The following is a 139605-nucleotide window of genomic DNA, read 5'->3' as shown; positions in this document are numbered from 1 at the left end:
ATACGAGCTCGAAGTAAAGTTGGAGATATTTTTGCTTTTCTGGCGAAATTATCAGACTTGTCACAAAATGTTGTAGGCTATTTTTTATTGACAATTATATTCTGTACAAATTATTATCAGTAAAGTTTTTTTAAATTCCGCATTGTTTTCTAGTTATTTCCATTTTAATGTCGAGCTCTTGAAATCGATCAGAACCAACTTTATAAAGAGCTTGAAATATTAAAATGAAAATAACTAGAAAACAATGTGGAATTTAACAAAACTTTACTAATAATAATTTGTAGAGAATAAATTTGTTAACGAAAAAGATTCTACAATATTTTGTAATAAGTCTGATAGTTTCACCGGAAAAGCAAAAAGATCTCCAATTTTACTTCGAGCTCTGGTAACTTTTGAACAGATGGATTCATCAAAAAACGATAAGAGACCTTTTTTGTAGAGCGTTCAATTTTCTACAAAATAATATATTAGCCTATTGGATTGATTGATTTTTTAAAAACTTAAAAATGCTTATAGCTAAAAAAAAATGTCTCCGTGTTATTTACATGGGACAATCGAATTTTTTAATGAGCTAAGTCTGTCATCGACATAGAATTTTTTTTCTTGCACGAAAATTTTTTTTTTGAGTTGATCCATGGTTTTTTTCTACATTTTTTACATAAATATATATAATCGCTTAAAATGAACTATTTAAACATAGACAGATAATTGAATATTTAATTATATAATTAAAAAACAACTCTGATCCTTTAGTAGTATTTACGAATTTACTTATACGTTTTGTTTATATGCTCATTAATGTACAAAATATATAAAACAGATGCTCATATTATCATTATGTTTTAAAAGTTAAAAATTAATGTATTAGTTTTTAACATTTATTTGAATAATGAATCGCAAGAAATATTATTAATACAAAAAAAGATTGGACATGTTACAGGTTATTGATGAAATGAAATACACAAGTAGTTTAAATGTCAGCTGAAAACCAGCTTGTATCAATTCTTCCTACAGCTGTGATCGTCTAGAGGTCTAGGACTCTACGTTGTGGCCGTAGCAACCCAGGTTCGAATCCTGGTCACAGCAATGTATATACATTGTCACAGAGGGAAGTTTTTTTTTTTTTTTGTTTTATTTTCATTTTCTCATCACCTACTTTTTTTGTATCTGAATCTAAATGATTCAGAAACAGATAAATATACATCTTTCCGTTGTTTTTCAATGTTTAATTGTAATAAATAATAAAATCAATAGATTTGTGACGAATAGAATTGTAGGTAGCTGCGCGCGCAGTCTACAATCAATATGTCATGTATCGATACTTGGAAAAAATTATAATCAAAAAATTATTAAGTGACTTGTCAAAATTAAATTTTATTTAACAAAAGAATCTAATGAATGTCAAATTAATGTAGTAATTTCCATAATAATGTCTTATTACAGTGATTTATTATTTAAAAACATTAATCTAACGTGAATAAAAAAAAAAAAATTTTTTAATTTGAGTAAAGAGATAACATCAAGTGCAAAGTATTTAGTAATATATGTATTAAAAATAAAAAAACGACTTGATAAGTGATTATCAAGTACAAAAATGTAAAATAAAAGGAAATAAAAGTAGAAAACTATATATGAAACTAAAACTAGTGCTTTAATGGGTACGACAATGGAATCTGTATGTAGTTATACAGACAATAGCTGCGGCAACAATCAAATCAGTAGTACTATCATCCTCATACCATTATCCTTTGATCCACAAGCTCACTCACTCGTAGGGCGGCAAACACTCCTGATTGCCCAACCCTCTGGTGGCCTCCTATATATATATATATATATATATACGACACTCTTTCTGTCTCATACAGTACAGTAACTAACTTAAAACTAAATTTGTTCTTTCTCTTTTCAAATGTTTAAACAGCCTTAAACTCGACAGTTAAATGCCAGTTTAAACAATACGCTGAGTTAGACTTTGGTATATTCTTCACTCAATTACGTACATTTTTAATAGGAAAAAAAAAAAAATAATGAAAATGAAAATCTGTATAATAAAAATTATTAAATAAATTGGTATTTCATAATATAAATTTCATTTTCGTTGTCTATAGCAACTTAATTTTAAGTGCAATCAAATAAATCTTTGTCATAAGAGAAATATTCCTAAAGTTAATATTTATATAGAGTGAAATTATTTATACACCGTAAAAAAGCGTTGTTAAAATGAACTCGCACCGGTGTAGTGGTGCGCTACTTAGTGGTATTATCCAACCGGTGTTATTAAAAAGGTGTACATGTGGAATAAACTAACTTCAATCGGAGTGATGATGGTGTAAGCTTTTTAAGATCTGCAAAACAGAAAAAAAATAATATTATTTCATTAAAATTGTGAAATTATCATTAATTGAGATAAAAAAAATTTCATTATCTATGGCATAAACAATATCACTTTTACTCAACTAACCAAATTGCATATGTTTAATTACTTATCAAATGAATTATTTAGGAACAATTATTTTTATCATAACCCAAGTTGGAGTTTCAGTTTTCTTTTGGTTCTCTCAATTCTCAAAATTATGCTTTTGATTCTCCTACATTCTCCTTAGAGATATTTTGATGCTCTTACACATTATCTTCACGTTTTTTTGGACCAGCCGAAAATTCAGAAAAAAAATTTTTCTTACCGTCGAATTATTTTTACCATCAAATTATAAAAAATTTATTATACAGTAGGACCTCGTTATAAGACTACCTCGGGGCTGTAGGGGAAAAAGTTATTGGAATTGAGATACCCCCACTATTGTGCTTAACAATATTTACATCCAAGCCTCGCCATAAAACTATCGCCGTTTTGCGTTTTATTTATGTATTCGGTTTAACTCTACTCTATTATACAGTGAATGTATTTCATGTAGAATTTTGTCGTTCTTTTCTGTTAATTAATTATGTGATACCACGACATTTGAAGTATTCTTTGTAAAAATAAATTATTTAATCTAAAATCTTTATGTACTTACATTTTATCTCGATTTTAGTCGTACTGGTCGTTAGTCTTATAGCGAGATTGCGGCGCAAAACTTTTCTTGAGTTGTTGGTGGGGGAAGCGTTTCGAGCAAGTTTTAACAGATTGAGGGGAAGAGTCTTATAACGGGTAATCTTGTAACGAGGTCCTACTGTACCTATCCATTTTTCGGCTGATTCTCTATGCCTATAGAGCAAATTTGACCACTAAAAATATTTGAAAATGAAAAATTTTTTTTTAATTGATAAATTTTTCAATTCGATTAATTTTTACAGTATTCACAAATATATAGGGAAGGGGTAGGGTAGGCAATACGGGGTATACCGGGGGGGATATAACCCCAAAATTTTATAAAAAAAAAATCTTTTTCTTTTTCGTCTAATTACTATATAAATCCGATATATTTGTGTCTTCTTAGCCCTACGCATGACACCTGAGGCGAAATGGACCAGCCGAAAATTCTGAAAAAATGATTCTCTCATATTTTTATCGTCAAATTAAAAAAAATTTAATATATTAATCCATTTTTCGGCTGATTTTATATAGCGGGCACAAATTTGGCCACTAAAAATATTCGAAAATAATAATTTATTTTTCAATTGATAAAATTTTTTAAATAATGCAAAATGATCTATGATCTAAAAAAATCAAAAAACACGTTTTTTGGGTTCAAAATAAAGACAAATAACAAGTATAGAATTGTTTTTTTTTTTTTAATTAAATAACAATTAGTAATCAACCTCATTGCGGAGAAATGATTTATTACACCTTGAAAAATTTTTTTTGAGCAATATAAAACCAAAAATAGCCATCAAGAGAAAGAAATACATTTTCAATAATGAAAACAATTTAAAGAAAAAAAAAAATTATCATTTTTTGGAGGAAGGCCTTTCTGCCCCACAAAAAAAATTTTTTTTTTCTTTTCAGAAATTTGGCAAAATTTCCACAAATTTGTTCGAAATAGGAAAAAATTAAAGTGATCTGATGGTTGAAAAGTCACTAAAAGTAATAATTGGCATAGGGAGGCTGCTCCGCCCCACCCTCCCCTAATAAGTAATTTTGTAAGACATAATTAAGCGATTTTCTACACTGATAGAAGGATTTCTTAGTATTAAAAAAGATTTGTTAATATTTAACAAATTATTTCTTAACGGAGCTTTATTTAAGAAATATTTATTAATATTTAACAAATCATTTCTTAAACATCATTTTTTTGTATTTAATAAATATTTCTTAGCATCTAATAAACGATTTGTTAATATTTAATAAACGATTTCTTTCCATTTAAAAAATGATTTATTAGTATTTAATAAATCACTTTTTAACATTTAATGAATCCTTTTTTAATAATTAATAAATGAATATTTTATATTTAATATATTTTTTATTATTTGAACAAATTTTTTTTTTATATTTAAGAAATTATCTATTAACTTATTTATTAAAATTTAATTCATAAAATCACACAGTTCAAGAATATATATCTATATATGTTTTTGCATGCAGCTACACACATTCATTAATATTTATATTTATAAACAAAAATAACTAAAACAACCATCGTATAAAATTTTCTGTTCTTTTAATTTCAAAATACAATTTCATAGTAATTAACACTATAACTAGAATAAACAAATTAAAATTTCTTATATTAAACTACGCTGAGAAATAACATAAAATCCGTTTGATAGTACATGTGTTTTTAATGGTTTTATATTTGATTAAAATTGAACTGAATATAATTAACAAGGCTTCCATATTTTCATATTTATAATATGGATGACAATTTACAAAACACTTCTGATATAAATATTATTTAAGTATATGAGAGCTTCAGTTGTAGGTTACGTTTAACCAACAATGCAAGCTAGAACGGAGTAAAAAATATGACGTCGCAACGACACACACATATAGCTCTTTTAATACGTGTACACTACTACAGGCTCGTGTGTAGCCCTCTACCGACAAATTCGTCTAAGAAATATTTATTAAATATTAACAAGCCTTGTTTGGTGCTAACAAATATTTCTTTTATGTTAATAAGACTTTGTTAGCATTAAAAATATTTCTTAATAATAAAGAAGTTACTTATTTCATTATAATAAATATTGTTAATAATTACTAAATATTTGTTAAATCCAAAAAAGTCAGTTGAGAAAAATTTAATAAATCAATTTATTACTCCTAAACAAATCCTTCTATCAGTGTAAGGATTCACGAAAATTGTAGACAAACAATCTCTAAAAAATGTTTGAAAAAGGTCGTAATTCAGTAAGGGATATTAAATTTTTTTTAATTTAATGAACGAGAGATTAGTAGAATCCCGGAATGCAGCCGCGGAAATGCGTTTAAATTTTATTTTTGAGAAATCTCGTTCTTCCATATATTTCGGCTGCCGAATTGCTTTTTGTATTTATTTTTACAGTGAAAAATTAATTTGGATATGTAATACGTTTATAAAAAATACAAAATGAAAAAAAGAGAAAACCAACAACAATTTTAAATACTTATAGAACACCTGTAACACGTGGTAGGAAGTGACGCGCGAGTAATCATATATTATATAGCTATCAAGAACCAAAAATTGTTAAATTGTTACTCAATAATTTTTCCCACAATAAATAAACAAACTAAAGAAATATTTAGAGTATAATATAAAATTCTCAAACAAAATATTTTTGGATTAATTAAAAAAAAAAAATTTTTTTTTTTTGTGAAAAAATCTGAAAAGAAGAAATCAAAAACGAGTTCACTGTTACGTTGTTTGTGTGCATCGCGAGTTCATATTCAACCGAATGGTTACAGACCGTTTTGTTTTAGATGCGGGTATATATATATATATATATATATATATATATTTATAAAATAGTCAGTTGATACAAGTTGATGATACTAAAAACATTGGAAAACTGAAGTTCATAATTTTTAACTTCCCGCTAAGAAAATCGACGATTTTCAAAAATTTCGGGGTTATTGTTTTCACCCCGATTTTCGAAAATCGAGTTTTCATCAGATGTCGACGTTTTGAGGTCCCAGGAAGCTATTCTGACTATTTTCAGAATGATGTCCGAGTGTGTGTGTGTGTGTGTGTGTGTGTGTGTGTGTGTGTGTGTGTGTGTATGTAAACTCTTTGTAACTTTTGAACTAATGAATCGATTTGGGTGGTTGAGGTGGCAATCGAAAGAGCTTGTTGGCCTTCAACTTTCCTGAAAATTTTAGATTATTTGATAGAATAGACTCGAAAATATTGGCGAATTACGAAAAAAAAAAAAAATTTTTTTTTTAGTTTTTTATTGATTTCTCAAAAACGACTTATACGATCGACTTCAAAATTCAATCAGCTCTAGTACTCAATAAAACGCGTCGATTGACACCTCAAACATCAAAATCGGATAATTCGTTCGAGAGTTATCGCGGGAGAAAAAAATGGTGAAAAACGGTTTTTTCTAAATATTTTCGAAACGACTGACGCGATCGATTTCAAATTTTAATCAGCTCTAGAATTCAATAGAACGCGCCGATTGCCACGTCAACTATCAAAATCGATTGATTAGTTCAAAAGATATCGGCGTTGAAATATTAAAAAACCAACATTTAATGTTATTTTTTCCGGATAAATCATAATATAACGGACTAAAATGTGGCTGATATCATACCAACTCATCTTCTTTATGGTTTCTTTCGATCATATAATGTCATCGAACTTGGTTTTTAGTTTAAATCATATTATCAACAAAAAAATCGATGAAACGTAGTTTTTAATATTTTTATCGGATATTTCATATTTTATTGTTTCTTACACGAGTCAAGACTTATTTAAATCTTGATTTTGATCCCTGACATTGATTTCTGCCTCAATACACTTATTTTACTGAACATAATCAGGAACTAAATTTTAAAAACCGCTTCATTGATGATTTTCGATTCTTAAATTTTCAAACTTCAGCATAACAGGTAACTTGTTAGAGCTTGAAAAGATCATAAAAAAACAATTGCATGTGATAGCATTTACGAGCTCGAAGAGCTCGAAATTATATCTACACTAATGTTTTCGAGCTCTTTGAGGTCGAAAACAGCGGGAAGTTTTAGGGCTGGCCCGCAGGGTCAACCGACAGACCGATTTTTTTTTTTTAAATAGACTTATTAAATTTTTTTCTAAGCTTTATTTATTGCCAGTTGAATTCGAGTTTATTATATAGTGATAATTTTACGAAAAATTTAATCTTCAAAGCTTTATTTATTTAATGACATGCATATTGAACATTACAGGATAAATTGAACTTTTTATTTAATCGTATTTTTCTTAAATTATTCAATCCTCAAGATTTAAGTTTAAAAAAAGTATAGATACATAATATATAGTAGATATAGTATAGTTTTAAACACATGGTTGATTGAAGTCATAACAACTCAAACTCAACCAGTACTGGGGTAGTTTACCACCGATTAATCCACCCTCAAAAGCTTCAAGCTATCTCTTGGATGTTGATTGGTCAGAGCAAGCCACTCCTCTAGGCGGTACTAAACCGTTTAGGATCCAAAAGACAGCCTAGTAGTTCACACTACATTACTTTATCCTCCTATAATATGTATGTGTATATTATTCTACATATTACATCTACCTATAGCATTTAACATATATAAAAGGTAGTACGGAGAAGGTAGAAAAGTTTAAATAGAGTAGAGGGGATTAACAACCAACATGCCCTACTACCTACTTCTCTTCATCATCATCATCATCATCGTTGTCATTTCAGTCAGCCTCGTGGCTTCGTTAGCTACACATTACCTTTGTCGAGGTATTATATAAAATTATACCATCAACATATATTATTTGAAAATATTACGTTATTTAAAACACAATATTTATTAACTCCAACTCTATTTTAGTCTCCAAAACTGAAATATTTTAATTTAGTTATTAACAAACAATTTATGTGTGTGTCTATAAATATTTACGTACTAAGTGATATAGAAAAAGAAACAAAAAATTTATGTGATTATGTGTATTAATTGATTAATTTAATTGGAAGGTTTTTTAAAATTTATTTGTGGCTGTGATTATTGTTATTATTATTATTACTATTTATTGTTAATTGATAAAAGTTAACCATAAGAATCAACGACTATGGTTGTAATGTAAGTATACTTGACGAAATATTTATGTAGTAATTAATTTGAATAGTAGAAATAAATATTTATTTATTTACGTGCTTGTACTGATGAATGAACTGATGTACGAGTAACTTTAATGAGCGTTGAGCGGTGATTTTTATATAGATAAATATATAACGAAATAAGATTATATTTAATGATGATGAATATGATTATAATTTAAAATTTTTAAAATATCAAATCTCGAAAAAAATTTTTTTCTTTTTTTTCCAGCTATACTTTTAAATATGATAGTTACTAAGTCTATAAATGAATTTAAGCAATCTAAAACTCCAATAACATACAATTATATATATATATATATATATATCCACTTTTTTATATAAATATTGGTATTTATATCTGAATATAGTTGTTATAAATGTATATAAGATTTGTAAATATACATACACATATATGTAAATAACACAAATGTCTTAAGCTTTACAATCTCGTTTTAAAATCACCGCTCGATGTATCATCTTACTTGGTGCTAAAGGCGATGACTTTATCACCGATCCGGGCAATCATTCACTCTACCTTCTCTTGAATCATTTCTACTTTACCTTTACCTTCATTCTTTTACCTTTCCTTTCCTTCCCTTTCTTTCCATACATATATTCATTTATTTTAAATTCACTAACTACATTTTTTAACTCTTGAAAAAACATTATTTTTTCTTACTCTTCATTATTTACTAGATTATTCAATTGAATTATATATATAATAGAAAACAACTTTTTATATTATATTAAATGAAGTTAAATTAATATAGATTAGTCATATCTATTAATCGGTCAGTGACTTATTTTTTTCATCATTTTCATCCATAAAACCATTTATAATATGTAATTAATGTAAATTATTATTATATTTGTATACTCTGTACAAATTATTTTATTAACTATTTCATTAAGATGTTTTATTTTCTAAGTAAGAAAAAATGAAACATATAACTATAGAGTTTAAAAGTTACAAATTGTCTAAAAAAAATTATTTTTCGTAAGATTTGAATATAAAAATAATAATAATAAATAAATAATCAAGTGAATATGGTTGTCACTAAGGCCACCCACGTTTCCCCATAAGTATATAGTGTCGCGAAAGATACAACTCTCCTGCGTGCTATAAATTGGGATTTTATCTCTCTTATACTGTACTCTGTTGACTTTTTTCATACCTCTGCTAATATGTTGCGCAACAATCAACAATCTTTAAATTCAACTTGAACGTTTTTTTTTTTTTATAATTTTTTTTGTGTTTCATACGATAAATAATTAAATAAATAAATAAGCAATTATATCCTAAAAATGCTATTTCTTTAGAACTGAATTCACTTTTTGTATTGTTTTAAGGAGTAGAATGAGATCGCCAACAATGTCTGCAAATGTTGGGGATAATCAACAACATCCACATCAAGAATGGGATATTAATGATTCAAATGTACCAAGCGTATGTATTATTGATTTTTTTTTTTAATCAGCATCAATAAGATTGAAAATAATTAATTAATCAGTAAAAGTCCGAAAAAATTATATTTAAATAGTATTCCTTGGTAATATAAATAAGAATAAAAACTTGTTTATCTAACTATATTATTAAGAAAATAAGGAAACTTTTGTTCCAGCCATATCTATATAATACAATTAGTTTATGTCATTAAATTTGGTATCGATGAACAGATCTCGACTAAAATTTGTGTCTTTTTATGGTTTAAACTCTCCCTTATTGCCAAGTATCTAGAAAAATCAATTTATCTATATCATTTAAATTACATTTAAATTACTTGGGAAAAAAACGATCGCATTTATTATATTTAAATAAATTAATATTTTAATTACTCTGTTACTGAATGCGACTGAATAAATAAATATTATGTATATCATTAAAAGAGTAAGAAAAATTCAGTCCATGCCATGTCTTCTATGATATTTTTCTAGTATATTTTTTTTTTCAAAAATCCCATGGTTATACAATCAACAAAATCGATAAGTTTGCGAGTTGATGATCAGATTTTTCTCCTTAAATTTCAATGATAATAAAAATAAGCACAAGATTCTAGAGTAAATTTTATAGTAGAGATTTTAACAAACACTTAAATTCAAATCATATTTTATAAATTTGGCAGTAATACTGGGTAGTAGTGTAGTGGCTGTAAGTTGCTTGTTTATTATTATATTGAGTGGTTAAACCATTTGTAAAAGCAATGTAAGTTAATGTTATTGTCGTTTTTAAAAATAAAATTTTGGGAAAAATCACGGACCGGGGAATTCCCCAAGATCCTCCGTGAACCCCTGGGTAATTCCAGTTTCACCGCATTATAACTAAGAGCCATTTTACAAGCCATCTGCAAGTGATTTTTTCATTGTTTCCATTTATAGTACTTGAAGTGCTTATACTCTGACGTATTGTGTACCCCATAATAACTTATACTATCTTTATGTACCATGACACTGTATATAACTGGTAGACCTTAAGATTATCTTCAACAATAGAGGGATTTAAAATTTTACAATTATTTATGATTTTACTTATTTAAGCATCAGATGAAAGATATATATATATATATATATATATATATATATATATATATATATATATATATATATATATACTTATTTGTTCTAAATTGGAAATTCCAAACTTTTGTTCATTTACATTTCTTTCTAATTAATATTAACAATAGTTTTTACTCCAAACTTTTTAATAATAATATTTTTTAAAAAATTAACTTGCAAATCCCTGATAAAAGAAACGATTCAAAAAAATTTAAAATGATTCAGTTTTATGACTATATACATTCATCATTTAGTGAATCGTTTTATTAGAGATAATTTAATAATTTCATTGAAAAAAACAAAAAACTAATTCACCAAACCTTGCTTATACGTAGATGAAAATAATTTATTAAATAATTTTTTGTTTTTTTCTTGATTTTTTATTAAATTAAATTACAGGTAGAAGATTATGATTTATGGTCAGAATGGGCAGACGGACATGTAAGAAAAATTTATGATCCAGATTGTGAAGAAGCAAGAAAACATTTATCAGGATGGGCAATGAGAAATACAAACAATCATAATGTTAGTATATTAAAAAAATCATGCCTTGGTGTACTTGTTTGTTCTCAAAGATGTACATTACCTAATGGATCACGTGTACATTTACGTCCAGCTATTTGTGATAAGGTAAAAATAAATAAAAAAAATTTAATAAATAAATTTAATAAATAATTATTAAATTTATTAATTTAATAGGCAAGAAAGAAACAACAAAACAATCCGTGCCCCAATAAACCATGTCGCGGATTGTTAGAAATTCAAGCATGTCGTGGTCATTGCGGATACCCTGTAACCCATTTTTGGCGTCATACAGCTCACGGAATATTTTTTCAAGCTAAAGGACAACATGATCATCCACGTCCTGAACCTAAATCAACTGCTGAATCTCGCAGAAGTGCTGGAGCTGGTCGAAGAGTTAGAAGTTTGGCTGTTTTACTTGCTCGTGATGCGGCTGTTGGATCAAGGGTAATTTTATAATTAGCAATTAGTAGTTTCTATTAAAACCAATGAATTTATTATTAAATTCATTAATTGTTTATTATTTTTTTATAGATTATGTCGCTAAAAGAAAGAAAACGCCATATTTCTGAAACATATCAGCTATCATTAAAACAAAGTCAACCACCTCCTCTGATTTCTAATAAAAGTAATTATTTTACGTTATTATAATTATGATTTAATCTTTCTTTATATAAAATTTAAAATAAATCAAAAAAATAATAATTTTATAACTTATATTTAAGGTTACTCATGTTCATGCCCATTACTCGAATGTACTTGTGGACTACCAACACCTCTATCATATCAACCACCACAAGTATATCAACAAACAGCCGAGCCTTTTTGGTATCCAGAATCAGCAAACCATGATAATCTCTACTTACCAAGTCAAACAACCCCTCAGCATAATCAAGAATCGTATGATTTTCCAGCCATCACCGAAGAATATTTTCAACCTGAAGAAATTTTTCAACTTGAACAACCTATAAAAACCGATTTTACATCAAATCATAATAGTAATCCCAACAATCGATCGCCCTCAACTCTACTGGATCTTGGCTCAGGTACCATTAAATACCAAGTAAAATCCCATGAACATCAAATGTACTGGAATCAATTTGTCAGTGATGATTCATCAAGTAGTCTCGCTTTATCTCAAAACCACGATGACAAACTCTGTTATCAACAGCAGCCCTATGATAAATCAGATTCATTCTTAACAATCAATAACACAGTAACCAAAAATAATTTAATTGAAAGTGAAAAATCGACAAACAATCGATATGAAATGTCATATCAAAGAGATAGTTTAGTTAAATTAACATTACCTCCATCAATTGATGAAACTACTGCACATTATCCTAGTCATAATATTATTTATAACGACAATAGTTATTTAGGATATAATGATTATAATGATTGTCATTCAATTTACAATTCAGACTTACCAACAACCAATACATTGACAAAAAATACAGCACAAAAAGTATCGCAAGTTGATAATTGTCGATCTAATTACGGTGGTAATGAACAAATAGATAATATGTATTTTTATTCAAATGAACGGTGTCATAATGCATGTGATTTAGATAGCAAGTTCACTGGATCGCCTACTCCGTTACAAATCCCAATAAATAATAATGATTATAATAGTAATAACAACAGTGGTAATAATAATAATACTACTACTACTAATAATAATAATAATAATAATAATAATAATAATAATAATAATAATAATAATAATGGTTATGATGGTGATTTAGATAGCACGTCATTTGTTGATTACGCATTTTTAGGTACGTTGTGCAATTCAAGTGAGGATATTGCGACAAATATACAGTCAATATCGTCAATTACTAATGAATCGATAAATTATAGTAATAATAACAACAATAATTTGATGAATTATCAGAGTTTAGATAATCAGGCATTCAATAAAGGCGAGATTGAAGAAATTTGGCTAAAAATGGAACGTTAATAACAATCGAGATAGTTATTGTTATTATTATTATTATTGAATTCCAGGATCAGATTTTTAAATCGGGTTTAAATTATTATTGCTGGTATACCTATTATATATTATTAATGTATAAGATATACTAGCAATATTAATTTAAACCCGGTATGAAAAACTGGCTCTAATTTTTAATACAAAAACTATGAGAAGTTTTTTTATTTTTCATAAATTTAAAATATTGTTTTTACTTTTTTTTTTTATAATTATTTTAAAATTTGAGATTTTAAGACTTTTTATTATAAATCGATTTAAGAATTATTGCGAGGTATTAAAAAAAAATATAATGGAGAAGAAAAGAAAAAAAAAGGATTTTTTTTTCCTAAAAAACAACTATATATATATATATATATATATATATATATATATATATATATATATACGCTAATGTGTAATGTTAATTAAATTAATATTATATTATTATGTAATGTATAATTGTGAAATATTTAATTGAATAATAAGATTACAAAAAATTGAAAAAAAATAATAAAATTTAATTTATTAATTCTGTTGACTTAATTTAATCGATTAAAATTTTTTATTAAGTAAAATTGAGTTTATGTTTATTTGATTCTTGTATGTTAATTTAAAACGTTTTATTAATAGTAAATTTATAGTGAGTGTGTAAGGAGATAGAGAGGGATATGTTACGAGGGTTAATAAATTGGTGCATAAGCTGATAGCTTATGCCCTAATAGCCAAGTTTGCTTGAGCAAAGATTTACTGTACAAAAGTTTCATTGAATTTTTCGTCAAATTTCCATCAATTTCGGACTTTGCCATTTTTTACGACAATTTGTATGCAACTTGCTATTGAATTTGATGTAAATTTACTGCCCGAATTAGAATGCAAATTAGCTGCAAAAGTTGACTAGAAACAAGTTTTCGTCAATTTTCAGGCAAATTTTATGTCAATTTATTGTTAACTTGACTTGAACAATTATTAGGTATTGTTTTACATTCAAATTGTAGACAATTTTATGTATAAATTTGTTTACCTTCTGAAATAGTAAGAATGAACATTATCGACCTTTTTTTCGTAAAAAGTTACCTTTTACATTGAAGAAAAATTAACCGCAAATTTTTATATTCAACGTTTGCTGTCAAATTGTCGGCGAATTCGGGCAGCAAATTTCAGGTAATTTTAACATCAAATTACCGTCAATTTCAAGCCAGAGTGGCTATTAGGGTCACGAGCCATAGGCGAATGCGGCTATTCACCCGAGTATTCATGTGAATATAGTATAAACAGAAGCGAATGCAGCAACCAAGTACGCTCGTCAGGTGTCCATCTCCCCTAATAGCCCCTTTAGCTTAAAATTGACGGTAATTTGATGTTAAAATTTGCTGCCCGAATTTGCCGAAAATTTGACAGCAAAAGTTGAAAATAATAATTTGCGGTTAACTTTTCTTCAATTTAAAAGTATGTCTACAATTTGACGGTAAAAAAGTACTTAACAATTTTTCAAGTCAAATTAACAACAAATTGACATAAAATTTGCCTGAAAATTGACGACAACTTTTTTTTAATCAACTTTTGAAGTGAATTTGCATTCGTAGTCGGACAGTAAATTTACGTCAAATTCAATAGCAAGCTGCATACAAATTGTCATAAAAAATGGAAAAGTCCGAAGTTGGCGGAAATTTGAGGAAAAATTCAAGGAAACTTTTGCTAAAGCAAACTTTGCTGTTAGGGTGGCTTCTTGTATTCCTCATAGCATTTGATTACGGGAGTCCTGCTGCCTATAGTTTGAATTTTGAATACCAGGTGTCAGTAAATGAATGATCAACGATTCACTGACTTAACAACTGCGACTGTCCAGTTCTCAGAAAGTTGATGACCACATAAAAAAAAAGTTTCAGGTAATTTGGTAGTCAAACCTGCAACAGTTAACCCTTACTTCAATTACGATAATTTCAAAGATTATATTTTTAAGCCCTTAAAAACGAAAAACCAGAATTTTTTACCATACCGTTTAAGAAATATAATTAATTAAACTTTCGTGAAAATACATGGGCTCTTATGGGTGTCTTTATTCAACAACAGGAAGTCGATAATTTGTAAAAAAAAATGGCACAGTTAACCTAGGCAAAAAAACTATTCATTCTACGATATAATATCTAAAATATCTATCTACCGAATTTCGAAACAATTTACCTTATGGTTTTTTTTAAATTAATTTTTTTGTGTAACAGAAAGATTTCTGTCTTTGTTTTATAACTTATTCTGCACCCCTCTTATTTATACTAGGGAAAAATGGAGGTTTTGCTGTGCGCGCGAAATTTAAATTATTGTTTACATTCAAAGAACAAACATATATTCATATGATGATCGTTAAATACGGGACTGGTAATAAATATAATCCAAAGAGTTAAATGAATAATAATCATGAATACTTATCAATAATAAGATAAGATGTGTAAAAATTACGGGAAAGTTTATATTTCAATTATTAAAATTAAACAAAAAATAATTAATGTTTTTTATAAATTAAAAAATTATTAGGTGTGAAGATTAGTATATTATTTATATTTATAAATAAAAATAAATATTTATTTGATGTGTATGGGGTATTAGATTGATAAAAAAATACAAATTAAATAGTTGAAGAGATAAACTATATATTAATAATTATCACTGTTCAAATGGTAACAATAAATTGTGTCAAATTAATTTTTTGTCACTAAAATAATAACAATTTATTAACTTGGCTGATCTGTGCCATACTATCACCGATTTAATTATTTATTTAACAATTGTTTTTCTTATTAAAATTGTGTGTCAGTTACATTTATCGTATTATTATGAACTGTCAAAAATTTACCGGGATTATAAGGTTATATTTACTACACATACACGTGATACACATTAAGGCTGGGCCGTATTAAGCGAATTTTTGAATTTTACTTTTCTTTTAATTTATTAATCAATTATTATTATAGAAATTTTTATAGTTTCCGAAAACATGTATAAGACAAACTTTTGCGGAAAGTTTTCATCATTCGAGTGACGTAATTATTCAAAATGTAATTAAAAAAGTAAAATTCGAAAATTCGGTTAGTACTGTCCACCCTTAAACTGTCAAAGAAACTAATGTAAACAGAAGTACCAATTTTCATAAAATAACAACTGTTGGTACTGTTTAGTTGCAGTCAAAACAATTTATGTAATTAAAAAAAAATTATTACTATTTGTTTCTGCATATTAGTTTATAGCTTATAAAATATAATTATTAATTATCTTAAATTCTTATGAACTTCATTGAATGATTGAAATAAAAAAAAAAAATAATAATTTTGACTTCGGAATGCGGCTACCAAACTACCTTAACTGAGCTTAACGTGTCACGTGTATTTGTTATTGTAAGGTTATGGATTGTGGAGTTTTAATAGATAACTATACTTATTAATCAATTACATAATAACATTAATAATAGAAATTTCAACCTATCAATATTAAAAATAATTATAATTATAATTATATTCAATTAAAATTAATAAAACAAAAAACAAAAAAACATGCCTTGTTGGTATTATAATAAAAATGAATTGAAACAAACTCCATCAATAATAAATGATTTAATAGATTATGATACAGAATGTAGATACAGACAAGAGGGTGTTAGATTTATTGTTAATTTGGGTACCAGTTTGAATTTAATATTCAACAATACTATTGCCACTGGTGTAATTTATTTTCATCGATTCTACATGAAACATTCGTTTAAACAATTTCCACGTTACGTAAGTATTAATTAATTTACGTTTTATAAAATTTATTAATTAAATTTTAAAATTTTGTTCGGTATTTATATATTATTTTTGACAGATAACGGCGTGCGCCTGTTTATTTTTGGCTGGCAAAGTTGAAGAAACTCCTAAAAAATGTCGAGATATTATTGAAACAGCTAAAGTATTATTGACTGAACAGAAATTTTCATCTATTTTTGGCAAAGATCCAAAGGTTATTAATTTAATTATTATTATTAATCCTCAACATTATTAGCAAGATAATTATTAGATTTTTTATGGTGAAAATAACTTATTTCCATACATAAATATAAACGTAAGAGCGAGATACAGTATAAAAAAAATAGTATAATTATTTAACTATAGTTATGTTTAATCTACCAGGAATAGTTTATTGAAGCTCTCATATTACTAATTAGAAAAATGTCAAGACCATTATCTGAATTGTACATAACATTAAACGCCTCTTGAACTGGGGCTGAGTGATGACATATTATGAAAAGAAAACTTTAATTTAATAATTTAAATAATTTTAATCACCTGATAAATATTGTACTTTTCAACATACGTTAATGATATGTGATTTAATCATAATTCCTAGCTTATAAATAGCAAAATATCAATTTCAGAATTTCACCGTTTGACTGATTAACCAATTAACTAATTTAACCGGTTAACTAAGTAAACCGATTAATTTAAATTACCTAGCTGGCTGATTAACTAATTAACCTGGTTAAATTTTAAGACTGGTTTAGTCGGCCAAATTGTACAGCACTAGAAAATAGGTTACGACTAGAATATGCCACAAACCCTAGCATTTTCCAAGATGAGATAACCACCTTGTTAATATGTGGCTGAAAATCGAGTCTATTATCAAAGAGTACTCTCAAGTCTGTGTGGAGGTTGATCCTTTTAAATTGTATCCCTCCGATGATGTTATATTTTACATTTAACAAAAATAGGTATAACTTAAGTATCGAATTATTTAGAAAAAAAAATATAAATAAATGTGACTGAAATAAAAATTTTGCGGTAGATTATAAAGAAATACTAAGATTACTATATATATTACAATGTTATTATTTATTATTATATAATTTTTCTAAAAATTTTTTAATTATAGGAAAAAATAATGACACTTGAAAAAATTTTATTACAAACAATAAAATTTGATTTACAAGTTGAACATCCCTATAGTTATTTATTAAAATACGTAAAGTGTTTAAAAGGTAATTTCTTTATAGTTTTCTAATTTACATTTAAAATATTAAATATTAATAATCTTTTTTTTTATTCGCAGGTGATAAGAGTAAATTACAAAAAAAATTACAAATGGCATGGAATTTCGTTAATGATAGGTAAAAACTTATTAAATTTATCAAAGATTTAAAATTATAATTTTTGATTTTTAATTTTTAATTTTATTAGTTTAAGTACCACATTGTCATTACAATGGGAACCAGAGATAATAGCTGTTGCTGTAATGTATTTAGCTGGTAAATTAAGTAAATTTAAAGTTATTGATTGGGATGGTAGACAACCAAATCATTTAAGATGGTGGGATATGTTTGTTGAAGATATAACCTTAGAATTACTTGAAGGTAAATCATTTTCTTAAAATTTTTTATTATTTTTATCCATTAATTTTATTTAATTTTCTAAAACACTATTATTATTATCATTTACAGATATTTGTCATCAAGTACTGGACACATACACCGTAGAGAATAATGCATTACAAAAAAATTCACAATCAATAACTCCCAATCCATTAACGGAACCAAAATCACCACTAACATCTACTGAATCAGTTTCTAATGGAATAAACAGTAAGTTAAACAAAATAATTAAAATAGTTATAAAAAAATTAATAATAATAATAATAATCTTAATAAATAAATAAATTATAAACAGTAGAGACATCATCAGAAGTTCATCGACCTGAGGTACAATCAAGCGATTGTTCAGTGCCAAAGCCATCAGTCCAATCAGTTCAATTAGTTCAACAGCCACAACCAACAACTAGTGTTACTGTGTTACCGACTTACACAGCCTACTCACAAACGTATTCAGGACCAAGATCAGGACCAACGTCACTCCCTGTACCTGTACCAGCGCCATCAATTTCTTATTCAAATATATATCCACCAGCAAATATGTCTGTACCACCACCAGTTAATCCAGTAAATTCAGTAAATTCAATGAATCCTATGATACCAATGCATCTAGTCCAACCAAACTATTCAATTCCTCCTCCACCAGTTCCTTCTCCATATCAGTATGGTTACCCAAATCCAATGTATTATTCTGCTCATAATCCACCACCAACCAATCGTCCATACCAACCATCATCATAAATTATATTATTTTTATTAATATCTTTTGTAATAATGACAATAATAAATAATTATTAGTATTCCATGATGTAACTGAAAAATTTTCTATTAGCAATAAAGTAATTACAATTCATTACTTTTATAAATACTTAAATTCTATGACAACTAATGTCGTATACATAATATGCCATAATAAATATTAGTAATAATAATTTGATAGTAAATTTACTAAACGACCAGATTTGTTTGTATTTGTTGTAAAAGGAATCACGGCTTTCCTGGTCTACTTAATTGACTTATTAGATTGTATTCATCGTATGAGTGATTATATGTGGACTAATAAATTTGGTATGCGCTGCAATATCATACATAAATCAAATATCATCTTGCTTAAACATCATCATATAAAGGATTCATCGTTAATTTTTTTTAACGTCATTTCAACGGTCTAAAGTAGAATATACTTGCATCAACTTTACTGATGAGCGTAGCAAGTATATTCGGGGTGAAACCGCTTTGATAATAACATTTTTTAAATTGTGATTCTATTCGATTTATATATGATATTGCAGTGTGTACTAAATTTATTTAGTTCACATGTAATTACTCATACGATGAATACAATCTAAAAAGTAAATTAAGCAGACCAGGAGAGCCGTGATTCCTTTTACAACAAATAATAATAATAATAGTAATTTATGTTAATAAATAAATAAATATTTTTTATTTATCTAAAATTATTAAGGTCAATGCTATTGGCACTTTAGTCTAGCACGGCTTATCATGTTGATTTGTGCGGGCACGGGTGTTGTGTATGTATAGTAAGTATATAAGTGCTCTAATAGCTAGGACCAATTATTAAAGAATCAATCTATAGCATATCGATTGAGGTAAATAGCAATGTTACAAGGATATAGATAAATATAGCTTAACTTAACAAAAATGAAACTAACAACTTGAAGTAATGATAAATACACCGTGAACATTACCCGGTCTTCGGATAAAAAATATCACCAGCCAATAAGTTGTTTTTGAGATTATAGAGATTACATTTAGATATTAAATGAAGTGGGGATAAAATTATTATTATTTTTATTAAATAAGCATAGCAGAGGGGGAGACTTACAGAGAGAAGGAGTCAAATCATATGTTTGAGTTATCGGCAAAGAAAGGTTATTGTTATTCAATTAAATTAATAATTAAATAAATCCGTTTTAAATGGCATTTTTGGGAAAAGTTGTATTAATAACTGGAGCAAGCTCTGGAATTGGAGCTGCTACAGCAATTCATTTATCAAATTTAGGTGCTTCGTTATCTTTAACTGGTCGTAATTTAGATAATTTGCAAAATGTTGCTGATAAATGTGATAAGGAGCGTAAACCATTTCTTATTACTGGTGAATTGACAAATGAAGATGACACAAAAAATATTCTTGAGTCTACAATAAAGCATTTTGGTAAATTGGATGTTTTAATAAATAATGCTGGAACAATTGAACGTGGAAGCATTGAAAATACTAGCTTGGATCAGTATGATAGGTAATTATGAAAATATAAATTGTTATATTTAAAAAAAAAATATATATAGATTTATTTAGAACCTGTATGTATAAATTTAAGAATATTCAACTTAAATGTCCGTTCAATGTATCATTTGTCAATGCTCGCAGTCCCACACTTGATAAAAACAAAAGGTAATATCGTTAATGTATCAAGTGTAAATGGGTTAAGATCATTTCCTGGTGTATTGTCATACTGCATGAGTAAATCAGCTGTTGATCAATTTACACGATGCACTGCCATTGAATTAGCATCGAAACAAGTAAGTTTAATTGGGGTAGCAGTACCATTTGTGGCCACTGCTCCATTTTTAGACATTTAATACTTTATATCAATTCATAAAAAAGTATCTTTAAAAAATTGCATTGTAGTGGGTGATAAAAGTATCTTCGAATTCATTTAAAAAATTAATTATGTCACTGCGTATTTTACAAATTATTTTATTGCACGACTCATAATGCAAAGCATTAGAGAGTGCTTTACGATCGAAAATTCTTTTTCGGCTCCTTTTTTAAAATTTCTAAGTGGTCACAACTGGCTCTAAAATGACCAAAAACGGTACTTCTAGCTTATTAGATATGATTTTTAAAATTTATTTTTAATTGTTATATAGGTACGGGTAAATGCAGTAAATCCAGGAGTAATAGTAACAAATCTACATGAACGTAGTGGTATGTCACCAGAGGAACTGAAAGCATTTTTTGAACGAAGTAAAACAACTCATGCACTTGGACGTCCAGGCCAAGTTGATGAAGTTGCCAAGACAATTGGATTTTTAGCAAGCGATGATGCTTCATTCATAACTGGCGCAACACTTCCAGTTGATGGTGGAAGACACGCTCTTTGTCCTCGTTAATTTTTGATTACTTACAACAAACATCAATATTTTTTTACTTTTCAAGTAATTTATTTTTATAATTAATATTTAAAAGAAAACGATTTTGTTTTCTTATTAATTATTGCTGTTAATTAATTAATTACAGTCGAAAGCAGAATCATCATCAAAGGATTCAATTGTACTGGATCATTAATATTATCAGTTATTTTTTATAATTATATACATACTAAATGTACAAGGAAAAATATGTATGGGAACAATTTATTAAAATATGATTACCTATTTTTTGTTATATTGAAAATCTACCCTGCTTACAAAATCCAATAGATTCTTACCAGATAGCAAAATGACATCTTGATAAATTCTGAATGAGTTCCTATTTATGATTTGGACGTCTCATCAATATCTTAAAGAAGTCTTTAAGAAGTTTTCAAAATGTCGAATGAGCCACCTTGTGAACTCAGTAAGGTGTCTTTAAAAAGAATTCTTTCTTCTGACTTCGTAAATAAGACTTCATTATGAATTTACCATGACGTCTTAAGGAGCTCCTAATTTTGACTTCATAAAGAAATTAAAAAAAGAATATATTTAGACGTCACAAAACTGACGTCTTATTTATGAAGTCTTCAAGAACTCTTAATTAAGAGTTGTTAAAAATGACACCTTTAAGGGGTCATCATAACTTCTTGAAGACTCCTTCAAAAAGACGTCGTAAAGCAGTCATTCTGACTTGAATGCTGTCTGGGTTACAGCTATATATAAGGCCCTATACTTAGCTATAGCACTTCCCATAAAACTCATGCATTCTCATAAAATCTATATGGGAATTTATGAGAATCTATTGGATTCTATGAGATTTTCTAAACAGGGTATATCTATACAATGGGTGTTTTTTTTAACGTCTCTCACGCAAAAACTAATGAATATTTTGACCCGAAATTTGCACCATAAACTTCTGCGTATTTCAAAGGTTTTTAGCTATATATTATCACCATTTTGATGATAAAAATTTTTTTTTTTTTGTTAATTTTACTTCAATAAATTTTATCGATTATCGATCGTTCTTTATTTTTAAATAAAACAAAAAAACATTGTATATGGGGCATTCCACGCCAAATCGACCACTTCTGAAATCGACCCCCTTCGATTTAGCTGAAAACTTTTTCTCTTTTTTCACTTCATCAAAAATATTTCTCAGAATTGTGTCAAATTTTTTTTACCCAATCGAAGAAAAATTAAGAATTTAAAAAAAAATACTTTTTTTTCAAAAAACTGTAACTTTTTCATCAATTGACTTATCCGGACGTTTTTTTTTTTTTTTTTTTTTTTTAAATTGTCGTTTTCAAATGTAGTTTTTGAAAAAAATTATTTAATTATATTTAAAAAATTTTCCTACTAATATAAGTACATATTTGATATAACTAATCATTTTGGTAATTATATAGAAGAGGGGCTCTCCAAATTTTCTAAAGTTTCAAGTGCTTACACCTTAAATAACTCTAATTAAATTTTATCCACGTATCTGCTACACGGCGGATTAAATTTTCTATATGTGTTTTTGTCTTTAACACTAGATACCTATCCGGACCTTGTAACTAAAATGGGCAAAATTGATAAAGTTTACATATTCTTTGAATTTTTGTGATTGACTTAAGAGTTAATGCATAGAATGATAAGAGAATTGTCATTGAGTGCAGTATGGCACGGAATTGAAAAATAATGAACTTAGAAGCTAAATCAAGTATAATTTATACCTTTGGTATACACATAACTTACTGTGGCTTACAAAACGCCTAATAAAGCACAGGTATCTTTAATCCGCCGACAAACGCTAAAGAATGAAACTTGATTCATAGCGATTTGTCTATTTTTGGATTTTTGCTTGATATAAATAGTGGAAACTCTGATTCTTGACAATTATCATCATTTTGTATCCCCCCGAAACGGGCGGGATTTATTAGTACAATATAAAAATTTAATTTTAATTGTTTAAAGCAATTATAATTATATTTTTATAACTCTTGTTGAGATTTCAGAATGAGAAGTTACTTTAGTTTTTGAACGTCGGCGCTGTCATAATGTATGTCACTAATCCCTATACTAGCTTTATGTGTAAAGTCCTCCTAGGGGGTAAGTCGCCTTCGGTTGTTGTCCCCATCCTTAGAAAATGAGTCTAATCTCACTCCGTTACTATACATTACATTAAACACCGAAAATTTCCGACGTTTCCCGATGGCGACTTACTCTCTAGGCTTTTTGGGGAGATTTTAAGATACTGTTTTAGTATTTCGAGAATTCTAACCAATAAAATATCAGTAATTGTTAAGAGTGTAAACAATTATTAGAGTAGTTTAAAACCGGATAATACTAATAATATTAAGCAATAAATAAAAATGTGTATAATATAAATAAATATACAAATATGATTTGGTTAATGTATTTGATTATTGTTAATTTTTTTTATTTTAAATGTTTTGCAACAACACGTAAGTCAATTGAATTATTTATTTATTTTCTTTTATTTATTTTTGATATTCTTTATTACAGAATCCCAAGGATATTGTGCTATGTATACTGGTAAAATATGTAAAAAATATTTAACTGGAATAGGTAAAGTTTGGTTTAATGACACTACTGATAATCCTGGTGGCTGGTTGAATGAAAAAATAACAACCGATTTATGGGAAGAATTGATCTCAACTTTAAAAGAACCATGTCGTTCGGCTGCTGAGGTATTTATTTATTTATTTTAATAATATTATTTATTTCATATAGATATATAAATTTATAGAAAATGCTGTGTATGTATGCATTCCCACTCTGTCATAATTCAGAACGTTTACCTCTTTGTTATGAAGACTGTATGGCAATACGTCATGAGTTTTGTTTCAATGATTGGGCTCTAATTGAAGACAATAAACAACGAGGAATTTATATACGTTCTCGTGGGCATTTTCGTTTACCAGATTGTGAAATTTTGCCAAAATTAGACGAAACATCAATTGTCTGCTCTCATATACATCTTACTGATGTTAATCAAGATTTGGTTACCTGTAAATATTTTTTTAACTTAAATTAATTTATGATATATTTACTGATAAAACTTATTTTTTTTTCTTTAAGACGATTGTGTGATAGAAAATGGACGTTATTATATGGGTAAAATGAATAAAACTAAAAATGGTCTTGATTGTCAGTCATGGAATGTACAAGAGCCTCATAGTCACAATAAGCCACCAAATGTATTTCCTCAAATTCGTCATGGTGAAAATTATTGTCGTAATGCTGGTGGTGATGAACGTATGCCATGGTGTTTTACTATGGATCCATCAGTTCGTTGGCAACACTGTGATATACCTATTTGTGGTAATATATTTTTTTTTTTTTTTAATTTATCTATTTACTTAATTATTCATATTTTTTTTTTTTTTAAAGACAATTCAACAGATTTTGTATGGGAAACAGAACGTAAAAACATAACTATGGAAACAGTATTTACTCCGACATTTACAATGGTACTATCAGCTTTAGGATTTATTGTAATAGTTGGTTCATTATTGGCAATATTTTTAAGTCAAAAATTAAAAAAACATCCCATTGGTTACAATCCACCAGAAATGAGGGTAATTATAATTAAAAAAAAAAATAATAATAATTTATAAGTTATTAATAATAAACGATTTTAGGATGTCAACATTGATTTAGATAAATTACCAAGTAACGATGCTTATCATAAAACCGGTGCTCAACTTAATCCAAAACTGGAAAAGCTTGAATTCCCACGGAACAATATCATTTATGTTCGGGATCTAGGACAGGGAGCATTTGGCCGAGTATTCCAAGCTAAAGCACCTGGGTTGATTCCCAATGAAGAATTTACCAATGTTGCGGTTAAAATGTTAAAAGAAGAAGCTTCTGATGATCTTTTAGTAGATTTTGAACGTGAAGCTTGTTTATTAGCAGAATTTGATCATCCAAATATCGTTAAATTGTTGGGTGTTTGTGCTTTAGGACGACCAATGTGTTTGCTTTTCGAATATATGGGACGTGGCGATTTAAATGAATTTTTACGTTCATGTTCACCAGATTCGTCTGCTGCAATAATTAATTCAAATATTAATTTAAATAATCAAAATAATATTTCAACAAATTTGAAACTTTCTCATATGGATTTAATAAATATTGCACGACAAGTAGCTAAAGGAATGGTTTATTTATCAGACCGTAAATTTGTTCATCGTGATCTTGCAACTCGTAATTGTTTAATAAATAATGAAATGATTGTAAAGATTGCAGACTTTGGTTTATCACAAAAAATTTATCTACAAGATTATTACAAAGGTGATGATTCAGATGCTATACCTGTTAGATGGATGCCTCTGGAAAGTATTTTGTATAATAAATATACTATTGAATCAGATGTATGGGCTTTTGCAGTATGTCTATGGGAAATATTTAGTTTTGCACTGCAACCATACTATGGAATGACACACGAGGAAGTTGTTAAATATATTAAAGAAGGAAATGTTTTGGGGTGTCCTGACAATACACCACATGATGTTTATGAATTGATGAAAGCCTGTTGGAATAGAAAACCCACTGATAGACCGGCTTTCAGAAAAATTCATGAAAAATTGGAATTAATTAAAGCAAGATTGGAGAAAGACAATAAAGAGGAGAGTATTGCGTTACATATTAGGGTTTGATTTTTATAATTTTTAAAATTTATTTAACACTTTATTATAAAATAAATTCTTTTATTTTTAATGTCTGTTGTATATAATTGTTTATAAGCTAAGAGACTGATTTTATTTACTGCCTGTGTGCCAATAAATAATTACTATTATTGACTGTACTTTAAATGACACTATTGATATTATTAATTATGACTACTTTTATATTTATCATTTTAACATCACAAATAATACATTTTATATACACAACATGTACTCGATGTAAAATATAATGATCGAATGAATGGTTGTCTTTTATACGATAATAATAGTAATAATAATTGTAACAAATTCGTGTTTTGATAAAAAAAAAAAACATTCTGTTTGTATTAATTTTTTTTGTTAATAAAAAACTTAATAAAAATAATTGTTCAATAAAATTTGATTCTTTTAATATATCTACTAAACACGAAAATAAATTAATGGACACAAGATTTTTTAATAATTATTTATTGCACAATTTTCAAGAAAGAAATAAAAATCCAAAAGGTTTTTTTTTTAAATAAAAAAAATAATAATTCTATATAATTAGCTACAAAATGTATAAACTAAAATTAATTAGTTAATGAAGATTATTATATGAGCAAATTAACACGTACATAAGTATATTTATTCATAATTAATTAATTAATCAATTAAATTAACCAACACTTATTGCTTAATAATTGTGAATGTAAATCGTGTAATCCAATCTAATAGTTGTTATATAATTTAATATAATTTATATTAAAAAAAAAAAATTATTTATAATTTTTTCTAACATCTATATGTATATATTTATAGAGACTAGTGTTTTATAGGCCAAATAATAATTAACAATAATACAGACAATTATTCAATTTTATTCTTCAAATTTAAAAATAATGTCATTAAGAATTATCATCATTTTTGTTAAGTTAAAAATAATTTTAATTAAAAAAAATTTATTTATTTATAACTTGGAATCTATATATCTATAATACTATTTATTGTATTTGAATTATTTTTTCATAACATTTTATATTTTTATAACTTACTAATCTCTTAAACTTATTCGATTATTTTTTGATAATTATGTCATTGAATTTAATTATTTTTTGTTCAAAAAAATTTTTTATCATGATAAAATAATTAAATTCTTACAAATTTTAATTACCATTCGTTTATTTAATCAACAATTTATTTATTAATTCAAATAAATTTCATTGTTTAATTATCGATGAATATAAAAAAAAAAAAGTTATAATTAACAGCATTAACATACAAGAGATGATCTTATACTTATAATAATAATTATTATTATTACTTTTTTTTATAAATTAACAGATCTTTAATTTTTTTTTGTCCAATCACCAAAAAAATTAATACTCTTAGTTTATATATTGATGATATATATACATCTTTATTTATTTAATTAATTCATGATATAGAAAAGTAAAGTATGGAATTATTAAATAATTTCCGAAAAAATGATAAAGCAATAAGTTATTAATTATTTTAAATAAATTAAATATCAATAAATTTTGATAACAATTATAATTTTTTTCCCTTGTTTTCTTTAAAAACCAAAATATAACAAAAAAAAACTATATGTATATATATAATTTTTTTCAATAAATAATTTTGTGTGTAAATAAATAAGTTTTTTTCTTTAGCTGCTCATAGAATAGACCAAATTTTACTACAGTCACTTGTGTTTTTTTTTTTTTTTTTTTTTTTTCCCCCATTATTATTAAAGTTGTTGAATTAAAAATATTTACTTTTCAATAATGTCTTCAGGTTATTCTTCTCCTTCATTCCATTTAGCTTCTTCGGCTATCCGATCAAAACAATCTTGAAGAAATACATACTGAAATATATATAATAATAATGATAAATATTTACCTTAAATGACAGTAAAAATAAAATAAATAAAAAAAAATAGTTACATAAGGAGTAAAGACTTTAAGCCACCTAGGCGGTCGATTATCTGATCTCGTGTACTGAAAACAAAAAGCCATTCCTTCTTCATCAACTTCCCATCTCGTAATATTTTTCCACAAAAATTCAACGACTTGACTCTCAAGTGTTCCATCTTCCTTGGCAGCGTGAAGTTTAAAAGCACCAGCACCCACAGCGGCAATCACGTGTCCTTCTTTCCTTGAGTCGCAAGGACAATGAGGAAAAACAATGTCCCCATATCCACTGAGCTCTTGAGCAAGTTTCAAGTATTCATTTTTTCTTGAAGCATCTTGTAGAGCTTTTAATTGATATAATCGTTCTCCAGCAATGATATGTCCACGATTAACTTCGTCAATAGTTTGCCAAAATATCCAAGTCAATGCCTGCTCAGTTAATGATGAATGAGTTAAGTCAAACAGCCATCGTCTTATTGATAAACATGTTGCACTAGCTGTTGAATAATTTTGTATATAAAGAGTGTGGGGATGCTCATGGGGTTGAAGTTTACGTTCAAAATTATATTCAACAATTTCAAATAGATAAAAATATTTAGCTGTTTCATTATCAAGCCCAATTTTATTGCAAGTTGCTTCGTAAACATTTTTAGCAAGTGATGCTTTTGCAACAGTTACAGTGACAACTTGACGATCAGGTAAAAGAATTTTTAAATCAACTGCTGGTCCCTGATCACCATCCTCTTCCAAACGATCAGTTAAAAATTCTTGCATCGCATCACTTTCAGCAATCACTCGGACTGCACATACTTTTTCTAGATATTGCTCTAATCCACGACGACGTGCGTCCAGTTGCTGTTCGCTCAATTGAAAAGGCCATTTTCCAGGTAATTTAGGAAAGTTAAAGCCAATAAATTCTTTTTTCAAAGCCATATGTAAAGCAGCAAATTCACGATAACGTCGCGAGCAAAGATGACGACCAGCCATGTAGACGTTAAAGACAACGTATCGCTCATGCTTACGTTCACGCACGTGGTAATCTGGAACGCTTATCGGCAAAGAACGTTTCTCACTGTAGTCAACTGAGGCATAGCTACAATTAAAATTTGAGAAAAAAAATCAACATTATTTTTAATATTACTGTACGTAGTATACTGTACGTAGTAATAGACAACAAGGTCATAAATATAAATAAATTATATTAATTAAAAATAATTAATAATAATCACAACTCTATTCACATGACTACTACGAGTTATTATCTAATATTACAGTCGAGTCGCTTTATAAGTCCGGCTTGTATCTTTTTCTTTTAACCAGACTCGCGTTAATATGAGAGAGACACTAATAGGACTTATAACGCGACTCGACTGTATTAACAAACACGTACACACAACACACACACACACACACACACACACACACACAAAATAATAAATTTTTTTTTAAGTTTGAAATTTTATAACTCATCAACGAATTAGTGTATTAAAAAGGTCAATACATATTTTTGTTAGAAATTAGATGCTTTACCAAAGAGGTTGGTTATTATTTTCAGTAAATTTACTTTCTCAAGTTATTCAAAGTCAAAGTTGGATTCATAGTAAATTTAATTATGATTTGGCTTTTTTGACGCATCTATCAGACTTATTATCACAAAATGTTTTGAGGCCTTTTTTATAAGTTATTTTACTTCAAACAAATTATCTCCTAAATTATATTTATCAGTGACTTTTACTTAAATGAGAATATCACTTTTCTCTAGCAATTAATTATCATAGATAAATAACTTTTGGTAAGAAAATCTACTTTAAATTTTTTTATTAATTAAATATGGGCAGAACATCATTTTTTTTTTTTGAGTAAATTTAAATTTTAATGCAAATAGCTAAAGAAGTTTCAGAAATTTTAAAAACTTTATAGAAGATAATTTGTGGAGAGTTTCGTGGGGAAAAGCCCATAAAATTTCGCTATAAGTCTGTTATTTTCGCCGGAAGAGTCAAATAATGATAAAATTTACAATTAATTCAACTTTGACCTTGAATAACTTCTGAAAACGTAATCTGTATATGTATATTTACGTGTATATATATGTTTGGTTTATAAATACCTTAAATCTTCACATGGTTCCAATCTTTCAGCTTCTTGTGGTGTAACCGAAATAACGGTCAATGTCAAGACATCACCGCCAGATTTGATTAAATCAACTACTTGTTTATGTGTTGCTCCTTCTACATTTATATTATTTCTATAGAAAAAAATTTGTTTAAATTATCAACAATTTAAAAAAATTCAATAATTTTTTTAAAAATAAATACTTACACTTCTAAAATACGATCACCCTTTCTGACACCAGCTTTTTCAGCAGCACCATGTGGTAAAACTGCACTGACATGCTGTAGAGGTGCATATAATTCACCATTAATACTCCGTAATTGTCCACCTTCACTAACTTGACCACGTACATTAAAACCAAAACCCGTTTCAGTTTTATAAATTGTAACGCAACGTGGCCCTTGCCCTATAGGATTGCCACCAATAACATTACCTCCGCCACCACCTCCTCCTCCACCACCAACAACTGAATTCAATTTATGTTGTCCAGTTAAACGTCCATTGTTAATCATTGTTGTTGTTAATCCCGAATTATTAATTCCGCAATCATTGCAAGAAGTATTATCAATTTCTGATGCACAATCCGCCATCTTTCCCTACTCTCTTATTATTTTTTACGCGCTTTACATTTGAATTTTATAATTTATGTATACATACATATATACATATACAATAAAATTAATTATCTAAATAACCATTATTATGATAATTACTATTATTTATATTTTGAAAGAAAATTTAATATTCCAATACATTTCAATGAATTCTTGTGAAAATTAATTTTTTTAATGACAGAGTTGCGCAGCCACGACACATTTTATCGATCGATTTAATCACTAATAAATTTATATTTTATTACTATTTATTTATTTCATTATCATTTCTTTATCTGTTACAGGAACTTTATTTCACTATTTAGTTATTTATTAATTTATTAACTTATTTTTAAAATTGTTTTAGCTTAAGTATAATAATATGTAAACGTCAACCGGCGATGAAAAATTTTTTAATTGTTATTACTGCTATCATTATTACTTAGCCTGTTTTACCGCCTGATTTGTAAAGGATATATCTGCTGATGGAAATTATTTAACTTTTCGATACTCGCGCCCTTTCTCTGCTTTTCTTTTCTAGCAAAACATGATCACCATAAGTTGAGTAATGTCAGGGCGCGCCAAGCTTATAGCGCGAGTAACGACAAGATAAGTCTCTCAGCTAATTCAGAGTGCATTCGAAAATCTTACTGCTTTATAATAATCGATCAAAAGGTCTTTTATAATCATTCAAAATTGATGACTTGAAATTTGAACAGTAATAACTTTCATTCAAATTGTAAATACAAACAAAACAATATTGTTATTATTTTAAAATAAAAATAATGTTATGGTGCAAAAAAAATTTTATTGATTCAAATCTTTTGTATAATTGTAGTTAATTTAGTATTAACATTATCGTAGAATATTTAATCTTTTTCAGCAGCATAATGTTTAATAAATCTCGCTGATGGATCAAAAATATTTTTTACCCAACGTGGCATCCAGTAGTAGGGAATTAATGATTCAGCTTGTCCTGTATAATGTTTTTCAAAGACTTGCCTATTAACAAAAAAAAACAATATTTAATTTTCGGTATAAATTTTAATATATAAATAAATTACCTGTAATAAAATGATTCTTTAGTTTTGGGGGGACAATGAGGATATTTAACATGAGCTTCTTCAACTTCTTTGTCGGTAACCCGAGAATCAACGATCTCTTGAATAATTTGAAAGAGTGATTTCTTAATTGATGCAACACCATCACTAAATGCTTCTTTGTGTCGCCACAAAATGTTGTTAGGAAGTAAATTATCTTCATCGAAAGCAGATCGCAGTAAATATTTCTCGACTCCATCTAGTAAAATAATAATAATTAATAAATTAATTTATACATATTTTAGTTAACTAAAATAATATTTTAAAAAATTACTTTGTGGTTGACGTATTTCTTGATCAAGTGACAAATAGTAAGAAGTAAATTGTAAATCTAAAAATGGCACACGTAATTCTAAACTGTGAGCACTAGTAGTTCGATCAGCACGTAAACCATCATAAAGATAAATATCTTTAAGCAAACGAAGAGATTCCTCGTGGCCTTCGTGAGAGTTTGGTGCATCTCGGAAATAAATATAACCTTGCGCTAATTCATCAGCACCTTCACCGCTAAATATTACCGTTGTCAATGTATTTTCTTTAATATATTTTGCCAATAAATACATTCTAAAGAAAATAATTTAATAAAGTGATTGTTTAATTTAGTCAAAAGCTTTTAACACTAAAAGAAATAGTATTATTTTTATTATTAATAAATAAATACCCCACAGATGCGCGAACAGTCGTAATATCAAAAGTTTCTAAAGAATAAATTACATCATCTAGAACATTAGCGATATCTTGTTCTGTAAAAGTAACTTCATGATGTTCACTACCAATAAACTCAGCAACTTGTCTTGCTGCACGTAAATCTGGACTGTCTCCCATTCCAATAGCAAAGGTTTGAATTTTATAAGGTAAATTATGTTTTTTAGCTAGTTTCACAACTAGCGAGGCAACTAAACTTGAATCTAAACCACCTGATAATAAACATCCAATACGTCTGTCAGCCATCAAACGTTTCTCGATAGCTCCCGTGAATAATTTAACGATGTTACCTTTCACATCTGATGGTACTAAAGCTGTGCATATAAAAAAAAATTAATCCATAATCAATTTATTTATATCGTTAAATTTTATTTCAATTAAAATTTAATATCTTTATATGCAAATTAAAATAATACGTACTGTTCCAAGGAACAAATAAGTCAAATGCAGGTTTATCACCAGGTTTATGATAACAAACTCGTGATAATAATTCAACTTTGCCGCTTGTTAATATTTTATATTCTTCATAATGTCCTGGTGGAAATGGTTCCAATTTCCAATCTCCAGTTACTTGTTCTGTTAAACCCATTAGACCCTATTAATTAATTTAAAAAGCAAAATAAAATAAAAATATATGTATATATATTTTTGTTAATATTCTATTGCTCATAAAGCTTGTCAATAGATCATTTTAAAAATAAAGACAACGCTCAATATTTATAGAGAAAAGTTAAATTTTAGAGATGATAAAACGTTGTTATACATACTTTAGCTTCAGAACAAACAGCTAACTGGCCATCACTACTTGACAATCTAAAGAGTGGTCTTACTCCATATGGATCACGTGCTATCAAAATTTTATTTTCCTGCATATCCATCAAACAAAATGCAAAAACACCATCCAATGAACTAGCAACATTTTTTGCTCCACCATTCATATATAAATGAGTGATTATTTCAATATCACATTTTGATGAATATGAGAAATTGTATTGATCCCTGAGCTACAAGTAAATAAAAAAATAAATAATTAATTAATCATAAACGAGCAACCTGTAGTCACTACGTGACTGGTCAAGTATCACGACTACATTTATGAAATACACAGAAAAAAAGGATTTCTTGCCACAACAAATTTTTATTTGCACCAATAAATTTTATGCATTATAAGTTGAATGCAAAAATTCTCTTAGGGCGAAAAAATATTTTTTTGGGCAAGAAATCATTTTTTGCGGCAAGTTATTTTTCCTAGTTTTAAATAAATTTTTGTTATCAATTTACAATGCAAAAAATTTCCTGGAGTACGTAAAAATTTATCTTTAGACGAGGAATGATTTTTTGCGTCAATGAATCTTTTTTTTTCTATGTACGCTCTTTTGGTTTTGAGAAGTTTGTTGAGAGTAGCACAGTACCTCAAACGCTTTGCATTATGAGGCGTGCAAAATATGTAATTTTTGAATTAGTAGCGCGATATAAATAATATAGCTATTATTCAGTGACATTCAGTCATATTCAGTGACAGAATAATTAAAATATTAATTTGTTTAAAGAAAATAAACACGATCATCTTTTTCCCGCATAATTTGAATGTAATTCGAATGATATAGATAAATTAATTTATCTCAATACTTAGCAATAAAAAAGAGTTTAAACTATGAAAAAGCACCAATTCAAGTCAAGAATTTTCTAGCGATACTAAATTTAATAACATTAAATCATATAGATATGGCGGGAACAAAATTTTCCTTATTCTCTTAATGATATAGAAGATAATTAAATAATAATTACCTTTTCAAAATTGTATATTTCGCCGTTACATATCAAAAATATATTTGGATACTGATAAAGTCTCATTGGCTGCATACCACATAAACTATCCAGAATTGCTAGTCGATGAAAACCTAAAAATGCGTTCTGAAAAAAAAAAAATTTTTTTTTATTTAATCACAAAAAAAGCTGATTATTAGTATTATTATTATTTTGAATTACCTTAACACGAATATCACTTTCAACTCTTAAAGCATCTGGACCACGATGAGAAATTTTATTAAAATTATTACACACGCAATTTAAAGTTTCTCCATCAACACCAAAAACTGCCCAAATTCCACACATTTTAAATTATTTTAATTACTAGAATAATAAATAATGGCCACAGGAATATAACGTCAATATTTAACTGTCGGTTGTTAAAGAATCGATTTGAGTTAATTTATATACTTTTTTTATTTACTCGTTATTAAATGACGTAATGCTGATCAACAATTACACGCAGCAGTGGGTATTATGCCGCACATGACACACAACCGACCACGTTGTCAAAAATAAAATCAGCGCATGCGTAGTCATATTTTTTTTAAATTTTATTTGGCTATTTTTTTAAGTTGAATGTTTGAAGTATAGAGGGTGGAGATTAGAGTGCTTTAAAAATATCCACTATTTTTCCAAAAGTCAATTTTTTCGCTATTAACAAAAATGTATGAAAAAAGTGAAAAACTTGACTTTCGGGGTGATATGATCGACATGGATCAAGTTAGAGCAAAATCGTTTCTCAGACTCTTTCAAAAAGCAATAAATTACAAATAAAGACTGGTTTAAGAACGATACCTGAAAATCCGGCTAAGATATAGCAATTTAACAAAAAAGTTATTCGATTTACATGCTTTTTAAATAGGAAAAATTTTATATGAAAAAGGAAGTACTTAAAATTATTATTAAGGGTTCAAACATTGAGGAAATTTTTTTTTCGATGTTTACGAAAATATTTGAGTATTTCAGCGAAAAAAAAACGTTCTGTCAGTTGACCCTGCAGGCCAGCCCCAAAACTTCTCGCTGTTTTCGAGCTCCTTAAGCTTGAAAAATTATTGTGAATACATTTTTGAGCTCGAAAATACTATTGTATGCCTTTGTTTAAAAAAAAAAAACGTTTTTTACCATTTTTTCTCCAATGATATCTCTCGAACGAATAAACCGATTGAGACGGTTAAGGTAGCAATCGACGCATCTTATTGAGTTCTACAGCTGATCAGATTTAAAAATTGATTTAAGTAGTCGTTTTTGAGAAATTGCGAAAATACTAAAAAAATTTTTTTTTTTTTAATTCTTTCGACAACGGTTTTTCTTGAACAAATGAATCGATTTTGATAGTTAAGGTGGCATTCGACGCGACTTATGAAGCTTCAGAGCCCAGTTGATTTTGGAATCAATCCATCGAGCAGATTACAAATTATCAAAAAAAAACATTTTTAAAAAAAGTTTATTATTGGAATATCTCTGAATGAGCCCTACCGATCAAGCTCAATTTTTTTCAGCTTTTAAATATTGACAAGCCGCGTCGAATGACGCTTTGACGATCAAAATCGGTTCATCCGTTCAAAAGTTATAGATATTTACATACATACATACATAGTATAGTGCCGGATAGCTCAACTGGTAGAGCACTCGGCGCGATACCGACATGGTCTGGGTTCGATTCCCAGTTCGGGCTATATTTTTCTCAATTTATCTATAAATTGTCTTATTGAGAAGGTTTGCATGTTTTAGGTTTCCACTATATTAAATTGGATACACTCGGACATCATCTTGAAATTAGTCAGAATAGCTTCCTAGAATCTCAAAACGTCAAGATCTCTTAGAAATTTGATTTTCGAAAATCGGACTGAAACCGATAACTTCCCGAATTTTTGAAAATTTACAATTTTCTTAGCGGGAAGTTAAAAAATAGTCGATTTTTGTGAAGCACCTTAATATACACTATTTTTCAGTGGTTTTCACTGTTTCAGATTTAGAGAGTATCATTTCTTTCTTCCGCGATATTTCTCAAAAACGAATTAACCGATTGAGATAGTTCTTGAGGCAATCGACAAGTTTTTCTAAGTTCTAAAACTGATTAGATTTCGGAATTGATTGATCAAGTCGTTTTTGAAAAATTAAAATAAAACTAAAACAAATAAAATAAATTGTTATTTTTAATACTCATATGATTTAATAATACTGCATCCAAATCTGAAATTCTGATCGTAACTTCTTTTGTCAATCTGTTTTTAAAACATATTTAGTTCTTTCAAACTATAATAGTCGTATAAAAGTCCGAAATCCAACAATTTTTTACTTTTCATATGATTTCCCGAGAAAAAATGTTTATATATAATCATACATAATTATATATAACTATATATGATCATATATAATTATATATGATTATATATGATCATACATAATACAATATTCAAACGGAGAAAGTCATATGTAGCTCCATATATATTTTATATGATTCTATATAATACTATTCCGAGAAATTTTTTTCATATAGAATCATATATAATTATATATAATCTTATATATATATATATATCCATATATAACTGTATACAATCATTAGGGTGTTTAAAAAAAAAATGATTTTTTTTTTTCATGGTATTCAAAAATTGGAAGTACCCAGTTTTTCAATCGGTTGAATTTCATATAATTTTGTGAAATTATTCAATGTTTCCCAAAATTTTATATAAGTTTTTTTAAATTTCACATCACAACAGAAAATCAAAAAATTTGAAGAAGCTTAATAAAATTTTATATAATTATCATCGAGGCCGACAAAAATAAAATTTCATATAAGTTCATGGAGTTTTTTTAAATTGTGTAAAAATCCATCACGAAAACTTATGAACTCGGTCTTTACCGGCATTTCACTCTAAATATACATCAATTAAGCACATGACTTGAACTCTCGTGATGTGGACCAGTGATCAACGTTCAGGGCTACCAGCCAAAAGGAGCCGTGTTCGAACCCAGCAGATGTTCCAGGATTTTTTCATCATTTACTGCTATGAATTCTTGTTACTGAATTTGTAATGCGTTCGCGCGGTAATAACCAAATCAAAAATTTGGTATTTAATTTTTTTTTTTTTTTTCAAAAATATTTTTTAATTATATATAACTTGATTATATATAATCATATATGAAAAATGGTCAAATATAATTATATATAGTTATATATAATTATATACAGTCATATATAATTATATATGATTATATTTGGCCTTTTTTTTCATATATGATTATATATAATCGAGTTATACATAATTATATATAATTTTATATGATTATATATAAAAATTTTTTCTCGGGTTGTACCAACTAGTTTTTAAGGTAAAGTTTTTACAACCCACGCACACAATATTATCAAAATGGCGGGCTCGCGCTAATGACCGTTTAAATAAAATTGGTGCGAATGACAAACATAAAAACATTTTTCGCTAATTACAATTAATAATTAAAGTTTAATAAACAAGTGATTCAATTATCAGTAATAAGTGTCGTATTAATTTAATTGATAATTAAAATAAAAGTTTCAGTGTATAAATATTTAAAAATATTTTATGAGTATGAGTATTTGTCGTTAGGAAAATACTGAGCACTGTCACTAAGTATACGATATATATTTCAGTTATTATTTATTATACACCTTTGATAATATTTATTTATATATGTTAAAAATAATTATTTGATATCTATACAATCACAAATATTTTAATTATTAGTAAAAATAAAAATTTTTTTTTGCGCGCAGACATTTAAAAAATGGCGCTCGTATGAAATTCTCACTCTTTTACACTGTGATTGTGTTTTTTTTTTATTATCAGTAATTGATAAGGTAATTATTTATTAATCCGACGGAAAGATATATCTTTTAAACAGAGAGTAAGTGGGTTAAGTAGAGAGCAAAATTATCTTGGGAATAGAAAAAAAAATAATAAGTATATTATATCACACCGAAAAATCGAATTTTATTTCGGGGTCAGAAAAAAAGTATCGTCTGCTTTTTATTATCATTATAGTTCTCGTTTTATTCTTGCTTTTATTCCACTGACATACGTTATTTTATCTTTTATTACAATAAATATACTCGTGTATAAAAATTATTAATTGCTTGAGAAAACAATAAGATTTTATTTAAAAATTTTAATTTTAAAATTGAACAATGGCAGCCCAGTGGATACGTAAAGCTGTAAGTACTCATTCATTCATTTATTTAATCATATCTACATACATATATATTATTTAATATTTATCTTATAATTTATAATATAAAATTATTTTAAATTCAGGTTAGAATTTATGTACAGATTAAAAAATTTTTTTTTTATTTAAATAATTAATTAATTAATTGTAATTGAATAGATTACACCAAAAATCGGCAATGTAAGATTATACAGTGGTGGATTGAAAAAATGTACATTGATACCGGGAGATGGAATTGGACCTGAAATTTCAGCAGCTGTACAAAAAATATTTGATGCTGCTAAGGTAAGTCTAATTCTACAATTGTATTGCATTTATGATAAAATTTTGTTAAATTTTATCTGAGTACTATTAAATGCTATAAATTTTATCAGAGAAGTATTTTATCTAAATTTTATTAGTACCTACATATATATATATATATATATATATACATAAACGGAGATGATGTAAAGTTCAAGATGGCGGGTTTATTAATAATTAACTAATCAAATAGGTAATTAAGTTGTTGGTACTTATTCTAATTTATAAATTATAGGTACCAATTGAATGGGAATCGGTAGACGTTACACCAGTAAAAGGTCCCGATGGAAAATTTGGAATTCCTCCTGCTGCGATCGATTCAGTCAATAAAAACAAAATTGGTCTTAAAGGTCCTTTGATGACTCCTATCGGTAAAGGACATCGGTCTCTTAATTTAGCTTTAAGAAAGTAAGTTGAGTTCATTCACTTACATAATAAATATTCAATTTGAAATTTTATTTAATTATACATTCAAAGGTTACTATAATTTATGCACTGAAAGTATTATGTAATTGATTTACTATATTTTTCATATTCATAGTCCATAAATTATTTTACTATCAATGAAATGATTAATTATTTATTTATTGATAATTAATTTTCTTTTTTTTTCTTTTTTTTTCTTTTTTTTTACAGAGAATTTAATTTATATGCCAATGTAAGACCCTGTAGGTCATTAGAAGGTTACAAAACACTTTATGACAATGTAGATGTTGTAACTATTCGTGAAAATACAGAAGGTGAATACTCTGGTATTGAACACGAAATAGTTGATGGCGTTGTCCAGTCAATAAAACTTATTACTGAAGAAGCATCACGTCGTGTTGCTGAATTTGCTTTCCAGTATGCCACTGATAACAATCGTAAAAAGGTTACAGCAGTCCACAAAGCAAATATAATGCGTATGTCAGATGGTTTATTTTTGCGTTGTTGCCGAGAAGCTGCGAAAAAATTTCCCAACATTAAATTCGAAGAACGTTATCTCGATACCGTATGTCTGAATATGGTACAAGACCCTTCTCAATATGATGTACTAGTGATGCCAAATTTGTACGGTGACATCTTGTCTGACATGTGCGCTGGTCTTGTAGGAGGTTTAGGTCTTACACCTAGTGGTAACATTGGACTAAATGGCGCTTTATTTGAGTCAGTTCATGGTACTGCACCTGATATTGCCGGTCAGGATAAAGCAAACCCCACTGCCTTGTTATTATCAGCAGTAATGATGCTCAAATATATGGGCCTCAATGATCATGCACGTATTATTGAACACTCTGCTTATGAAACCATAAAAGAAGCCAAATTTTTGACCGGTGATTTGGGTGGTAACGCCAAGTGTAGTGAGTACACCAATGAAATTTGCAAAAGAGTTATGGCCCAAACTAAGTAAATCATTATTATTATAAATAAAATATAATAAAGTTCGTGAGGAAAATCGTGAGGCTTTCAAGTGAAAAGAATAATAATTATTTGTTTTTTTTTTCTTTCTTTTTTTCGTATCGTTATTCACCAAATACTCGTAGATAGACTGTGGTGAAATATCATATTTACCATTGATTTCAAATTAAAGAATTTAATTGCATCGCGTTTTTATAAATAGGTATTTATTTACATTACGGTATTATTGATTTTTTTTATGATCGTCAAACAAAATTAAAACTAAAGAATTAAATATTTTTAATATATAATTTTTTAAATAATAATAATAATAATCATTATTATTATTATTGTTATTATTGTTGGGTATTGTAATAATACCGTAATGTGTTAAAATTATGTTTGCGTACGTCCATTTATAATAATAACAATATTGTAGTTAGTAAAGTGTATGATTAATTTCTTATAATTTTATTTATTATCGCTCATCTAAGAACAATAAATACAAAATAAAAATAAAATAAATAGTCATATTGTTGAGTCTCTAGTGTTATCGAAAGATTTTTGCTCCTGTAAAATACCTATTAATTATTATTTATTATTATAATAATGATAATAATAATAATACATTGATAAATAAAATAATAATAAAACAAAATAGCAAAAAAAAAAAAAATATGTTAAATTGTTTGTTTCTTCAATAATTCAAGTTCTTACAGGTTTTAAGGATAAAAATTATTAATTAATCGCCTTATATATAAAGAATAATTAAAATCTGTATAGGATCACAAAATCAAACCTATCCTTTATTAAACATTAAATAAAACAAATCTGTTTAATTGTAAACCATTTAAATCGTAACTTTTGTTTCTTGTCAAGTAATTTTTTATTGTCTTGATTCTTTATTTATTATTATTATTATTATTATTTGTTTTTTCTTTTTTTTTTTTTACCTTCTTTACATCTTGAGTATAAAAGCCTCAAATATGAGAAAAGTTGTCGGCTATATTTCATAACTCGTGGAAAGTACGCGTAAAATGTATCTCGAATGTTGTCGGGGAAAAGTTGGAGGAGTAAAAAGATAAGATGAATCGAGACAATAAATAAAAATAAAAAGAAAAATAAAAAACAAGATTAAGATGAAGATCTAACAGTGTCATCTAACATCTTGCTCGTTAATTCACCAAGATTTATTGACATTCTTGCGCTGAATAATGTATCGTCATAAATTATTATTTTTTTTTTAATTTTAATTTGACTTTGATTTATTTACCTCAATAAATAAAAAATAAAATTTTGATAAATATTTAAAGTCATGATTTTAATTTAAGAGGGTAAAGAAAAAATGTAGACTTTGGCAAAAAATTAATAGCACTTAATATTCGAGTATGTTTGCATCGGTCTTTAAATGAATATTCATTGAGTACATAACGTACAAGAGTATGGTGTTGAAACAATAAATAAATAACTAGAAAAAAACAGGAAAGGGGTAAAGAATTTTAGAGTTAAAATTATTTACATACATGTATATGCCGGCGCTCTTGTACCGATATAACTATAAAGTAAAGCGTCAATGAGGACGAGGCGGGGAAGGAGGAGACCGATTCGATTTCCGTGGCTACAAATTTCATGAATTATTCAACAACTGTCGCAATACAACCCAACGGTAAATATAATTGATCTCAATGTTTTAAACAAATACATTTTTTAAATAAATGTTTATTATAAAAATTCTAAAAAATTTTTAAAATATAATTTGTCATTTAGTTTTAGCAGAACTTATAATTTTTCATTATTATTTAAAACATTTTAAATAATATAATAATCTTCTTATAGGATTTAAATAAATTAACTAACGATTAATATATTAACCACCTGTTTCAATATTACTTACATTTACAGTCATACATATATATAATTAAATATATGTCAATAATAAATTCAGTAGTCACGTAGAAATTGAATTGTAATTTAAAGAAAAAATTCTCTAAAAAATGAATTTTCTTATAATGTTTATTTTAATAATTTTTTCAACAATAACAAATGCACGATTTGTTTATTTAAATAAACCAAAGAACAATTACGACAATCGAGGACACTCAGATTATTCAGAAGAAAATTATTTCAATAATAATGAGCAATCCTCACGGGATTTAGACTTGTCATTTTCTCTTGATGGTGATGATGAAATTGAGAAAACTGTTAGCCCATTAAGTAAAAAGGTAATTATTTTATTAATTACTTTTATGACCCGCCGATTAATTTAATTTTTTTATTTTAATGTTTGAATGATGTTGGTTGTTGCAAATTTTTATTTTGTAGTTTTTAAATATTTTACTTTTCATTATTTAATGGACTTTTTCGTTAAAAATGTATCATTGCTACTTATTCTACAGTCCAGTGTTACTGTGGCAACGTAACATTTACAACAAGAATAATTTAAGATAAAAATCAATAAAACATTTTTCATGTAAAATAAACTCCATAGATTATGAAAAAAAATACATCTATATACATATGTATATACATATATGTATATATTCTAATATACTAAAATTGGAATTTAATCCGGAAATCTTTATCAAACATAAATATTAGCGTATAAAAAATTGTCGAGTAAAAATAAACCTCAAAGTATTATGTCTGATGATAAATTTTTGTTAAGGTCTACTTAATAGAATATCCAGAAATAACTCGAGAGCTAGAGAACCCAGCAGTTTACTATAAATTGACAGAAGTACCAATGCCATTATTATCATCATCATCAAAAAAAATAATTAACGAGCCAGCGATGTTTCCGTTACAGTACCAACGAAATCATAAATTAATAAAATTAAATAATTCACAGAAAGGTGAAATTGTTTTAGAATTACGTATAATTGTCAATAATAATAATAATGCCAGTTAAAACCTCGAATCCGATTTTATTCTTATTCATTTAATTATTAATTATTACTTTAGAATAGAATACATAATGTGAATTATATGTGTATTCGTAAAATTTAATATTTGTTGCAATGTACAAAATGGAATTTTATTGGTCGTTAATTTATGGGAGATAAAATTAAAAAATAAATTTTCTTTTACTTCTGAAATTTAAGTTTTAAATTAAATTATCTTTATTTATATTATAATTTAATTATACAGGTATTTATATTAAAACATTGCACATTAATAATAAACATTTTAATTTAGTTTATTTATTTACATATCACAAAAAAATAATTGAAAATTAATTTAAATTATTTATTAAGTTTTAATAATAATTGCACATTTAATTTGAAAGACTTACTTATAAATTATTTGATTTTAATAATTGTATTTATATGGTAGATTTTAAGTTTATTTAATTCGATTTGAAATTCAGAAATTCATTCGTTATGGGGTGATTGTGCGTCAGGTTCTTCTTTAGGTTCTTTTACATAATCAACAACAAGTTCTAAACCAATAAGTGCCCGTATGTCTTTTTTATTTGACGTAGAACAAGTTGTAGTAGCAATCACCTCTTTATCTTCTTTTATACTTGACAGTGATGCTCTGTCTTGGTGTAAAGAACTGCCGACGGCTAAAAAATTTATAACAAAATTTAATATTGACTTGGAAAAATATATAAATAAAAATTTCTATACAAAAAGTATTCCGTAAAACAAAAACATTTTTTTTTTTTTTATATTTTTCATTTTTTTAACTCACTTTCATCATTTTTTTCCTCAATCTTCTCCACCACCAAACCTTTATTTTCAATATCCCTATAAGTTTTGCTTAAATTCTTGAGAATAAAATGTGTGCCCCTAAAATTTTCTTCTTTATTTTTGCAAGATCCAATTACAACTTCATCGCGTGTCAAATTTAGCGGCCTACTATTATTGTATTCCTTAACTGTCTGGGGCACACTAAATGCTGAACAATGTTTACTTTTAAAGGATAGCTGTCTTTCATTATTTATTTTTCGGTCCCAAATATGTCCTGATACACGCAAATCAATAAAGAAATGTAGTGGATCTATTCCTGGATAAGATTGCGGAGGAATCGGATATGGAGGATACCAAAATGGTGATGGAGTAAAATCAGTAGTTGGTTGGGCTGGTAATCCGCAATTTGAATTTTTTAAATCGTCCCGTAACAAATTACGTGGATTAAAATCTAATTTATTTTTTTTTTCTCCTATAAATCCCATTCCATTCATAGGAACTGAATCAGTTTTGCGATTTTCTTCAGACAAAGAATTTTGTCCTTGTCCTTGACCTTCATTATTATTATTATTATTATTATTATTATTAACACTATTGTTATTATTATTATTATTAAACAATCGTGAAGGATCGTCAAAAAAATGACGATGATGTCTTAAAAAATCTGTAGGATTTTCGTCAACCGGTTTAAGTGGATCATATCCCCCAGCACTAGCTCCTGCTTCTGCTTCTGGTTCTCCCAATAGATTTTTATCTATTGTATCATAATTTTGTGTATTTTTATTTTTATTATCATTATCATTATTGTAATCTGTAGTTGGAACACTGGTATTTAAATTTGTCGAAGCGGTAGACTTGTAACGATTTTCAATAGACAAATCTTTATGAAAATATTTTGTGTCATTTATAATATTATTAGTTTTGTCTTTGGTAGTTAACTCTAGTGGACGTTCACGAGCGTCTCGCCAGGATCGTTTACGTCGACGTCCGTTTATATTTGAGCTCGAATTAACGGTTATCGCAGGTATCGAAGACGAAGGTGCTACTGAAGAGTCTGATGATGAAGATGATTTAGCTTGGACAAAAGAACGTAACATTTCGCTGAAGAAAAAACTGTGTGGTGTTAGGGGTACATTGTAGAGGTAAGGCGGCGTTGCAGCTAATAAACGTGATACTAAATCACCTCCAGAAAGGGTTGGTGGGGTTTTTAAACTCGATGGATCACCGGTCGTTGTTGTCATTGTTGTTGATCTATAAAAAAAAAATTTTTTTTATTGTATTACCATTGAAAATAAATATATATATTAGAATGGTCGTTAAAAATTAAATTTTCTCAGGCGCCTCATAACAAGCTTCTTTTTAGGGAAAAAATACGTAGGGAATTTTGTTTTTTATTTTTAAGTAAAAAGAACACATGCCGCAGGAGGACCAAAATTCATTTTTCCATACAATCGCGGTTTTTTTTAAATATCTCATGAAATATGCAGATTAACGGAAAAAATCATAGAAACTATTTTACAGAAAATCAAATTCTTGACAAAAAAAAGTCGTGTTCATTTTTGTTACAAAATGTGTATTTACGAAGGTATTTGAAAAAAACTTTTTTTAGATCTTATCAATCGAGCATTTAAAGAATTACGAATGTTATAAATAACGTTTTTTCTTAAATATAGACAACTTCGTAACTCGTAATATATTAATCATTAATGCTTGTTGTAGTTTCTATATACTTAGAAAAATGTTATTTTTAAAATTTGTAATCCTTAAAACGTTCCATTCATAAGATCTAATAGAAGTTTTTTAGAAGTATCTTCATAAATACATATTTTATAAAAAAAATGAACATGACTTTTTTTGTCAAGAATTGCTCGTATGATTTTTTCCTTTAATCTGCATATTTCATGAGATATTTAAAAAAACCGCGATTGTATCGAAAAATGAGCTTTGATCTTCCTAAGGCACGTGTTCCCTGGCCGTCCTGATTCACTGTGATATAGGGTGAATTACGGTCAATCACGGTAACTCACGCGTATAGGGTGAAACTACGGTGATCCACCGTGATTCACGGTAGTATCATGGTGAGCGTTCACGGTGATCCCTGATGATTCACCGTAATACACCGTGATTCACGACCACCAAGGTTCTTTTTACTTCAAAAAAAAAAAAAAACCAAATTCCCCACGTATTTTTTCACTAAAAAGAAGCTTTTTTTGGCGCCTGGAAAAATTTAATTTTTAACAACCACCCTAATATACATATATATATATATATATATATATATATATATATATATATATATATATATATATATATATATATATATATATATATATATCCAAGTATAATAAGACGCTGTTAAGCACTCAGACAATTGAGAGGATTTCTGAATTCTATTGTTCACAAGAATTAATTGAATAGGATCTTGAGTATATTTGAACGACGGACCATAAGACAGTATACCAACTACTACTACTACTACTACAACCACCCCCACAAGCGTCATTTTAAAGTCTAGACATCTATTCCAACCCACTGAAGTCATCTCTAAGGATCTCTGAGGATAATTAAGTATTTTACATGTCCATGTATCTTGATAATACGAATTTATTAATTAATTATGTATTATGTCAAATAAATGTTTGGAATTAGTTTAATGAACAAAAAAAAAAATATTAAATTTTTAGCAGTGAAAAAAAACTAATAAAATAAAATAAAGGCTCTTGAATATGACGGTCTTATTGATGTAAAAGTGAGTATGAGAGATAGATCTATCTAAGGGGGTGTAGTAGGAGGATTGTTGAAGGTGGATGATATCAAGAAGAGAGTAGAAAGAGACAAGTACATGGGCATTGTTTCGGGTACCATTGTTTTCTCCAAACAAACGCCGTCCACGTTGTTCCGTCAGGGAGATATTATGTTCACAGCACAGACAGTTGTTGCAACAGTGGTAGAGTATTGCTAGAGTATAGACTAGTACAAGTAGTACCATCACGACCTAACAAACACAAACTAGATGAACGGGAAATGGACTGCTGTCAGTTTTACTCTGACAACTGATAAATATGTCAGGGCTACTGTTTAATCAGTTATTATTATTATTATTATTATTATTATTATTATTATTATTATTATTATTATTATTATTATTATTATTATTATTATTATTATTATTAATAATAAAAAGGAAAAAAATTTCATCAATTAAGTCGGAGTTTAAAATATTTAGCTTATATAAATTAACAATTATTTTAATTTTCAAGCGCGAATAGTAAAAACGAAAGAAGCGAAAAAAAAAACAAAGAAAAATGAATAAAAGTGATAGAAGTTTGAAAAGATGAAGAGAATTCTGGTATAGTTTACGATTCATAAGACAACTCTGAGATTGAATTAAGTTGAGTCGAAAGTGCCAGCCAGCTGCCAGTTTGTCATCTTTCTCTTTCTCTCTTTACTTAAACATTTCTCGGTCTTCCGTACAGTAGTACCGTATTTTCCTGTATGGAGTAGTATAACTGAAGAGACTACTGATGCTGATGCCGTTTCACTCAAGTACGGTAACAAGAAATCTGCATAATCCCGTCACGTCGACGATTCTAATTGGCGGATTGTTTCAATTTCTCATCCCCCACGATATTTGCATTTACTTTCCGGCGTTTTCATCCTCAAAAATATATTCATTTATTTTAATAAAATTATTTACTTTTTTTTTTTTTTTTTTTTTTATTTTCAAAATTCTTGTTGATTTTAAAAAGAAAAGCTATTATTATTATTATTATTATTATTATTATTATTATTATTATTATTATTATTATTATTATTATTATTATTATTATTATTATTATTATTATTATTATTATTATTATTATTATTATTATTATTATTATTATTATTATTATTATTTTTATTATTATTATTTTTTTTTTATTTTTTAAAAAAATTTTTTTTTATAATTTTGACTTCAAAAAAAAAATTTAATATTTTTTACTTGATAAACTAACGAAAAAAATATCTGACTACTTAAGACTCGCTACTACAAAATAATTTTTGGCTGATCGTACGCAGAGCTTTCTACTTGCAATCATTTTTATTTATAGTGAAATTATTTAATATTTACTATACAGTAAATTTATGTTTCTAAATTTTTCTATTGTTTATTAATTTTCAAGCTACAAATCCAACGATAATTTTTCTACTTTTCTACTTTTCTACTTTGCAAATTTGTGCTCCGTTAAATTTTTTACATAAGGATTAGAAACTTTTTTTATTCTTTCTATACATCAAATTGAACTAAAAATTAATAAAAATTCAATTATTGTGTACTGAAAAATTTTAAGGACTGTTAAAATTTGTTTTTACTTCAATTTTCAATTAAAAGATCAATAAAAGAAGCAATTATTATTACACATCACGAATTCAAAAAATAAAAAAAATAATTTTATATTATTTTCTGGCACTTACAAGTCTAAAATTATACATCCCTGAAAAATTTCTACTTATACAAAATTTTTAACCCCTAAAATTATCTATAAAATTATATTTTTATTGATTTTCTTGTCTAAATCTCTTAGGTTCTAAATTATAATTGAAAATAAAATAATCCTTTTAAACTCGAATCATCTCTAAAAAATAATTTGTACTCACCTATATCTCGAAAAAGAAAAAAAACTAAATAAATAAATCCACCTCAAGCACCTTGGAATTTAAAAAAATAAATCACCAACATAAAAATGTCACTATAAACAAATAATAATACTAAAAATATGTATTTTTTAAGAAAAAGAGTCAGCACGTGTGTATCTCACGCCGGCAAATGAGATAATAATCGTAGTTGAGTTTTGTATGGTCTGTTACATACCAGAGTGTGGGTACAATCAAGTCTCTGGGGGTGACAAATCTACTCTATCTCTTTTCCTCTCATATATTTGTCCCTACACTAAAATATGCAAGTGAGAAGCTTGCAAATGACAATGACAGAAAGATGCTAAAGGAATTGTCATAGTAGTGGGAGAGGCGCGAGAGGGATAAATTTTAGGGGTTGTATTGCCGCTAGAAGCTAGGGACTCGGGGGTTAGGGCCGAAAGGGGACACGAGGAGTATTTCAGGGGGGTGGTAGTGGTTTTGAGATGATCCGGCCAATCTGCGCATCATTTCCCTTCTCTTGCACAGTGTTGAAGCGGGTTTTTCCCCTATCTATACTCACTCCCCCCCACACTTCTGTATCCGCACTTTCAAAAGCTCTGTAAAGCCTTGGTACTCGTTTACAGACGCAAACCCCTGTTGAATGCCACATTTTGTCGCGAGTGGGCGGGAAAGAATTCTACGTTTACTTTTTTTTTTATTTTTTATCTTGATTCCTGATTGTGGAAGGGGGTGAATTCGAGACAAGTTAGAAAAGGATAGGGATGAGTTTTCAATGCATTTTTGAGATAAAGATTAAAGTAGGGGGAAATAATAGAAAGGATATATGTATGAATGTTTTCTGAGCTATTATTGCAAGTACTTGAGAACCCTAGAATCATTTCAAGGATCACTGAAATTGGGGGAGAGGTATACAACATACCGTATGTTGTATTTTTTAAATTTATTTTATTATTTAATAAAAAAATTATTATTATTGTTATTATTTTATTAAAATAAATGTGCAGCAATATTGTTAAATAAATTTTTTGTTAAGGAAATATTGTGGGGGATTGGAAAAAATTTCAAGTTAGATCGTTCACACGTGGATGGTAAGCACATGGGACGGATATTATGTAAATCATGTCTTCAAAGGGTGTGATTTGATGTTTTGTTCTATTTTGTATTTTACTTTTGATATAAAGATTTACATACTGACGATAAAGTAAGACATTGAATATAGATATACAAATTATATTCTTAGTAAATATGTTTTTTTTTTTTTTTTGAGTGATTTAATGCCCCTATTTTAGTTATAATTTCTAAATTTATCAACAAGCTATACTTTTCATTAAAGAATAAAATTATCTCTAGAATGAGTATCAACAATATAGATCAGTGAAAATAAACCGAAAACTTGAGTTTGATTTTATTTTTCAAAAAATAAAAAAAATTTACTGCTCATTTTTCATCGTAATATTACAAATAAAAAAATTATATTTATAATTTTAGTGCAGTAAAAAAGAATAGAAAGAAAAATGATAAATAAAATAAAAGAGTAGAAAACAATTTACGCGAAAATTTCGCATCACCAGTTTTGATGACTGGATACACTCTTATTTGTCCCCGCGGCAATCTGTCGACTCTCAAAACCATCTCATTCCTATTTTTCCCCTTTACTTCGTATTCAGCTTCACTTCCATTCCTACTGCTCCATCTCCATCTACAACTCTATATCTAGCTCCAGTTCCAGCTCTAACTTTAACGCTTACTAACATCAAATCAGTGTTGAGTTTGTTCATATATATATATACACACACGTTTTATTTATTTTCATCTCTTTTTTTCCAATCTCTTTATCCACTGTACTGCCAAGTGAAACGTACGATCGACACTCTGTTGGACTCAACACTCTATGTATATATATATTATATTTGCAACATTTTCAACAACCTGCTCGTCTCCCTCCGTTACTGTCGTCGTCACCGGAAAGTCACACGGGAATTTTAAACACCGACGATTCGTCACCACGTTTTATACTTGTCCCTTCTCCCTCCTCACGGGACTACCACTAAGTCAGTCGAGCTTATGTAAATTATTTTTTTATTCTGCTTTCTTTTTTTTTTTCTTTTTTTTTTAAGACGTCACACACTATGGTTAAATCTGCTGGTGAAAATGTCAATTTGACTTGTCACATTTATATAATAATTCCATTTTTACCAATAAATTGATTTTTATTTATTTTTTTTATTCTGAAAAAATAAAAAATTAAATATTTTTATAAAAACAACCAATTTAACTATAAAACAAGAATACTTTTAATAAAAAGAATATAAACGAATAATAACATAATTTAGTAAAACTATAACTAAACATAAACATAAAATCTGTAGAAAAATACACTCGGAAACCTAAAAAACTGAAAACTTAAAACTTTCTAGCAGACAATAACAATAATAATAAAAAAAAGCATGAAAAAAAAGACAAAACACTTCTTTCTCAAGTCCATAAAGGTTCTAAGGAAAGCTGTTGGGAGGGTTTTTTTTTTTTACCATCTCTATACCCGCGAACTCTTTTGTCGGTACTGGGATCGTAGAAGTGTAGCATCCCCCAGGAAGCTCACAACTATTTCTCTCTACAGTACTACACTGTATATCTTGTCTTTCTTGTTCCTCATTCTCTCTTTTACTTTTAGCCTCACCCTCTGTGGGGTACCTTCAATCTCCCATTTTATAGTAAGGCAACCGAGAGATGCAAATAACCGGTGATAACAACAGATAGAGAGTGTATACTATATACCTTGATATCAACGCTGCTGTTAAAGTATAAGGTATTTGTGAAAAGGAAAAACAAGGATGCCAAGTATATCAAACTGTTAGTATTTGAATTCCTCCAAGAAAGATAAGCGATAAGATGTGTAAGTGAATGAGTAAATGAGCAACTGAGTTGGGATAAAACTGAGAATAGAATAGTATTAAGATGAGGGAGCTACATAAAATGAGTTTTATAATTTTTGGGTCACCATTGATTTTGGGATTGAATTTATTTCACTTTTTTACTGCTAGTATTCCACATATAGTTTTAAAAAACTTGTAACAAATTTTATAAAATAAACTAAGTAGAATATAATTAAATTAAAAAATTAATAACAGAGAGAAAAAAAAAACTTAAATACAATATGGAGTAAAAATTATAGTTTTAAAAAATAGGAGAAAAAGAGAGAGATATAACGCTTGAGTGATAGAAATGATAGTGAGGACAAGTGTAGATGAGTAAAGAGGGGAAAATCTGAGGGTAAAACAGGAGGATGAGAAGAATAAAGAGGTAGAGAATATAGAGAAGAGAATGCAGATATAGAAGGGGAATTTAGAGGGGTATGAGTTAACGCGTAGGCGTCGTAGTTGGTTGTAGTTAGGGGTTGGATGGGTTGGATGTCCCGAGTAATGGAAGGGAGAACGTCACTCGCTGTCGCATCGAGCTCGAACGATGAGTGGCGCGCGCTAGTTCGTCTTTTGTTTGCGATCCGATGCGACTCTTCTCTTCTCGTCTCCACCTCACTTCTATTCTCCCTTTTACCACCAACTATACTCCTCTCCCCCGAACCCCAACCCCCCGCAGCAGTCCCGTTCTTGTGTCCCTCATTCGGTTGACGGGGTTTTGCACACCGTGAGTCGACGGGGATGAGGTGGATGATGTGGATGAGGTAGGTTTTAATAGAGAGGGAACGGGGGTGAGTTTGTCTATCTCCTTTACTCGTGTTATCGCATCTACACCAACATCAGACATCAGAGCCAGACAATCATCAAAACTTCCGGGTTTATTTCATTATTTTCATATTCCATATGTTATTTATTTTGTATATTTATATATTTATTACTATTTTACACTATTAATCTCAGGTATTTTTGTATCAAACTAGGTCAACTTTAAATTTAAGGTAACATCCTTAAAAAATATAATTAGTTTTCAATTTTCAGCCATAAAAATTTATTTATTATTATCATTATTCTCAAGCCTTTTTTACAATTTAAATACATTTTTTTAAAAGTTTTATTAATTAAGAAAATAGTAATTTATTAAGTAAAGTACATGGAAGTAACAATTTTTGTCGAATAATAAAATTAAAAAACAAATATTTTTAGAATAAAATATAGTAGAGCTTTAGAATATCTGTTTATGTTATCGGGCTTCGTCGTCTGGTTTTGGGGTCTACAAGAGCATCGAACTAAGTTTGAGACGACGGGCAAGAGGTCAAAGGATAACACGGGTCCTGATCTCAGTTACCTTTTGACACGAATACATTTATCAGTTGTTATATATCTCTAAAGCTAAAAGTTTAAATTATAAACGATATACCATCAATAAAAATAAAGTAAAATAATAATTAAAATCAAAAATTAATTACTATGTATGTATATGTATAGTTAAATGTAATTTGTTTCTGAACTAAAATATATGACATCCGGCATCCGGCACAATTAAACAAGCTCTGTAAGTTATCCCTAAAGTTTCGCAACTGTCTCTCGCTGGTTTATAAGACGAACGGGTGAAACAGAAGGTCGCCAAACAACTTTGATTAAATATCTACCGGCATTTTGACAAAGCTAATGCTAATTCACATTTAATTGTGTTACTATAACTAATTTTTTTTTTTTTTTTTTTTTTTTTTTTTTCATATCGAAAATGATTCATTATTATTTCCGCTTGAATAAACTTTCCCAAGACTTATTTTTAATTAATTTTCATTATTTTATTTAATAATAAAGTAATTTTTTATTTTTTATTAAATAAATACCAATAATTCCCAATAGTACTTATGACATTCACTTAAAAAAAAAAAAAAAAAAAAAAAAATTAAATTTCATAAAATAAAATTAAAGTTAATACACCAGGGAAATGAATTAAAATGACGAATCTATATGAACTGTCAATATTTATCATAAAAAAAAATATGTGTACTACACATTAATATATATTTAACACAGAATCGTCAATATATCATACATACAATATCGAGTCCCCAGATCAATTACATAATGGTACCTATATTATACTGAATGCTTTGACTTTCTCTTAGTCCATATAAAATATATATATATATATATATATATATATATATATATATATATATATATATATATGTCTCTACATACATAGATTACATAAATGTGTGTATGCATATATGATGATGTGATGATATCAGTGATGAAAGAGATAGCACTAACTTTATTTTGCTCTCACTCTAATCATGATATTCACATGTAGACTGTTCCTATATATATATACATACATATATCACTGAACGTATATTCAAGCAAAGTGACTATAGAACAAAGGGGTTGGTTGAGGATCTCTTCTCTTCTGCGGGCATAGTAATTATTATGCTCTTTGACGATCTTTTCTCCCGGTTGTCAACAGAGTATTTCAACAACGCGAATCGATATCTCTAAAATTTTAATCTCACCCTCAAAACCCCATCTTTTTTTTACCTATTTCTACCCCCTGATCCCCTATATCCCAGCTCGTCCCTTTTTCTTGTCTAGTTTTAAAAGTAAATATTTAATATTCACTTTTTTTTAACTTCCCGCAATTAAAATTGAAAATTTTCAAAAAAAGGGAAGTTATTGATTTCGGTAAAATTTTCAAAAATCGAGTTTTCATCAGATGCCAACGTTTTAAGGTCCTAGGAAGCTATTCTGACTATTTTCGAATGGACGTTCGTGAGTGTGTGTGTGTGTGTGTGTGTGTGTGTGTGTGTGTGTGTGTGTGTGTGTGTGTGTGTGTGTGTGTGTGTGTGTGTGTGTGTGTGTGTGTGTGTGTGTGTGCTGATTTGTGTGTGTATGTGAACTTTTTTTATCCAACGATATCTTTGGAACGAATCAACTGATTTAAACGTTCTTGGCGGCAATCGAAAAGTCTCACAAAGACTTGAAATGGATTAGATTTTGGAGTCGATCGGTCGTATAGTTTACAAGTTATACGAAGGTGAGTTCTTTCGATTGCCACGAAAACGCTTGAATCGATTGATTTGTTCCAAAGATATCATCCGACAAAAATTATTTTATTTCCAGTGAAATGTATGTTTTGCCGGTCTAACAGTTTTTTGAGCTCAAAAATTTACAAGCAATAATATTTTCGAGCTCCCTGAGCTCGAAATCAGCGGGAAGTTCTGGGGTTGTCTTGCAGGGTCAACCGTTTTTTGGATTTTTTTTTTTTTAATTTTTTATTTCCAAATATTACTGTTAATTGTTAGTGGTTGTTTACGCAATTGCGAGAATTTTAAATATAATTAATTTTATAAAATGAATTATTTAATGAAAGAAATTCAATTGATAGTATTGTCGTGTAAAAAATATTAATATTAAAATTTTTAGGGTAAAAAATAAAGGGTAGAATAATTTTAAATAATACTCACCAAGTATTATTTTAAAATTGGAGAACCAAGTGATGGATCTGGCTAAATCTCAACCCGCAGAAATGACAATAGACTACTGTCAGATAATGAATCCCTGTTCACCCTCTTCGTGTTCTAAAATCCGCCCTCAGGCTTTTCATCCCCCTCTTCTACAATCTCTCTCTCTCACTTTTTTTTTATACTATTCTCACTTGTCTTTATTTAACTTTGTTTTTTTTTTTTCTTGCCAACAGCACACTTAGCGTACTTAAAGTTTTTAAATCAACAATTAAAAATAGTATTTTTATATAACTAAGCTAATCATTTTAAATTAATAGATTTGATTAAAAAAAAATTAAAATCGGTAGTTTAGATCTTTTACTAACTACCCTTCACTCAGATTTCACCCTCCTTTAGCTCTTTTGAAAAAAATAAGAATGTGACCGAGTAGGCAAGCCACCCACTTAATGCTAATGCCCCTTTTATTGGTCAAGACTCGTTGTCGTCGTTGATTTAAATGTTCGCTCAAATAAAATTTAGTTTCATTTCAACATCAAATAAATTTTTTAGTATTTATTGATCCTCAACTACATTTGCTTATCATAAAAAAAATCAAGTTTGATTTAAATCTAATTAAAAATTTTCATTGAAAAAATGTAATAAAAAATTTTGAGGTAAAAAAAATATTGAGTGACACAAAGATAAAAAAAGTGTATTGAACGGGGTTTTTTTAGATTACTCGTTTGACAATAAAAAAAAGTTTGCGAATCGTGTAATTCGAATTTAAAAAAAAATAAAAACTAAATAAAGCCATCGAAAAAAAATTTTTAAAAAAATATTGAAAATAAAATAAAAATAGAATGAAGAAAAGAAAAAAATAATAATTTTTTTTTAACTATATAAAAATGAATGAGGCTTGTGTATGTGTAATCCGGATGAGGATTAACGTGTAAAAAGTGACGTGTGCTTTCATAAAAATTTTCAAAGGAATTTTTTTACGTCTAATGAAAAAAAATTATTTATTCTTTTTTATTGTTTCTAATCAATATAAAAATTTGTTAATACTTGACATTTATTACCAAGTATTCGATTTTTTGTAACTAATTAATTTAATATAAATAATTATTGATGACTGAAAAATATCAAATCAATAATTGTATACCTTCTTTTGTAGACGGAAAAAAGTATAATGAAAATATCGATAGGTATAGAAGAGGTGGTTTATAATAAAATATAGAGACAATGACGGGTTTGTGTTTAGATCTTAATTTAAAATAAAATATTAGAATATATATATATTCATTTTATATATTTAAACTTTATTACAAAATATTATCAAGTTAAATACATAGAAAGGAATATAATTTTTTAATTTTTTTAAACCTCTACAGTATCATATACAATATTTATATTTGTTCATGATGGATTATTTCTATAAATTTAGTATTAATGCACTGAATAATCAATTAGTTAAATATTTAATTAATTATCATTAATCGCATATTATTTAATCATAATTATTAATCAGTCGTAGTTTTGTATCTTTTATTAAATAATATTATTATTAGTACTATTAATAATTACTTTACGGAAGAAGAACTTAAATCACATACCTAGTTTAGTTTTGATAAATGTTAATATAGTAAATGTGTAATACCGTATACTTTTTTTTTCTGAGTAAAAAAAAAAAAAATTCTAATTTCAAATGAAAAAGATGATATTTTTCATTAGAACTGGTATGGTAATTAAATAATTATTTAGTTTAGGCAGTATCATTGGTTGTTTTTTTTTTATTTTTAGTATTTTTTAAATCAGCGCTTGAGGCACGTGTTTTAGAACGTTCTTGTTCCAATTGTGCATGCAACAATGTTACTTCAGATGTTAATTCATCTCTTATTTCTTGTAATTTTGATACTTCTGCTATTACTGAAGCCTTGTCTTTCACTGGAAATGAAAAAAATATATATACATATATATTAAGGGTGTGCGAATAATTCGAATTTATGAATTATTCACAAAGTCTTAAATCATATGAAAATTTTTTTTTGAACAAATTGAAATTGTAATATTTTTTTCAATAATTCAAATTTTTAACAGAGGTAAATATAGAGCTCAGACATGAATCTACAGAAAAATTTTTTTTGGTTTTTTTTAAAACTAAGCTCTCTATTAAATAAAAATTGAATATTTGAAAGCTCATCACAATTTTATCGATTCGAATCGAGTAGTTTGAAAAGTTACAAATAATTTAAAAACTCTTGAATTAGACAATTCAAATTTCGAATCGAATAGTTATATTTGATTCGATTTAAACACGATTTACACAACCCTAATATATATATATAAAACAATTAATAGTGTACATTTAATGAAAGAATAAATAACTTACTTTCACCAACAGCTAAAATACCACATAGTTTTTTATTTCTTTCTTTTACTTGAGATAATTCAATTTTAAGCTTATCAATTATTGATTTCAATTCTGATATCTCGGTATCACGTTTCTCAACTTCAACTTTCAATTGTGCCAATGATATATCATCATCAAGTTTATTTAAACGTGACTTTAGAATATCCCGTTGTTTGTTGTTAATTAATTCTTGTTTTGTTTCTTTGTCAATGCGATCAAAAAATTCAACATCTGACTCTATAATTAACAGATTTATTAATAACAATCACAGTATCATTCAATTAAATATGATACTAAAGTTAAACAATAAATTATAAAAAAAAAATGTTTGAAAAAATTTTACCTATAGTTTTTTAACTTCCCACTAAGAAAATTGGAAATTTTCAAAAATTTGGGAAGTTATTGGTTTCAATCCGATTTTCGAAAACCGAATTTCTATCAGACTTTGACGTTTTAAGGTTTTAGGAACTATCCTGACTAATTCCACGATGATGTCCGAGTGTATATATGTATATATGTAAATATCTATAACTTTTGAACGGATGAACCGATTTTGATCATTAAGATGTCATTTGACGCGACCTGTTAATATCTAGAAGCCGTGAAAAATTGGGATTGATCGGTCGAGTGCTTTCGAAGATATTCTAAAAATAAAATTTTTTCAAGAATGTTTTTTTTAGATAACTTTTAATGTGCTCAATGGATCGATTCCAAAATTTAATCAGCTCTAAAACTTTATAAGCCACGTCGAATGCCACCTCAACCATTAAAATCGGTTAATTCGTTCAAGAGAAACCGTTGTCGAATTAAAAAAAAAATGTTTTTTTAGTATTTTTGAAATTTTTCAAAAACGACTCGATAAATCAATTTCAAAATTTGACCAGCTCTAGAACTCAACAAAACGCGTCGATTGCCACCTCAACCGTCTCAATCAGTCAATTCGTTTGATAGATGTAGAAAAAATGGTAAAAAACGTTATTTTTTTAAAACAAAGGCATACAAAAGAATTTTCGAGCTCGGAAATATATTCACAATATCGTTTTCGAGCTCAAGGAGCTTGAAAACAGCGGGAAATTTTAGGGCTGGCCCGCAGGGTTACCTGATAGACCGATTTTTCAATTTTCTACATGTGCATATTTTTATTTTTTTTTTTAAAATTAAGTTGTTGAAAAAAAAATTCGAAAAGCTTTAATTGTCTGCTATCTTCAGGATCATAATTAAATGACAATACTAAATTACCTTTAGTCTTTTCTTGAGAATTTGATTCATCAATGACATCATTATTAGCAGTTAAATTATTGAACTCATCCAATGACATAGTAGCAGCTTTTTTTATTTTACTCGACCCGGTTGATTTTTTACCAGAATCATCAGGACTTTTTTTCAAATTATTTTCCTTCTGTTCTTCATAAGCTAACTTTGATAAAAGTAATGCTTCGTGTAGCTGTTGTTTATATGCCTCTTCAACAGACTAAAATATAATTAATTAATTTAAATATAAAACAAAAAATTTATATATAAAATTACCATCGAATCTTTTTCTTTCCATTGTTCCCATTGTTGAGTTTCTTTTTCAGATTTTTTCTTTTTGTTTGGCTAAAAAAGTAAATGAATCAATGATATATGAAATTTCAATATTAAAAAATAAAAAATTACCTTTGATTTTTTTTTATCATCTTTTTTAGGCTGTGCTGAAGTTTTTTGTACTTGTAGATTACTTTTATTATTTTTATTTTTTAATTGTTTGTTAGTAAGATTTTTATCATTGTTATTAATATTATTAGTTGAGATTTTTTTATTTTTTTTTGGTTTACAATCGTCATCATCAATAGCAAGTACTGCAAAACGGGAAGGCACTGCGGTAGCCATTATTTATTAATAAATATTAATTTATTTTTATTCAATAATTAATTAAACCGGCATTTAAATTAAGTATTATTTATTTTTAAAAAATATCATTTATTTTGGAGGTTACCGTATCACAAATCAACACCAATCAAAACGCCTGCGCTTGTATGTCGTTGTTTAGTTGGTTCATGGAAAAATGGACTATTCTGTTTTTTTTTTTTTTTTTCATCTATTCTCCATGATGATACATGTATATGTGTACAGTCTTTTGTATACATATGTAGTATGTATCATGGAGACTACATGTCATAGATTTATAAAAATATTTGAACAAATTGTAACGTCACGAAAATCGTCCAACTTCCTGATACAATTCCATAAACAATTAATATTTTTTGAAAGTTTATAAATCATAGGATTAATTGTTAGAAATTTGTTCATTATATTTTGAGCAAAAAAAAAGCCAGATAATATATGTAAAAATTTTCTATACTAAATAATCATTTAATTATTTGAAACATTTTTTAAATAAATAATAATAAATTAATTGTATAATTGCGGCGGTGTTGATAAATTTTTATTAAACAGGGGACCAATAAATAATAATTCATCAAGTAATTTATTATATTATTTAGGAAAAGTCATCAAAGATTTGGTTAAAAATGTTATCAATAAATTTCTGAAGTTTTGACAACAAAAAAATATATTTTTAAATATTCAGCTATCAAATAATTAATAATCGACAGTCGACCTATCGAACTCTATCTAAACTATATATAACATATGTACATTTAATATAGTATAGTATACACTATACATATAAGTCTCATGAGTCGCATTGCACTTTGGGAAATGCGACTTGACAAAAAAAAAGTAAAAAAGCCCACAAATTACAATAAACAGTTAAATAAATAATTAATCAACGTTAAAAAAAATAATCATAAGTTTATCAGTGTCGTGTAAATAAAATAAAATCTAAAATAATAACTATAATAATAATAATAAACATTAAAATATAATATTTGTTCATTCCGCCATTCGGGTTTTCAATCGGCAGCCAGTGTCTATTTTCATCAAAAATAAATATAATAAATAAATAAATATTATAATAATAATTATAAAAATATAAACAATAACTAGGTTAATAAATAATAATATATTTAAATAATAATAAAAGCATGTAAATATTAAGTACATATATCAATACAATATATAATAAATAAATAGTTTAATTGAAGGAACATTAAAATGTGAAATTGCAAGCGTCGGAACGGAGAGAAACGGACTGACGACGACGACGTCCAAGGCAAGTCCTTTCATTTTATTTTGTTAATTACTATCAAATAAATACCTTTATTGTTTGGTAAACATCTTTATTATAATAATTTATAATAATAATAATAATAATAATCATAATCATAATCACAATAATAATAATTATAATAATTAAAAAATTTTGATTATTGTTGATAAAATATAGACACGAGTTGGAAAAAAAAAATGAATGCGTTAATGGTAAAATGATAATTAATTTAACCGGCAATAATTATAATGATATTAATAAATGTGTTAATACAAAAGTAAATAATGTTTTAATAATTGAATAATAAATAATAGTAGTGATTATATGATTGTTTGATAGATTATTTATTTATTTATTTGTTATGATAAACTAAGAAGTGAATTGTGTAAGAAACGATAACAGACGCGGGATTATTTTCCCGCGATTTCAATATCCACCATCATACATCATCATCGTCGTAGTCACAAACAATTTTTAACATTACAACAACTTTATTATGGTTATTATACATATAATCGAGTAACTACACTATAATTTTTTGGGAATTTTTTTTCGACCGATAGTTAACCTAAAATTATTATTTGACAAAAAATTGCATAAACGCTATCTGTTTTTTTTTTCTTTTTGTTAGTGCACTGGCCTCATGTTGTCTTGAGAGATTATTGCTGAGTTGCTATTTTTTTGTCTAGGTGATAGAAGATTGGTGATTCTGTTATTTGAAGTTGGAAGTTAGTTCCAAATAGAACTGGCCTAGAACTGGTCAAAATGTGCGACCAAACAGAGATTAAGTACGAAGATGAAGAAGTTGTCTGGGTTAAACTTGGTGCTTGCTGGTGGCCTGGACAGGTCACGGGTTATGAAAAATTGCCAGAGGATATTAAAATTGAGTTTGATAAAAAGGGTTTGATTGCTGCTGTTAAGTTTTTTCAAGAAGATAAATTGTAAGTATTTTATTTTTAACATTATTTATCAATAATATATGTATATATTATTTAATGTGAATAATTATTTTTCAGTGAATATGTTAAAAATTTACAACAAATTTATAAGTACAATTGTAAAAAAAAGGATGATTTTATAAAAAAAGGCTTTGGTATGTTTTTAATATTTAAAAAAAAAAATTTAATACTTGAATTATATAATTAAAAATTACTTAAAATAATTTTATTCATGATAATTATAAGCGATTAATTTTTTTTTTGTATGTTAGATAAATATCGTTCAAAAACAAAAGAAGGTTCCAGTTACATGGATAAATTCCCTCAAGATATAGTGATGGCTGAAAAATTGACAAATGGAGATCCCAACATCCTCAGAACACCAAAATTTTCTCCAGAAGAAAAACCAGACATTTCATATCTTTTTGGCGGAGACAAGAAAGTATCGAAAAAGAAAAAAGACAAAGATGACCGAAAATCATTTAGCGCAATAAGCCCTGAAAGAAAAATAACTCATCCCCGATTTCGTGGTCCTAGTGATCATGAAATTCGGATTCGCGCGAACCAATATACGTCATCCAGTCAGCCGTCAACACCTGATGGAAAAACTCCGAATTACAATTGTCCACTCTGTTCATTTACTTCAACTCGTGTAAATGTTTTAATTTCTCACAATCGCAGTCATCGATCTACTGGCTGGGAAAGTCCTCTGTTGCGTTCTCGCACTTCTTTGACACCTAAGACGTCCCGTCCTCATACTACGGAGTCACCCAAACGCAAGTACGTACGCAAAACTAAAAGTTTGTCTGCAAAATCACCGATTCTTAATGAAAAATTATCAACAAGTGAGACTGTTAAACGTAAATACAATAAAAATACAGATAATAAAGTGATAAAAAAGAAGAAAACAGATCCTGAGTTGAGAGAAAAATTATTAGCTGACTGGGATATTGACTCAAGTGATGAAGATTTTGATAATTCATTAAATAAATCTGAATCTTTTGACGACAGTCCGTCTAAAAACACAACTATCAATGTCAGTGATAATAATAAAAATAATAATTATGATGATCATAATAATGATTTGCTGATGGAAACAGACAAATTATTAAAAGATACTCAACCAAACGATTTGAAAAAAGGCATTGAAAATAAATTAAAAGATCATAATGATGATGATAACAACAAAGTTGAAAAAGATGATGGAAATAATTTAAATATAATTTTGCATGATCAAGAAAATGAATCAAAGGATAAAAAAAATGATTTTAAAGAACAAAACAAAGACAAAGATAAATCAAAATTTTCTTGCTTTGATTTTGATGAAGATGAACCAGAACCTCCAGTTACAATACCGGTCCGGAAATTGGGGCGTGTTTTTGGTGATAAAACTTCATTAAAGAAAGAAATAATAAAAGAATTTACAAAAAGCCAAGCGTTGGAAAATAAACGGGATGAAATTAATAAAGTTGTCACCGATGATGACAGTAAATTAATTGAAGAAATGAACAAAACAGTTGATGATGTAGATAATTTGATGGCTAAAATAACGGAAACTACATCGGCAACAAAGTCTACAAGTTTCAAAAGTGATTCAGTGGCTTTTGATGGTAATGGTGATGATGATCGTGATGATGAAGCCGAAGCTAAAGCTATTAGTTCAAGATCTGCGGCATCAGATACTTTAATATTGGACTCAGAATCAGATTTGAAATCAAATGCATCAGATACTTTACTTTTGGGTTCCAATTCGGATTTAAAGTCTGAAGCCTCTGGTTTATCGGAATTGGGTCCCGTTACATCTGAATTGGGATCAGTGGCTTCAGAATCACAAGATTCAGCTTCTAAATCAATGGGATTAGATTCTGATAAAACAGAATTGAATATAAATTTGGTGAGTGATCAAGTAAATCAAGTAGAAACAGCTATGGAAGTTGATAATAAAGAAGAAGAACTTGAAATTGTTGAAATAATTGAAACAGAAGAAGATGAAGAAGAAGAAGATGAAAAAAAAAATGAAAAAGAAGCAATTAACGAAACACCACTATCAATAGCATCACAATCACCAAAAAAGTCTTTATTAATTCCGAAATCACCTGAAAAAAAAGTTATTGTCACTCATATGCCAGATATGGATCCAGAACGAGTTACTATTGAAGAAGAAGAAGAAACTCTTCCAATATCTCAGCTCTCTCGGACATCATCCAGAGCCACTGAGTCTGGAAGTCTCTGTAACATGGGATGGTCACAGTTGAATGAAATAATTGGCAGTACGCCAGCATCTAAATCAGCTAATAAAAATCAATCTTCTATAACAATTCCTATGAAGCGAGGCCGTGGACGTCCACCAAAGAATCCTAAGATCGATTCAACTCCCAAGTTTAATCGTAAATCTGCTGTCGTTAAAAATTCTTCAATAAAAATTGATGACCAACCAAGTACACCAGGTACTCCTGAATCTTTTGATGAACGCAAGACTTCGCTATCTGAATCAGATACTGATAGATCACATACAGGAAGACAACGAAAACCAAATAAAAAATATTTAGAAGATGCTTATTCGAGTCCTGGTAGCAGTAGTGGGTTTGCTGTTAAAACAGATGACAGTCAATCGGAAACTGAAGATAAAGGAGCAAAAGTGGTAAAGAAAAGACGAGGAAGACCTCTTGGATGGAAAAAAAATAAAAATAATAGAAAAGTTAAACCTATTGAAGAATACGAAATGTCTGATCAGACAATTGACAGCGCTGAAGAAATAGTTAGTGAGTCTATTGAAGTTACTCAAGTTGAAGAAAGAATTATTGATGCTGTTGATAATTGTAAAAATCTTAAAGTTATGGAAGATATTAAAGATGTTAAAAATATTAAAGACATTAAAGATGATGATTGTATTATTAAAAATGATAAATCTCCGGTTCATTTGACAAATTTGACTTCAGCTATTGAAATACCAAGTCCAATAATTGAAATACCCTTAGTTGCGAGTTCTATTGATGCATTGACTACCACTAGTAGTAATATTTCAGGTCATTCTGTTGAAGTTGATATTGATATTGATGATCAAATTGGTCCAGTAGCTCCTGAAGCTGTACCAGTTAATGTCAATGTTGATGTTAATGTCGATGTTGACGTTGATTATGAGGCACGCAAACAAGATGAAGTTGATCGTGCTGCACTGATGAATGATCTTGAAGATAAAGATAATGATAATGATACTATTGCTAATAATAATGCTGACAATACACATGAACGAATTGATATTTTGCCGCCTAAAAAATCACAAATTAAAAAATTTGAATTGTCACAAATTGATGAATCACAAATTGATTTAGAAAATGAAATTAAAAAACATGTCGATGACGTTAACGAGATTAATGAAAGTGAGGAACCGATTCAAGTTGAAGATGAAAAATTTGAAAAACAAAATAATGATATACAGATAGAAATGGATATTGAGGAAGAGAAAACTGATATCATTACCGATACTTTTGAGATTGTAGATAAAATTGATGAGAATTCACAAGTTTGTCAACCAGAAACTATTGATACAGTTGAAAATATAGTTCAGAATAAAGCTGAAGATAAAGTTTGTGAGAAAATTGAGCAAGTGACTGAAGTCATTATTAATGAGGAAAATAAAATACAAGATGATAAAATTCAAACAACTGAAGATATTGAAACCGAAGTAGTTTATAACACTTGTAAAGAACAAGTGACTGAAGTCATCATTAATGAGGAAAATAAAATACAAGATGATAAAATTCAAACAGCTGAAGATATTGAAATTGAAGTAGTCGATAACACTTCTAAATTAAATGATAGTACTTCAGCATTAGTTGATAAAGCCTTAGAACTAAATGATAAAACTTGTGAATCAATGGATACAGTAGAATCAATAACTCAAGTTATTGAACCAGTTAATCATAGATCACCAGAACCAATTGATAATGATACTTTAGAGTTAATTGATAATGCTACAGAACATGTTGAAAAAACATCTGAATCAGTTGATAAAAATTTAGATTTAATTGGTGAAACAGAATTAGATTCAGAATTAATAAACAAAGAATCATTGGAAATAACTACAGTAATTGATAATGATAAATCATTAGAAATTATTAATAAACCTACAGATAATGAATCAATAGATTTATTATCTGATAGTAAATTTATAATAAATGAATCATTAAAAAAAGATGATAAAGTTATTGAATCAGTAGAGATTCCATCAGTAGATATTCCATCTGAATCAATACAAGTTAAATCAGAATCAATTGATAAAGTATCGGAATTTATAGAAACTCCAGCAGAAATTGAAGCTGCGTCAATAGTATCACCATTCACACAATCAACACCATTATTAACTGATGAATCAATTGAATCAACGATACCAGTTAAAAAACGTGAAAAACCTCGTATTATTGAAAATGTTCAATTAAAAGAACCAATGCATATTTTAAAATCAAAATTACTTGAAAAACCTAAAGGTAAACATAAACTTATTGATGATGATAATAAAATGGGATCAAAAGCTAAAATAATAAAATTAGATCCTAGTGTTAGACGTTCAAAAAGTAGTGGAACAATGTCATATGGACAAAAAATTAAAGTACTGAAAGCTGCCGATGCTAATGATAAAAGAATCCAAGAATTGTCACAAATAACCACGTCATCAGTTATTAATCAAAGAGTTGATGAAACTGTTAGAAATGTCGAGACAATTGCTGTTATTGCTGAAGGTGAAAACGAAAAATTGATACAACAATCATCAGCGAGTCTTGAAGATATGGATTTAGATATTAATTCAATACCATTTGTAATGAGCGAAGATTTAACCCCAGATAGTATTGAGCAGATGCCTGTTGTTATTTCATCAATAATACCAACATCAAATTCAGAAATATCAAGTCAAGATTTAAATATATCTTGTACAACTTCTTCTACAGTTGAATTTGGTGTTGGTTCTACAGGATCAATATCATCACCTGTTACACCATCAGTAGTACTTGGTTCTAGTACAGTATCATTACCACCATCATCTGAATCAGGTGCTATAGTATCTGTACCAGCTTCAGGAATTAATAAAATATCTCAAACACTAGTTTCAACGTCAACAATTACATTACCACGTGCAGCTCCAGCATTAGCACCAATAACTCCATCATCAGACATTGAAACAATAACCGTTGATTCAAGTCCAAAAAAGAAATGTCCAACGTCTCCAGCAATTTTAAAAACAAAGCCCAAAGCTAAACCCACAATAACAAGTATAAAAACGATTTCTCCACCAATAACTGGAGGTATTAAGAGTATAAAATTTCAAAACACAAAATCACCTACTGCTATGGCTTCTAAACATTCTGCCAGCAAGTATGTTATTGTTCAAGCAGGAGCTGGAGGCCAGCAAATGCGTTATATGATTCATGGAAAGCCTCGATTAGGTACAAAAACAGTTGTATCGGCAGGTAAACCAGCAGCTAATCCTCAAATAGTTTCTCAGGGTGGTAAAGTTGTAATTCTTACCTCTCCACAATCTGGACAAGCTAAAATGGTGCCATTAAAAAATTCACTTGGAGCAATTAAAGGACAACAAACTTACGCTGGAACTAGTAAAACTACTAAAATCGATACACCAACAACATCAAAATTATCAAGTCCTAAATTAGTTAGTTCTAATTTATTGACCAACAAACCTACATTAACACCTATAACAAGTCCCAAAACTATTATAAATCCAACTATTATAAAAGGAGGTGTATTTACATCATTAACTCCAAAGATAATAAATCAAAAGTTAAAACCTGGTACATTAATTTCAGGAAGTCCTAAAACTATTTTAACATCTATACCTGGTAAAATTGTTACTGGTAGTATGGTTCCTGGTAAAGGTACAGTGCTTACTCCAATAACTGGACAGCAAGTAAAAGCTATTGCTGCTAAAAGTCCAGCTAAACCAGGACAAACAACTTCAAAAGTTACTTATCAATTACAAAAAGGACTGCCAATGGTTACCAAGATGCAAAAAATAGTACCGATTTCATCTACATCATCTACAGCAGCATCTTCGCCATTAAAAAATTTGAAACCCACAAATATTGTTATGACACAAAAAAATCGATTGCCTAAAAAAATAATTAGACAAGCTGGAGTTGTTAATCAATTACCGGTAGTAGCTAATCCATTAAACAGTTCCAGTCCTAATCTTAGTCCCAATCCTAGTTCGGGTTCCGGTTCTAGTTTTCAAGGAATTGATAAAATGGGTAAATTACCACGAGGACGTGGGCGTACGAAAATTCAGCCAGAGAGTCCAGGTATTAAGTTAAAATCATCACCAAAACCATTTAAAACTCTCCCAAAGATTAAGTCTAAAGAATTAGTTACTGATGCTAGTAGTGCTTCAGTATCTGGTGTAGCATTCCCATCAACTTCTCTTGGTTCACCTTCTGAATCAGTTACTCAAATTGAAACTGCTCTAAATGCGCCTGTGAATGCTCCAACATCGGGATTAGTTACTCCAGCACTCAAAACAACTACGGTAGATGCAGCAGAAATACAGAAACTAACGTCAGTACTAGAAGTTAAAGAAGAAAAACCAGTACCACAAATTATGGCTTTACCAACTGAAAGTTCTGATGGCACTCAGACTTACGTATTGGTTACTATTGATGATCAGGGACAAATTCAACCACTTGATAATAATGCCTTGATGTCATTAGAAGGAACAACTCAAAATCCTGATGGAACGCGTACTCTTTATATTGATCCAGCTTCTCTAGGTGAAGCTGGTAATTTGGACAACATTGTTTTACAATTTGATAATTCAATGGCTCCTGTATCATCAATATCATCAGCTCCAATTCCAACTTTAGCTACTAGTGACTATACACGTAGTCAAGTGCCTACAACAAATCAAGATATTTTAGCAGCTGCTCTAGCAAATACTGATTTCCAGCAAGATATTTTACCAGAAACTACTGCCAGTTTGACTTCTGGATTGACATCAACTAGTTTAATCAATCAAACGATTCTCCAGTCAACAATTATTCCCACATCAGATCCAATTTCATCACCGTCAGTTCTTGAGACTTCATTGACATTAAATCAACCAATTATGACACCGCTTGAAGTTCCAAGCAGTTTGTCAATTCAAATTAATGCTTCAGAAACATTAAACACTCTTGCTCATCCTGTAGTTCCAATTGTAGATACTGGTGCTCAAACTTTACAGGAATTACCTATTACAATAAATAATCCAACCATTGAATATATTAATAGTAAACTACCTGGTAACTCCATGCCAGATATTGGAGAAATAGATACACCTGTATCAGCACCAGTATCAATACCAGTAGTATCTAGTGCTGATAATTATCTTGTAATACCTAGTATCAGTGATAGTGGAACAGTATCCTATGCTGTTTCAATACCAGATAATATTAGTATTGATAGTACTGCACCAACTCCCTCTATGCCAATTATTGATGACGGATTTAATGACAATCAAATTCAGATTAAAGTTCAGGTCCAGGATACTCATACATTTAAACAATCTACTCAAGTAATTAACGAAGATGATAAACATGTAGTACGTGATATGCCTATTGTTGCTGATGAAATTTGTACACCTATGGAAGTTGATGTTACTGAAACTGTTAAACAACAAGGAGATGAAATTGATAATCAGACTCAACAAGTTGAAAATATTAATGACCAAGTTGAAATTAAAGTTTCTCAAGTTAAGGATCAGGTTACTGAAATTCAAAATCAAGTTTCTGAAATTCAGGATCAAATTTCCGAGATTCAGGAACAAGTTTCTGAAATTCAAATGCACGGTGAAATTATAGAAGAAATTGTCAATAATCAAGTTCCAATAATTCAAGATGTACAACAAATTCAAGATCATGATATTCAGGAACAAGTACATATTCACGATCATGTTGAACAGGTTCAAGAGGTTCAAGAAATTCAGGTACAAGTAAATCAGGATCAGAATAAAAATCAAGATAATGTTTCTGAAATTCAGGATAAAATGTTTATTCAAGAACAAAAACAAGATATTCAAATACAAGAAATAAATAATGAACCTGAATCAACAGAAGTTGAATCTATGGAAGTTCAAGAGTCAGAACCATCACAATCTTATGAACCATCAATAGAAATACCAACTCAGTCTAAATTACAATCAACAGAAGCATCACCAATTACTTATGAGGCCATGATTGATGATTCTGAGCCTCCAACACAGTCTTATGACGACATAAAAGCCGAAGCCACTCAATCCTACGATAATGCACCAACACAATCATTTACTGAGGATCAGGATACAAGGATCGATGATCCCAGTTTTCCTACCCAAAGTTATGAAGTAGAAAAACCAGATAACAATGTTGACGTAGACAGAATTATTGAAACTGATGGTGAATTAAGTCAAGAAGGTAATATTCCATCCCAATCAAATGACATTGATAGGATTGGAACTTGTTTTATGAGCAATGACAGAAATTGTGGTAACATTGGTGTAGCCAGTGGAGCCAGTGCTAGTAGTGCCAGTGGTTTCAATGAAGACGAAACAGCTAGCTCTTCATATGTACCTGAAACTCCAGAAACTCAAGAGCGGGATCAAGATCAGGAAAGCGCGATTAGTACATCATCATATGAAATTCCGACATGCGAAGAAATAAATATTGCTTCATCAAGTGTAATTCCTGATACTAGTATTGACGCTGAACACATTAGTATTCATAACAATGGAGTGCCTGAAATTCCAACTTCAAGCTATAATTTAAATCCTGACAGTAGCTCTGGTGGAAGTGTCGACGCGGTGCCTAGTTCTAGTTATGAAGATAATCAAATAGAAAGAGGAGTAGTTGAGCAAAATGTATCAACAAGTTATCAAGTTTCAATTTCTATGCCAGGATTAGAAGGAAACACAAGTTTTGTCAGCGAAAGTACAGATCAGGTTGATCAACCTTCTAGTTACTATACTCCTCATACAGAGGTACGTTGACACTTATTTATATTTATTAAAAAAAAAATTATATATAAATAGATTAATAATAAATTTATAATTACATAGGATACATCAGAAGCAACACAAAGTTATTTTGTACCCGAAGGACCAAGTCCAAGTTATCAGACCCAAATAGCATCACCAAGTTATTACGAGCCACCACCAGAGTCTGAAGCAACTCAGAGTTATTATTCTCAGGATAATAATCAACGTCCAAGAGACATTGAACAGCAATCTGCGTCTCAAAGTTATTACGAAGAGTCAACAACATCATCGTCAACAGCATTAGCATCAGCATCAACATCATCATCATCATCATCATCAACATCATCAAGAGTAGCAGTAGTAGGAGTAGGAGTAGGAGCAGGAGTAGGAGTAGCAGGAACAACGACAAATGACGAAGAACTGAGGCTTGGTCAAGTTGGTGAAGCAACACCAACGTATTCAACAGAAAGATATCCTGTTGATTATCATATTGACAATTCATCACCAATTGATAGGCATGATTTAGTTGAAAGTTCGGTATCTGCTACACCACAGCCTACTGAAAGGTAATACATAATTTAAATATAAATTTTATCTGTCATTTAATTAATTATTATTATGATTATTATTACTATTAAAAAAAAAGAAATATATATAAAAATATATATATATTTTTTTTTAATTATCATACGACAGTACATAAAATAATAATTATCTAATCTAAGTGTAAATAATTAAAAGGAGAAAAAAAAGTAAATAAAAATATATAAAAAAAATTTTGATTACGTACCACAGAGCTAAATTTAATAATAAAGAACAAAAAAAATAACTATTATAATTAATAAATTTAACGAGTGAATATAAGATTATATGATTAAGTAATAACAATTAATAAAATTATTACAAATAAAATTTATAAATTTAAAATTTTTGACATGAAAATATTTAATAAATAATATGGAAAGACTTTGATTTTTATGTAATTTATATATAAATAAATATACGTCTTTATTGGAATAATATTAAAACGAATAACAATTAATAATTATTAATGAGTAATAAATAAATATATATGATAAATTATAATAATATTTAATTATTATAAAAAATATCTTAAGTTTAGTAGATATTAATTAATTACTTTGATTGAATAAATAATTTTAATTGGTTACGTTTTCTGTATTTCCCGAATTATTATTATTATTATTATTATTATTATTATTATTATTATTATTATTTTTTATTTGAATTTGTTAGTATAAAAAAAAGGTTTATTTATATGTATTTATCGATTTAAATCTATTTAAGTCGATTTATATTTTACTTTAACCGATTAAAATCAATATTATAAGTGATTATAATAATCGATTATTTAGAAACTATCGACTTTAATATTGATTTAAACGGATGATTGATTTTAAAAATTTATAATTTTTGTAAAAGTCAAAATACAAATTCTAATAAAATATAATAGTAATAAAAAAAAAACATCTCGCACAATTTTGTTGAATAATTTACTCTGTGACAAAAAAAAAAAAATATATATATATATATATATATATATATATATATATATATATATATATATATATATATATTAAAACTTTAACGATTTTAATAAATAAACAAAATAGTTTATGAAATATAATTGTCTCTTATTATTATTATTATTTTTTTTTTTAATATAATAATTTGTAATGAATATTTTATTTAGAGTTATCGTATTGTAATTTTTTTTTTTTTTTTTTTTTTTTTAGTTAAACGAAAATTTCTCCAATAACGCAATATGTAAAATAATAATAATAATAATAAATGTAAAAATAAATGAAAATTTTTTTAATAGAAAATTTATACAGAAAAAATATTTTCTTTTATTATTATTATTATTACTGAATAAATAATGATTAATTATTGTTAGTTTATATAATTAAAAAATACATAGAATGTGTTAATTTTTAAGGTGTAGCTTATATATGAAATTTATTAAAAATTACAATAAACAAAACGACAAAAAAAAATAAATATATATATCTACATATATTTATTTAATTTTTTTTATTAATGATCCTTAATATATTTTTAGTTTTAACATTCATTTAATAAATAATCATTAATATATAATAAACAAAAATAAAAAACACTTGATTTGTCACGTTGCAGTCGCCTTTGGCTCTGTAATTAATGTTTCAAATATAATTACATATTTTCATCCATTTACATTAATTTTTAATTTGGTCAAACTACAATGTATTCATGTAAATACATTCTAGCAAGATCTTTATTACCAGTTTGCATATAAATAAGATGAATATTAAATGCAGCTTCACGTTTTATATTTAATAATTGTTCATTATCGGTAACAAGTTGATGGTAGGGTGCTGCTGGTGGATTTAAAGCTTGCTTATAAAAATTTAAAGCTGTTGAGAGAAATCCTAATTGATGTAACGCACGTCCGATATTATAATTAGACTCTTGTTTCATTTCTGGACCCCGTAGATCTGCGTATTTTTTCAAAAACGCTAAAGCTGTAATAAAAATTAAACAATTATAAGTTGATAAAATAGTATATTACACACCTCGGGAAGTAAATAAGAAAGCCTCAGATCACATGTTAGTTGACCTCGGCTTCGCCTCGGCCAACAATTACATGTGATATGAGACATTTCTTACTTTACTTCCCTAGGTGTGTAATATACTATTTCATGATACTAGCATCGAAACTTAAAGTTTCAGTGTCTACAGCCAGTCGAAACAATCTAATTTCAAGTCGATGCTGCAAACAACTGCTAACGAATTCGTAATTCACAAATACCTTCATACAGCAGGCAGAAACAAAATTGTTTCTGCCTGGTGTTAATTATATTTAATGTTCATTACAGCCTTATCACTCTCATTTGTTTACTTGTCACTTCATTTTACTCATTTCATTTTTTAAGTGACAGTTATAATTCACCGAATAAAATTAGTAAAAAATAAGTGAAAATAATATTTTATCTTATTTACTATTTAATAAGTGACTGTAAGTCACAGATTCCTCATTCTCTAACAGTTCTCGGCATCATCGGCTTGAAATTAATTTGTTTGTTACTGGCTACTGATATTGAAACTTGAAGCTCCGATGCAGGTAATTATGAAAAATATGGTGTGTGATTCAGGATAAAACACGATTTTAGACTGCGGGTGATGGCAGCCAACTTCAGTCTACTCTGAAATTGTATTGTTTCATCCCTCGTCGCACAACAAACTATTAACAGGGTGGCCACAAACCGGAAATATCGAGAATTATTAAGGTATTTAATGCAACCGGAAAATATCATGGAAATGTCAGAGAATTTTGAAAAGTATCCGAGATTTTAATTACGACAGCTAAAAAATTTTCAATAATACACTAGTTGCAGTAATTAAGTGATATTAAAAAAAATTTCAAATTTTTAAGTGATTTTCAAAAGGTTGTAACTGTAAATTTCTGAATCAGGGGAAAAAGTGAAAAACTTTACTGGAAAACCGAGAAATATTAGGGAATTTTGAAATCATTTCTTTAGGGCCACCCTGATTAAGCATCTAAGACCCCTGATTAAAAACTCCGATTAAAATCATTGAACTCTGATTGAAATTCTATCGGATTTAATAATAATAAATGCGTTAATATTAAGTAAAAAAAAAAAAAAATTAATATTTGAAACAATGAATAAGAAATTTATGAGGATAAATGAGGATGGATGAAGATGGGTGTAGATGGGTGGAGATCGGAGTCAATCGGAATTCAACGGTTTCAATCGGAATTTTTAATTAGGCACAGTTGTGAACAGCTTACATTGAGTAACAAGTTGATGTTTTTTAGGAGTAAACTTTTGACACGCCATTTGTAAAAAAGTAACTCCAATAAGCATCGCCAGAAGTGGATCTGGATACTCTTTAAAAAGGGAAACATAGTCATTCAATGCATATTTATATGTACCAGAAACGAGACAATTATTCGCATGTAAAATATGTATATAAGAATAATCATTTTCCCGTCCTAATAATCGCATTATAAAACGGTTGTGTCTTGTGTCATCAGCACGTTGAATAACAATATTTAGTATGTTCCACAGATTTTGTTTTTCCGTATCTCTAACTAATTCGCGGATAATATTATACCCATTGAAATAGTCATTGTTGTAAATACAAGATAACAAGCATAGCCAGATAAGATTACGAATCTGTGGTTCAAATTTTTTACAAGTTAAAGCTGTAAAGCAAATACGCTGCAATAATCCGTATTTTTTTAATTTATAGGCAGCGTGACATGCTTTGAGAAAGACAATCCATTCTTGTTCATCAGTTGGCTTATTTTCTGTTTCATGAAATGTGGGTCCACAGTCTTGTAGAGGTTGCGCAAATGAAAGACGATGAAGCTGAAGGCTCTCACAACGCTGTTTTACTGTCGTTGCCATTAAATAAGTAAGCTCGGATTTTTCTTTTATTTCTATAGAGTGACGAGAAAGAAGAAGTTGTACTGATTCAAGAAATTCATCGTAACGTTCTACTTTGTATAGAAGCGTTGTACGAATGTATAAAGCATCAACGTAAATTACTTGATTTAAATCTTGTACTATATTTAATAAAAAAGTTTTTATTATTAAATTTAAAAATAATAATTAAATAAACAAATAAATAAATACTTACAATTTTGGTCTAAAATATTAATTGCCCAGTCATACATTTTAAAGCTTTTGTATAATGTAGCCAATTGTACTTTAGCATCAAATAATTCTGGAGATAATTTAGTAACTATTTCATAAGCAAGTATTGCTTCTTTTAATTGTTTGCAACCAACATGACACTCTGCATATCTTAACCATATTGCAGGCATGCTGTACTTTTTACATCTTATTAATAATTCTAAAAACTTTAAAGCCTTTGAGTACTCTTGGACGTGCATCAATGCTTCAACAATATCAACAAATAAGTCACCAACATTTTCAGTCTCTTCATGAGCTAAAGCATCCATATAATTTTGAACATGCTTTGTAGATCCCAACTCAACCATAGCAACAATAAATTTAGCTTTTAAATCAATCGGCGTTTCGTCTGGTAGTGTGCAAGTTTCTATTTGTCGTTTATCATCAAATGGCGGTGGAAATGACGTAGATCCCGATGCAATTGCTGGCATAGAAGCTTCATAATATTTAACACCGATACCTGTATAATTTGTCAAAATATCTAAACATCTTTGAAATTTTTTAAGCTTTATCAAAAAATCAGCAAAAATATTAACTTCATCATAAGTTACGCGGTTTGGGCACTTGTTGAAAATTTGTTCCATTGAATTGGCTGCTTCTTGATAATTTTCTTTTTCTACAAACATTTTTGCCAATTCTTTTGCGTAGTGAACAAGCACATCACCATCTTCGGTGTCTAATTTTTTTAATAATTTTTTATAAGCTTTCACGTAAGCATCATCATCATTGTTACGTTCGTATTGAAGCTTCGCGCATGCATTGTACAGTGTTACATCCTTTGGATTTGCAGCAATAGCTTTCATATAACAAGTTATTGCTTGCTTTACATCACCATTTTGTAAAGACATATTAGCAAGATGTGTCCACTGTTCGCAATCTTTAGGTGACAAGTGGGCAGCAATTAATGAAAAATGAAGTGCTTTTTCAGGATCTACTGTCTCGTAAATCATAGCAAGAGTCTGATAAGCTTCTGGTGCTGATGGTACTTGTCTGTTATTTATAAATAAATCATTAATTAATAATTAAGAAGTAATTGTATTTATATAATTAATTCATTACCGTATTATTTCCATACACATTTGAATAGCAGTTTTGTGCTCGCCACGAGCAAAACGTAAATTAGCTTCACCCATTAAACCTTTCAAAGCTGTAGGTAAATTTTCTCGACGACGTCCTCGATTTCTTCTACGAGGTCTTTTTGTTTCCTCCGATTTTTTTGACTTTTTATTTCCATCAATCGAAATCCTGAATTCAAAAAAAATAATAATAATAACTGGTAAAGTCTAAAAAAAAGAAAAAAAAAAATTATAACAAAATACTTACGGTTCAGTAGCTGCAGGAGGTACATCATCAATACCTCTGTCCATCAGAGATGTAAATTCTGAAAAAGTAAGCTCACCATTCAAAAATTGTCTGGTCAAACGAGCTTCCTCTTCTGGAGTCATTACTTCATTGTCATCTTCATCAGATAATTGAATTTCATCAATCACCAAGTTATCATCTTCATTATTTTCAGCGGTATCATTGTTATTATTACCAGATGGTAGTTCACAAACTTCTAGGGTATTAGCGTCAACAAATTCATTAATATCAACTTTAAGTGCGGCAACTTGACTTGGTTCTAATTCTTCAATTATCACCGGTATTATTTCACTATTGGTTTCCATTATTATATCTTTATTCGTCTCTGATGTAATCAATGTATTACTTTTTTTATTATCCATATCTAAATATTAACAAATATATTAATAATATAACCTAAAAGATACTTGAAATCACTTCGTATGTACGCTCTTATGAATATAATTGTTGTTATATAGTTTCATGAAATGCTTAAAAGTTCAAAACTGCCTCGATCGCTCATATAATAGTAAAAAACAAGAATAAACAAATAACAATTAAAATGTAAAAATGATCAGTCAAGATTTCCATTCTCGTTATTTCAATTTTTCATTGATTCACTATATGACAAATTTTAAACCTTATTAATATTATTGTTTAGTAATTTAGTTGGTTTGGGATTCAAAATAAAGAGTGATGAGAATATGTATAACTAAATTATTTAAGAATGGTACAACTATAATATTTTTAATTTAAAAAAAAAAATAATTTTTCGAATCAGCCGCCTTCTGTATAGATATCGGCTATGTGGGTGCATAAGAGAGATCCGAACGAAAATGCAGCCAACGCTACAAATGCAAGAAAATTTAAAAGCAAAATTGATCAATATCAAAATATATACAAACTTTGATATTGCGGATAACTTGTCCCGAAATTTTTTTTAAAGTTTTTCTGACCAAACTAATACTTTTTCTTTTATTATTATTATTATTATTATTATTATTATTATTATTATTATTATTATTATTATTATTATTATTAATTATAAATCATAATAATATTTCCACGTTAAAAAGTTTTTGAATGTAATTTTAATTTTAATAATTTAAAATGTTTTAGAATTATTTTTGGAACTTAATTAAGACAAAAAATTTTTTACTTCCACTCTTTATATAAAAATATAATTACATAATTAGTTATAAGATAATTTGAATGATTGTATGGTTTCTGAAATAAAAAAAAATTTAATAAAAAATGTAATTAAAAAAATTATGTATTTGCAAAATTTTTTACATGGTTTTCTTTAGACTAATTTATTATTAATTACTTTATATCATTTAAGCATATTACAATAATATAAAAATATAAAAAAATTTTTTAAATTCCATTATAGCTTAAGACTTGATTAGCTAGTTTGTCAGTTACCTACCAAGATTTACTTTACCGACGGTTGAATTTTTGTTCGACGTGATGTGAATTGTCTCTTTTTTAAAAAATTTAGCTTAGATACTTTTTAAGAGTTTGTTATTCATACTATTTGTTTTTTTCATGTTGGTAACTAGATTTTTGTTCAATTATCACATTTTACGATTGAAGTGTGAGTGTCATATCAATTTAGAGTTTTTATTTTGATTTGTTCTTCATTTAGTGTAATATATAAGCTGTGGAATGTATATATTTTGATATTGATCAATTTTGCTTTTAAATTTTCTTGCATTTGTAGCGTTGGCTGCATTTTCGTTCGGATCTCTCTTATGCACCCGGCTATGTTCCGATATACACTGTGACCACTGTAAGGTGTGATCTCCGACATGCATTAAGAGCACTGAACAGTGCTCGCAGTACAATATCGGAACATGGCTATCATCACTTACTTTTACGACAATCACGCCAAATTTTATCGTCAGTATACCAGTGTGGACTCACTCGATATTGCCAAGTGAAGTTAACAAAACTGTGTCGATAATATCGAGTGAGTCCATACTGGTATATTTATTTTCTAACAAAATCTCTTTTGCATGCAATAACATTTTCCAGCCTCCATTTACGGCATAATTTATATATATATATATATATATATATATATATATATTTATACAAAGTTGGTGTGTTTTACTCTGTTCTTTTTCACTTCAATTATAAAGATAACCCACCCCATTCCAAATTAGATTTCTTTTAGGGGTTCGCACTTTTCTCTCTGTTACATTAAAGTCTACGAACGGTACTATCTTTGTTTCACTTGCACAGTAAATGGAAACTTTGGCCGAGTTTTTTTCTTAAACAAACAAGTGTTATGAAACAATTAATGCGCACTTCCTTAGATTAGACAGTAATGCATCAAAGTGCGGTCTGTGTTTTGTATTGAGAGATTTTGTTTCCGAAAAAAACCCAGCCGAAAATAACTGATAACGCCCTGTTAGCCACTTTTGCTTGAAATTGACGGTAATTTGATGTTGAAATTACCTGAAATTTGCTGCCCGAATTTGCCGACAATTTGATAGCAAGAGACCATTTCAGAAAATAAACAAATTTATACATAAAATTGTCTACAATAATTGAAAAATTTTTAATTGCTTCAAGTGTTTTTATTTCTTAGTATGAAAGATATCTTTCTAAAGAAAGTTTTTCGTTAAAAGTGAAAATGAATTGTATTTTTTAATCGAACAATTGAAATCAGAACATAGTAAAATGACGAGTTACTTGAAAATTCAAGTTGTAGTATAACACATGTACCTATTGTAGAATCTGGAGATTGCTTGTTAATTATATATAACCATATGTGATTTTTTTCGTGGCATTACCCTGATTAAAAATAAATACTGATTGAAAAGAATTGAGAAGCGGTCACTCCATGCAATCTGTATATCTATATATACAAACAAAAGAATTGAAATTATTGAAGAGAATTCGAATTTCATCATTTTTAATTCTTTTCTTTTATGTATATAACTATACATATAATTATGTGTGATTTTTTCTCAGCGCTATATATAATTATATATAATTATATTGAATTATATATAATTTTTTTACCTGGGAAATTAATGAAATAAAAATGTAATAATTTTTTCTTTTTTTTTTTTTTTTTTTTAATTGAACCAATATTTCATTTCAAATTATTATTACAATGACATAATTTATTATAATCACGGATATAAATATACATATGTATTTAATACTGTGTTGTATCATTTTTTTATATGGATTAATATAAGATTATAGATTATAATGTTTTTGAATCGGCTGTTTTTGTAATGATGAAAAATAATAATCTTCATCATTTACATTATTATTTTGTTTGGTAGTAATTAAATTATTGTTTAGAGCTTGTTTATGTTGTACAATTTGATGAATTTTGCGATTGAAACTATTAATTAAAACCTTATAAAGTTTTAATGGAATTTTTACAATGGAATCGTTGATACTATCGTTGTTGTCGTTGTTGTTGTTAATGTCATCTTCACCACCATATACTTCTTTTGGCTCGTTATAATTTCTTTTTTTTCCACATCCTAAAATATTAACACTTAAATTTTGTAGATAAAAATATTATTTATAATAATAATAATATTTAGTATATTTCTATTTATAATAATACCAGTAAAAGCATTGCAAAATGGTCGTTTTAATCCTAGTAATTTTATAGAATCACCATCAATCATGTTTAAGGATTCTTCTTCCTAAAAAATATTTTGATAATTCATACAATTATTAAATTTAATTTTCATGATACTAGCATTGTAACTTCAAGTTTCAATGTCTCTACAACTAGTCAAAGCAAGCTAATTTTAGTCTAATGTAGTGAATAAACATTAGAAAATTCGTAAATTGCAAATGCCTCCAATCAGAGAGAAAAAAAATTTGTGTTTCGTCCCTTGGCAAGAAACAAATAATGTTTCTGCCCGCTGAGTAAAGGACATCCGTAATTGTAACTCGGATACTTGTCGTTTGTTTAATAGGAATTTCAGACCATTAATATTATTTATGTAAATTCCAATTCCGAATTTTTGATGGAGTTTTATAAAAATTAGTGTAAATAATTATTAGTATTTATGCACGGAGAAATTATTCTCGTTTGAAATGCTATGGTGTTATCGTAAAATCGGGTCATGTTGGCCATCTGACCGAAATCGGAATAAACACTTGATAAAATTAATATGACCATAGTAAAATTTATAGTGGTGACAGTAATTTGTGATATAATCGTTGTCTATTTTACTATGACTATATTAATTTTTGCATGTGTTAATTTCAGCTTCCGTCAAGTGGCCAACATGATCCAGCTTTACTATGACACTATAGCATTTTAAACGATAATAATTCCTCCGTGTAGTTTCTGCTTAATTATAAACTTCAAATCAATGATACCAAAGAAAGAAGATAATAGAGGGTATAAGTAAACAAATAGTGAAAAATGTGAGGTCTAAGGAAGTAAAATAATTATTAAGAGTTAAATAAAGAAATATCTATAAAAATATTTAAATATTATAGAAACTTCGTAAAAAACCTAAAGGTGATGCAAATAAAACTCATTATTATTATAAACTTCAAATCACAATTTACGCTTATACGTTAAAAGAGATGATAACACCATTGGTCTTGAATTGACTTGTTTCTGACTGGCTGCTAACAATGGAACTAGAATTTTTAATGCAGGTAACTATGAAAAATATAGTGTGTGACACAGGATGAAACACGATTTCAGACCGCGGATGATGTCAGCCTTTATCTACGACTCGGGCAACTAACTTCACCCTGGTCTAAAATCGTTTTATGTCATCCCCCATCACACAATATACTATTTTCATTCATTAATTGTGAATAAAATTACAGTACCTTATTATTATAATTATTAGTATTTTTCATTGCATTGACGATTGTTGTTAGGAATAATCCGATTAAAATCCAATTAAATTTAATTATTATCTTGAAAATAAAAATATTAATTATTAATTAAAAAACGTACATTATAGTAAATAAATTATGTAACGATAAAAAACATTAAAAGTATGTTATTCATGTAATGATTATTATTTATAAATAATACACTTATTACATAAACATATAATAATTGCTTTAATTAATTTAAATTAATAATTGTTTTTATTAAATAGAAAAATATTTATTTATTATATAATACGTAGTAATATTTATAAAAAATACATTTAAATCATGCGGAAAAAAATACGGTCGTGTGTAGTTTCCAGGAACATTCTTGCGTGAGGCTTACTACTAGATAAAAATTCAAATTTTATATTTTTGGCGAGATTGAATCAATAATTATCGCGGTCTTGAAAACTTCAGTGTATGTTATCGATCATTTGAAAAAATTATTAACGATTCAAAATCTAAGTTTTAACACAGAGTCTGATCCCTGCTTAAAAATCCGATAGATTCTTATAGCTGTATGTATAAGGCCCTATACTTAATTATAGCACTTCTCATAGAACTCATTTATTTTCATACATATTTATTAATTATTATAGTTAGTAAAACTGAAATTATGACGTCACGTCATTGGCCATTTTAAAAACCGGTAACGATGCACGACAAAAAAGAATACGTTTGTAAACATAGACAAAGGAGTTCATAAAATTATTAGTGGTTATTTTTGAATTGTCAAAATATTTAAGTTATTTGTTTAATTACAAGTAATTAAACAAATTTTAAACTTCCCGCTATGAAAATAGAAAATTTTCCGAAATTCGGGAAGTCATTGTTTTCACTCCGATTTTCAAAAATCAAGTTTTCATCAAATGCCCGACTACTTCTGAATGTGTGTGTGTTTTAGTTTTCGTATTACACGTACACTACTGAACCGATCGATTTCAAAATCTAATCAGATAAAAGTCTTGATGAGCCCTTTCGATTGCCGCCAAGAACGTCCAAATCGGAACGTAATTCATTCTAAAGATAACGTATGACAAAAATTAATTTTTTTCAGTTAAATATATTTATTAATTTTTTTTTTTGGTTGAACAACGAAATAAGCATTTTTTAACTTCGAAAAGCTCAAAAATTTGTCAATCAAAACATTTTCGAGCTTTCTGAGCTCAAAAAGAGCGATAAGTTTTTGGGTTGGCTCACAGGGTCAACCGTTTTTAGGATTTTTTTTTTGAAAGATTCATCATTACTTCTCATATTATAATAATTATTCTTATCATCATTCATGATATGTATTAATTATATATTGACATATACGTAATCATATACTGACGTATGTGTTATATATTGAGATTAAAAAATTGAGATATTGCCGCATTTATTATGACAAAAAGATCTAAGTCAAAGTAATGTCTAATTAAGAAATTTACATTTTTTATAATAACTGTTATATAAATATTTTCGATAGTTCAAAAAAATTGATAAATTATTTAAAAATTATTGAGATATTTTCAAAAATTTATTAGCCTTGGAATTAAATTCGAAACAGTTAGCCCCTCTGAATATATGTAGCTATTATTCATATTATAAAGAAAGAATAAGGAAAATTTGGTCTATCGCATATCTCTATGATAATAAAAATTAAAGTAATTTCATTTGATATAAGTAAAAAGATCCTGAATTAAATTGTGCCTTTTCTTAGTTTTAGATATTTTTTTTTACAACTGTAAGTTCAATATCTTAAGTTTTAGAAATAATTAATATACATATAAACTTCGCACTGAAAGATGTTGATGGTAATATATTATAAAATTACTGGCATCAAAATTTATGAATATTTTGAGATTAGACATTTAATTTTTTTGTATATCCTTCATTTAGCTGAGATATTTTAGAAAAAATATATATTACTCGACTAATAACAAAAAATTTGACCGTGTGTAGATTTTTTTAAGAATCCTATGATTATACAATTATCGAAACCAATAAGTTTGCGAATTAATAACAAGATTTGTCTAATTAAACTTCAATGATAATAAAAAAATAAACAAAATATCTGAGAGTAAATTGATAAAGCTTGGCTAAACAATTAAATTTAAATCATACTTTGTAAATTTAATTAGAAAAACACGCGTATGTATTGCAAGTTGCTAGTAATTTTATTAGAAAAAAAAAACTTACCTTCATCTTTATTTTTTAGATTAATTTTTTTTTCATCAATTAAAATTTATAGTAATAGAAAATAATTGGAGTAATTAATAAGCAAGCAGATAGAGTTTGGTTTAGTTTAGAAAAATAAATTTTTCAACATTTTGCGACGATACGTACAAGAATGCGAGAGAATTTATGTTTGATGTAAAAGTTGAGCGCACCGAGTTCAAATATATCCCCCCACTTAGGTGTTATTTTAAGAAGGTAAGGGTTGTTCATGCGCCCTAGCAATGCGTGTATATGATTTACTATTTACTCCCATAAAACTTTCTATAACATATCTATAGTATAACACTACAACTATTACGTACTTTGTGTGCATATGCAACATAGATATTTACTAACCATTTAGCTTGACATTTTACTTACGTATATAAATTGATCAATTCATATGACAAATACGCAATTATTATTTAAACTTGAACATCAAAACAGTTTTGACCGACGACTTGCATCTTAATCTTACATTTCTGACTAGTCTTTAGCAAACTATTACAACTAAATATATATATATACATGTGTATGTCTTATTCATCTATTCTATTCATTCTATACTCATTTTATCATATGATAATTTATATATAGAATAAATCATGTAGAAATTTAAGCAACTATTTATATATTATTTATCATTATTTTTATTAAATTCAATTTACTTGATTATGATTATTTTTAATAATGGGCAATAAAACACTACGAGTTAAGTACTCACAGCGTTCCCACATTTCATCCTGCTGGGTTAATAGTCAATGACCTGAATTTTATTTTTTTTTAACAAAAAAAAAAAGAAACGAAAATGAAAAAAATTTTGAAATTCTTACGGATATATTATATATTAGGGTGTCCATTATTTCCTAAATTAGTTTTTTTTCCTTGGCCATGAGATAAATCATTTATTTCTAATTTAAAAATATATTTTTTATAATAAATAAGTTTATTCCAATGCCGTTTAAACCTGCCTAAGTAATAATACTTTTCCATTTTAGAATACAATGACAGAAAGTTTTACTACTCGCTTAAAAATGAGTGTACAGCTTACATCTAACAAATAATTTGTAGGAAATTTTACCGCTCTTCAAAGAAGGTATCTTAAGTTTTTTTCGTGAATCCAACCACTTAAGAAATATTGAAGCTCAACATTTGATTTGTTTCGAAAAATTGGCGTTTTTGTTTGAAATTTCATTACTCTCTGACACATAGATGTACAGTTAACCCTGATTGAAGATATCTACATAGTATATCTATATATAGTATTGAAATTTAATTGTTTTGAATAATTTTTTTTTAATTAGCGAAGGGTACAAATTTTTATGTGGAAAATTTATCGCTTTTCAAAAAAGGTTTCCTACGCTTTTTTTCGTAAATCCAACCATTTAGGTGATATCGGAGCTAAAAGTTTGATATATTTAAAAAATAATGTTTTTCGTTAAAAATTCTATAACTCTTCAGCACAAGGATATATACTTATGCACTAAACATTTTTTTTGTCAGAAATTCACCGTTCTACAAAAAAGTTCTGTTATGTTTTTTCAATAAACCTAACCGCTTAAGAGATATTTAAGCTCTAATAAGTTGAAAGAAAACTTTCACAAAGAAACTCAAAATTTTGCTCTAATAACATAAACAAAAAATTATTTACATTTCGAAGGCAAATATCTCTTAAATGGTTAGGTTTATCGAAAAAGAATAAGATATCTCCCCTGACTAACAAAAATGATTTGAAATAATTCAAAGAAGTTTGAAATGATTTAAAACAATTTGAATCGACTAATATATAGATATATACTTAGCATGGATGAAATGATTTTTCTCAATCAGGGTTTTTTGTAGAGCGGTAAATTTTTGACAAAAAAATTGTTATAGCCCGGGAAAAAATGATTAGACCTAATCAGGTCTGTTCATGTCTGATCATGCCCACCTAGGTAAAAAAATTACACATGAAAAATGGTCCTATATTATTATTATTTTTCTTTCCTTAACTGTACAACTTATTCGTTTTTTACAGAATATATCATCCCTTGCTTCTCAATTTCCTAAGCTCATTATTCCTTTATTTCCTAAGTTCGTTATTCCTTTTATTTCCTAAGCTCGTTTATTCCTTTATACCCCCCATTCGTGCGGCTGTGGCCCGACTTGTGCTTATACTGTAACTACATCATTACGGTGATGACCCGCTACCTCCCTTGCAATGGAGGAGCAGTGGCATAGGGAAACCACAGAGAAAAACTAGCCAGTACAGTTCGGTTTGGGTAAAACTCCAGTGATCAATAAAATTCCCATTTTACCGATCACTGGATCTTTCATCCCGCACCTAACGATCAGAGGCCTTCGTTCGAACCCGATGCGTGGCTAAACGGTCACCCAGCCAAGTAGTAATCATGCTCGATGCTACTTCACTTCGGTGATCGCCCGAGCCACGCGCGTGCCGAACGGCTGCCTCAGCCGCTTAAAATGGTCTTATATAATTATGTATAACTATATAAAATTATATTTCTATAACAATATAAAAACAAAAATTCGGATGTGTGCAGGTTTCGAACCGTGGACGTCGCGCTGGAAAGTTTGACCCGCGACCCGTTTTTTTTTTTTTTTTTTTTCTAGAAAACCACTTCAACTCTAGTTTTTTACTCGCGGCCCGTTGACCTAAGAGACTTGAAAAGCAAGTTTCGTATGAACTTCAAGTGATAAAAATCTCATACATGACAGATTCTTAATCAAAAAATTTTTAAACCTAATTCATGAACCATTAATTATTGATATATAGTTATACAAAATTATATATAAGGTATATGTAATTATAACTATGTTAGCTATATATAATTATAGCTAAGTTAGTTACATATAATTATAACTAATTTTTTAAGTTTAACCTTATATATCAGAATAGGTCATGCATGAACAGGCATGGTCATGTCTGATCATTTTTTCCCTGGAGCACTTAATTATATGCCTGTGTGTTAGAAAGTAATATAATTTCAAAAAAAGGTAAATTCCCTACAAATTATTTCTTAGTTATAACTGAACACTTCTTTTCGAGCGAGAAATAAAACTTTTCTCATTGCACTAAAATGGGAAAGTATCATTACTTACGCAGGGTTAAACAGCATTGGAATAAACTTTTAAACTTCCCGCTAAGAAAATCGACGATTTTCCCAAAATTCAGGAAGGTATTGGTTTTACCTCGATTTTCAAAAACTGAATTTTCAGCAGATGTCGACTATTGAAGGTCCTATGATGCTATTCTGACATTTTCAGAGAGATGTCTGTGTTTGTGAGCGTGTGTGGGTGTAAACCTATCATATCTTTTTAATGAATGAACCGATCTAGATGGTTCTTGCGGCATTCGAAATAGTTCCTCTGAACTTAGATTTCTAGAAAATTTTAGATCATTTAGTCAAATAAATTCTGAGATATTTAAGAAATACGAAAAAAATATTTTTTTTTTTTTTTTTTTTTCGTTTTTTTTTTTTTTTTTTTTTTTTTATACTTCGATAACTATCGAATCGATCAGTTCCAAAATTTCATCAGCTCTAGAAACTGATAAAAGCTTTCGATTGCCGCCAAAACGTATCAATCGGATGATCCGTTTGAGGGATATATTCGACGGAAGAATACAAAAGAAATGTTTGTTTTCGTTTTTTTCAAAGAGCTTGAAAATATAAGAATACTCGAAGGTACTATCGAGCTCGAAGAACTCGATAATATATTGGCAATAATGTTTTCGAGCTCCTTGAGCAGCGGGAAGTTTCGGGGCTGATCCGCAGTGTCAACCGGTTTCCAGATTTTTTTATTATTTTTGGATCACTAATAAATGATTTATATCATGGCTAAGTGAAAAAATTTAATTTGGGAAATAACAGACACCCTAATATAATATATAGAATCGTGAAGAATAACTTATATTAAAAAAAAAAAACATTATATTATTTATTATTAAGTTAATTAAATTAATAAAAAAAAAATACATGGATAATATAATATGTCAATCAAGCGATAATTCACGTGTTCTAATACACGTGGATACATTACATGTATAACTATATGAAATGTACATCGCACGTGTGTCCAAAGGATTTTATAGATTAATCTCTTTGCTCTAAGTTATAATAAAATAATGAATATTTAATAATTTTATAAATTATGTAATAATCAATTAATGAGATTATAGAGCTATATATTTTTTATTAAATAAAATTTAATAGTTTTATCTTTCATTTTTAATTAAAATCATGTTACATAGGTATTTATTTAATTAGTTATTGACAAAAAATTAAGTACGAAAAAAAATTGTAAAAAAGTTAAAAACAGTATGTTCAACTTATTTTTAATAAAAATAATATCAATAAATTTAATAATCTTTAGTATATAACGTTATCAAATAGTAAGTTTGAATTATTACTTGATATCTTTATAATAATTAATCTTAATAATTAAGTAATGCAAATTTATGAGAAAATTGTTATTAATCAGTAAAACAAATGGCTATACATTTGGGTGTTTCAAAAAAACAAACAATTTTTATTTTTAGTTATACTTTCAGCTTTTGTACACCATAAAAAAAAAGAAATTGTTTTTTTTTTTTTGAAACACCCTACTATACATATTAATTATTCAAATTCTTGTATCTTAACACTACCATCTGGCATTCCAAAATATACTTTTTTAGCCATATTCACGAACAAACCTATTTCAATTACTCCAGGAATTAGTTTAATCTCACTACTTATTTTATTCCATGATTTTTCCTGTTCGAATGGAAAATGCCAATCTAATATAAAATTTCCATTATCTGTTATAACTGGACCCTATAATAAATAAATACAAAAAAAAAGTTACAAATATATATATATAGGATCAATGTTTTTTTGACATAAAAATAAAAAAAAATAGGCTCACGGCTTTAGCAATAGCCATGCGAATTTGAACAGTGCCGCCATAATTATCTTGAATATTTTTTTTAATTGGTACATAAGCCATAGGAACGACTTCAATAGGTATTCCTTTTTTATACTGCTGTCCAAGTCTTTCTGAATTTTTAGTATGGTCAGCAATAATTATTAATTGGTTTGTACAAGATGCAACTATTTTTTCTTGTAATAAACAACCACCTCCACCTTTAATTAATGTCATATCAGCATCAACTTCATCTGCACCATCAATAACACAATCCAACTAAAAATAAGTAATATAAGTAATATATATATATATATATATATATATATATATATATATATATATATATATATATATATATATATATATATATATATATATTAGGGTGTTTCAAAATAAACATTTCTTTTTTTTTTTTTTCAAAGTCTTATGGTCTTAAAAGTTAGTCTTAGGTATTAGAAAAATCCTCCCAAAAGAGTAGCTTGAAAGCTCAATCCTGCTAAGAGCTCAACCAATATTAATTTTCTCATTAAAATTACGCGTAAAAAAAATTTTTTTTTGTTTTTTGTATATAAAAGTATTTAAAAATTCGTTGACATTTAGGTTCAAAAAATTAATGTTTTTTAAACTTCAATTTCCTTGACATTTAATAAAGCCCTGTAACTTTGATCTCATTCATTTGACGTATATATGATATCAGATACTTTTTGTAGGAAATTAAATTTCCTACAAGAACAAGCTTGTTGAAATTAAAAAAAAATTTTTTTGATAGAATAAAAACGAAAAATAATAAAAAAAAAAAAATTAACACTGAGGAAATTAAATTTTGGCTGATGTTTGAAGCCCCGTAACTTTTTTACAGTTGGTTTTACCTACATACTGCATTAGCACATGTTTATAGGGAATTTAATTTCCTACGAAATTGTACTAGGTGGCGTTTGAAAAAAAATTTTTTCATAGTTTGAATAACGAAAAACTAAAATGAAAAATTTTCACGTGTATTTTAAACGGGGGAGGGGACCCCCTTTGTGATAGCTCAATTTTAAAGATATCTGACTGAAATTCGGTGAAGATTTTTTTTATCATATGAAGTAACTTTTGAGCCCATAAGACGTTAAAAAAAAATATTTGTTTTTTTTGGGACACCCTAATATATATACACATAATTATAAAATTTGTTTTTCTGCTCTTCCATTTTACCTTTGGATGTGTATCAAGATCACCAAGTGTTAAATGGTTATTGATAATTAATTGACGTGCTTGGAAAGAAGTTGGCACACAAATAACATTCAATCCATTTTCATTAATTTTCTCAGCTGATACAAGAAAATAAAATCAAAAAAAAAATTTTTGTAATTTTAATTAAAAACATTTTTGATTATTTTACCAATTCTATTTACTGCATAAATAACTGTTGATCCGCTACCAATTCCAATTATAGAATTCGGCTAAAATTCATTTAAAGAAAAAATAATGAAATATTGAATATCATTCTTTACATGATATCATAACCTTTTTTAACTCTCTTGTTAAAATAACATGTATTTATACAAAAAAATTTTCTTGAAAATTTACAATAATATATTACCGTAACATACTCATCAACGGCTTTGTAAGCTGCTATTTTTTTTGCTGTTTCCAAAGTGCCCATTTTATTATATTATAAATATTATTACTCTTGATCAATTTATATATCACAAATATTCTACGCTCCTTTTGCTTTGATAAATCAACAACAACGTGGACGCAATGATGATAATAATAATTTCCCGCGGTCATGATTTTAATAATACTACTACTTTAATCAAAATTATATAGTTGCTACTTTTTTTTTTTAATTGATAAATATGTATAAAACTAATACAATAATGAATATATGGACATAAAAACAATATAATTTATAATTTTTATGAATATAAAAATGTTTTTTATTTATCTAGTATCAGGCATAATTTATTAATATAATTTCAAACGAAAAAAAAAAAAAAAAAAAAAATATCAAATTTTATTTCAAATGATGAATTAAAAATTTTATATTTTGAAGTTATGTATAGTTAATTTTGAAAAATTTTCATGTGCGGTAATATTTGGAAGGTTTTTGTTTTATATAAATTTAAATCTAATGTAAATTTAAAAAAAAGAAAAACAAAATATGAAATATTGCATAAAAAAATTATTATAAATTTTTTTTTTTTTTTTTCATTTATCTATTTTTCTATTTTCAACAAACATTTGTTTTCTATACCATTAATTGATTTTATTGAATAATTTAACTAAATTTAATACTATGGCATATTCAATCAATCAACAAGGTAATGATAGAAAATAATTTTAGAATATAAATTAATGAAAAAATATTTTTTTCTTAGAAACTTGTAACAAATTCGAAAGTATCCATCATTCATGTGATTGTAAATATAATATAATATTTACTTATATATATTTTAAGGTAGTAATAATAAATAAAAAGATAATAATTTAAATAGGCTGTAAAAAAAGAAGGGAAAAAATAATGATTGAACAAATAAAACCAACATCATCACTGTTAGTAGATGATAATTCTCATTTAGATAATAAAATAAAAAATGCATTCAATGTAATGAAAGAACGTTTTGGAGATTTAACTGAACGTCGACAATTTTTGATCGAAAAAGTCGGTAACATTGAAAAAATAATGCCATTATTAATGGCTTACAATGTTTCGTCAGATTCCTCATCATCTTCATCGACAAATAAAATTGTGAATATTGTTGATATAATATCTCCTTATCAAACTCAAGATGACGATAATAAAAACAATAATAATTTAAATGAAGAAATTAAAAACTCGATACATATTTTAAATGAGCAAGTTGATAAATTATATGTATATTAATTTTATTTTTAAATTTATTTTAATTTTATTTAACCACACTTACATATTTAATTATTTAGGACGAAATTATAAAAACAGATATAGAATTACAAGAATCGATAATGAAACTTGAGTCTCTGCAAGCTGTCAATTTGGAGCTTGAAAATAAATTATCGAGCATGAGAAATAACAACCAAAGTCCTGAATTAATGACTTTACACAATTTATATTCAATCATAACTCAAAATAACAGTGATAATGATGATTATATTTTAAACTGTTTACCAAAATTACGACAATTTATACAACAAGAAATTCGTTTGAAGAAATGCATTAATGTTTTAGAAAATCGTGAACAATGTTTGAGTACACAGCTAGATAAATTACTATCAAAAGATAAAAATTATGAATTTAAAACGATGACTAATCCTACAAATAAATTTCAAAAAGTTAATATTTATCATTATAGCTATTATTTTATTTAATTACCATTAAGTTTTGACTTTATTTATTTATTTTGATGTAGCAATGCATTGGAAAAAATTATCGTCAATGGGAAAATAATAAATTTTTTCGTTCTTGCGAGTGTCCAAGGAAAAAAATCACTCATAATAATGATGATAACATCGATATAGATTTGAGTAAATATTGTGATTGTTGTCTCTTGAATAAGAAATGATAATTAGGATTATAGGGAAAAAGAAATATACAGACAATGAAATAAATTAAATAATGATAATAATAATTAATTCACAAAATATATATAAAAATTGTTAGTTGATCAAAATATTCATAATAATCATATAAAGGCAACTCGATTAATTGTATAAAAAACCTTATTAATATTTTATTCATTTTTTTTTTTTCAAATGTAAATATATAATTTTACTTAAAAAACGACACGCGAGGCACTTTATGGCATCTAGGAGGCTGTTAAAATCTATTAAACACGCGATAATAAAAATTTTATAATTATATTATTGTTACAATAAAATTCTTAGTATAATATATATTGAGTACTTTTTTTAAAAATCATATGTTATAAATATATTTATATTAAAAAATACTATCCCTTTACTTTTATATAAAATTTGACTGGTATGTTAACTATGTAAATGTTATAATAGACTTTAAAAATTTTAAATTTTGTTTTAAGTTTTTTTATTAGCTTGACTAATTAGCTGCTTTAGCTTCGGCTTGTATTTATTTTATATAAAAAATAATATTTATAACAATTTAAATATTTCTCATACTTACAATCAATCAATCAACTAATTACATTAATATAAATTATCATTTTATTGAAAAAAAAATAAATAAATAAATAAAAAATAATAATAACTATATATCATAATATATTTATTATAGAATTTGTTAAATCAATTGCATAATTTTCGCTAAACGTTCACCTAAATCTTCAATAAGTATTTTATAAAATATTTAATTTTATTTTCCTATATTTTAATGAGGTAAATTTTCACTTTTAATGTAGCGTTAATTATGCAATTAAAAAAAAATACTATAAATTGTAATCATTGTAAGCTTGAGAAATATTTATATAATAAAATATCATTATATTTTAATAATAATTACAATGCTGTTTCAAGAGTTGGAGCACTTGTACCTTGAGACACAGCATTATTACTATTAACAATAACTGACATTGTTGTTGTTGGAATTGCAGTCTCATTTAAATAGCTCCCTGTGATGGGAGATTCTGAACGAGTTATACTATTGTTATCATCAAATATAAAATGATTATCAACTGGATTATTTGACAAAAATTGAGCTTTTAATTGATTATTGCGTTTTTTTAATGATTCAGCTTCAAAATGTGCTGATCTAAGATTTGAATCACCTAAATTTAATTGTTTTTTTGTAATAATTATATGATTATCATTAACTGTCGGTATTGTTGTTGTTGTCGTTGTCGTGATTGTTGTTGTTGTTGTTGTTGCTGCTGCTGCCGCCGCTGTTGTTGTTGTTATCAATGAGTATAATAAAGATGATGATGATGATGATGATAACGAAGGCAAAGATGAAAGTGGTTCTGAAAATTGTTCTACGGCAGTCTCTTCAGCAGCAACTTCTTCAATAATTGTACAAGATAATATATTGCTTCGTGGTGTTTGGAATTTCCAAATCGAACGTTGTGGACTAAGAGGTTCATGTTTATTAATATAAGGACTTGAAGAAGTTATTCTTTGCTGATTGCGTGATAAATATGATCCAATAATATTTGGTCGTTGATTAGATGGTGATTTAATTAGTGAACAAGTATTAGAACTTTTCCAATTTGATATACTAGTAGAGTTTTTTTGTTTATTGTTGATGTTGTTGATGTTGTTGTTATTATTATTATTATAAGTTATCTGTCCTCCACCTTCTCGTGATGGATTCGATAATTTTAATTGTTCTGCAGCTGACAGTCTACTTGATCGGTTTTTTGTACTTTGTTGTAATAGCAGTCTTTTAAAATCAAGTCGTGTCATTGCCGCAGTCGCCTTAGTATTTCTTGGTGACATCTAATGTAACATAATAATAATATAATTTATTTTGTTAAATTTTAAATATAAATAAATAAATTTACCTCTTCATTAATGCAACTTGGTTGTAATTTAATACTACTTTGAGATTCTGGACTCCAACTGTGTCGTGTACCAATTTTATTATTATCAGGTACATTGTTACTTATTCGTATTAATGAATCATCAATTGTTCCGGCAGCTATTTCATTGTCATTTTTAATATTTAATTTTCGTTTAGATTTATAAATAGCAGTAAATAATTCATCATTAGACATAGTTGTAGAGCTTTTAACTAAACTATTTATTGATGAAGAGGAAGAAGAAGTAGAAGAACAACAAGTAGAAGTTGTTATAGGTGATAGTGTTGAGTCGTACAAAAATTCTGGATGATCCAGACGATTTTTTATCATTTTATGCTGTGGATGATTTTCTTTCAACTTTTGAGATAATGGAGATGAAGTTATTATTTGATTTTTATCACCATATGTATTCAAATTTAATGGCATTAAACATCTATAAATTATTATTAAAATTATTATCAATTAATTATTTTATTTATTTATTTAATTTCTTACCGCTGATTTGGATAATTTAATTGCCGATTTACATAACTCTTGTTATCTAATATATTATTTTTAGCATTTTGTGATTGAAATTGAGAGTTATGTACTTGATTATTGCCAAAGTGTCGTGTTATATCTGGGGTAATACATTGTACAGGTCGATTATACAATGAAATTGAATTTAATGGTGACAGTGATGATGATAATGATGATGAAGATGTATATTTTATCTTATTTGCTGATGGCCCATCTAACAATAACGTATCATTACACTGTATTTTATTTTTCGCTGATAAATTTTCTTTACAAATATTTTCATTTTGTAATGATGCTGAATAACCATCAATTTCATCTCCTCCACACATCCAATTAGTATCTATAACAAAGGATAGACAATTAACTATAATAATCTAATAACTAAATATATATTTATATAACATAATTATCAATTAATATGTTTTAAATAATAATATTAATAATAAAAAAATTATTTACAACAGTTAAAAATAATTTAAGAATTTATTTATTATTGCATTTAATTGCAAAATTTATAAAGTTTCGTTTTTAATAAATATTTTTTTTTTTTTTTAAATTAAATTCATATATATATATATATATATATATATATATCAACTGTCTATTGTATATAACAATTTATTTTTATAACTACATATAACGCGTATATATTTTATTACATATTTGAGAGAAAAAAAAGAAAAAAAAAATACAAACTTACATGCTCAGTACTCACCAAATAAATAACTATTATTTATAGTTTGATAGTTATAAATCATAAATAAACTTATTTTTTTACTTAATGCTATCTATATTAAGATGATAAAAAAAAATCTATAATAATTACGAATGCAACAATAATAATAAAATAAATATAAATATCAATACCAAGACGGTAGATAAAATAAAAAATAATTAGTGCAAGCAATAATTAAAATAATTGTGCGTAAAGTATGCATTTATAAAATGGCAAGCATCACAATTATAACTATTATTAATACTTAAATAAACACAAAATAAACTAAATATGCTTTTTTTCTCTACACATAGCACTATATTTGTTGAGCAGTTTATGTTGATAATAATAATAATTATTATTATTATTATTAAAATTAACACAAGCGAGTATATTATAAAATATATTCCTACTATTCGGCGAATGTATAGTAGGATTTATAATTAAAATAAAACAATTTACATAATTAAATGACACAAACATTTAAAATTTATATACAACATTCACACAAATCTATTAATTTATTATGATTTTTATTTCTCCTTTTCCATTAAGCTATTTATTAGTTGCAAGCGATAATAATTATTCTATTTAAACGTAAATAATTTATCTAAAATATCAGGTCAAAAAGGAATTATGCAGGACATAATCAAATATATAACACTCGTAATTCATGCCACTATAAATTTCAAGTTCAATTATTAATTGACTGAAAAAATTTAAGCTTATACACCCTCCTTATGTATTCAAAAATAATATTTTTTTTTTTTACACCTGTTAAAGTACTTTTCAATATACTGCTTTTATGAGCAAATTTAATTATCAAAAAATAAACTTACGGCAAGTTTTATTAGTAGCTAAAAAGAGAAAATGTTTAGCTAACATTGTATCGTACGCAAGTTGAATAGTCAATGGCAATGATAAAACAATCGCGCTTATTTAATTATTTTATTGCCGATACTATGTATTGATTTATTTATTTATTATTTTTTTTATATATATACAAATGAGTAATTGACTGATGCAATTTAAACAGTTATTTCATTTGATTGTTATTACTCGAAAAATATTTTTTTTTTTATTTTTTCAATACTTTTATTGACTCAATATTTCGTAATTAAAAATTAAAGAGAATGATATAAATCTTTATAATAACAAGAACAGTACAATAAATATTTACCATATTTCAGTATCATTACTTGAGTATTTGAGAACTCGAGCAATTTCTTTATTTTTTAATTTATTAATGCAAGAATTAGTTTGAGGTTTTGATATTACGGTATCAGGATAATTAATTCGCTCTTTCAATAAATCTTGTCGTAATTCTTCGGATGCCGTACGTGATATTTTAGATTTTTCAGACGAATTTGTTTGATTTTTTTTAATAAATGTAAATGCATTTGCAATACGATAACTATCGCTACGTTTTATTTTACGTTCACTATCTAACTGTAAATTATTTTGACGATTATGATTATTAATATCTTTTAAATTGTTTAATGAATTATTATTAATATTATTATTATTATTAACAATAGATAATGATGATGAAAATTTATTATCAGTGGAAAGAGTATCACCGGAAGATACTGGTAAATTTTTATTGGGAATTGTGTTGGAGTATGGATTCATATCAAGACATAATAATAATGGAGATGACGATGATTGATTAGAATCGATGAAAGATGTCACCAAATTTTTTTGGTGTTGTTGATAGTGGTGCCTATTAGTAGTAAGATCGATGGTGCCGTCGTGCTGGGTGCAAACAGTGCGATATAGTAGTTCCGTGTTCTTCTGTCTCTTACCTTCCTCCTCAACTGCTTTTGCTACTCCAACATTATCACTTGTCAGTGGTATATCTCGTCGTTGTTGTTGTTGTTGTTGTTGTTGTTGTTGTTGTTGTTGTTGTTGTTGTTGTTGTTGCTGCTGAGCTAAATTCACAAAAGCTCGAGGTTTAAAAACATCTCGCAAAGACTCTGAATTAACTTTTTCTGTTCGTTTTAGTGCGGCGACTATTGGTGATGATTTTTTAACGAATGGACCTAAAGTAATAGTTAAAAGATTTTTAATAATTTAAACATAAAACTGATAGACATAAATATATTATTGCTGTTTTTATTATTATTTACCTGGATTAAATGTAGTATGTGATTCTTTTCGTCTTTTAAGACTATCCGATGAATAAATTACTTTTCCTTGATAATCAAGAACAACTCGAGCACCTTGTCGTCTTTTTCTTTCCAACGAACAATCAGATTTCTTTGGTAAGTCACTTAGACTAACGTATTCTGCTGATTCTGGTTCGTATCGCAAGTTTTTCTGCTGCTGTTGTTGTTGTTGTTGTTGTTGTTGTGGAATATTTGTCAAAGAGCTTTTACTTTTAATATTAGCGTAAACTTGACTGATATCTGGTTGTCGAAACTTGTCGTTATTATTTCTAACATCGGCTATGGTTACATAGTCGCCAGAATCATGACAAGTTTTCATTTCAATTCTATCAGCAACTACACTTGTATTTGATACTTTAGATGATATTGCTGACACTGAATCATCAGATTCTATTTTTTTTGTTGGTGACTGTTGTTGTTGTTGATGTTGTTGTTGTGGTTGTCCTTGTTCATCGTCTGAGCCAGAGGGAGTTATTACACACATGGACGGAATACGATTTGTACTTATTGCAGTTTTAGAACGTATGCGTTCAATTCGATCATAACCTTCAAGATCACTAGATTCAGAATATTCTAATTCAGAACATGAACGTACAGTACAACAAGCTGGACTTGAAGCTGATTCCACTGGAGATGAACATGTATTATGCCCACTGTCTGGTGAATTACCTCCACCATTTTGTCCGTGAACCTATTGATAGTTAAAGAAAAATAAATAAATCGATCAATAAAAATAATAAATATATATATTTAGATTTTTACCATTGCAACAACAGTTAAACTAGACTTTCTTTCAGGTGGTGCAGGAGGAGCAGCTGCCATTAAAGTTGTACAAACAGTACCAGCAGAACTAGTAGTTGTAGATGTAGAACCACGTCCAAATAATTCATATTCATTTTCAACAATAGCATTTGGATTACTCAATGACATTTGATTAAGATTTATATCTGTAGATTTTAAAGTATTGTTACTGCTATTGTTAGCACTAATACTGCCATTAATAATTATCGCAGCAGCTGCTAACTCTTCTTCACGTAATGTTTTTAATCCAGAATCCATATGAAATGATGTATAATAACCTTCAGTATCACATGAATACACTGAACAAGTTTCACCTTCTGTTTCACAATCATCTCCGTGAAATGGAATTATATCTTGAATTATATCGGGTGTCAATGTACTAGCTTCTGATGTTACTGATGACGATGTCGGAGTATCTCGACCTTTTAATCTTCGTCCATGATTTTGCGAAAATAATTTAGATATATTTGATGATCTTCCAGGTAAATTGGATGAAGCTGTTTCACTTCCAATACTACTAGTTCGTCCGCTTTCAGAGGAAGCACTCCAATTACCAGAACTCGAATGTAAAGGATCGTCACGGTTGTTGTTACCTTTTCTTCTTTCTCGTCGTTGTGCTGCTCTTTCACGCAATCTTACATCATATTGATTATTATTGTTATTATTATTTTGTTGTTGCTGTTGTTGTTGTGATTGCGATTGCTGACGTGGGCGTCTATCAAATGTATGTATTATACCCGATGATAATGCAATATTAGAAGTAACGACACTATTACCACTTGTGCTAGTCGATGATAAGCTTGGTTTTCTTTCATGCTGAGATCCCTCTAACTCACATTTAGCTTTATTAACTAAATCTTTATCATCGTGATTATTAATTTCATCAGTATTAACAATAAAATTACTATTTATTTTAACATTTTTATCAATATCTGAAGATTGCCGACGCATTGACCGTAATCGCGATCTTCCCCAGGCCTTGAGAGCATCAAAGTTCCATTTTGTAAATTCTATTTCACGCTCTTGTAGAATATCTGTACTAATAGACCGAGTGCATCGAGCTGATGCCGTTGTTGATTTAGATATTATTGTCATATTATTATCATCATCAACATCATCTGTTTTACCGGTAGATTTTTCAATAATAGCTTGCTTAATTTCTTTTCCATCTGTTCCAGCAATTGTATTACGACGTTTATTTTTTGATCTACCACCATTACGCCGAACTTTTGATCGACGTTTTACAATATTATCATTTATCGGATTTAATTCCGACGTTATTAATTTTTTTCGCATTGACATACGAGCAAAGCCTTTACCACTTATATCAACAGCTACTAATTCTGCCGGGAATCTAAATTTATAAAAAATAATACATTTGTTTTATTTTTAGTTTATTTAGAAAAAAAAAAATTTATGAAAGTATATATACTAACTTTAGTGCAATAACTTGAACTTGTTCTTCAGGACTCGGCAGTTTATGATCAACGGCATCATCACTACTAAAATCATTTTCATTAGCTTGAATGATTCTTGACATACAGTCTGGTGGAACTGTTATATCTCCAAGCGCTTCACTTGATGTCCATCTTCGTAAATCATCAAATATTGCCGGCTAAATCGAAAAATTTAATTAATTAAATTAAAAAAAAAAGTCATATTTAAATTAAACTTACAACTCGAGATTCAATGTCCAAACTTTGATCTCGTCGTCTTTTTCCAAGAATTGGAGTACACAAAAACATTTCAATTGCACTAGCATCATTTTCATCTCTCTTTCTTCTCAAATAATCTAAATTACGTACGGCAATTACGCTAGCTTGTTCATATAACTGTTTTAATGCTCTGGGTCTTGTTGCTTCAGCAAAAAGACATGTAGTTGGTTTTTGTAATGATTTAAAGTGTTCAGTTCTTGATGCAAAACTGCTAATATCCGATTCCGCTGTAAATTTAAATTATTATAGCATCCGTAATCTATTAAATTACATATGTAACACATGCACACACTTTATATATATATATATATATATATATATATATATATATATATATATATATATATATATATATATATATAAATCATATATGTGTACATGATCAAATTAAATTTAAAAACAAAAAATAATAAGAATTTTAAAGTTAATCTAGTTAAGACACTGAAGCCGGTCTAAACTTTCTCCCCATGAAACTGGATACAATGTTTCGTCATAAGTCTTCTCTGCTATACGTATATTCATAGTTTTTTAACTCTTTTTTTTTATATAATTTATTATTATTTAAATATTAAAAAAAAAAAACTTATTTATTTCTATTGAAATTCATTGAATTTAATAAATAAATATTATTAGTAATCCAAAAAAAGAAATTAAAAAAAAAACCGATTCGATTAGATTTTTATATTTATTTGCTAATAATAATAATCATCATGATCATCCAAGTAAATTGTCTGTAAACAGTGTAATGTTTATGAAAGTTGTGTGTGGGGTGCACATGTGTAGTACTAGTCACTTAGTCAGTTTTTCTTTACCACCATGTGAGTAGTTTTCGCGTGAGAAAACGATCAATGATCGTCTGCAGATATACACTAGCTATAAGGTCATCCGCATTGCAGCGGACAATGAACTTTGAAAATGCTTAATAATGTGTACTTTATGTTAGTTACGACGACCAAGACGACGGCCGAGACGAATACGAAGACGACGTAAACGACTTTATGTGACATACGATGTACAGAGACAAAAGTAATCTTTACCTTATTTAGACAAGAAAAAATATCCGATAAAAAGTATAATTTTCTCGTTATTATTCTTAAAATTACTAAAGTGTGTAATAATAATTTTTATACGAACTATTTAATTACAGTCACTGATAATTACTGTACAAATAAAAAAATAAAATTAAGTAGAAAAACTTTGAGTAATACAATTAAATTACAATATCAAATTATCTGTATAATAAATGAATAGTAAATAAGATATTATTAAATTAATGCTACTTGATAAAATAATTAAATTATAGTCTTTGAAAATTATAAATTGCTGTAACTATAATTATAATTATAAAATAACTTACGAACAGGTATTTTTTTCGGGTCAATACTAGACAATTGATCATCGAGTCGATGAATTCTTTGGCGTAAAATTCCACTTCTATTGGCAACATCACTCAATTCATCGTTGAGCCCTTGAAATATATCTTGTGCATTTGTTAACAACGAAGCCAGTTGTTTAAGAGTGCACGCAAGGGCACCATTTATAATTGCTTCAAGCTCGGCACCAACAGGCCATATTTCCACGCAAGAATTGTCTTGTGGTACGTGCCCACGTCCAATGTACCGTGGCTCTATTTTACGAACAACAAATGGCATCTTCTTCCTCTTTTTTTTTTCTTTTTTTCAACAATAACCTAACTACTTGTGATCAATTAGAACGATCAAAACGGCGATTACTATTAAGCTTTAGCTCACAATCCAATAGACATTAGTAACAATTATCATTATCGTCATCATCATCATTATCAGCAGCATCTGAATGATTATTATAACTATCTCTTTACAGATCTAGCTCTCCTCTTATGTTCTAAATTATTTTTTTATTCACTCTTATTCTCTATTGACTATATTACCTCTGCTCACGCTACTTGTACTCTCTAATATATACATATACATGTATATTTATTTGATTTATAAATTAAAAAAATAATCTCAGACTATTTATGCCAATACTTGTTAATAGGTGATATAATACTTTTCCGCTATTCATTTTCATTTAATTTTTTTTTCTTTTTACAAAATATCACATTTTTATTAATTTATATAGAACGGATTATTACTATTATTATTTTTTTATTGCTATGTAAATAACTTTTAATTATTTTTTATAAAAATAGAAAATCTAGCACGTGCTAAATTTTATTTTAGTATATTTTATTAAAGTGTCATCGAAGATCGAGGAAGTAAGTATTATAAAAAAAAAAGAAAAAACAAATATATAAAAATATATATCTATATATAAAAAATACCCGAACCGGAACATAGTACATCATTGGTTATTAAAATAATCTTGATTTTCACTCAACATTTTTTATAAGATCACACATAAAAATATAAAATGAAATAATAAAAAATACACTCACAAAAATATTAAAAAATATATAAAGATATTATATAAATGATATATATAATAACAATAACATATAATTAAAGTCGAATAAACTGGGGATGTACACTCGCGTCTTGATATATTTGACATCGCGTCATCATTATCAAATTAAATTATTTTTTACAACGACTCTACCTTAAGATCCTGAATATTTAAGCACTTTATATATATAATAATATGTATACTGATTAAAATACATATGAATAAATAAATATATATATTAACTTTATGTATATAGTTTGAACACGATACCGATGACCACCACGGTTGACAACAACTCTCTCAACTTCAACTGTGCTCTTCACGGTCCTGGCTCTTCAAAACTACTCCATTCTCCATTCCATCCAACTGCCATCATCCATAACGTCTTTTATCTTGCTCTTCTTTCCCAACTACATGAATAAGTACTTCTCTATCCAACTTATTGGTATTACATATATATAGTTATAAGTCTGTTAGAGCATGAATGTAGCAGATATAAGACAATTTATAATTTTAAATGAACAAATTAATTAAATAAAATAATGAAATTAAATAAATTGCACAGTGATGCGAAGTTCGATTATCTAATTACAAATTTTTTAATTTTTATTCTACTTACGTTTTATTTAATTATTCAAAAAGTTTTCAATTGTCAGCTACATTCACACTTATGTATTTGTATTTCAATAGCTTCCAATGGCCGCACTCGCTCGATTCGCGTTCGCCCAGTACAACTTCTCAAGCTTCTCCACTCCAATCTACAAAATCTACTACAAAAAATGTATATTCTATTTTTTAACATCTACCCAGATTTATATCACAACAGATTTCACATTCATTCACGATTCACATGTATATATCTATATATATAGAAGTGTGTGTGTGTGTGTGTGTGTGTGTGTGTGTGTGTGTGTGTGTGTGTGTGTAAAACTTTATTCTTTTAAATTACCGACTAATGGTATAGCAGGATCATTGTCAGTGTTAGTTGTTGATAGCCATTGACATACCAAAAAAAAACCTTAATTATTAAAGTAATTACTATTATTTGCTACAATTAATTATTCATACATTTAAAAATAAGGTTTTTTTTAAAGCTTTTGCTGTTGATTAGTATCTGATATCCTGCCAATAATTTAGTCATTATATGTATTGTTGTTATTATTGTATTCGATACATATAAAAATATAAAATTTTTATTTTTATACTTTGATTTTTTATTTTAAATTTAAATTTGTTTGAGTTATATTCTATAAAATTACACACATTAATTGATAAAAAAAAAAATTTCATACATATATATATATATATATGTATATGCAAATAAATTAAATATAATCATTTTCATTATAATTAGTATTAAGACAATGTCATCTCGTACAGGAGCTAGGCTTGATACTAAAAAAATAGTAAGTGATTGAATAAAATATAAAAATATATAACCAAAAATACAATAATTGTTAATTTATATTTTATTATTATTATTATTATAGAATTCTGAATTATTTACTCTAACTTATGGAGCACTGGTGGCTCAGCTGTTGAAGGATTATGAAAATGTTGAAGATGTTAATAAACAGCTAGAAAGAATGGGTTACAATATGGGTGTTAGATTGATTGAAGATTTTTTAGCAAGAACTGGGTCTGGAAGATGCTATGATTTCCGAGACACTGCTGAAAAAATTCAGGCTGGATTCAAATTATTTTTGGGTATAACACCAACAATAACAAATTGGAGTGCTACCGGTGATGAATTTTCTCTGTGCTTTGAATCTAACCCATTGACAGAATTTGTTGAATTGCCTGATACTTGTCTCAATTTAAAATACTGCAACGTATTGACTGGTGTACTTCGTGGGGCATGTGAGATGGTACAAATGGAAATAGCTTGTTGGTTTGTTCAGGATCAACTTAAAAATGATAATGTAACTGAATTAAGAGTTAAATTTATTAAAAGATTAGAAGATGCTATTCCTGCTGGTGAAGATTAAAAACACACTCTATCTATATTTATTATACTATTATTATTTTAATATAATATTAATTAATATAAATATAGATGTATTATACTTCTGAAATCCAATAAATGTTTCCTTATGTATAATTATTATTATTTAATATCATTTTAAATACTTGATTATATTATTAACTATTTATTATACTTAATTAATATACAACTATATGCTCGATTCATTGGATAGTTAAGTTTTGTATATATCTAAATAAATGTTTTTCGATATGTATTATGTGTATACATGTATATATATATATATATATATATATATATATATATATATATATATATACACCGTGTTGAATCGGATCATAATAGATTATTGCTGGGATGTTTACGAACCTTCCTATTAATTAATGACAAAATAGATAATTATCGGACATACATTGAATATTAAAGTTGAAAGAAAAAATAAATAAAGTAATCAAAGTACGTCAGTTTTGAATAAATCGTAATTTAAATGAATTTTTCTAATATTCTAACCTATTTGTGCAAGTAGTGTAGATAAGGTTTTTTTTAAAATATTACATTTCTAATAGAATTAAATTTAAAATTTAAAATAATAATTACACTAATAAATAACTGTTATTTATTTAAATAGAAATAAAGAATGAAATATTCAACGTCACCACCAGCAACTCCACGCTCGTTATCACCAAATCAATTTTCCGGTGGATTTTTTAATTCATCTCTTTCAACATCATCATCATCATTGCCGATTCCTATAACTTATCGTAATCGAAATTGTATGGGTGGAGCATCTAAATGTTATAAATATTTACGAAAATTACTTAAATTTGAGCAAATGGATTTTGAATTTGCCATTTGGCAAATAATATATTTACTTATATCACCTCAAAAAGTTTATAGAAATTTTCAAAATCGCAAACGTATGTTATTATTATTTAAATATTTAAAATAATCATCATTATATATATATATATATTTATCTATTTATTTATATTAGAAACAAAATTACAATTTGCACGAGATGATCCAGCATTTTTAGTTTTACTTGGCTGTTGGCTCCTAGTATCATCAATAGCATTTGCTCTTGTTTTAAGATTGAGTTTTCTACAATTTATTAAATTTTTATTGTACTCAACGTTGGTTGATTGTATCGGAGTTGGATTATGTATTGCTACATTATTTTGGTAAATATTTTTATATCCTTAACTTATTATCAGTCGTTATAACATAATATAATTTCTTATAAAAATTACACGAATAAAAAATAAATATTAAAAAAATTAAATTAGAATTTTAATCCAATTAATGATTAAAAAAATAATATTATTAATAGGTTGATCAGCAATCATTATTTTAGACGGGATTCAACACAAGATGTAGAATGGGGATACGCATTTGACATTCATTTGAATGCTTTTTTCCCACCATTAATTATTCTTGATATTCTACAAATTTTTCTATATCCTGGTAAGTTTTTAATCATCATTAACATTTCCATTGTTGTTAATATTATGACTAATAAAATTAATTTCTTTAATAGCTTTTATAAATTATGATACGTTTTCTGCAAGATTTCTTGGGAATACTTTTTGGTTGGTATCTATAGGATATTATATTTATATAACGTTTTTAGGATATGCTAATGTTGAAATACTACATCGTACTGCCGGTATTCTTTGGGCATTACCTATAGCCCTATTAATTTATGTTGTTTTTTTATGTGCTGGTATCAACATAAGTAAAATAGTTATTAATTTTTACCTTGATCGCGTTATTTCATAATTTATATTTTTTAATATAATTGTATTGTGTATTTTTGTATAATATAATTATTGTAAATTAATATTTATATAAATAATTTAATTGAACATTTATTAATTTTATTATTTAAAAATTTTAATAATTATACAAATGCTATGAAAATAAAAAATTTTAGTATATAAATAACTTTTAATAAATGTATATACAACCGATAGTAATTTTTACTACAATAATTTAGGTTGACGTTTCAATACTGGAATATCTAAAATATTTTGTTGATGTTCTTTCGATCCTGAAATAAATAAATATTTTTAAATATAATCTTGTAATCTATAAGTTTATTTTAATATTAAATAGATATACCTTCGTAATTAAATCCTGATGGTTCATCAGTATTTTTTAAAGCTAATAAATTACGATATCGTTCATTATTGATGATATTATTGATTGATGTATCATGATTGTTATCACCATTATTAATTGGGCTACCAATAACACTCATTAATTTATTTAATCCTTGTAGATTAGTATTATCATAACTATGACCAAGATATTTAAATGCTAGAGCACGCATATGAATGCTTGTATTATCATCAATTATTGAATTAGTTGTCTGGACAATATTTTGTTTATAATGTACCCTTGGATAATACGACGAATCATAATTAGTCCTGTGTAAAACGATAATAATAAAATAAACTAATGATAAACAAATAATAAAAGATAAAAAATTATTAAAACTCGTTACTTTTCATCGGAAGAAATTATTTTATCGTCAGTCAATCCAGTGGTCATAGTAGCTTTAAATATCTTCCATTGTTGCATCATAGATCTTTGCTGTCCACTATCATGAATAAATGATTGTTGAGTATGATAATGATGTTGTTGACACTGAATATCATTTTGAGTATCAAGTAGCTCATTTACTTGACACATCATATTATTGTAAAAAGTCCATCCTACTTTAGATGATGATTTAGCCACTGGTTTACTATTGTTATTATCAATAAGTAAACATTCATCATCACCATTATTTTTATTGTTATTTGAATTTGTTATGAGTTTTGTTTCAGATTCTCTTAAAGGTTCTGGACTATTGATTTTCGATTCTAATACATTCAGATTATTATTATTATTATTATTTAATGATAAATTAATAATTGCCTTAGATGTTGTTAATTCATTAGGTTTTTTTTTTAATGTAAACTCAAAACTCGTCATAACGCCTATCGATACTTTTGTTTCTTGTAATTTTGGGTCATTTGAAGTTAATTCCTGTAAATAAATATTATGATATACTATGTACTTATCCAAAAAATTAAAGGAATAAAAAATTTTATAAATTTTTTAATGATTTTTGGAAGGCTGTATTTGTGTGAAACGCTCGTACCAAAAAATTTAAAAAAGCAATTTAACGCTTGAAATCTTTTGTTTGAAGATCTAGCAAGTTTTTTTTTGAGCCACAATTATTGCGTAATCATAAGAAATAGATCGAGACAAAAATTTTTTTAATTTTTTTTTTTTGTCTTTTTATGTCTACGGGCACGAGTAATGTTTTTCAATAAAACCAATGATCATAGTTAGCAAATTTATTCAGCTAAAATTCACTTTTTTTGTTGTCTCTGTACGACAATTTGTTGCTGAGATATCGGCTTTCAAATTAAAAAGGATCCTTTTGTCTTTGATTATCGATATCCCAGCAACTAATGGTCGTACAGTACTTTTAAGAGCAGCTTTGAAAAATAGAATAAATTTCTTACAGTCCTCATTTTTGATTTGAAAAAAATAAAAATTTTTTTTTCATCTAAAATGTGATGAATGCTCCGTATTGGTTTTATTGGAAAAAAATTGCTCGAGCCCGCAGATACGATAAATAACACAAAAAATTTAGGAATTTTTTTAAATTGCTTTTTTTAATTTTTTGATACGGCCATTTTTCACACAAATACAGACTTCCAAAAATCACTAAAAAATTTATCACATTTTTTTTTTCCTTTAATTTTTTGGATGTGTATATGTTGATAAATTAATACTTACTAAATTATTTCCATGTGAATTAAGTAATACAACTTTTCTTTTATTATATTTTTCCCTTTCATAAATTGATAGTAATGCTTTCATTTGAATTTTTAATGACTTTATTTGTTGATTTTGTGACTTAATTAATGACAATAGTAATTTTAAATTATCACAATTATTTTGATAATTGTTATTACTATTATTATTAAGTGATGAAGATTTATTTTGTAGATAATTTTCAGATATATGTTTATATACAGGTCCACCATTAGGTATTAATATTTTATTTGTAGATAGAGGAATAATATTTTTAGTTTCTTTAAGCCTTTGGTAAAATTTAAATCGTAGATCATGACCATTCTGTTGTTTATTAAATTTATCTGTCCAACACTCGGGCATTGATTTTAGTTTTTTTAAACTTTCTTGATTATTATTACTATTATTTTTTTTATTTTCATATCTACAATTATTATTATTATTATTATTATTAGGAATTGTTGTTGTACTGCATTGTTCTTTAATTAATGATAACTCGGGTCGACTTTTTTGTTTTTGTTGTTGTTGATATGAATAATTATGACGATTTGATGATTCAATTTGAGTCGGTGAAAAACGATTGTTGGAACATAATGAAATTTCAGGTATATCTGGCATTATTATGGCTTTATCCTGTACTTAATAAAATTGTTATACTATTTATTAAACACATATTTTTATATAAATATATATTGTATACAATTACTTAATAAATTTGTGTTTACCGTCAATCCAGGTATTGGACTCGATAAATTTTTTCTAGGTTCAATTTCAGATTTGTCCATCGTCGTTAAAATTATTTTGTTAATATGTTATATTAGTTTATATCTATATATTTTTTATATATTATAATACCAAAATAATATATCTATTGTTTACATATAATTTTTTTTTAAAATAGTAAGGTTATGAGATTGTTGAAGCTTCTCTAAGACTTTATTTTTGCTCCTTTTGGTTATCGTCCCAATTGGACCACCTGCTAGTTATTTACTATTGTATTTTACTTTATTTATGTTCCTGTAGTCTTCTCCCTTTTTCTTACACTGTTTTATGTGATTCGCTGTTTTACTGTTGGTTGTTTGTTATGTTTTTATTTATGTGGGTGTGAATATATATATGTGTAGGTAAAGGTTTGAACGATTGTGCAGATGGGTTATAACGTTAAAAGAGTTGTTGGGTACGAATGTTATTACATATACGGATGGAGGTTTTAAATATTTATACTGGAGTTCTTGATGAATTGATACATAAAATAAGCTACTGTGTATGGTAATGTAAGGATAAGTGGCTGGACCGCACAATCTGAAAACATAATTACGTATATTACTTGATCTGTATCTCTTACCTCTACTTATTTCCAAAAACGTCTTGAATTGTCGGGAATTGTCGGTAATTTTCGGTGTGTAGTCTTGTGTATAGTAACAATGTACTGTAGACTAATTTTCTGAGAGCGGGGGTATAAATTTCATATATTATACACCTATACATATTTATATATTCATGTACTTTTATACATATCTTTTTTTTAGGGGCTGAAAAGTTGAAAGCGTCTGCGCAAAAACACAATACAATGATGATGATGATGATGATGAGCGAAAAAAAAATATCTAATATACATATAGTATAGATGGATGGATGGATGGATGGATGGATGGATGATGGAACATATATGTTGTATACATATATAACATAAAATACAGAGAGAGTAACAGAGTGAAGAGTGAACAGAAGAGGCAGGACGCAGGAGGACCTAAACACATTGATAAAAGTATCGATAGTATTAGTATCCAAAATGGTGCTGTTCATGTCAGCGGTGTCTTTTGCATTTTCTCTTTTATTAACTCCGTTTTTTATGATATTACTCGGAGTTATATTTATTGCATCAATTGGAAAATCTCTTGGTATACGTAAACTTTATATCAAGATGTTACTTACATTATTTGAAGTAAGTAATTTAATGCTTACACTATACATACCTGGCAACACATTATGCCTGCTGTTGCTGTTATTATCTGTACTATTATTATTTTAATCATTTTTTTCAATAAATTTATTAATATTATATTTTACAACTTTTATAATTGTCAATATAGAAATATAATCAGCATTAAATATTTTACAATAATAATACTAAAATATATGAATTTTTATAAAATAAAATTTTTATTATTATTTAAGAGTTAAAGTAACATGTAAATAAGTTTAATTAAAGGGTTTTATTTTTATAATTATAGTAATACGATAACTTAAATTTTGTATTTTTTATTGCATCAGTAAAAAATACGAAACTATATATCACAGAATCATGGTTAAGTTGTAAGTAGTCTATACATACATAATCATAAAACAACTAATTAACGATATTATTTTTTACACGGTACAAAGTTCTCGAATGATAATTCGAGTGTGTACACTAGAACATTTTTTTCTTTTAAATTTAAATATTGTAGAGGTATAGGCTTGATATATAAATTTAAATATACATATGTATATTATTTATTGCTATTAAAAAATTAATTTTTTTTCATATTTTATTTTCAGTATGGAAGATTAAATATTGAAAAAGTTCGACAACAAGGAAAATTTAATGATGAAAAAAATAATAAAGATGAGGGTGGTGGTAACGAGTTAAATTCTGCAAATGATAGTTTTAATTCATCCTTTGAAAATGATAATGATATTAAATTTAAAAATGGATGCTTGGGAAATTCTGTTATTGCAAGATCAAAAGATCTTATTCTTGTACCTGAACCTGAACAAAATAAAAATAAAACTGAAAATAATTGTAATACTAATAAATTAAATAAACATGATGGTCAGAATAATGTCGATCCAAATGATAAGGAAGTGAGTGTGTTGTTGTTGTTGTTTTTATGTATACATATATTTAATACAATAATTAATTGATTAATTTTTACTTTTAAGAATAATTTAAAAAATTATCAACGACAATCATCTTTTGAAACACTACATACGGTATTTGATCCAACATTTTGTTTTGATTATATTAAAGCTGGTGTTGAAGCTATTATTGAAGATCAAGTTACATCGCGATTTGAAGCTGAAGAACTAAAAGTAAGATTTAAAATTTATAAATATAATATATATATAAATATTGTAATAAACAATATACATATACCCACGCCATAAATGAAAACAACAGAAAAATTTTAGAAATTTTTTAGTGATTTCTGCAAGGCTGTAACTTCGTGAAAAATAATGGTATCGAGATTTAAAAAAAATGCCAAAAAAAAACATTTCGAACCCAAAAGCAAGTTTCATTATTATTATTATTATTATTATTTTTTTTTTTTTTTGACATTTTTAGGAAGTTATTTTTTTTCTCTTTTCTTCGACTTTACTGAATAACCAACGGAAAAATGGAAGAAAAGTCGAAAAAAAAATTTTTTTTTCATTTTGATTATGATTACACAATTAAAGGAATAAAACTTGTTCCTTTAATTGTTTAGCAAAACTTCAATTAATCGACCCTAAAACACGATTCGATAGATTAATAAAAAAATTTACAGGGTTATTGGGGGTACATTAAGCTAAAAATGTACCTGGCAAATTTAGTCTTTTCATCGATATTTGCAGAGTAGCAGTTGATTTACTAAGAAACAAAAAAAAAGACATTTTTTTGTATTTACTTCTAATGGATTTTAAAAAATAAAAAAAACAAAATTTGTTTCCGAAAAATGACGAAATGGTCTTGCAGGGAAGTTATTCAAGTTTTTAACGCTGCCCTCGAATTTACTGTGCAATCATTGTTACCTGAAATATTGATGATTAAATCCAGAAAGATCATTTTTTGTTTGAAAGCTGATATCTCAGCGACAAGTTGTCGTACGAATGTCGAAAAAAATACAAATTAAATTTGAATAAATGTTCTGACCGACCTATGCATTGGTTCAGCTGAAAAAAATTATCCACAGCCCGTGGATTCTTAAAGAAAAAAAAAAAATTTCAAAAATTTGTGTCTCACAATATTTCTTATGTTTGCGCAATAGCTGTAGCTCTTAAAAAAATTTTATCAAAAGGCGTTGAAACTAGAGATGTCAAGCTGCAAAATGCTTTTTTTAAAATCTCGATACGATTATTTTTCACGAAGTTACAGCTTTGCAAAAATCACTAAAAGATTTCTAAAATTTTTCTGTTCCTTTAATTTATGGCATGGGTGTTTAATTAATTAAATTTAAATAATTACAGAATTGGAATTTGCTAACTCGTACAAATCGTCATTATGAATTCATTTCATGGAAATTAACCGTAATATGGATGTTTGGATTTTGTTTAAGATATTTTTTTCTTTTACCACTTAGGATATTTATTTTTTTCTTTGGGGTATTTGATATATATAAATCTATATAATAACGAAAAATTTTATAAAATTTATTATAATTAATTAATTAAATTAATAGGTAATGTGGTTAACTATATGCACTGCAATAGTAGGTTATATACCAGAGGGTAATTTTAAACGTTGGCTCAATCATAAAGTATCCATGATGTGTTTTGCTGTATTGTCTGGTGCTCTTTCATCGGTTATTAATTATCACAATGCAGAGTATAAGCCTATAAGAGGTATTTGTGTGGCTAATCATACCTCACCTATTGATGTACTTGTTTTGATGTGTGATAATTCATACTCATTAGTAAGTTGTATATAAAAATATTTTTACTATTTGTTTTTTCTTTAATTTTTATTTAATTTGAAGTTTTTATTTTAATAATTTAATTACATTATATTTAGATCGGACAACGTCATGCAGGATTTTTGGGAATTCTTCAAAGAGCATTAGCACGAGCATCTCCACATATTTGGTTTGAGCGATCAGAAGTCAAAGATCGTGAAGCTGTTACTAAAAGGTAATTTATATTTTATATTTATTGTTTTTTATTAACATTTAAAATTTTTTTGTAGACTAAAGCAACATATTTCTGATCCAACAAATCCACCGATTCTTATATTTCCTGAAGGGACTTGTATAAATAACACGTCTGTTATGCAATTTAAAAAAGGAAGCTTTGAAGTTGGTGGTGTTATTTATCCAGTAGCTATTAAATATGATCCAAGATTTGGGGATGCTTTTTGGAATAGCAGTAGATATTCAATGTTGCAATATTTATACATGATGATGTCCAGTTGGGCAATTGTATGTGACGTATGGTATTTACCACCAATGTACAGAGATAAAGATGAAAGTGCTATAAATTTTGCAAATCGGGTCAAATCTGTAATTGCACGACAAGGTGGCCTCGTTGATCTACAATGGTTTGTTTTTTTATAAAAAATATTATTGTTAATTATGATCTTAATTCTTTGTTTAGTCATGTGCAATTTTAATGACTATTTTCTTTTATTTAGGGATGGACAGTTAAAGAGAAATAAACCGAAAAAAGAATGGAGAGAAAAACAACAAGAAGAATTAAGTAAACGACTGAAAGTAGAATAATAATAATAATAATAATAATAATAATAATAATAATAATAATAATAATCACCATTATTATTATATTCATTCAACTAAATAATTTAAAACTTGTCTAATTTATAAAAAAAAAAAAAATTATTATTAATGAATAATGTATGATAACTGTTAATAATGTATATGTGATGGCACTGGGTTTTCTTTTTTTTTTTTCTTTTGTGTATTGCGTGTGCGTGTGTTTGTAAGTTAATGTGATTTTTCACGTACAAAGTATTGTTTATATCCACCTTGTCATACATAAAATTATTAATAATAATTATGCTAGATTATATTTTTTTCACATTCATCCGCGTGATTTGTTAACGTATAGAACATACCAAATTATGAAAAAATATATTTTGCTACTTTTATATTCAATAATACATCATCATCCTTTAATACCTAAATAAAGAAAATTTCATCTTTTTTTTTTTTTTGATACATGTTAACATTTGATCAGTAATGTGAATTTTGATCAGAAATAAGATTATTATTATTTATATTATTGATTTTTTCATATTTTAATAAAACTATGTTTTATGTTGATAGAAAAAATTGTATATATGTACAAAATATAATTATTACTATCATTTATTTATTATCATTATAAAGTTATTAACAATAATTATTTATTCAATTATTACTATTGTTTTCAATCAATTTTGTCTGATTACTCTGTTCAGCTTTGTACATTTCCAATAGAATTTCTGTTGCTGTTTTACGTTGTTTTGGTGCTGCTCCAAGTTGATCCTATGATTGTTGAATTTATCATTATTAAATTTAAATCATAATAAAGTATACATATATTAGAGTGGTCATTCCAAATTAAATTTTCTCAGGCGCCCCATAATAAGTTTTTTTTTAGTGAAAAAATGCCTGGGGAATTTGGTTTTTTCTTTTTAAGTAAAAAAGAACACGTGTCTCAGGACGATCAAACTTCATTTTGCGATGCAATCGCTGTTGTTTTTTTTTTAATATCTTATGAAATATGCGGATTAAAAGAAAAACTCATAGGTACAATTTTGTAGGAAATTAAATTCTTGACAATAAAGGTCATGTTCATTTTTTTCATAAAATATGTTCTTATTAAGATATTTAAAAAAAAAACTTTTTTTAGATCTAATGAATTGAGCGTTATAAGGACTACAAATGTTGGAAATAACATTTTTCTAAGTATGTAGAAACTATAGCAAGCATTTATGATTGCTATGTTACGAGTTACAAAGTTGTCTATATTTATTTAAGAAAAAACGTCATTTTCAACATTCGTAATCCTTTAAATGCTTAATTGATAAGATCTAAAAAAGTTTTTAAAAAATATCTGCATAAATACAGATTTTTAAAAAAAATGATTATAACCTTTTTTGTCGGGAATTTAATTTCCTACGAAATTGGTCCTGTAATTTTTTCCCTTAATCTGAAAATTTCATGAAATATTTGGGAAAAAAAAAAACGCGATTGTATCGAAAAATGAACTTTGATTATCCTGAGGCACGTGCTCTTTGTACTTAAAAAGAAAAAATCAAATTCCCCACGTATTTTTTCACCAAAAAGAAGCTTTTTGTGGGGCGCCTGAGAAAATTTAATTTTTAACGACCACTCTTATATATATATATATATATATATATATAATATATATATATAATATAATTAATAATATATATAATAATATATATATATATATATATATATATATATATAATATAATTAATAATATATATAATATATATATATATATATATATATATATATATATTAATATATATATATTAGACTGTGTCAGAAAAAAAAATTATTTTTTATTTTAGTCAAATACATCTCAAAAGTTACTTTAATAAAAAAAAAAAAAAATTTATCCCAAAATTTTAGCTCCATATCTCAAAAATTGAGCTGGCGCACGGGGGGGGGGGGGGGGGGGGGAGACTTTCTTATTTAAAATACATTGAAAAAAATTTGTTTTTTCTATTTTGTAAATAACTATGTCAAAAATTTTTTTTTTCTTCAATTTTTGAATTCAATAATTTTATAGGAAATTAAATTCTCTACAAAAGAAGTCTCTTGTGTCATACGCTTAAAGTTAATAGAAAAAAAGTTATGGAGGTTGAAACTTAAGGAGAAAAAGTCGAATTTTAAGATGGGAAAAGGAACATTTTCTTTTTCATTTTGTCTTTAATTCTACATAATTCTATTGTAATTGAAATTGATAATTAAGATTTCTTGTATTTATGTTCTTTAGGTTTATAATTCTTCAAAATAATATTGGACTACAAAATTTTTTCTAAATAATTAACTTTTTCTCAACTTTAGAACTCAGCTTCGTAACTTTCTTTCTATGAGCTCTATTAAAACGACTCTAAGGACCATTTTCATAGATAATTCAATTCTCTATAAGAACTTTAATTGCAAAAAAATCAATTCCTGCTAGTTAACGAATCAAAAACACAAATTTTTTCATTCTAAAAGTTCGACTTTTTCCCCTTAAATTTCAACTCCCATAAATTTTTTTCTATCAACTTTAAGCGTACGACAAAAGAGACCTTTTTTGAAAAGAATTTAATTTTCTACAAGTTTGCTGAATTCAAAAATCGGAAAAAAATTTTGGACAGTCATTTACAAAATAGGAAAAACAAATTCTTTTTAATGTATTTAAAATGGAAAAGGTGACTCTCCCATGTGCCAGCTCAATTTTTGAAATATAGAGCTGAAATTTTAGAATATTTTTTTTTTTTTTTTTTTTTTATTAAAGTAACTTTTGAGATGTATTTGATTATAATAAAAAATAAATTTTATCTGACACATTCTAATATATATATTTTATTAAGCATTAAGTTGGTCAAAAGCAATATGTATTAAATTCAACAATATGAATAAAATTACATATGTATATTTCATCAAGACTATTTTGTCTCTTAAAAAAATAGTATACATCTACTATTCTTATTAAATAACTTACTGAAGGTGTTAGTAACTATTCAATTATTTCATTTTGAACAAAGTAGTTTCGTCTCAGTGTACATATTAGACTCAATGTACTCCTGCTATAGAGTGCTTATTACTAGTACGAGATATCTATATACTGATGAGTCTGATATGTACATTGAGACGAAACTGCTATGTTCAAAATGAAATACTTGAACAGTTACTAACACCTTCAGCAAGTTATTCAATAAGAATAGTAGATGTATACTATTTTTTGAAAAGACAAAATAGTCTTGATAAAACATATGTATGTCTATGTAATTTTATTCATACTGTTGAATTTAATACATATTGCTTTTGACCAACTTATCGCTTGATAAAATATAAATTACAATTATGATCGCGAAATAAAATTCCTGAAATAAAAATCCTGAACTTACGTCTGGGAATTTTGTGATATTGACAATAGGATTAATAAATGTAAATGGTGTCCAAGGACCTTGAATTGATGGAAATTCAGTATGCCACATTTTACGTAATCTCATTTTTGATCCATCTTGAGCTTGAGTACGCATCAATTCAAGCCATTTCTGAATGTGCAGATATTCAAAATTTTTAACAGCAACCCAGTGTTTTTCACCATTTACTAATATTGAAAAATTGATATATTATTAATATCATTGAAACTTTTATTTAATAAACTATAGCTATTAATACTCACAGTACTCAGCTACAATAACAGGAGTTCGATGTCTTCTAGGTTTAACGTAGACAACAACACCAGGATTTTCCTTTGCGTAATCTATTAAATGATTTTCCAAGAAATCTCTATGGTTATAAAAATGAAAATAATTCATTTTTAGTTTATTTTTATTTATGTGACAATAATTTTTGTATTTACCTCATTCCTTTACTGGTAGGATGACTTTTGCAAAATTTTAAAGTAACTCTTTGTAATTGTCCAACATAACGACCAATTCCGTTGCTCAGAGGCGCCCGCAAAAATCCCGATTTCAATAATAAGTGATGATTTGACATTTTCTATTTAATTAATAATTATATATTTTTTATCACTATTAAAAGGAAATTGACTAAAATATAACCTATAATAATTAATCAGCGGTGACTGAAAAAGAGGGAAAGGAAATAAAAACAAAAATGATCGTAAAGTTAGTCGACATAGACAAAAAAATTTTTAAAATCGATATCTACATGAAATCGATTTGATCGAGATATCGAGAATCAAAGTTCTAGATGGGTGTGAATGTAGCAGACATCAGACAACTTAAAACTTTAACTATCGATAATTCTGCGAGAAATGTGAATACAAGAAATTTAAATAGTGGCACTGGCGTGTATTTCAAATATCTTTTCACGCAGTTTTGCCTTTTTTCATCCACCGCTTTTCTAAAGCTATAATTTAGAAACTAAATCTTCAAGAAGTTCTCTCATAAATATATATTAATATAAATTGATAAAATTTACTTATTTATATCATTGTCAGATACTCTACTCTTATGAGTGTGAATGTAGCAGACATTAGACAAATTTAAAATTATAAATAAGAGTAAATAAATAAAAAAATGATATTTATGAAAAATGCACTTATTAATTTCAAAATTTTTTAAATGTGTATTTTTTAAAAATTTTATCTTAATAATTATTTACGCTATTTATTAATAATTTAAAATTTTTGTGATGACTGGTACATTCACACTCATCTACTCGTGCATTTTTTTTTTAATCAATAAAATTATCAGAACACATATTTAACCATAGGAATTACCAAAATGAAGAAAATGAAAAAAAAATTACACGTATTTATAGTAACAAAATCTACATGTGCATCTTTTTATTTTTTTAATTTTCAAAATGTATCCGTAAATATTAATTATTTTCTCATATAAGACAAATTTTTATATTGGCATATATTTATAAAAAAAATTTATTGTATAAATAAAAAAACGTCAGGCACATGTTTGTATTCCTCAATACTACATGTGCATTTTTTCATTTTTCAAATTAGGGGAGGGTGGGGCAAAATGGGCCCCGTAAGCTAGAAATGGGATTATCTTTACTTTTTTTTCAATCTTTAAACTACTTCATAGGCCCTTGTTTGTTATTTAACACATTGATAAGCTGTGCCCATTAAAATTGAAAAATCGAAAATTAGGGGCAAAGTGGGTCCCTATCGAAATAGGACAAAAATAAAGTGATCTGATGGTTGAAAGCCACAAAAAGTAATAACTGGCTTAGCCCATGCAGGAGCTGCCAGAGTTGAACGAAGGGCCCCTACTTGGCCCAGCACTGGGGAACCTAACTTTGGCATATCTATATTGGCCCATGCTTGGCTCAAGATTGGGTACGCAGTCCTGGCCGTTATAATCATTACCCAGGCTTGGGCCAAGATTGGGTAACCTAGCCTTGGACGTTTAATAAGTAGATCATATAAATGTATCAGTTCAACATTAGTAGGCTTGTTCAGTAACTACTGTTCGGACACAGCAATCAGAAGGACGGCAGTTCGCGCTAAGAGCCCAGCAGAACTTTCACCTTGTTTTTTTCATATCATATACCTTCCTTAGATAGTTTAAACGTTAATGATCATGAACTCTACGAAGTTAATAAAAATAAAAATTTTTTTTAATTAAATTTATTCGTTTTCTCGATGTATGGGCCAAGACTGGCTTACAAGCCTGGCTCAAGGTTCTACAAAGTTGGGCCAAGTTTGGGCCCGTGGTACTTTCCTCTCTGGGATGATATATAATTTAATATGTTGGCATATATCCAAGCTACATAAATTCTATATATTTAAAATTATATCATAAACACATAATAATTTTCTACTATTAACATATAAGCTAATATATATAATATTTTTTATTTATTTATTTATTCATTTACCAGGTTATAACATAAACACATACATAAATATACATATATACCTATAGAGATGCTTAGGCATCTGTGCATAGGCCTGGTAGTACTATTTCCTATAGTTTATAAACATTTTCATCTGTACATAACTTAAATCCAGCCATCTCAAAAAACCCATACAAGTATATAAGATAAATTACTAACAAGAGTAATAAATATATAAACTTAAACTAAAACTTATAATAAAAGGAGAGATTACAATTACTGACATCGAAATCAAAAACTGACCTATCTTTGAGATACTAACCAATTTCTTATCTTTATCCTAATTTCTTTGTTTGGCAGGTGTAAATTTTTTAGATTATCTGGTAGATTATTGTAATTCATTATTGCCACTAAGTTAGAGTATTTACGAGCTATATTTTTATTGATCTTTGGCATGCTTATTGCTCTACCTCTTGTCTTTCCCAGTTAATTTGAATATAAATTTTTGCATTTTGGGTAGTGGTAACATATTGACTCAATTATAAAATAATCTTTTACTCCTAGTATGTTAAATGTGTTTTGCTCGTTTATCACATTGATAAGTTTATTCTGTATAGCCACTAATTTGTTTATAGCATTCTTATAACATCCTCCCCACGCAATTTTTCCCTTTCAAAAAGTGTATTATAAATTTTTTTCAGTGTTTTCTTGTCTGCTATCCGCTTTAGTTTGTGAAAGATAAATAGGAAAAATTTTTTTTTTTTTTTTTTTATTAGATCCTTTACATATATGTAAGTCCCACTTTTCATATTACAGTCGAATGGGTGTATGTGTGTGTGAACGCTCTATAACTTTTTAACTAATGAACCGATTTGAATGGTTGAAGTGAAAATCGAAAGAGCTTGTTGGCCTTTGACTTTCCTGAAAATTTCATATCATTTGATCAAGTGCTCGAAAATATTTGCAAGTTATGGAAAAAAAATTATTTATTTTTTTTTTTTTTTCAAGTTTTTTTTTTTTTATTTCTGTGTTCGAGAGATCGTTGGAGAAAGAAATGGTTAAAACGGTTTTTTCCAAATATCTTTCAAGCTGCTGAACCGATTGATTTCAAATTTGATTCAGTTCTAGAATTCAAGAGAATGCGCAGATTGCCATCTCAAATGTCAAGATCGGTTAATTAATTCAAAAGATATCGGCGCTGAAAAGTTAAAAAAATATTAACAAAAATTTTTTTTCCGGATAAATAAAAATATAATGTACTAAAATGTGTCTGAAATCACACCAACTCTTCCTCTTTATAGTCTTTTTCGATCATCATGTAATGTCATCTAACTTATTTTTAAAACGAAGGCATACAAAAGTATTTTCGAGCTCGAAAATATATTCACAACAATATTTTTGAATTTAAGGAGCTCGAAAATAGCGGGAATTTTTGAGGCTGGCTCGCAGGGCCAACCGATAGTCCGATTTTTTTTTTTTTTTTTTTTTTTTTTTTTTCTGATAGATACTTAGTTTATGAGTTATCAATAAAAATAAAATTCAAAAAGTTTTTAAATCTGGATATGATTCCGAAAATTGTATAATTTAAATAGAAAAACAAATCCATTTATTTAAATTAAATAAATCTACATGTGGATTTGAGTAGAATTTTTTTTTCTTTTTTTTTTTTTTTAATTAATTAATGTTTGATTTCATCGAGATATCGATTTCAAAAATTTTTTTTGTCTGATGTGCTAACTTTACGATCATAAAACTTAAACCTATTTAAAAAAAATTCAAAACTGACATCTGGTGATCGTATATGTATACCAAAGATTTGTTTTTCCTCACATTTGTAGTCAAGGTTACTAGAATAGTGTTTCTTGTAACCTTGTTTGTAGTCATGGAAAAACAACAATCTTATTTTTTTTCTCAATTCTCACCTTGTCATTTCTCTATATAACATTACTACTCTTTATTATTATTCTGATGAAAAAAAGTCAACTGCAGCTTATTTCATATATTTTTTATATTTAAATTAAAATTTATATTGAAATATGCATAATTAATGAAAGGCAAAGAATGGCATTACCGGCAAAAATAAAAAAACTTGATCAAGTTGTTGTTAATCGTATTGCTGCTGGTGAAATTATTCAAAAACCAGCAAATGCTTTAAAAGAATTAATAGAAAACAGGTAAATCATTGTTTTCAAATATCTAGCGTAACAATAATTATAATTGATTTTCATTTTTATTTATAGTCTTGACGCTAAATCAACAGATATTCAAATAACAATAAAAGATGGTGGATTAAAACTATTACAGGTAAATAATAATAATAATAATAATAATAATAATAATAATAATAATAATAATAATAATAATAATTAAAATTAATTAAATAAATAATTATTAGATTCAAGATAATGGTACTGGAATCCGTAAAGATGATCTTGAAATAGTATGTGAGCGTTTTACAACTAGTAAATTACAGACATTTGAGGATTTACATACAATATCAACATACGGATTTCGTGGTGAAGCTCTAGCCAGTATCAGTCATGTAGCTCAATTAACGATAACAACTAAAACAGCTCAAGATAAAGTTGCTTATAAAGCTTTTTATATAGATGGTAAACTAAAAGGACCTCCAAAAGTATTAGCTGGTAATCAAGGAACTACAATAACTATTGAAAATTTATTTTACAATGTTCCACAACGTAAAAGAGCTCTTGATAATATAAGTGAACAATTCACACTTATAACTGAAGTTGTTACACGTTATGCTATTCATAATTCATCAGTTGGATTTACTTTAAAAAAACAAGGTGAAAATACACCATATGTACGTACTCCTTTTAAATCAACAAAGATAAATAATATTAAAAATTTATTTGGCCCAACAATTTCCCGTGAATTAATATCAATAAAACTTGATGATTCAGCTTATAAATTTAAACTTGAAGCTTTAATTACAAATCCAAATTATTCAAATAAAAAATTATTATTTTTATTATTTATAAATAATCGGCTTGTCGAATCTACGTCAATTAAAAAAATGTTGGATGATTTATATTCTATTTATTTACCAAAAAAAACTCATCCATGGTGTTATATTTCACTTGAAATAGATCCAAATAATGTTGATGTTAATGTTCATCCTACTAAATCTCAAGTTAAATTTTTACATGAAGAAGCTATTGTTGAACGAGTTAAAGGTGCATTAGATGAAAAATTATCTTGTAATAGTGCTTCAAGGACTTTTTATGCTCAAGCTAGATTACCTCAAGTTGATGTTACTAAAGAAGCTTTAACGGAAGTACTTCCAGAATTTACATCTTCAACACCATCAACATTATCAACAACAACAATATCAAATGTTAATAAAAATAAAATTCAAGCTAAACAAATGATTCGTACTGATCATCAGGAACAGAAGCTTGAAAAATTTCGTTTTACTATTAATTCACAAAAAAATAATAGCAATAATTTATTAACTGATATCTATAATGAAGATATTGAATTAAATAAAGTCAATTACAATAATGATAATGAGACATTGACTGAAACTCAAAGTAGTTCAATTATCGAATTATTTACCGATGAAAATTCATTCAAGGAGACTACAACAACTAATGATGATAATCATAATAATGATGATGATGATGAGTCTGCTATAATATCTGAGCCAGCTGACAGAGCTTTAAAAAAAGTTCAACTTTTATTTGGTGAATCTCAAGAGCCTTGTAATTCGCAAAATAATAATATAAAAATTAATAATTTAAAAGAATTTGACGGTAATGATAAAGAAAAAGTTGATTATCAACAGCAACAATTAGAATTTAATCCATTGTTTTCAGATATTATTGAAGAATTAACAACCAATTCAAATAATATTAAAGAATCAATTTCAATTAACAATGATGATAATACTGATGATAATGATGACAAGAAATGTCTTATTGAAGAAAAAAATAATTTACCATTTAAATCATATTCAATAAATTCTTTTCGTCGTAAAGTAGAACTGACTAGTGTTTTAAAACTTCGTAAAAATATTGAGGATAATTATCATAGAGGATTAAGAAAAATATTATCTGAAATGATATTTATTGGATGTATTGATGAAAATTTAGTATTATTTCAAAGTGATGTTAATTTATATATTTGTAAAACAAAACATTTAATTAATGAATTATTTTATGAAATAATGCTTTATGATTTTGCAAATTATGGAGTACTGAAATTTTCATCAAGTTTATCATTAATTGAGTTGGCAAAAATAGGATTAGATAATCCTGAGTCTGGATGGTCTAAAAAATCTGAAACAGATAAAGAATCTAAAGAAGCTGTTGCTGAAAAAATTAGTAACTTATTAATTAGTAAAGCTGATATGTTAAAAGAATATTTTTCTATTGTTATTACTAAAAATGGATTAATTAGATCATTACCAGTTTTGTTAGAAGATTATTGTCCTTATGTAGCCGGAGAATTGCCAATGTACATTTGTCGGCTTGCAACTCAAGTTGATTGGACTAATGAGCAAAAATGCTTTGATGGTATTTGTAGAGAAACTGCTAAATTTTATAGTAATATAAATTATTATGAAAAACAAGAAAATGCCAATAGTGATAATAATAACTGGAAATATTTAATTGAGCATATTCTTTTTCCTGCGATAAAATCAAGTTTACTTCCACCAAAAGAATTTGCTCATGACTCAAGTATTTTACAAATTGCCAGTTTACCTAATTTATATAAAGTATTTGAACGTTGTTAATTTAATCATTATTATAATTTGTATATACTTAATATTTTTTTACAGATTGGTAATAAAAATATATTTAATAAAATTCATTATTTGTAATCTTTCTTCATTTTATTAATCATATTTAAGTAATTTTATAATTAAATACAATTGAATTTATAATTAAAAAAGAAAAAAATTAGTATAACGAATAAATTGTCACGTATTATAAATTAACCTTTGGCAACTCCAACTAGTGCTGGCCTTACTATTCTTTCATGTAATTTATAACCAACTTTTGATACAACTACAACAGTTCCTGGCTTTTTTCCTTGAACTTCCTAAAAAATAAATATTTATTGTCAACAACATTATTAAGTAATTGCTATAATAAAATAAATATATTATATACCTGTTGAAAAAGAGCTTCATGTTGGTTGGGATCAAATTTTTCATCTAAAGGATTTACAGAAACTAATCCATGTTTTTTGAATACCTTAAAAGTAAATGAATAAATTATTAAATTTATAATAAAAAACGAATTCAATAAGTAAATATACCTTATGTAATTGTGATTCAGTCATTCTTAATCCTTCATATAAAGTTTTTAAATGAGGATTACGTTCAGTAAGTTGATCTTTAGGTACACTTTCAGTAGCTTTACCCAAAATGTCAGCAACATCCAATAAATCTTTACAAAATCCTTGAATACCAAATAATTTAGCATCTTCTATTTGTTTAGTCAATCTTACTCGTAAATTTTCCCCATCAGCCAATGCACGTTTGTATTTATTATCTAGTTCAATATTTCGTTCTTTCAACGACATTAATTCTTTATTTAATAATTCGATTTCGGACTTCAATTTATTTTCATTATCTGTCATTTGTTCGATTGATGGTGGTGGTGATGAACTACTGCTTTCATCAACTTTTTTTTGCTCCGTACCAAATTTTTTTATTTGATAACATAAATTATTTATTGATGTTTGTGAGGTCCTGTTACTAAATTTTATTTTTTTTTTTATTTCTACACTTATAATAATAATAATAACAACAATAATAATAATAATAATTTTTATTTTTTGTTAAACTACATAAAGATAAACTTGAAATAATTTAAATACTTAACCTCTATTAAACATGCATGGTTTAAATAATTTATTATCTAACTATGATTATAATCATACCTTAAAATTGTTCTCGTACTAATGTAAAAATGATCCAAAGAAAGTTTAGTAAGCTTTCCTACCATTGGCAATGTCATTGAAACCATTTTTTAAAGATTATTCAATTAATTTTATATTGTAGTTGAGTTAATGTCGTCAATATTAATATGAATGGTGAAGCGCAGTAAAACGTAAAGCGGTAAAGTACGCAAAGTTGATCCAAGTGATCATTTGTGTGTGTGTTAAATGTTTCTCTCTCTCTTTTGCTTTCGCTGGCGAGAATGATGAAATAAATGTATTCGCTTACCCATATATTACGCATTATTATTTGATTTTTTTTTTATAGTAAAATATTAAAGAATATAATCAAAATTTCTTGTTTTATATTTTAAGAAAAAATTTTTGTTTTATTCTGTAATAGTTAAAAATGTATGTTAATTTAGCGTGCCATATAGATATTAAATTTAATGATTACCAGGTTTTTCTATACTTTTGTTTTTATTGGAATGAATAGATACAATGAAATATATGTTTTTTTTTCACACTTTCTGATGCCTATTTTTTTTTAAATTCATTCTTTTAACGCTATCAAATATTTACAATAAGTGGAAAATTAACATGTTAAAAATGGATTAGGTATCAACTTAACTTTTTAAAAATAAAAGATAATTTTATTTAAAATAAACAATAAAAGTTACATGTGGATTTGATTTTAATTAATGTCAATTATTATTTTTCCTGAAATTATATATATATATATATTTTTTTTTTTTTTTTTTTCCATAAATTATTACAATAAAAGTGCTTTACTATTGATATTACGTTACAAGATAGTAATCTTAATACGACTATAAAATAGAAAAAAAAGTATGTATTTAAAGAATTAATTAAATTAAAATAATTGTTTTTGTAACGTAATAATTATCATAATCTAAATACGTTAAATTGAAATTTTATAATAACTATTGTTTATAATTAATACATTTAGTGATAAATAATAATAGTATCGAAAATAATTTTAGTGTTGGCCAATATTTTTAATTTTATTATTACGTAGATTTCATAAAAAATGCACTATTAAGACGATAATGAAGGCAATAACAAAAGAAATGCCATTATGTATTTAATGATAATAATAATAATATTATAATGGGAAACATTATTATAATGAACCCATATCATCGGTGTTGCCTTACATGTTATAAATACTCAACTGAATATATGTCATTAAAATATTATTATTTCTTTATTTTTTTTATTTTTACTTTTAATTTTTCAAAATAAACTAAATGTTGAAAAATCCTTATTAGAATTAGAAACCTTCTTGATACTGTTTAGAATCTAATCTCGCTTGAATTACTTCTAATTGTCGTTTTGCTTCACATTGAGGGAAATTTTGAAGATCATAGTACTGAGGTGCTATTTTTAATAACCATTCAGCTGTAAATTACATATTAATATTATTAATATTAGCAAAATAATGCCGTAAGAGAGTATATCTCTTTCTGTAAGAATTATTAATAATAATAATAATAATTATTAGAAAAATTAATATTATTATTATTAATATTAATTATTGTTTAATACGTACGTTTAATGTCTGTAACTGTTCTTATATAGTTTTTTGTCGTTAAAACAAATTCATTGTAAATAACCCACTCAGGTTTGTGATCTAAACAACTACTAGGATGTAGTTGTACCATTTGATTATCTTTTATTGTTAAATAGTGTCCTGTTCTTTCTAAATGTGCTACCTGTTGTTAAATTAAATTAATTTATTACAAAAATGAAATAAACATACACAAACAGACTTATAATAACAATAATAAGAAGAATTACCTGCATGAAAAATCCATCAACAAGCGCTTTTCTAATATTTATATAATAATCTTTAGATGTAAAATCAGTAGATGTTCTTTTTAATGAAAATCTATCCATAATTCGGCTCAATTGTTGTCGTACATTATCTCCACTTTTTAACGATCGATAATTAACAAAATGATCATAACACCACTGCGGATCTTCCATACCTTTTATATAAAAAAAAAAAAAAAAATAATAATAATAATAATGATAATAGTAATATAAATATCCCAAATTGCATGTTATTTATTTATTTAATTAATCAACTTACTTTGTTTGAAAGCATGGTAAACATTTAGTAAAGTCAAATGGTCTCCATCAATATGTGCAAATTTCATTTTTGCATCATCAGCAGCTTTTTTGGCTTCATTTGGTCTTACAAAACACTGTGGGACTAATATCACATCAATTATCAATATAAAAATCAATATAATTAATTACAATACTATTTATTTAGCTTAACTTAAAATTAAATATTATATACTATTATTATTAATTTTATTATTGTTGTTGCATTACCTGATAACATAGCAGTGATACTGAGAATTTCATTACTACAATTGTGATTACAAGATGCAATCAACATTTTAGCAAGTTGTGGATCTAATGGGAATTCAGCCATAATAGCACCTAAATCTGTTAAATTACCATCATCATCTAAAGCTGCTAAATAATTTAACAATTCTAATGCTCGCATAAGTGTTTCAGGTGCTGGTGGATCCATAAAGTCAAAATGTACTAAATCATCAATTCCTAATTTTTTTAATTGTAGTACAACACTTCCCAAATTAGATCTTAAAATTTCAGGATAAGTATTTTCTTGCATTTCATTTTTATATGCTTTTTCAGTATATAATCTAAAACATTTACCAGGTCTTGTACGACCCGCACGTCCAGCTCGTTGTTGAGCTGATGCTTTACTTATTGGTGATACAAGTAATGATTCAACACGTATACGAGGATTATAAACTTTTTGTTTAGCAAATCCAGGATCAATAACAAATACAACACCATCGATTGTTAATGAAGTTTCAGCAATATTTGTTGATACAACAACTTTTCTACCAATAGCACCATTTTGTTTATTTGGCGGTGCTGGTTCAAATATTCTTTGTTGTAAATTTGGTGGTAAAGTTGAATAAAGTGGAATACATTTAAGTTCTCCAACATCTGGTCCAAGATTATCCATTTCACGTTTTATTCTTTTGCAAGCTTCTTCTATTTCTTCTTGACCAGTTAAAAATAATAATAAATCCCCAGATACTTCTTCACACATATGAATTTGAATAACTGTTCTTATAGCAGCCTCTAAATAATCACGTTCTGGTTCTGGAGTATAAAAAATTTCCACTGGATGTGTACGACCTGGTACATTCATTAATGGTGCATTATCAAAGTATTGTTGAAATTTACCAGCATCTAAAGTTGCACTCATAATAACTAATTTTAAATCTGACCGTTGTTTAGTAACTTCTTTAAGAACACCCATAAGTAAATCTGTTGCTAAAGTTCGTTCGTGAGCTTCATCAAGTAAAATAACTTGATAAGCTTCAAGCATTGGATCAGACATTCCTTCTCTTAATAACATACCATCAGTCATATATTTAAGAACAGTATATGGTGAACTACAATCTTCAAAACGTATACTATAACCAACTTGTTCACCCAATGTAACATCCATTTCTTCAGAAACACGCTGTGCAACACTCATTGCTGCAACTCGACGGGGTTGAGTACAAGCAACACCTTTTGTACCTGTTTGAGTTGAATATTCAACACACCATTGTGGTATTTGGGTTGTTTTACCAGATCCAGTTTCACCAACCAATACAATACATTGATATTCATTTAATAAACGCATAAAATCTGATCTATACTCAAATACTGGTAATGTTATTCGTTTTTTATAAAATTCATAATAACGTGGTGTAAAAGGTAACTTTGTATAAGGATTTATTTGTCCAGGAGATGATAATTTTAGATTTGCTCCAGTTACTCCGGATGATCCACTTGATATTGTTGATATTGCCGTTGCACCAGTTGTTGTTGATGATAATAATGACGACGACGACGACGATGATGATGATGCTGCTGCTGTTGAACTAGCCATTTCAAGTTTGGCTTCATCTCTGAAAAAAATTAATTTTATACTTTTTAAAGTTGAGAACCACTGATTAGGATTCAACAATAAGGCCTACTTTTTATGTATACGATAATAATTTTTAATTGATAAAAATAAATTATCACTCAATTACAGAGAAAAACTAAATAATTGTGATATATTATAAATGGCAGGTAAGCAGATTTACCGAAACAACCGAAGGATAACATGTTGTTAGCGAATGGTTAAATAACAAAATATACAATATTATAATGTAACAAACAATATCTTACCGCTTTCTCTTAATAAATGGATCCAAGACTTCAATTCGTCGTTTCGACATTGTCTTATATTATCTATTTTATTATTAATTATACGTTTAGTTTGTTTACAAAATTTTAACCACGAGGTGCGTCACAAAATGGCAACACACACTTCTTGAAACCACACTGAACCACACTACCGAATGCTCAATACCTTTTTTTTTTTTTCCAATTTTTGTATACTCTATCGTCTCTAACTATACTACAATTTCCTTTTCTCACGAGTCAGCAAAGCAGCAAATAATAATAATAATAATAATAATAATAATAATAATAATAATAATCAAAAAGAGTAATTAAACTAATTTCATTTTATCACCACCATATCATGTGTAACAGCAGCAGCACTGGTATATGCTGCTCTATCGCTATAGGACAATTTCATAGATCGCGCTACTTCACTATTTTCATAATAAAAAAAAAATCTGAAAGCCGCTTGACCCTGCGGGCCAGCCCCAGAACTCCCCGCTCGGAGAGCTTGAATGCATTATTACTTGTAAATTTTGGAGCTCCCCGAGCTCAGAAAACTGTTAGACCAACAAAACACAGATTTCACTGAAAAAAAAAATAATTTTTGTCCGACGATATTTTTGGAACGAATGAATCGATTCAAGTATTCTTGGTGGCAATCGAAAAAGTTCACCAAGACTTAGAACTAATTACATTTTGAGGTGAATTGGGCAAGTGGTTTATGAGATACGCAAAAAACCTAAAACAAAAAAATTTTTAATTTTTATTTTTCGTATAACTTGTAAACTACATGACATCGACTCCAAAATCTAATCAATTCTAAGCAGTGCAGCCAGATCGTGTGATATTTTTACCCCTTCCAGAGGTGAAATAGCATGTAGTGTAATAGCAGGAGGAGGTAAAATATTGCACGATCTGGCTGCACTGATTCTAAGACTTGGTAAGTTCTTTCGATTGCCATCAAGAACGTTCAAATTGGTTGATTCGTTCCAAAGATATCGTCGGACACAAAAAGTTTGCACACATACGTACACATCCACACGGACGTCCATCCAGGAAAACTCGATTTTCGAAAATCGGATCAAAACCAATAACTTCCCTTTTTTTTAAATTTTCAATTTTCATAGCGGGAAGTTAAAAATAAAGATAGGATTTAAAATATGCATAGTAAAATAAATATCAGTTTAAAATAGCAATTTAATAATTAAGATAAAATAATGTTTAAATAATAATATTTTTAACAGAATACATGGCTTCATTGTCACAACCGAAAAGTAAAGTGGATCTATCAATATCAAAACTATTTATTGGTTTATGCAATGGCGCACATAGTTCAGTAATATTTACTTTAGCATCAATTCCACGTGTTGCTAACCAATGGCTATCATTATCTAAAATTTATATAAATTTATTATTATTATTATATTTTTTTTCATATATGTAAAAAAAAAAGATGAAATAATATTACCAAGATTTAATTTAGAGCCATGAACATTATTCCAATGCCATAATTCACCATTAATAGAACAAGTAAATAAATTATTTGGTCTATCTGGATGAAACATAACTTCACTAACTGCTTGGGAATGAGCTAAAAGTTGTGATATAGGATGTGTACTTTGACGTAAATCCCAAACTGAAAGACTACCATCACCTCCACCTGCAGCAACAATGTGTCGTTGAGTTGGATGATGGGCTATATCCGTAGCTTCTGTCTAAAAATTTTTTTATATTAATTTCAATTTAAATTATTATTATTATTTTAATAAATACATACTTTGAGTTGATCAGGAAGCATAAAAGTTGTTGCTGGTTTATCTTGATCGTTTCTAAGATCCCAAAGTTTCATATGTCCTCTGGTATTACTAGTTAATATTTCATTGTGTCTTAAAAAATCAATGCAAAGTAATGAACAGCTATCGGCATTTTCAATCGTTCTTACAGGATTTTTAAGTTGAGCTGTTAATAAATTTATTCTTCCATCTTCTCCAACAGTAGCTATATCTTGATTAAAAGTTGATAATGCTGTACAAGATGCATTTTCACCCGTGCTATATCAACATAAAATTATTTAATAATTATGATGAATAGAAAAATAAATAAATTTATTATTATTCAATTACCTAAAATAATGAATATTATCCCAAAATGTCAACTCTTTAAAAAGATTACATGAATTTTCATCAATCTGCAATAATTTTGCTGATCCAATTGACGATGACGCCACAAAACAATATTTGCTAATAAACTAAAGAAAGAAAATTTTTTTAAATTAATATTTATTATTAATAATGATAAAATAAATCAATAATAAGTACCTGAATTTCAGTGACATCACCAATAAAAGGATAAAAATTGACCGCAGCGGGATATATTTCAGCATCTTCACTTTTTCGAAATACCCAATATGTAATTCGATTAAACTATAAAAAATTTAAAGACTTTTATAATATTAATTATTATTGTTAGCTGATAATTTAAATAAAATGAATATTTACTGAATTATTGTCCCAACTACCGGTGATAAAAGAATTAGCTTCAGTAAAATCTTGACGATTCCAACGAATTTTAGATATTTTATCAGAAGTAAAAGTTCCCTGGATATTTTCTGACATTATCGTTATATTTAGTCTTTATCTAACTCAAAAATATAAATTAAAATTACTTTTTACTACAATAGAAAAGTAAACATTTATAATTCATAAATTAACAATAAACAACAGTGTTAGATTGTAGGTTATGTTGTTTAGTCTACACACCGGTATACATATGATGTTTTGAATATGATCAATGTGATGTATTTGGCCTCTCCTTTTTTCCACAATTTTTTTTTTCTTGTGCTAATATGAGGAATTTGAATACAACGCACATTATGCAGTAAATAAAAAACTTATACACATTTAATTAATAAATATATATATTTATTTAATTGTACTTATACCATTTATTATATTACTATGATAAAAAAATCTTTTATTATTTAATATTATTCATTATATTATACATAATATAATTCTAATCTGTTGTATACGTAGCGGTCGGCGAGGCGGGAAGTTATTATTTACAAAACATCAAATGTCGCATATGTCTTATTCTATCTGTTCCTTATATTATTGTTTAATTTTGATTTTTTAATAATTGAGTCACTAGTCAGTTAAATGAAAAAGTAATAGTGTTTTAATTAGTGATCATTAAGAAAAGTATCAGTGTGTTCTGTGCAAGTGTTTATGAATATAAATCGTAGATTACATTAATGGACGATTTAATAAATATTATCAGGATATTTTCTTTGCAGTTTGCAGATAAACTATAAAATCTAATCCATCTTTAAAATCGCTAAGTCGTTAAATATCATCATTATTTATATTTTTCTACTAATACATGTATTAAAATAAGAAAAAAATAAAAAACATGAAAATATAAAATTTTGAATAATCAATAATTTTTATTTACACACAATAAATTGATAAATTAATTTATGAATGTATGTATGTATATTATATATACGAGTATTAAAAAAAGATCAGGTCAATGATGTTGGTTAATATACTTAATGAGTAATGTTATTGTTATTATTATTCTTATTCTTATTATTATTATAGAATTAAAATATTATTAGACACTTTTGGACGGATTGTCATATAAAAAAAAATATACAGATCTTTCAATTGTTGTCATTGTTGTTAAAAAAAAAAGTAATGTATTATAGTTTTTCGCCGCTTAAATTAAGAACGTTGTAATAAGAATGATTGGGAAACCGATCAAGTTCAATATAATCAATTTCATCAAGTAAAAGTCCTTCTGCCATAACAACAAGCTCTCCAAAAGAAGGTCTACAAGATGGATCTTTGTCCCAACAATAATACATAATGTTATATAGTTCTCTCTTGCAATGCTCTGGTCGCTCAAGTCGATATCCCTCTTTTATTTTTCTCATTACATCGGCAGCTCCCATACCTGGATAAGGTGTTGAACCCAGAGTAACTATTTCCCATATCAATACTCCAAAACTCCAAATATCTGATTTAACTGAAAATATATTATCATAAAGACTTTCTGGGGCCATCCATCTTATTGGTAGTCGTCCTTCTGATTTACGTTCGTATATTTTATTTGCAGCAATATCTCGAGCAAAACCAAAATCAGCTATTTTACAAGCTCTATTATTGTCTATTAAAATATTACGAGCTGCTAAATCACGATGAATAATACCCTTTGATGCTAAAAATTCCATTCCTTTAGCAACCTATATAATATTAATTTAGGATTATTACTATTATTATTATTATTGAATTTATTAATTAATTTGTTTATTTAAATGATTACCTGATAAACAAAGCCAGTAAGATCACTTGATGTCAAACCAGGTCTGCCACAATTTCTTTCTTCTCTCATATTACGCAAAAAACTTTGCAATTTACCGCCACTAATGTACTCCATAATAACAAATATTGGTTCTCGTTCAGTACAACAACCCAATAATTTAACAACATTTGGATGTGGTTCTAGTGTTTTCATAACACTTAATTCTTGGGCTAAATCTAATCTTTCTCGTTCAGTCGCATTCTCTTTTAATGTTTTAACAGCAACCACTGAAGTTTTTCCGCTATTGGTTCGATCTATATCAAGTGCTTCGCATTTCCACACTTGTCCAAAACATCCTTCTCCCAGAATACAAAACACCTATTTACATTATCATTTATATGTACATAAATATATAAATAAATATGAATTTTATTATTTTTAAATACATACAACATTAGTAAAATAAAAATTAACAAACTTTGAGTCTGTGACGTGGAAACTCCCATTTATCATCTTGTTTTTTTATACATTCTGTCGCTGATGTTTTATTATTATTATTGATATTACAATTACTATTTTTATTCCATTCTTGATATTTATTTGATGAAAATTTTGAATTGTGCCAGTTTTTTAAAATTAATGAAGGTTCATTAGTTGATGATATATCTGATACTCCAACAGCTATTTGTTCTTTCTGAAAATGAAATTTATTACATTTATTAATGAAATAATGTAATTATTATTATTAACTATATGTATATATAGTACTTACCGTATTTATAGATTTTTTATGTGAACTACAAATTTTACCCTTTATAGACCAGATGCCCATTCCTAAACCAAAAATAACTGCACAGATTGCTATAATTGTTATAAAAGTTGTCATAGTTATAGATTGATATGAATAATTTTCTTTATTAGCTTCAACATTTGTAGATTCCAGCGAATTATTATAAATATTCATATTTGATAATGTCGTTGTCTTGACATTGGTAATAGATAATTCATCTAATTCATTATTATTATTATTATTATTATTATTATTATTATTATTATTAATATCAATTTGAGCAGGTCGTAATATTGTAGTTTTTTGTTGAGTACTTGTTAAATTAATAGGTCGGTTAAATGGGGACAATGGAGAATTTGAAAAATGAACAAGGAAAGGTGGTCCACGTATTGGTTGATGTTGATTTAATCCTGAATTAATGTGGTGATTATTATTTGAAGAAAATGGTGATCCATAATTATTATTACTATTATTATTATTATCAGCTGATGATGGCAATGAACTATTTTTTATTATAACATATACTTCATTTTTAGCTGTTAATTGTCCATCGGAAACAGTCACATACAAATATAAATTTTCACCGCCCTAAAAAATGATAAGTATGATAATGAAGAAATAAATAAATAACAATATATATGTATGATATTTACCCGTCCTTTAAGTGTTTCATTAATATAGATAACTCCAGTTTTATTATCAATAGAAAAAGGTAAAGGGGATAGTGAACCTGTAGTTGTTAGAGATAAATCACCATTATTATAATTGTGATCTAATGTTTCAAGTCCGTAAATTAATTCATCTTGTTCATTATCTTTAGCATGAACTCGGGTGACAATACTTCCTATAGGCTCAGAATCTAATAAAATCCAATTTCTATCTAATCTCATTACCGGTGGAGTATTATCAGTCAATTGACCACCTAAAATATTCAAAAATTTATTAGAATTTGGGATTTGAGATATATATATATATATGTGAGTGCTCCAAAAAAAATGGATATTTTTTTTTCTTTCGGCTGATATAAAAACAGTTTCTATATATCGAGAAAAAAATCCTGTCAAAAGGACGATTTTTTATTTCAATTTTAAAAGGTGGTGCTCGCTCTTTGAATTTACCCATGCTTATAGCATGGGAATTTTATTTTTTGTATAAAAAATCTTATAACTTCATTCGACGTTGAAGAAAAAATTTGAGTCATGAGCATTTTTGTAGGAAATTTTATGCTCTACAAAATTGTTCATGCGCTCATAAGATCTAAAACGTACGGTTCCGAAGTTACAAGTATTTGAAATTGATAACTTTTTAAAAATCATCATCTTTCAAACGGTATTTACACCAAAACTGCTATCCTTACGGAAAGTATCAAATAAAGGTTTTGGAATAAATTTCATTTATTACAAAAGGCTTCAAAAACATCCATATGAATTTTGTACTTAATGATTAATTAACGTATTTAATAAATAATTTTTCATAGAAATTATTATTTTCTGCTTGTATGACATAAAGGGGATAATTTTTTTTACTAAATTTACTTTGAATAAAACTCAGCTAAGATCAAAATTATCATTTTAACAAATTTATTATACCATCATAATATTTTTCACTTATTTCCAAATCGAATTATGTGAAGATTGTGTTAAAAACATGACCACAACCATACAATTGATTTTTAAAAAGTCATCAACTTCAAATACCTGTAACTTCGGAACCGTACGTTTTAGAGCTTATGCGTTCATAAACAATTTTGTAGAGCATAAAATTTTCTACAAAAATATCTACGACTCAAATTTTTTCCTTAACGTCAAATGAAGTTATAAGATTTTTTATGTAAAAAATAAAATTCCCATGCTACTAGCATGGGTAAATTTAAGGAGCGAGCGCCACATTTATAAATTGAAATAAAAAATCGATTTTTTGACAGGATTTTTTTCTCGATATATAGAAACTGTTTCTATATCAGCCTAAGGAAAAAAAAAATATCGATTTTTTTTGGAGCACCCTAATATATATATATATATATATATATATGTCTATATATATATATGAATTTCATCGGTTAACTACTCATGTAAATATTTTTGTTGCTAAGTTATCATGTTGAAAATTTAAAATATATACATATTTATTTATTTATATAGATGTATATATATATAAAAGAAAGAAAGAGAGAGAATAAGAAAGTAGGACAACGAAAGTATGAATAAAGACGTGTCCGTTCAAAACCAGACAGGACACAACATTAGAGAAAGAAAGAAAAATATCTTGACGCTATTATTTAATTTATAACTTTATTTAAAAAAATGATATTTATAAAATAAATAGATTAATTTATTATTATTAAATTTACAATAAAAAATATTTATTTTATTCTATTATAAATTCATAGAGACATATATTTTTTGGAGTTGAAGGTTTCAATATCTATCTTTATCTTCGTTTTTTAATTTTTTTTTTTACTTTGTCCTCTCACTTTTTCTGTAGTGGTAGTCGGTACCACTTTCTTTTCATTATCAAAGGTCATTTCATACATAAATATATACATATACCTATATTATTATTATTATTATTATTATTATTATTATATGTATCAACTTTCATTATAAAATATAATATAATATATATATATTGTCTGAAAATTAAAATTGATTTAAAAGCTTGCAATTAGGAAGACAGTACTATATTTTAATTTTTGTAACATTGACCTCATTAATTTTTTATTATTTTTATTTATAAAAACTGTTAAATTCTTTTCACAAAGAAAATATATATATATATAGAAAAAGTGTAAGACGTAGCATTTAAATGTTAAGAAAACTTATAGAACTTGCAGTTATTCCAAAAGTATGAAAAAAAGAAGAAAAAGCTTACTTGTATAATTAAAAACTAGGCAAGTCGCTGTCACGACGACAATGATCCATCTTATGATCATTGCACTTCATTTACCACACACACGATACCAGGCAGAAAAATATATAATAAAATTAAAATAATATGTCGTCGGTATTTTCACGACCTACTTATTATTATTGTTTTATATTAATTATATTTCTCTCAATTTAAATTTGTTAATTTAAATAACACACTAAACGATTATTTTTTTTTGTTTTTGAATTTTTTAATTTACAATATTTGAACATTACACTACTATTAAAGCAACGTAGCATGCACATTGGTTTTATATTTCAATCCATCATTTCTTCTATTAATAATTGTTTAAAAAGAAAAATATTTTTTTTTTATTTTTAAACCCATTAATTACTTTAAATATTGACATTCCACACTTATTAATAACGACAAGTTTCAAGATGATAATATCACTATGAGAGTAGGTACAGACTACTGTCATCAAATAACCACCACTCAATATATAATATATATACATATACAACAACACGGATATGCATAAACCACCTGTTACACCTTCACTATACTATATATTAGTATAGTTGTATTTAGTAGTTGTTGGTGCTGCTGCTGTTAGTGCTCATCAAACCAAAAGCAATTTTTAAAACAATATCAACAATCAAAGGATTGCTAAATTTCTCAATGAAAAGGCTGTAGATGACCCTAGTAAATCTGAGGTAATTATGACAATTAAAATATTTATTATTCAAAAATTGTATGATTATCAATAAACGATTTGATCTACATGAATGAATAAAGCATTGAAACTATCTAAAATCATTTAGCAAAAAATAGCTGGAGTATATGTTGCGAATCCTATTATTTTTTTTTTTTAATGACACCGTGGTGCGAATAATTTTACAAAGCATTGATTTTTTTAATCGAATTACTTTTGGCTGTCAATTCAACTCAGGAAACACGATCAAACTAAATGGAGAAGAATAAGAATGATTTTTATTATTAAAAAAAATTTTTTTTTCAGCCTGAGTCAGAATCTTATTGTATAAAATGAATCCATCATTTCTTTAAATAATACATATTTTTATTATTTACTGCCACATATTTACTAATTGTTAGAAATTTGGTAAAATATTTATTTAAACATTTAGGTGACAAAAGTACCTTATTTTCTTTCATTTCATTAGTAATTTTTATTTTCAAAAAATATGTAAATAAATTTATTAATAATTTCAATAATTTTTTAAAAACAATTATACGTATTTCAATAATTTGATTTTAGTGACATTTTTATTTATAAATTACTATAAATAATTGATTATTATTAATTGATTTTAAATAATAATCGAATTATTGTACATATACTAAATAAACCTTGTATTGATAAAAAAAAAAGAAATATAAATATTTTATTGGTAATGATTAAATAAAATTATTGAAATTAAAATATATTATTATTTTTTTTTAAATAGGAAAATATTTTTTCATTTCAGTCTAATTTATTAATTCGGACAATTAGTTCACGGCGAAGTGGAAATTTCCGGGAAATTCCGACTTATCGAACACCCTTTTCCTTAAAGGAGTAAACTACAGGCATGCGCTCTTAATCTACATGCATGTATAAATATCACACATACAAATGTATACCATTGGGTGGGAGAGAGAATGCTTGTAGTGGGAGTCAAAATTAAGGGAAAGTTCCGAGCTAATGGAATTCGACTGTATTGTATATCTAGCATACTACAAATTCTAAGAAGTAAGAAACAGAGAAAACGACTGTCGTTAAGTGCGAACTAATGGCTGCGGGAACCAGAGACGTCCCCAAGTGAAATATATGTTAT

General features: G+C 27.2%; 25 protein-coding genes, 1 long non-coding RNA gene and 1 other non-coding gene across 40 annotated transcripts; 13 read left to right on the top strand and 14 right to left on the bottom strand.

The window, feature by feature from the left end:
* Window positions 1-1013: 1013 nt before the first annotated feature.
* Trnah-gug (transfer RNA histidin (anticodon GUG)) lies at window positions 1014-1086 on the top strand. The gene has a single exon. It is a non-coding gene; the product is annotated as a tRNA-His (tRNA).
* Window positions 1087-7972: 6886 nt separating this feature from the next.
* Window positions 7973-13278, top strand: LOC103574979 (putative uncharacterized protein DDB_G0282133). Its single transcript, XM_053738234.1, has 7 exons — window positions 7973-8158; window positions 9529-9625; window positions 11131-11361; window positions 11431-11700; window positions 11788-11881; window positions 11979-12902; window positions 13002-13278. Exons 1-7 carry the CDS (start codon window positions 8148-8150, stop codon window positions 13214-13216), a joined length of 1842 nt encoding a protein of 613 aa, XP_053594209.1. The 5' UTR covers window positions 7973-8147; the 3' UTR covers window positions 13217-13278.
* A 1516-nt stretch (window positions 13279-14794) lies between these two features.
* Window positions 14795-15479, bottom strand: LOC103574971 (uncharacterized). Its single transcript, XR_549280.3, has 3 exons — window positions 15410-15479; window positions 15225-15349; window positions 14795-15132 (listed from the first exon to the last, which is right to left on the bottom strand). It is a non-coding gene; the product is annotated as an uncharacterized LOC103574971 (long non-coding RNA).
* A 945-nt stretch (window positions 15480-16424) lies between these two features.
* LOC103574969 (cyclin-K) lies at window positions 16425-19641 on the top strand. The gene is made up of 7 exons (XM_008554547.3): window positions 16425-16995; window positions 17081-17215; window positions 18125-18230; window positions 18302-18359; window positions 18430-18602; window positions 18690-18830; window positions 18916-19641. The coding sequence occupies exons 1-7, from the start codon at window positions 16771-16773 to the stop codon at window positions 19356-19358; spliced, it is 1281 nt and encodes a 426-aa protein (XP_008552769.1). The 5' UTR covers window positions 16425-16770; the 3' UTR covers window positions 19359-19641.
* A 294-nt stretch (window positions 19642-19935) lies between these two features.
* Window positions 19936-22017, top strand: LOC103574970 (3-oxoacyl-[acyl-carrier-protein] reductase FabG). Its single transcript, XM_008554548.3, has 4 exons — window positions 19936-20875; window positions 20957-21158; window positions 21510-21797; window positions 21880-22017. Exons 1-3 carry the CDS (start codon window positions 20556-20558, stop codon window positions 21750-21752), a joined length of 765 nt encoding a protein of 254 aa, XP_008552770.1. The 5' UTR covers window positions 19936-20555; the 3' UTR covers window positions 21753-21797; window positions 21880-22017.
* Window positions 22018-23159: 1142 nt separating this feature from the next.
* LOC103574978 (tyrosine-protein kinase transmembrane receptor Ror2) lies at window positions 23160-26779 on the top strand. 2 transcript variants are annotated; one of them, XM_008554556.3, is made up of 6 exons: window positions 23166-24220; window positions 24282-24466; window positions 24526-24787; window positions 24858-25100; window positions 25170-25357; window positions 25421-26776. In XM_008554556.3, exons 1-6 carry the CDS (start codon window positions 24157-24159, stop codon window positions 26438-26440), a joined length of 1962 nt encoding a protein of 653 aa, XP_008552778.1. In that variant the 5' UTR covers window positions 23166-24156; the 3' UTR covers window positions 26441-26776. The 2 variants fall into 2 exon arrangements, with proteins under 2 accessions (XP_053594800.1, XP_008552778.1); XM_053738825.1 differs by having other exon boundaries at window positions 23160-24220; window positions 24858-25357; window positions 25421-26779.
* A 1072-nt stretch (window positions 26780-27851) lies between these two features.
* Window positions 27852-31467, bottom strand: LOC103574968 (sorting nexin-27). The gene is made up of 4 exons (XM_008554546.3): window positions 30661-31467; window positions 30449-30586; window positions 28375-29434; window positions 27852-28295 (listed from the first exon to the last, which is right to left on the bottom strand). Exons 1-4 carry the CDS (start codon window positions 31041-31043, stop codon window positions 28227-28229), a joined length of 1650 nt encoding a protein of 549 aa, XP_008552768.1. The 5' UTR covers window positions 31044-31467; the 3' UTR covers window positions 27852-28226.
* A 367-nt stretch (window positions 31468-31834) lies between these two features.
* LOC103574967 (asparagine synthetase [glutamine-hydrolyzing]) lies at window positions 31835-35152 on the bottom strand. Its single transcript, XM_008554545.1, has 8 exons — window positions 34841-35152; window positions 34640-34765; window positions 33619-33855; window positions 33272-33446; window positions 32808-33165; window positions 32421-32710; window positions 32111-32345; window positions 31835-32048 (listed from the first exon to the last, which is right to left on the bottom strand). The coding sequence occupies exons 1-8, from the start codon at window positions 34964-34966 to the stop codon at window positions 31916-31918; spliced, it is 1680 nt and encodes a 559-aa protein (XP_008552767.1). The 5' UTR covers window positions 34967-35152; the 3' UTR covers window positions 31835-31915.
* A 3462-nt stretch (window positions 35153-38614) lies between these two features.
* LOC103574966 (probable isocitrate dehydrogenase [NAD] subunit alpha, mitochondrial) lies at window positions 38615-41096 on the top strand. The gene is made up of 4 exons (XM_008554544.2): window positions 38615-38858; window positions 39032-39157; window positions 39411-39583; window positions 39812-41096. Exons 1-4 carry the CDS (start codon window positions 38832-38834, stop codon window positions 40563-40565), a joined length of 1080 nt encoding a protein of 359 aa, XP_008552766.1. The 5' UTR covers window positions 38615-38831; the 3' UTR covers window positions 40566-41096.
* A 1420-nt stretch (window positions 41097-42516) lies between these two features.
* On the top strand, window positions 42517-43460 carry LOC128667617 (uncharacterized). The gene is made up of 2 exons (XM_053738473.1): window positions 42517-42774; window positions 43218-43460. Exons 1-2 carry the CDS (start codon window positions 42547-42549, stop codon window positions 43458-43460), a joined length of 471 nt encoding a protein of 156 aa, XP_053594448.1. The 5' UTR covers window positions 42517-42546.
* A 379-nt stretch (window positions 43461-43839) lies between these two features.
* On the bottom strand, window positions 43840-49022 carry LOC103574977 (bromodomain-containing protein DDB_G0270170). Its single transcript, XM_053738306.1, has 3 exons — window positions 48883-49022; window positions 44246-45495; window positions 43840-44117 (listed from the first exon to the last, which is right to left on the bottom strand). Exons 2-3 carry the CDS (start codon window positions 45483-45485, stop codon window positions 43924-43926), a joined length of 1434 nt encoding a protein of 477 aa, XP_053594281.1. The 5' UTR covers window positions 45486-45495; window positions 48883-49022; the 3' UTR covers window positions 43840-43923.
* Window positions 49023-56666: 7644 nt separating this feature from the next.
* On the bottom strand, window positions 56667-59702 carry LOC103574965 (G kinase-anchoring protein 1). Its single transcript, XM_014440339.2, has 5 exons — window positions 59319-59702; window positions 59190-59258; window positions 58902-59133; window positions 57642-57899; window positions 56667-57196 (listed from the first exon to the last, which is right to left on the bottom strand). The coding sequence occupies exons 1-5, from the start codon at window positions 59529-59531 to the stop codon at window positions 57015-57017; spliced, it is 954 nt and encodes a 317-aa protein (XP_014295825.1). The 5' UTR covers window positions 59532-59702; the 3' UTR covers window positions 56667-57014.
* Window positions 59703-60348: 646 nt separating this feature from the next.
* Window positions 60349-75113, top strand: LOC103574962 (serine-rich adhesin for platelets). 2 transcript variants are annotated; one of them, XM_053738858.1, is made up of 6 exons: window positions 60349-60816; window positions 61503-61754; window positions 61830-61906; window positions 62024-70749; window positions 70828-71312; window positions 75025-75113. In XM_053738858.1, exons 2-6 carry the CDS (start codon window positions 61579-61581, stop codon window positions 75041-75043), a joined length of 9483 nt encoding a protein of 3160 aa, XP_053594833.1. In that variant the 5' UTR covers window positions 60349-60816; window positions 61503-61578; the 3' UTR covers window positions 75044-75113. The 2 variants fall into 2 exon arrangements, with proteins under 2 accessions (XP_053594833.1, XP_008552757.3); XM_008554535.3 differs by having other exon boundaries at window positions 60349-60873.
* Window positions 72501-78695, bottom strand: LOC103574963 (general transcription factor 3C polypeptide 3). 6 transcript variants are annotated; one of them, XM_053738863.1, is made up of 6 exons: window positions 78686-78695; window positions 76794-77196; window positions 76530-76715; window positions 75415-76460; window positions 74561-75340; window positions 72501-73271 (listed from the first exon to the last, which is right to left on the bottom strand). In XM_053738863.1, exons 2-6 carry the CDS (start codon window positions 77192-77194, stop codon window positions 72982-72984), a joined length of 2703 nt encoding a protein of 900 aa, XP_053594838.1. In that variant the 5' UTR covers window positions 77195-77196; window positions 78686-78695; the 3' UTR covers window positions 72501-72981. The 6 variants fall into 6 exon arrangements, with proteins under 6 accessions (XP_053594838.1, XP_053594837.1, XP_053594835.1 ...); XM_053738862.1 differs by lacking the exon at window positions 78686-78695 and adding an exon at window positions 78572-78590; XM_053738860.1 differs by lacking the exon at window positions 78686-78695 and adding an exon at window positions 77717-77790.
* Window positions 78696-80022: 1327 nt separating this feature from the next.
* On the bottom strand, window positions 80023-84024 carry LOC103573079 (component of gems protein 1). The gene is made up of 4 exons (XM_014440350.1): window positions 83877-84024; window positions 81648-81737; window positions 80410-80491; window positions 80023-80323 (listed from the first exon to the last, which is right to left on the bottom strand). Exons 1-4 carry the CDS (start codon window positions 83880-83882, stop codon window positions 80028-80030), a joined length of 474 nt encoding a protein of 157 aa, XP_014295836.1. The 5' UTR covers window positions 83883-84024; the 3' UTR covers window positions 80023-80027.
* A 3795-nt stretch (window positions 84025-87819) lies between these two features.
* LOC103574961 (ribose-5-phosphate isomerase) lies at window positions 87820-90563 on the bottom strand. Its single transcript, XM_014440337.2, has 5 exons — window positions 90388-90563; window positions 90187-90247; window positions 90000-90115; window positions 88803-89078; window positions 87820-88711 (listed from the first exon to the last, which is right to left on the bottom strand). Exons 1-5 carry the CDS (start codon window positions 90448-90450, stop codon window positions 88514-88516), a joined length of 714 nt encoding a protein of 237 aa, XP_014295823.1. The 5' UTR covers window positions 90451-90563; the 3' UTR covers window positions 87820-88513.
* Window positions 90564-91025: 462 nt separating this feature from the next.
* On the top strand, window positions 91026-92953 carry LOC103574960 (uncharacterized). 3 transcript variants are annotated; one of them, XR_008403525.1, is made up of 5 exons: window positions 91026-91111; window positions 91169-91210; window positions 91286-91646; window positions 91734-92102; window positions 92180-92953. XR_008403525.1 is itself a non-coding variant. In XM_053738274.1 (4 exons), the coding sequence occupies exons 1-4, from the start codon at window positions 91087-91089 to the stop codon at window positions 91744-91746; spliced, it is 441 nt and encodes a 146-aa protein (XP_053594249.1). In that variant the 5' UTR covers window positions 91026-91086; the 3' UTR covers window positions 91747-92953. The 3 variants fall into 3 exon arrangements, 2 of the variants coding, with proteins under 2 accessions (XP_053594249.1, XP_053594248.1); XM_053738274.1 differs by having other exon boundaries at window positions 91734-92953; XM_053738273.1 differs by lacking the exons at window positions 91026-91111; window positions 91169-91210; window positions 91286-91646 and having other exon boundaries at window positions 91678-92102.
* A 103-nt stretch (window positions 92954-93056) lies between these two features.
* LOC103574976 (transcription factor SPT20 homolog) lies at window positions 93057-103480 on the bottom strand. Of its 2 annotated transcripts, XM_053738182.1 has the most exons (10): window positions 103226-103480; window positions 101537-103076; window positions 100141-100406; window positions 99901-100079; window positions 98426-99818; window positions 97625-98354; window positions 97301-97537; window positions 94757-95120; window positions 94244-94694; window positions 93057-94178 (listed from the first exon to the last, which is right to left on the bottom strand). In XM_053738182.1, exons 2-10 carry the CDS (start codon window positions 101829-101831, stop codon window positions 93243-93245), a joined length of 4851 nt encoding a protein of 1616 aa, XP_053594157.1. In that variant the 5' UTR covers window positions 101832-103076; window positions 103226-103480; the 3' UTR covers window positions 93057-93242. The 2 variants fall into 2 exon arrangements, with proteins under 2 accessions (XP_053594157.1, XP_053594158.1); XM_053738183.1 differs by lacking the exon at window positions 103226-103480 and having other exon boundaries at window positions 101537-103214.
* Window positions 103481-103864: 384 nt separating this feature from the next.
* On the top strand, window positions 103865-104707 carry LOC103574959 (trafficking protein particle complex subunit 3). Its single transcript, XM_008554531.2, has 2 exons — window positions 103865-104012; window positions 104097-104707. Exons 1-2 carry the CDS (start codon window positions 103971-103973, stop codon window positions 104592-104594), a joined length of 540 nt encoding a protein of 179 aa, XP_008552753.1. The 5' UTR covers window positions 103865-103970; the 3' UTR covers window positions 104595-104707.
* Window positions 104708-104921: 214 nt separating this feature from the next.
* Window positions 104922-106455, top strand: LOC103574958 (protein unc-50 homolog). Of its 2 annotated transcripts, none has more exons than XM_053738199.1 (5): window positions 104922-105046; window positions 105219-105507; window positions 105585-105771; window positions 105921-106054; window positions 106128-106455. In XM_053738199.1, exons 2-5 carry the CDS (start codon window positions 105228-105230, stop codon window positions 106367-106369), a joined length of 843 nt encoding a protein of 280 aa, XP_053594174.1. In that variant the 5' UTR covers window positions 104922-105046; window positions 105219-105227; the 3' UTR covers window positions 106370-106455. The 2 variants fall into 2 exon arrangements, with proteins under 2 accessions (XP_053594174.1, XP_008552752.1); XM_008554530.3 differs by having other exon boundaries at window positions 105038-105126.
* Window positions 106456-106496: 41 nt separating this feature from the next.
* Window positions 106497-109213, bottom strand: LOC103574956 (beclin-1-like protein A). Of its 2 annotated transcripts, none has more exons than XM_053738198.1 (5): window positions 109129-109213; window positions 108386-109036; window positions 107097-107623; window positions 106712-107019; window positions 106497-106640 (listed from the first exon to the last, which is right to left on the bottom strand). In XM_053738198.1, the coding sequence occupies exons 1-5, from the start codon at window positions 109186-109188 to the stop codon at window positions 106573-106575; spliced, it is 1614 nt and encodes a 537-aa protein (XP_053594173.1). In that variant the 5' UTR covers window positions 109189-109213; the 3' UTR covers window positions 106497-106572. The 2 variants fall into 2 exon arrangements, with proteins under 2 accessions (XP_053594173.1, XP_008552748.2); XM_008554526.2 differs by having other exon boundaries at window positions 109110-109198.
* Window positions 109214-109768: 555 nt separating this feature from the next.
* On the top strand, window positions 109769-114297 carry LOC103574954 (glycerol-3-phosphate acyltransferase 3). Its single transcript, XM_014440417.2, has 9 exons — window positions 109769-109859; window positions 109933-110348; window positions 110945-111250; window positions 111329-111478; window positions 112613-112747; window positions 112825-113058; window positions 113157-113272; window positions 113328-113678; window positions 113772-114297. The coding sequence occupies exons 2-9, from the start codon at window positions 110196-110198 to the stop codon at window positions 113857-113859; spliced, it is 1533 nt and encodes a 510-aa protein (XP_014295903.2). The 5' UTR covers window positions 109769-109859; window positions 109933-110195; the 3' UTR covers window positions 113860-114297.
* Window positions 114298-114449: 152 nt separating this feature from the next.
* On the bottom strand, window positions 114450-117977 carry LOC103574953 (39S ribosomal protein L43, mitochondrial). Its single transcript, XM_053738197.1, has 4 exons — window positions 117695-117977; window positions 117515-117621; window positions 117234-117439; window positions 114450-114624 (listed from the first exon to the last, which is right to left on the bottom strand). Exons 1-4 carry the CDS (start codon window positions 117829-117831, stop codon window positions 114508-114510), a joined length of 567 nt encoding a protein of 188 aa, XP_053594172.1. The 5' UTR covers window positions 117832-117977; the 3' UTR covers window positions 114450-114507.
* A 3526-nt stretch (window positions 117978-121503) lies between these two features.
* Window positions 121504-124448, top strand: LOC103574952 (DNA mismatch repair protein Mlh1). The gene is made up of 3 exons (XM_014440415.2): window positions 121504-121829; window positions 121896-121959; window positions 122051-124448. The coding sequence occupies exons 1-3, from the start codon at window positions 121717-121719 to the stop codon at window positions 124412-124414; spliced, it is 2541 nt and encodes an 846-aa protein (XP_014295901.1). The 5' UTR covers window positions 121504-121716; the 3' UTR covers window positions 124415-124448.
* A 43-nt stretch (window positions 124449-124491) lies between these two features.
* LOC103574951 (grpE protein homolog, mitochondrial) lies at window positions 124492-125808 on the bottom strand. The gene is made up of 4 exons (XM_008554522.3): window positions 125569-125808; window positions 124942-125383; window positions 124794-124877; window positions 124492-124722 (listed from the first exon to the last, which is right to left on the bottom strand). The coding sequence occupies exons 1-4, from the start codon at window positions 125652-125654 to the stop codon at window positions 124615-124617; spliced, it is 720 nt and encodes a 239-aa protein (XP_008552744.1). The 5' UTR covers window positions 125655-125808; the 3' UTR covers window positions 124492-124614.
* Window positions 125809-126444: 636 nt separating this feature from the next.
* LOC103574950 (putative pre-mRNA-splicing factor ATP-dependent RNA helicase PRP1) lies at window positions 126445-132819 on the bottom strand. 2 transcript variants are annotated; one of them, XM_053738384.1, is made up of 12 exons: window positions 132303-132819; window positions 132123-132227; window positions 131928-132052; window positions 131582-131855; window positions 131273-131519; window positions 131047-131195; window positions 130600-130604; window positions 127930-129419; window positions 127682-127804; window positions 127387-127577; window positions 127139-127301; window positions 126445-126987 (listed from the first exon to the last, which is right to left on the bottom strand). In XM_053738384.1, exons 1-12 carry the CDS (start codon window positions 132417-132419, stop codon window positions 126860-126862), a joined length of 3117 nt encoding a protein of 1038 aa, XP_053594359.1. In that variant the 5' UTR covers window positions 132420-132819; the 3' UTR covers window positions 126445-126859. The 2 variants fall into 2 exon arrangements, with proteins under 2 accessions (XP_053594359.1, XP_053594358.1); XM_053738383.1 differs by lacking the exons at window positions 130600-130604; window positions 131047-131195; window positions 131273-131519; ... (2 more) ...; window positions 132123-132227; window positions 132303-132819 and adding an exon at window positions 129805-129988 and having other exon boundaries at window positions 126517-126987; window positions 127930-129539.
* A 405-nt stretch (window positions 132820-133224) lies between these two features.
* On the bottom strand, window positions 133225-138247 carry LOC103574949 (tyrosine kinase receptor Cad96Ca). The gene is made up of 6 exons (XM_008554519.2): window positions 137771-138247; window positions 135553-135821; window positions 134882-135487; window positions 134588-134803; window positions 134131-134487; window positions 133225-134050 (listed from the first exon to the last, which is right to left on the bottom strand). The coding sequence occupies exons 1-6, from the start codon at window positions 137829-137831 to the stop codon at window positions 133508-133510; spliced, it is 2052 nt and encodes a 683-aa protein (XP_008552741.1). The 5' UTR covers window positions 137832-138247; the 3' UTR covers window positions 133225-133507.
* Between the last annotated feature and the right edge of the window lie 1358 nt (window positions 138248-139605).

The sequence above is a fragment of the Microplitis demolitor genome, chromosome 4 (genome assembly GCF_026212275.2).
Source record: "Microplitis demolitor isolate Queensland-Clemson2020A chromosome 4, iyMicDemo2.1a, whole genome shotgun sequence".
Taxonomy (NCBI): Eukaryota; Metazoa; Arthropoda; class Insecta; order Hymenoptera; family Braconidae; genus Microplitis; species Microplitis demolitor.
This window is presented reverse-complemented; position numbering and strand designations above follow the sequence as displayed.

Coding starts and splice junctions, on each gene's coding strand:
- LOC103574979 (XM_053738234.1), top strand. Junction 9,626..11,130: donor ATGATTCAAATGTACCAAGC/GTATGTATTATT, acceptor ATTAAATTACAG/GTAGAAGATTATGATTTATG. Junction 12,903..13,001: donor TAATAGTAATAACAACAGTG/GTAATAATAATA, acceptor ATGGTGATTTAG/ATAGCACGTCATTTGTTGAT.
- LOC103574969 (XM_008554547.3), top strand. CDS start 16,771: ATGCCTTGTTGGTATTATAATAAAAATGAATTGAAACAAACTCCATCA. Junction 17,216..18,124: donor TTTTTGGCAAAGATCCAAAG/GTTATTAATTTA, acceptor TTTTAATTATAG/GAAAAAATAATGACACTTGA. Junction 18,831..18,915: donor AGTTTCTAATGGAATAAACA/GTAAGTTAAACA, acceptor AATTATAAACAG/TAGAGACATCATCAGAAGTT.
- LOC103574970 (XM_008554548.3), top strand. CDS start 20,556: ATGGCATTTTTGGGAAAAGTTGTATTAATAACTGGAGCAAGCTCTGGA. Junction 20,876..20,956: donor AGCTTGGATCAGTATGATAG/GTAATTATGAAA, acceptor TATAAATTTAAG/AATATTCAACTTAAATGTCC. Junction 21,159..21,509: donor TTGAATTAGCATCGAAACAA/GTAAGTTTAATT, acceptor ATTGTTATATAG/GTACGGGTAAATGCAGTAAA.
- LOC103574978 (XM_053738825.1), top strand. CDS start 24,157: ATGATTTGGTTAATGTATTTGATTATTGTTAATTTTTTTTATTTTAAA. Junction 24,221..24,281: donor TAAATGTTTTGCAACAACAC/GTAAGTCAATTG, acceptor TCTTTATTACAG/AATCCCAAGGATATTGTGCT. Junction 24,467..24,525: donor CATGTCGTTCGGCTGCTGAG/GTATTTATTTAT, acceptor ATAAATTTATAG/AAAATGCTGTGTATGTATGC.
- LOC103574968 (XM_008554546.3), bottom strand. CDS start 31,043: ATGGCGGATTGTGCATCAGAAATTGATAATACTTCTTGCAATGATTGC. Junction 30,587..30,660: donor GGTGATCGTATTTTAGAAGT/GTAAGTATTTAT, acceptor TTTTTTCTATAG/AAATAATATAAATGTAGAAG. Junction 28,296..28,374: donor TTAAAGTCTTTACTCCTTAT/GTAACTATTTTT, acceptor TATATATTTCAG/TATGTATTTCTTCAAGATTG.
- LOC103574967 (XM_008554545.1), bottom strand. CDS start 34,966: ATGTGTGGAATTTGGGCAGTTTTTGGTGTTGATGGAGAAACTTTAAAT. Junction 33,447..33,618: donor CTGTTTGTTCTGAAGCTAAA/GTATGTATAACA, acceptor ATTAATTAATAG/GGTCTAATGGGTTTAACAGA. Junction 32,346..32,420: donor AGAAATACGTCAACCACAAA/GTAATTTTTTAA, acceptor TTATTTTACTAG/ATGGAGTCGAGAAATATTTA.
- LOC103574966 (XM_008554544.2), top strand. CDS start 38,832: ATGGCAGCCCAGTGGATACGTAAAGCT. Junction 38,859..39,031: donor CCCAGTGGATACGTAAAGCT/GTAAGTACTCAT, acceptor GTAATTGAATAG/ATTACACCAAAAATCGGCAA. Junction 39,584..39,811: donor CTTAATTTAGCTTTAAGAAA/GTAAGTTGAGTT, acceptor TTTTTTTTACAG/AGAATTTAATTTATATGCCA.
- LOC128667617 (XM_053738473.1), top strand. CDS start 42,547: ATGAATTTTCTTATAATGTTTATTTTAATAATTTTTTCAACAATAACA. Junction 42,775..43,217: donor TTAGCCCATTAAGTAAAAAG/GTAATTATTTTA, acceptor ATTTTTGTTAAG/GTCTACTTAATAGAATATCC.
- LOC103574977 (XM_053738306.1), bottom strand. CDS start 45,485: ATGACAACAACGACCGGTGATCCATCGAGTTTAAAAACCCCACCAACC. Junction 44,118..44,245: donor TGAGGAAAAAAATGATGAAA/GTGAGTTAAAAA, acceptor TAAATTTTTTAG/CCGTCGGCAGTTCTTTACAC.
- LOC103574965 (XM_014440339.2), bottom strand. CDS start 59,531: ATGGCTACCGCAGTGCCTTCCCGTTTTGCAGTACTTGCTATTGATGAT. Junction 57,900..58,901: donor TTCTCAAGAAAAGACTAAAG/GTAATTTAGTAT, acceptor TGTTAATTATAG/AGTCAGATGTTGAATTTTTT. Junction 57,197..57,641: donor TATTTTAGCTGTTGGTGAAA/GTAAGTTATTTA, acceptor TTTCATTTCCAG/TGAAAGACAAGGCTTCAGTA.
- LOC103574962 (XM_053738858.1), top strand. CDS start 61,579: ATGTGCGACCAAACAGAGATTAAGTACGAAGATGAAGAAGTTGTCTGG. Junction 61,907..62,023: donor TTTTATAAAAAAAGGCTTTG/GTATGTTTTTAA, acceptor TTTGTATGTTAG/ATAAATATCGTTCAAAAACA. Junction 70,750..70,827: donor ACTATACTCCTCATACAGAG/GTACGTTGACAC, acceptor ATAATTACATAG/GATACATCAGAAGCAACACA.
- LOC103574963 (XM_053738863.1), bottom strand. CDS start 77,194: ATGGATAATAAAAAAAGTAATACATTGATTACATCAGAGACGAATAAA. Junction 76,461..76,529: donor ATGTGTATGGAAATAATACG/GTAATGAATTAA, acceptor TATAAATAACAG/ACAAGTACCATCAGCACCAG. Junction 75,341..75,414: donor TAATATTTTAGACCAAAATT/GTAAGTATTTAT, acceptor TATTAAATATAG/TACAAGATTTAAATCAAGTA.
- LOC103573079 (XM_014440350.1), bottom strand. Junction 80,492..81,647: donor CTAATAATTATAATAATAAG/GTACTGTAATTT, acceptor AATATTTTTTAG/GAAGAAGAATCCTTAAACAT. Junction 80,324..80,409: donor ATTTTGCAATGCTTTTACTG/GTATTATTATAA, acceptor TTAATATTTTAG/GATGTGGAAAAAAAAGAAAT.
- LOC103574961 (XM_014440337.2), bottom strand. CDS start 90,450: ATGGGCACTTTGGAAACAGCAAAAAAAATAGCAGCTTACAAAGCCGTT. Junction 89,079..89,999: donor ATCTTGATACACATCCAAAG/GTAAAATGGAAG, acceptor ACTTATTTTTAG/TTGGATTGTGTTATTGATGG. Junction 88,712..88,802: donor GCATGGCTATTGCTAAAGCC/GTGAGCCTATTT, acceptor TATTTATTATAG/GGTCCAGTTATAACAGATAA.
- LOC103574960 (XM_053738273.1), top strand. CDS start 91,776: ATGAAACTTGAGTCTCTGCAAGCTGTCAATTTGGAGCTTGAAAATAAA. Junction 92,103..92,179: donor CTACAAATAAATTTCAAAAA/GTTAATATTTAT, acceptor ATTTTGATGTAG/CAATGCATTGGAAAAAATTA.
- LOC103574976 (XM_053738182.1), bottom strand. CDS start 101,831: ATGCCATTTGTTGTTCGTAAAATAGAGCCACGGTACATTGGACGTGGG. Junction 100,407..101,536: donor CCCGAAAAAAATACCTGTTC/GTAAGTTATTTT, acceptor TTAAATTTACAG/CGGAATCGGATATTAGCAGT. Junction 97,538..97,624: donor ACATACTACATTTAATCCAG/GTAAATAATAAT, acceptor CTATTACTTTAG/GTCCATTCGTTAAAAAATCA.
- LOC103574959 (XM_008554531.2), top strand. CDS start 103,971: ATGTCATCTCGTACAGGAGCTAGGCTTGATACTAAAAAAATA. Junction 104,013..104,096: donor GGCTTGATACTAAAAAAATA/GTAAGTGATTGA, acceptor TTATTATTATAG/AATTCTGAATTATTTACTCT.
- LOC103574958 (XM_053738199.1), top strand. CDS start 105,228: ATGAAATATTCAACGTCACCACCAGCAACTCCACGCTCGTTATCACCA. Junction 105,508..105,584: donor AAATTTTCAAAATCGCAAAC/GTATGTTATTAT, acceptor TATTTATATTAG/AAACAAAATTACAATTTGCA. Junction 106,055..106,127: donor ACAAATTTTTCTATATCCTG/GTAAGTTTTTAA, acceptor TTTCTTTAATAG/CTTTTATAAATTATGATACG.
- LOC103574956 (XM_053738198.1), bottom strand. CDS start 109,188: ATGGACAAATCTGAAATTGAACCTAGAAAAAATTTATCGAGTCCAATA. Junction 109,037..109,128: donor GTCCAATACCTGGATTGACG/GTAAACACAAAT, acceptor TATTAAGTACAG/GATAAAGCCATAATAATGCC. Junction 107,624..108,385: donor ATTCACATGGAAATAATTTA/GTAAGTATTAAT, acceptor ATTTATTTACAG/GAATTAACTTCAAATGACCC.
- LOC103574954 (XM_014440417.2), top strand. CDS start 110,196: ATGGTGCTGTTCATGTCAGCGGTGTCTTTTGCATTTTCTCTTTTATTA. Junction 111,479..112,612: donor TTGAAGCTGAAGAACTAAAA/GTAAGATTTAAA, acceptor AAATAATTACAG/AATTGGAATTTGCTAACTCG. Junction 113,273..113,327: donor CGTGAAGCTGTTACTAAAAG/GTAATTTATATT, acceptor ATTTTTTTGTAG/ACTAAAGCAACATATTTCTG.
- LOC103574953 (XM_053738197.1), bottom strand. CDS start 117,831: ATGTCAAATCATCACTTATTATTGAAATCGGGATTTTTGCGGGCGCCT. Junction 117,622..117,694: donor CCTACCAGTAAAGGAATGAG/GTAAATACAAAA, acceptor TTATAACCATAG/AGATTTCTTGGAAAATCATT. Junction 114,625..117,233: donor ATATCACAAAATTCCCAGAC/GTAAGTTCAGGA, acceptor CAACAATCATAG/GATCAACTTGGAGCAGCACC.
- LOC103574952 (XM_014440415.2), top strand. CDS start 121,717: ATGGCATTACCGGCAAAAATAAAAAAACTTGATCAAGTTGTTGTTAAT. Junction 121,830..121,895: donor AAAGAATTAATAGAAAACAG/GTAAATCATTGT, acceptor TTTTATTTATAG/TCTTGACGCTAAATCAACAG. Junction 121,960..122,050: donor GTGGATTAAAACTATTACAG/GTAAATAATAAT, acceptor AATAATTATTAG/ATTCAAGATAATGGTACTGG.
- LOC103574951 (XM_008554522.3), bottom strand. CDS start 125,654: ATGGTTTCAATGACATTGCCAATGGTAGGAAAGCTTACTAAACTTTCT. Junction 125,384..125,568: donor AGTACGAGAACAATTTTAAG/GTATGATTATAA, acceptor AATAAAATTTAG/TAACAGGACCTCACAAACAT. Junction 124,878..124,941: donor CTGAATCACAATTACATAAG/GTATATTTACTT, acceptor TTTACTTTTAAG/GTATTCAAAAAACATGGATT.
- LOC103574950 (XM_053738384.1), bottom strand. CDS start 132,419: ATGTCAGAAAATATCCAGGGAACTTTTACTTCTGATAAAATATCTAAA. Junction 132,053..132,122: donor GTGATGTCACTGAAATTCAG/GTACTTATTATT, acceptor TTCTTTCTTTAG/TTTATTAGCAAATATTGTTT. Junction 127,805..127,929: donor TATCACTGCTATGTTATCAG/GTAATGCAACAA, acceptor ATGTGATATTAG/TCCCACAGTGTTTTGTAAGA.
- LOC103574949 (XM_008554519.2), bottom strand. CDS start 137,831: ATGATCATAAGATGGATCATTGTCGTCGTGACAGCGACTTGCCTAGTT. Junction 134,804..134,881: donor ATAAAAAATCTATAAATACG/GTAAGTACTATA, acceptor TTTCATTTTCAG/AAAGAACAAATAGCTGTTGG. Junction 134,488..134,587: donor TTCCACGTCACAGACTCAAA/GTTTGTTAATTT, acceptor TAATGTAAATAG/GTGTTTTGTATTCTGGGAGA.